Genomic DNA, 144,179 nt, shown 5'->3' on the forward strand with positions numbered 1-144,179 from the left:
ATGGTGTGGCGGCAGTTTCTTGTTTGCTTTAGAAGGAATGTTACTGTTTCTGACATGCAGCTTCTGCTGGCATTTATCATGATTAGACACCTTATATTGCATGTCTAAGTGATCAGTCAGGTCTCATGCGTCTCTGGCCACTCTTTGCTTGCTGCACTCCTCCTCCTCCTCTCTTTCTTGTTCCTCCATGTCCCCTTCCTCTATCCATTGTGTTTCTCCCTCTGCAATCCCCTGCAGCGATTTCTCTCCTGCTCCATCCTCCCCCGACCCCCCGCTCTCATCTCCTTCACTTCTCCCTCTCCTGCCTTCCATTACCACATCTTGCACTGGGGACTCTGGCACCTCCTCCATCAGGCTTGTCGGTGCCATGACAGTCTCCTCTTCTCCACGCCGGCAGTCAGGATCTCCACTCCTGCAGGGCCCCTCACCACCACCAGCACTCCTCAGTAAGTACCGCTCCATAGCTGTGTGCTTCCTGCTACCAGACGTGCTGCTCTCTGCTCGCTCACTTGCCCGGGTATGCTGTTTATCGTCTGTTTCTCAGAGGGGTGTCGGGAGCTTCTCCTCTATGCTGCCTCCTCAGCCAGGACCGGAACAGGAAGTCTCCTGACATTTTTACCACGTATTTAAGGCACCTTTCCACTAGGGGAGTTGTTTGCGCAATGCTCTAAAGTGTGCTTTACCCCCTGCGACATCGCTAGCGATGTCGTGCGCGATAGCACCTACCCCCGTCGTTCGTGCGACATTTGGTGATCGCTGCCGTAGCGAACATTATCGCTACGGCAGCGTCACACGCACATACCTTTTCAGCGACGTCTCTGTGACCGCCGAACAATCCCTCCCTCAAGGGGGAGGTGCGTTCGGCGTCATAGTGAGGTCACTGCGGCGTCACTAAGCGGCCGCCCAATAGCAGAGGAGGGGCGGAGATAAGCGGGCGGAACATGCCGCCCACCTCCTTCCTTCCTCATTGCCGGTGGACGCAGATAAGGAGATGTTCGTCGTTCCTGCGGTGTCACACATAGCGATGTGTGATGCCACAGGAACGACGAACAACCAATGGCATGCACCACCAACGATATTATGAAAAAGAGACGTGTCAACGATCAACGATTTTTGACGCTTTTGCGATCGTTGATCGTCGCTCCCTGGTGTTACACGCTGCGATGTCGCTAACGGCGCCGGATGTGCGTCACTAACGACGTGACCCCGATGATATATTGTTAGCGATGCCGCAGCGTGTAAAGCACCCTTTAGTCTTACAATCTGCTAGCTAGTTATTAGGTCCCATTATCCCTGTGTCCATCACCTGTACCTGTGCCCACCTTCCATACCTATCTGTCCCTGCCGTGCCCACCATACCTGCCTTACCCACTGTCCTGTCTGTCATAGTCAATCCTGCCTGTACCTGAGTCCAACTCCTCTCCTGGGGGTCAGCTGCCACAGTGCCGGTCACTACCCTGGGAGTGGTAACTGGTGTCTACCTCACGGTAATCGCTTAGTTGAGCCCATCCCACTAAAGGGTAATGCCAGGTTCCAGCTCACTGCCTCAACAACAAAGTCCGCGAGCGTTACAGATACACACTGATTCACACTCGTCTGAGCACAGCTCCGCTCCACACACATTGTACACACACGGCTTTGCTCCATACTATAGGCGGCTCCACTCCGTAAATATTGTACATACACAGGTCTGCTTCATACACATCGTACACACATGGCACCATTCCGTACACGTCATACACACACGGCTCTGCTCTTCTCCGTACACCTCGTACACACACGGCTCTGCTCTTCTCCGTACACCTCGTACACACACGGCTCTGCTCTTCTCCGTACACCTCGTACACACACGTCTCCGCTCCGTACACCTCATACACACACGGCTCTGCTACATCCACACTGTAAACCCCTCCTGACCCCACACATAACCTTCCCCTCATCCAGCACCATGACACCCAGCACAGCAGAGTCCTGCATACACGGAGGAGCTGATCATGTGACCCCTGACTCCTCCCCTCCATGTGACATCATCACAGGTCCTGGAAGCACAGAGCAGCCATATATCTAGTGTGCGGCTCTGCAGGTGGAGGTATGTGGAGATTCCCCATTACTGGGCGCAGGTGGCAATAACTGTATATTGCTTAAGGAGAACTTCCATCAGGATCAGACATGATAAGCTAAAGTTATGGGCATAAATGTGCTGTTCTGTTAAAGGGGGTTTCCACTACTAATGAGACCCCCTTTCTTTTATCCTAACACTTTCCTAATATACTTTTACTTACCCTGCTCCTGTATGCTGATCTCTCTGCAGTGTGTATATTCCTACAGTGATGTTTTAGCTTTGATCCTTCCAGTCTGGAGACCGTAATTGGACCAACCGAGCAGGGCAGGTCACTGGTGGGGGTGGGGCTGTCTCTGTGTGAGTGACAGCAGCCTGGGCACACAAGCCAGATCTAACTTCACTCTCCTCTCAGCGCGGTTTACAGTGACAAGAGCAGTGATGTGCAGATCATTAGATAGTAGATCACAGTAGATGAGAGAAGAGTGAAGTTAGATCTGGGCTTGCTGTCACTCACACAGAGCCCCACCCCCACCTGTCACCTGCCATGCTCAGTTGGTCCTATTCCACTCTCTAGACTGGATGGATCAAAGCTACAACGTCAGCATAGGAATATACACACTGCAGAGAGATCAGCATACAGGAGCAGGGCAAGTAAGAGTATATTAGGAAAGTGTTAGTTAGATATAATTATATTTTATGAATGGGGATCATATTAGTAGTAGAAAATCCCTTTTAATGGGTGTCTTAACTGTAGAAATCCACAGCCTGGTTATTCTTTATTAACCATTAGAAATGTTCTGCAATGAGCTGTTTGGGCGAAGGGGCATGACTGTTGGTAGGGTCTTCATCTCTGCCACGGACTTCCAGCTGATTCTCTAGTGTATTTCTTGCTGTTTAAAGTTCAGCGCCGGCGCCATTCTTTGGCAGATCAATCAGGTTGCAGGCGTCAGTGTTGAGGAGAGCCATTAGATCAAATACTTGATTAACCTCTTGACGGGATTGTGGGAAATGTGTCAATTTGCCTTACATGACTCAGGTTTTCAAATATAACTAAGATGGCCACCGATGACATCATAGACCCTCCCATCAGCATGGATCCACCAGATGACGCCAGACCCTCCCATCACCATGGATACGTCCAATGACGTCATAGACCTGCCTACGATGACTCCCATCAATCAGCTCATGGACTAACATTGTTCAACCCACTGACCAATGGACACATCCAAGTATGCCCACTTTAAGGCAGACCATGCCCATTTTCCTAGTTTTTATAAAGGCATGTTCTTGTTTAAATCTCTGTGTCTGGGCTGACTTTGGTCGAGGAAAGATGAATATCCGACTGTGTGTCTGATCTCATTTTTCAAGCATGCACTCGATCCACACCAATTAGATTCAGGCAGTAGGCAACTTGTGAAACTTTGTAAGAGTTCACCCTAATATCAGTAATATAGCACCCGTGTTGGCGCGTGCGCACATTAATCTCCTGGCTGCCTTCACAAAAGTGGCGCTTTGGTGGCGCACGCACAGATTATGATCTTGGCTTATCTGTTGCTGCGGCCATGTCCTAGTGCCCATATATGGACTATTAGAGATTGGAGATCAGTTGCCATGTGGGATTGTAATATGTTGCCCACCCTGCTTGATTTTAGTCTAAGCACTGTTGTTCCACATTCCTTTGGGTTTGATTACCGGTTAGTTCCCCAAATCTGTTCTTTTTATTGCAGCCACATTGCAGACTCTAAGGCACCATATCTATGTTTGGTGTTATCTTTTCCCAGTCCCAATAATTTTTTTTTTGATTCTTCACTGGTCCAATGCCCTGCCTGCTCTGTCACATACCCGACACAGATCCATCAGCTTTCTTTGAAGATTCTGATCATATTGCACACCTTAGTTCTTGTTCTTTGTAGTCCAAATTTAGGCACTGTTTATCTCCTGTCTTGCCATCACTTCAGCACTTCTCTCTGCCTTCAGGCTGCTTCCTCCGCGCTCCTCCAAGCAGTCAGGGAGCCTCCTTGGCGCATCATTCTGTCTTCAGGCCAACACCTCAGTACTCAACGGCGCTCCCTCTCTGCCCTCTGGCGGTCTCCTCGGTACTCCCTCTCTGCCCTCTGGCGGTCTCCTTGGCGCTCCCTCTCTGCACTCAGGCGGTCTGCTCGGCGCTCCCTCTCTGCTCTCTGGCGGTCTCCTCGGTACTCCCTCTCTGCCCTCTGGCGGTCTCCTTGGCGCTCCCTCTCTGCCCTCAGGTGGTCTGCTCGGCGCTCCCTCTCTGCTCTCAGATGGTCTCCTCGGCGTTCCTGTTTGCTCTCAAGCCGTTTCAGTGCTTCTCTGCTCTTGAATCGTCACCTCATTGTTAATTTCTGAACTTCACCTGTCCTATGCTTCTGCAATATCCAGTCCTCAGCACCAGTCATTGTTCTTCCAGTGTTTCTCTGGTAAGACATAATAATTAATTAAATATTACTATATTATTATTTTTATGTCATTTATTCCATGGCGCTTTTCATGTGAAAGGGGTATACATAGTAGGGACAAGTGCAATACTTATAAACAAAACAAGGCACAGACCGGTACAGGAGGAGAGAGGATCCTGCCCGCTGGGGCTCACAGTCTACATAAGACAAATGAGGGATTAGGACAGGTAAGCATTGTTTTATTATTTGTCAATTCCTTCCATAACGCTTTTATTATTTGGGCTCTGGAGACAGTAATAAATGTATTATCGCAATAATGGGGACTCTTTTTCAATTTTGATTTTTTTTTTTTATTTGGACTAAATTGAATCTATTGGAAACAAATTTAAGGAGACTTGTGATCCAATAAGGCTATGTTGACATTGCATTTCAGCCTACCGTCACTGGCCACAGTTTACATTTCAAAGCTCTGGAAGTTTTTAACCGACGGAGCAATTAACTTTTAATAATTTTCTTTCTCGGACATAATTTTTGGCAATATTCGCATATTTCAGGCAGGCACAACAATGCAGTCAACTACAATAGAATTCATTGGTCCTCTACAATTTTTTATTACATTACTGCAAATAAGTCAAGTTGTTATACCAGTGATGACAGTATGTTTAGTGCCATTCATGCTGTCAACCCATGTAGCCAGAATTTGACTGTAGCATCTGAAGACAAAGCTATGTCAGAGCCTGAGACACTTTCACATAAAGGAAATGTCTACAAGTCCCAGCTCATGACAAAAGAGAGACAACATTATCTACACTTTATAATTTCCTTATATGTTCCCTTATTATCTCCAGTAATTGTATTATTCTAACATGTTATTCCTTAAGATTTTACATCAACTCATCTTCTCTCCATTCAGGTCCCTACAATATTGGATCCTCTCAGTGGAGATCTTCTACATAAGATAATTTTCCTGATTGACCCATCAAGGATGAATAAAGACATGAAAAAAATAGCGAAGAGGATATTACACCTCACCCTAGAGATCCTCTTTCAGCTTACTGGAGAGGTGAGAGATTCTGATGACGTCACATTACATCATTCTTATCTATGGGAATAACAGATGGACAGAACTGGAGAGGTGAGGACTCTGGAAATGTCTGTAGTGAGATTTATTAATGTGTCTCTCCATAACCAGGATTACACAGTAGTGAAGAAGACCTCTAGTGAGCGCTGTCAGGCCCCTGTGTCTGAGGCACGGAAAAGACCCCTGAGCCCAATCACGGGGCCTCCACCTCACCCCTCGATACATGAGGACATCAATGACCAGAAGATCCTAGAACTCACTTACAAGATGATTGAGCTGCTGACTGGAGAGGTGACACTGCTGGGAATGCTGGGACATTATACGGTAATGCTATGAAGGGATCGGGGAGATGACGGTATCACTGTATGTGTTAGGTTCCAATAAGGCGTCAGGATGTCGCCATCTATTTCTCCGTGGAGGAGTGGGAGTATTTAGAAGGACACAAAGATCTGTACAAAGACGTCATGATGGAGGATCCCCAGCCCCTCACATCACCAGGTAACAGGAATAAATAAACGTCTTTAATAATAATTGCTGCAGTGAAGCTAAGTTGATGTAATTTTCACACACCCATATTCTGTATGTAGTGAATCTGTAAATATGATCATATATTGTTTTCTCAGCCATTTTGCAGGCTTTTGGAATGGCTATAATAATAGTTTTTATTTCTATAGCGCCAACATATTCTTCAGCACTTTACAATTTAGAGGAGACATATACAGATGATATCAGAGTAACACATAACTCAACAGATACCAAGAGGAGTGAGGTTCCTGCTCGCAATCTTGCAATCTATGAGGAAATAGGTAAGACACGAAAGTAAAATGGTAAAACGTGTGGTCCAGTCATCAAGATAATAAATAGTGTATTCAAATAATGCTGCATGAACTGTTCTCTAGGACAGAGTGCTATTAACTGCATGGACTGTGCGTAAACAGATGATATGAGGGACTAGATTATGAGGACATTAGATTAATTAGGTGTAATGCCCATACTGGTGTCTCTTCGCTGTCCTGTCCCCCTTCCCCAGCGGGGATGTCAGTATAGGTGATAAATCAGGTATAATAGTGGGACAGTGTAAAAAAAATGTAGGAAAGAGAGGGAAAGGAAGTGATCCAGCACAATTCCTCCTTGATTTAAAACATTTAGGATCTTTATTGGAACTTCTTTAAAAACATGGTGAAGACCGAAAATAAACTTGTGTAGTAAAGGCACAGTTCATGAGGGCTTTACGCGTTTCGGACTGAAAATAAAACCAACTAGTCCTTAGTCATAAGTGGCTTATGACTAAGGACTAGTTGGTTTTATTTTCAGTCCGAAACGCGTAAAGCCCTCATGAACTGTGCCTTTACTACACAAGTTTATTTTCGGTCTTCACCATGTTTTTAAAGAAGTTCCAATAAAGATCCTAAATGTTTTAAATCAAGGAGGAATTGTGCTGGATCACTTCCTTTCCCTCTCTTTCCTACATCTCTGCTACCGGTCAGGATAGACCGTGGGATCCTGGCACCCGCAAGGCTGATCAGTCCTGGGCAGCAGGTGAGCTGAAGACTTTTTTTCGTTTATTCATTACTATTTGATTTGTCCTAGTGTAAAAAAAATGCATGTTTATAACTGGGATTACTGTGAATTAATCAAATTGTCTGGAGTAGTGTATTCCAAAGAACTAGGGCAGCACGAGAGAAGTCATGGAAATAGCAGTGGCAGGTTCAGATTATTAAGGTTGTTAGTCTTAGGCAATTCGTGAAACAGAGAGGGCGGTAGACAAAGATGAGACAGGAGATGTAGGGAGGTGCAGAACTGTGTAGAGCTTAATATGTGAGAGTAATAACGTAAGGGGAAATAAGATATATTTAGCAGCGCAGTTCTGGCCAACAGATGCTCAGACTTTTTTTTTTAAGTAATGGGTGTATAATGGCGTGTTTGAAGCCAGAGAGCAAGATACCGGATAAAAGGGAGAGGTTAAATATTAGTTAGGTGGGTGGTGACAGCCAGAGCAAGGGCCTGGAAGAGGAGAAAGGCAGTGGCGTAACTAGAGTTCGATGGGCCCCTTTGTAAAAGTTTGACCTGGGCCCCCCCACATGTTGGTCAGTTTTAAATCCTATCAAGACATACAAGTTGTGCTTCTCCCCCATTATTTAGTAATGTCCATTATCCTGTTCTAATGTACCCCAGCTTGAGCTCCTTCCTGGTATATATGTCCCCTATCCTGGTATATATGTCCACCTATTGGTATATACTGTCCCCCTTCTTTGCCCATCCTGGGATACTCTGTACTCTGTCCCCTCCTGGTATATATACTATCCCCCTCCAGGGCCCATCCTGGTATATACTTTTTCCCTCTTGGTATATACTGCCCCCCTCCTGGAATATACTTTCTCCCTCCTAGTATTTACTGTCCCACTCCTGGGGCCCTCCTGCTATATACTGTCTCCCTCTGGCATATATTGTCCCACTCCTAGGTTCCTCCTGGTATATACTGTCCCTCTCCTGGTAAATATGTCTGTGTTCTAACACAAAAAAACCTAAAACATTGTACTCCCCCTCCCTGGCTCCCAAGTCGTGCGTTGTCCTCCTGTGGAGCCAGTGATAAGAAGCCGGCAGCTTTCATTGGCGTCCGTGCTATGGCAATGTATGACTTCATTGTCATGCGCCGCCCTCAGTCACTGGGTCTCCGATAAAAGCTGCTGGCTTCTGTTTGGCCAGCAATGTGCATTTCAGCAGGATCTGCACACTCGAACTCACATCCAGCTGGGGCCGGCGGACCCCTGGACCCCCGGGCCCGGTAGCAGTCGTGATCCCTACAACCGTGATTGTTCCGCCCCTGGTGAGAGGGAATAATCTGGTGCAGCTTGTAAGGTGAAAGGAAGCTAGGAAACTTTTTCTGTGACTGGTTCAAGAAACTAAGTTAGCTTGATGAAATGTAGGAATGACGAGAATGCATGATATTAGGGAATTGGAAGAAAATTTCCTGTCGGACATGGTCTAATTTTTTTAATTGAAATCATTGGCTAGATTATGAGCTCTGACGTAGTAATTGGGGCCTGCACTATAGGACTGAGGAGACAGTGAAAAGTGTCAGTGTCATGGTTTAATGTCACAGCATAAAGAAGTACAGTATGTGATAATATGTACAGTAGTGATGAGTGAGTACTACCATGCTCGGTACTCGTAATGAACAATTGGATGCTCTGATGGACGCAAGTCGAGTATAATGAAAGTCAATGGGGAACTCGAGTAGTGTGGATTAGCACATGCAGTTTTAATGGGTTTTAGGGGGGGGGTTTACAAAGGGGGATAAAAAACCCTAAGAAACCTGTAGAGAAAAAACTAATAATCAAGGCATCCATACTTTTGTTTCACACGGCGACATGGCCGTTTATTCTGCCGGCAGCACGGGTGTCACACAGACCGCACACTGATGTGATCCGTGTGGAACGTACCAGAGAAAACAGCTGTCCCTTAAAAAAATAAAATAATTTTTATACTTACCTGTCTCCGGCGCTCCTCTTGCTTTCGGGTCCCACTCATTATGCTCATGCATATTCACTGCACTTACCATGGACCCTGAAGTAACAGCAGCACCGGAGACAGGTAAGTATACAAGTTCATGCTGTTAGTGTGCTATCCGGGTAGAACACACACACACGGACACATGGATGGCCTTACGTACCTTCCCCACGAACCATCACGCACGTGTGTTCAATGCACGGACGTTTGAAAAAGGCCTTAAAGTGCATATGGCAGTCAGGGAGTATGTGAGAAAGACGCCACGTAGTAGGACAGACTTATCAGCATTTTACTCTACAATAGAGGTGATAGGCAGACTGAAACATGAACCTAGGAAGATGCTAGGCTAGAAGTGAAAAACTACAGAAGAACAGTCTAGTGGCCTAACCACATGGTCTACCAGGTTTTGTTTTCAAATTGAGGCTACATTTACAGAACCACATTTAGAAACTGAAAGACCAAATTTGGGAGGAAAATGAGGGGTGCGTCTTATAATCCGAATGTAGCTTACCAGTAGGTGGAAAATGGGGACTGTGTTGGCTGCGCGGGGGCTGTGTTGGCTGCACAGGGGCTGTGTTGGCTGCGCGGGGGCTGTGTTGGTGTCAAGGGAGAAATTTGGGTAAGACTGCTAATGAAGTCTTGTTCAGGGCACCAGATGCACGGGGCCAAATTAGGTATCTGCGCAGATATGAGACTCAATAATGAACACAGGACATGTTCTCTGATTGAGCTCAGGCTTGCGTCTGAACTTTTAGTATTACATTTCAACCTTCAGACATGTACAAAAGTATCAATCTGTCTTTTCTCTCACATCAAAACAGTATAAGGAGGTGTGTAGGGACATAGAAACCCACATTTCATCCCACAGATGACACATTCCTTTTTTGTGTTAAACTACTGATAAGCATAAATACTTTATTTGTTCATTGTTTGTACATCTCTTCACTCATCCTTGGTAACCCCTTCTTGACTATACAGCTTAGAATCATATTATGGCATCTGTGCGATTGTGTTACATCACCGCCGGAGTCGGCTCCAGCGACTTCTGCTCCGATCGCCAGGCGATGCCGTGTTTCTGTCGTGGATGGTGCTGGTGATGGGAGAGAAGTCGATGGCAGCGGCACCAGTGGGCGCAGCCTCCGATCATCCACTAGGCTGGGTTAGCTTGGGATCTGCAGTACTGCTGGCTGACTGTGGGTGGCATGTGTCTTCCAGCTGAAGTTGCCAGCGTTCAGCTACAGCCAATGGGAAGACATCACACCCTTCTTATTTCCCCTCCTGTCACATGATTACTACCAGATATAGTTCTGATTTTCCTGGCTCCTGTTACGTCCTATTCTGTTGGTGATTCCTGTGTTGACTTCTGCGTGTTTTTGACTACCCTTCTGCCTACTGTTTTTGTACCTTGCTGCCCGACCCGGATCTGACCTCTGCTACGTTTGCTGACTACGTCATTGCCTGCCGATTCTGTCCCTGTTCCGCAATTCCTGGTTTGACCCTGCCTGACTACTACTCTCATCGGACTGCAGATCTTCCACAGGTAGTGATCTCCAGGGTCCTGTGTAATTCCAAATCCCTGTATAGGGGTTAAAGGGTTTCAGGGTTCTGGGGGTCCTACTTGGTGAGTGGCTTCCCCCTAGCCTCCCCTTTACAGCCCATCTGAGTCTGTGGATCCAGGCAGGCGTTACAGATTGCCATATAGACATACAGATTATGCAACTACATCTATATTTTGATTATTTACATACAAAGATAATCTTATTACATTTGAACAAACAATCTATAGCCCAGGCTACCTCCACATTGGCTGTTGTGTGGAGCAGGGCAGTGTGGTGGGTGTCCCAGATTCTCTGTGAGCAATGCGGGCTTCAAATAATAGCGCCTGGATTCAGCGCATGCCCAGATGGATCTCTCGGCTCAAGATCTTATCTGTGCAAGCGCCACCTCCGGACCATTTATCTCCCAGCAGCGAACTTAAGGGAAATAGCGCCCGAAGGTGGTACGTACGCAGATGAGATCTCGACTTGTCATTGAGCCAAGAGCTCAATCTGCGCAAGAGCCAACTCCGGGCACCATTTCTTTGAAGCCCACACTGCCGACAGAGCATCTGGGACACCCCCTGCAGCGGGGGGTACGTCTTATAATCTGTTGTGTCTTGTAAAACGAAAAATATGGTAACTGTTATAAAATGCTGAAATATTATATAACCAAACTTAAAAGAAAATCTTATTTTTATTTTTGTTAGGTGAACATTTCAGAAGCTCAAAAAAACATGAGATAGCTACAGAATTTACAGCGGATGACCGTGGTATCGCACAGAATACACATGAACAGCCTGTTATTGTCCCATCTATGCCCTTAGTACCTCACAGTGTATATAAAGTATGCTACCCTGTCCAACTGCTCTTCGTTCCTGATTCATTACAGACTGTTAAGCAAATTCAAAATGAAAGTAAGAATGATGAACATCAAAGAATTCAAACGGGAGAGACTTCATATTCATTTCCTCAAAATAGGATATTTGTTCCAGACAGAAATTCTGTTGTTATAAATGAGAAAGTGGAGAAATCATTTTCATGTTCCGAATGTGGGAAATGTTTTAAACAGAGATCAGATCTTGCTAACCATCACAGAATTCACACAGGGGAAAAGCCATATTCATGTTCAGAATGTGAGAAATCTTTCAACCGAAAGACACATCTTAATAGACACCAGAAACGTCACACAGGGGTAAAGCCATATTCATGCTTTAAATGTGGGATATGTTTTGTTCAGAAATCAGAACTTGAAACACATGAGAGAAGGCACACAGGGGAGAAACCATATTAATGTTCAGAATGTGGGAAATGTTTTACCACAAAATCAACTCTTAATAAACATGTGAGCGATCACACAGGGATGAAGCCATATTCATGCGATATATGTGGGAAATGTTTTGTTCATAAATCAATGCTTGATTTACATGAGAGAAGGCACACAGGGGAGAGACCATATTCATGTTCAGAATGCGGCAAATGTTTTTTTGAAAAATCAGTTCTTAATAGGCATCTGAGAGTTCACATAAGGAAGTAGCCATTACCTTTTTGTCACTTTACTTGTCAATAACATAAATTTGTAATAAAGCATACAGCAATTATAGTCAAGTGAGAGAGCGAGGGGCGTGGCCTGAGCAGCATGTGAGGAAGACCTGTGTAGAGACAGCTCCTGCAAAAAACTCCTGTATAATCCTGTCCAGCTGGGGTTAAAGTTTGTTTTACTGCTTTCCTGGAGTGGTGACCTCTCCTAGACTGAGGGGGCTTCAAAGACCTGAGTGATATGACCAGAACTCGGGCTGATAAGAAGCGCGGGACACAGGCCACACTCATGGACGCTGGAGCTTCATGTGGGGGCAGGGCGTCTGATGCAATAGCTCGCCTCAGCAAGTTTGCACGAGATCAGCCTGAGATACCTGGAGCTGTTAAGCAGTGTGCCCTCAGCGTGGAGGAGATCCCAGGACAAGAACTGATGGAGGAGGAAGAGCAGCAGGGAGCTGTGAGTATGTTGGCTGCTGCCAATAATGTGGAGCAGGGGGACAACCTTAGAGCTACAGATGAAAACACAGATCCTGGGAGAGCAGAGCCCACCCTCAGTGATGTGCTTGCAGCAGTAAATACCTGCAACAATATGCTAGCCACTTTGAACATACAGATGGGAGGAATTAAAATGGACATTTCATCTATCAGGCACGAGTTGCAGGGGGTCAATGTACGGGTGGGGGCCCTGGAAGACCGGGTCAGTGCCACAGAGGATAAGCTTCCCCCTCTGACTCGGGACCTTGGCAGAGCAATCCACAATATCTCATTGCTTAGGGCTAAGGTGGACGATCTAGAAAACAGATCCCGCAGAAGCAATCTCCGACTGGTCGGGGTCCCAGAAAAGGCAGAAGGCAATAATCCAGTAGCTTTTTTTGAAATGTGGCTCCCCAAGACTTTGGGTATGGATCTGTTTTCTCCTTTCTTCACTATTGAGCGGGCACATAGGGTCCCCACTAGACCCCCACCACCAGGGGCACCCCCTCGTCCTATCCTCCTCAAGCTACTGCACTTCAGGGACAGGGACACTGCGCTCCGCAGAGCCCGGGAGATTAAGGATCTGGCTATTGACGGCCATAAGGTCTCACTGTACCCGGATTTTTCCACTGAAATCCAGCAGAGGAGAGCGCAATTTATTGATGTCAAAAAACGCCTGAGGCAGCTGCAGATCTCTTACTCAATGCTATACCCTACCAAGCTGCGAGTGGTGGCGGATGGTGGGACAAAGTTTTTTGACACTCCAAAGGATGCAGCCGCATGGCTCGATACCAATGAAAAAGGACTGCGCAGAAATCACCGCTGAGGATTATTGCGGATTCCTTGCTGTTGGACTTGCTGAGGTGAACGTGCTATGTTTCCCAGCTGGAACACTTATGGACGGTTGGCAGGAGCCACCCAGATAGGTTACTATGCAGTTGATGACTGTTCAGGAATTTAAACCGTTATGTGCTCTTAGGGTTATGTTTAGCCCCACTTCCCTCTGTTTGAGAGGAATGTCCTGGTTTACTGTGTATGTTTTTATGTTGTTTGACCTTTTTGTTTTATGCACCTGTTTGGTCTATGCTCATCTATGGGAACTGCTGCAGATGGGTCCGGAGGTCCCCGCTTGCTGCCCCCTGCTGTTACATATGTGCACTCACCCTTATGGCGAAGGAGGTTAATATAGTGGCCTGGAATGTGCGAGGATTGGGTGAAGCCACTAAAAGATGTGCAGTTTTTCTGTTTCTACAGCAGCTTAAGCCAGACATAATATTCTTATCAGAAACGCACTTGGTGAAGGAGCGGCTCCACTTGCTCCACAAAAAATGGATAGCCCATGAGTATCACTCTGTATATACCACACATTCCAGGGGGGTGAGTGTCCTGATACACAGGACAGTGCCGTTTGAGTGTCTTAAAGCTTCTGTGGATCAGGAGGGTAGATTTGTATGTCTTTACTGTGTCCTTCATAATGTGCGCTGTGTTCTAGTTGCAATTTATATTCCGCCGCCATACACAGGGGAACCATTGAAACGTATTCTCAATTTTGTTGCTTCCCTCCCTGAGGTCCCCACCCTATTAGTAGGAGACTATAATAATTACTTGCACCCGTATTGGGATAAGTTACATACAGGGAATATCTCAGTGGGGGCGGCAGCTACATCCCTTGCCAGACTGATGGAGGAGGTGGGATATGTAGATATTTGGCGTATTAGAAACCCGCAGGTCCGGCAGTATTCATGCTATTCTAGTTCTCATCATTCACTGTCCCGGATTGACCTGGCCATTGGAAATGCTCAGCTGCTGCCTTGTGTAGCTTCAGTCACGTACCTGGCCAGGGGGGTGTCTGACCACTCCCCACTACAGGTCCGTCTAAGGCTTGGGGACCCGGACCGGCTGGCGGGGATACCTTGGCGGCTCAACCCTTTTTGGATACAACTGATAGGGGGCACTCTGACTGACACTATACGGGAATATTTTGTGACAAATGACGGTACGGCATCTAAACATATAGTGTGGGACGCAATGAAGGCGTATGTTCGTGGGACATATATTAGGGAAATTTGCACCCGAAAGGCGAAAACAAGAGAGCGCACTAAGTATCTGACGGACACTTTAGGTGATGCAGAACGACTTCTTATATCTAACCCTACAGATGATGCCAAGCGGGACTTAGAGAGGGCACAGAGAGCTCTGAGAGACCATATGACTTCCTTGGCCACTAACAAACGCTTTTTCCTTAAGCAGCGGTACTTTACGGAGGGGGAGAGTGTGGGACATCTCTTGGCTACAATTGCTAGGGCGCAGGAGGGATTGACCTATATCACCAAATTGAAACTTGACACTGGAGAGGAGGTGAGGGACAGCGGGAGGATTGTGGAGGTCATGCAACAGTATTACACCCAATTATACTCCTCTAAATCGCATTATGGGGATGAGGAACTGCGGGACTTTGTGGAGGAGATCACTCTCCCCAGTCTGTCAGATAGTGAGAGAGATTCCCTGAATAGAGATATAGACCTGGAGGAGCTGGAGGAGGCGCTCGGTCAAATCCAAAATGAAAAGGCCCCAGGTGCGGATGGACTCCCGGGTGAATTCTACAAATTATATACCCATCTGCTGCTGCCAAGACTCTTGGATGTGTTCAGAGATGCTGAGGAGAAGGGATCCCTCCCTGCATCCATGAGGGAGGCTATTATTGTTCTGATTTTAAAACCCGGGAAAGATCCGACCGCGCCTGACTCCTATCGCCCAATCTCGCTGCTTACATTAGATATTAAATTAATCGCTAAAATTCTAGCTAACAGGTTGTCCCGGGTGATCACGTCAGTGATCCACGAGGATCAGACTGGATTCATCCCCAATAAATCTACTTCCATTAATTTGCGACGTTTATTCCTGGGGATACAGCTAAGTTCTGAGGGGAGAAACAAGGAGAGAGCAGTCCTGTCATTAGATGCAGCCAAAGCCTTTGACAGTATTGAATGGAATTTCCTATGGGTAGTTTTGGAGAAATTGGGTCTTGGCTCCAGATTTATTGGCTGGGTCAAATTGTTATATGCCTCTCCGCGGGCCAGGATTCGAGTTAATCGTTGTACCTCCTCGTCTTTTAATTTGGCCAGGGGCACGAGACAGGGCTGTCCTCTCTCTCCATTACTATTTGCAGCGGCAATTGAACCATTGGCGGCTATGCTTCGTGCATCCGCTGGCGTAAAGGGGTTTGAGATAGGCGGTCTGGAGCATAAGGTTTCCCTCTATGCGGATGATTTGTTGCTGTATCTCAGGGAGGTGGGGACATCGGTGGGCCCAGCAATAAATATTATTATAGAATTTGGTAGGCGCTCGGGACTCCTAATAAACTGGAAGAAATCGGCCCTGCTCCCTATAGATCCACTCCCATCTAATTTTAGTACTCTGGGGCTGCCAATTCCGACGGTGGATAAATTTAAATACCTGGGGATTGTGGTTAGTGCCCGACCGCGTGATTACTACTCTCAAAATCTGGAACCAGTGTTGGCTCAGTTTAGGAACAAGATAGATGCCTGGTGTCGACTCCCACTGTCCCTTATTGGCCGTGCTAATCTACTAAAAATGGTACTGATGCCCAAACTTCTGTATCTTCTCCACAACGCCCCAATATGGATCCACTGGAAATTTTTCCGTAAAATCAACACTTTGTTTCGGGAACTCTTGTGGCAAAAGCAGCAGGCTAGAATCCGCCTTGAGACCCTGCAGAGAGGGAAGGAGGATGGGGGTCTGGCAGTCCCCAACCCGTGGGTTTATTATGTTGCGGCACAGATGCAGCACTTCAGGGGGTGGGGAAAGGATGAGGCATATGACGCTGGGGGCAAATTGGTGAGGGGCCTTGCAGAATGGGGACACCCAGTGGCTTTTTTGGATGCAGGATACTCACCCAGAGGAGGAACATTATATCCAACATTATCATTGATGTACAAGGTGTGGGATAGAGGGAAGCAGTTGCTGGGAATATCAGGAATGACTGAGTACTGGCCCTTATGGCATAATCGTGGACTGGCGGAGCTGCAGAGACTCCCGGGTTGGAGAATGTGGGTGAGCAGGGGGGTGCATCAGGTGTCTCAGATTCTTCAGAATAATATACTTAAAAGATTTGACCAGCTTCAAGCTGAGTTTGGGATACCGCACAGTTCCTTTTACCAATACCTGCAGCTCCGTCATGCCTATGAGACACAGACACGTCGTATGGACATTAGGATAGAGCGGAATCACACTCTTACTGAATTGTTGACATCTGATCGCTCCTATGGTATTATTTCTAGGTTGTATACAGTGATGTTATCTAGACACCTCGACAAATTCCCTTTGCAGGCTAGAGAGAAGTGGGAGAGGGACCTAGGCCCTATGACAGAGGAACAGTGGGGTGAGGTCCTGTCTCAGACTCCAAGCCTTGCTGTATCTGAAGGCCAACGACTGTCACAGCTATTCCTGTTACATAGAGTATATAGGACACCTAGTCTATTGCATAAGATGGGAGTTAGGATGGATGATCTGTGTCCTAGGTGCGGACAGGAAGGTGCGAATCTGATGCATATGATGTGGTCCTGTGGGAACATTGAAGATTACTGGAGGGCAGTACTAGATTTGGTTAGACAAGTTTTCAATATCCGTCTACAGCCAAGACCTATTATATGTATCCTGGGTCTACTGGAGGGGGGGGTGGACTTGAGTTCGCCGGTAATGGTCGGTATTACACGTCTCTTGTACCAGGCTAGGAAACTGTTGGCCTACCACTGGTTGGACCCAGCGCCTCCGGTCATCGGGGATTTTAGGGAAAGAGTAAACGCTATACTTCGACTGGAGAGAGGAGTATACCTTAAAAGAAATGCATTGAAAAAGTTCTATAAGATCTGGGGGGCATGGTTGGATACCCCAGGCCTTCCCTCCTCGGCGTTACTGCAGGACAGTGCGAGCGACCAGGTCCTTCTCCTTCTGACCGGTTAACAAATTTCCTCAAATAGGGTGATATGCGTACTGCTGGAAGGTGTGTGCATGTATATGTGTGTGCATGTATATGTGTGTGCGTGCGTGCGTGCGTGCGTGCGTGTATGTATATGTGTATATATATATAATGTCATAATGATGCTGGGTAAGCTATACTATGGAGAATATATTGGGAAATAATATGCACTTTGAGACCCATATTGAAATAAGACGTGGACTGCGGGTGCATTGTTTATTATGTTATTTGTGTGGTTTTTCTTATTGACTAAAGGTTTTTTCCCTTTCTGTGATATTTCTATGGAGGGAATTATTTTATGTGTTGTATAATTTTGATGTTAAATAAAAATGAACCTGATTTAAAAAAAAAAATTATAGTCAAGTGATATAAAATGCAATACATTAGAATGGGAGAGAAATGTAAAGCCTAAATAATGATTAAAAATTATTTGCAATTACCAATAAATGTTTTTATTCTAAAATACAAATAACACCCAGAAAAACACTATAAATCAGCAAGGTGTCTAGTCTTATTAACATTTGTAGGTATACCTGCATTTCAAACTTCTGTTTGTCGATCATTAATAGATGTTTATTGGAATAACTTTGGTCTATCTAAGTTTTTACATGCATACCCCAGGCGGACTGGCTCTTGAAATCAATACAACTTAGAAATTGTCTGAATCTTATTTTTAGGGATTCACACGGAGACCCTGTTTTAAGCGGTCAGCGTAGAGCACAGGATAAATGTGAACCAAGGATTATTACGATTTTCACGAGGGTTAACGAACCAATAATAGTTCTTATTTTTATTTTTGTGTGGTTCATAAAGACTGCTTTATTCTTAATTGTTGCACTATGAATTGAATATTTATTTTGGTACTATTTTTGGGTTAATAATTGTTATCACTTTTTTCAGATGCAGAATGAAAAAAATAGCAATTCAGATATTGTTTTTATATTTTATTTTGCATCTTTCAAAATAAGAGCTTTATTCTTCAAATCAGTAAAATTGCAGCTATACCAGATTTATACATTTTTTTATGTTTTCCTACTTTTACACACTAAAAACAATACTTTTCAAAAATGAATTTGTTTTTGCATTGCTATATTCTGAGAGCTGTAACCTTTTATTTTTTTTGCCAAATAAGCCAGATTATGGCTTGTTTTTGTAAGACTATTTGACATTTTATTTCTACAATTTTTTTATTTACGTCTTTTTGATCACTTTTTATAACATGCTTGTGTGTCAGTCTGATGTGGTGTATTGCAAATATAAAAATGGCTATTTTTGAGCACATACATTATGTTATACTATAACATATTGTTTAATCAGACAAAGTGTACATGGTTACAAAATCTTGTGTATCCTTAAGGGTTTCTGTGTGTTTGTCTTGAATATGCAGGCAGACAATATACCATTGTAAGAGAATCCTTATGATTTACTTTAGTTCAACAATCTGATGTTTTATGGGTTTACTATATACACAGACAGACAATATATCCATTTACCTAGCTCAAATACCTGATATGTATTCTTGGGAGATTTGAATGCTGTGGGTTTATTACCCCATTGTCTGATGTGTGGTGTATCTCTGATTCATCTATGTCCAATGACTGGCCATCAAAGGGCATGGATCAATAAGACTACAACACATTAACTTTAAGGCTTGTAATATTGTTCAAGCCTCTATTTAAGATCAGATAAAGTATAGCACAGACAGAAGCTCGTGTTTCCTGCACCATGAGACGTCCGGGCAGTGATGTCCAGGAGTTCTCTGTCTATGTCATGTTTCTCTGACTGTAGTTCCAGACAGATGATGTTCCAAAACTCCTTGGTGATGTAAGTATTTAACTGTACTTAAAGGGAACCTGTCATCAGAAATTTCGCCCAAAAGCTAAAAGATTCCCCCTCTGCAGCTCCTGGGCTGCATTCTAGGAAGGTCCCTGTTATTATTGTGCCCCATGTGAGACCAAAATAAAGCCTTTATAAAGTTCTACCTTTTTGTATGCAGCTTCTGTAAATCCGTCACGGGGGCGGGCTCTCTGCCGTCCGTTATTCTGCCTCCTGGTCCTGTATGCCGCCCCCATCGCTCCTTTCCATATCTGATGCACCGCCCACTGCTCCAGCCATCCCCGCGCATGCCCAGTGCCAGTCTCACAGGACTGAGCAGTGTGACCGCTGGTGACGTGTGCGCAGGCAAGTGATTATGGACGGGACTGTGACTGTTATCAGCAAGTACCCGGCCATAATCTCTTGAGCGCGCAAACCTCTCCAGCATTCACACTGAGCTCAGTGTAGATGCTAGACTGTATGGGCTGCTTCCAGGGATGACGTCCCTTTGTCATGTGATAGGGGCGTGTTCGAAATACTATCACATGACAAAGGGACGTCATCCCTGGAAGCAGCCCATACAGTCTAGCATCTACACTGAGCTCAGTGTGAATGCTGGAGAGGTTTGCGCGCTCAAGAGATTATGGCCGGGTACTTGCTGATAATAGTCACAGTCCCGCCCATAATCACTTGCCTGCGCACACGTCACCAGCGGTCACACTGCTCAGTCCTGTGAGACTGGCACTGGGCATGCGCGGGGATGGCTGGAGCAGTGGGCGGTGCATCAGATATGGAAAGGAGCGATGGGGGCGGCATACAGGACCAGGAGGCAGAATAACGGACGCCAGAGAGCCCGCCCCCGTGACGGATTTACAGAAGCTGCATACAAAAAGGTAGAACTTTATAAAGGCTTTATTTTGGTCTCACATGGGGCACAATAATAACAGGGACCTTCCTAGAATGCAGCCCAGGAGCTGCAGAGGGGGAATCTTTTAGCTTTTGGGCGAAATTTCTGATGACAGGTTCCCTTTAACCTTTGTACGTTCAATATACAAAAGTGTACGCAATATCATACTTTTCCTCAAAGTTTGTATTTCATATTAACCTTTATAATAAAATTACTTATTTGCCTTCTTTAAAGCCGTATCTGAACCTTAGTGCTTAAAAAATATAGCAAAACATTTGGCGTAGTCGGCAGGATACGCAGAAGGCTTTGAGTTAATTTTGTTAGTGTGATATTGCGTAAAATATTCCTCTTTTTAAGAAAAAAGTGGATGAGAGTGAATGCATTGAGATTCCAGGTTGGGAACAGACTCCCTATGATATTTTGGCAACCAAGTGGTCGCACAGTGTTGGTTTGAGTGAACCATGGGAAAAATGTTTGAAAAATGCTGAACCTGTAGATGTGGTTGAATGCTTCCAGAAAGTGAAAGTGGAAAAAGGTAAAGAATTGGTCGCTGTTGGTAGGCGTGGATGGATCCTATTGTCTGCATATAGAGAACAGCATGAGGAAAAGATACGTATGTTAACAAAAGTTCAGGAATTAGAGAGACAGTTGTGTGATGCCAAGACTGCATTGGTTACAGCACAGTGTCAGAATAAGTTGTCAGTGGACAAATGTGATGGCTATCAGCATGATGCAGACAAGTCTGCTGTATGTATAGAGCAGTATAAATACAGAAAGAAGAGAGGGAAGGAGAATAGAAAGAAAGTAGCTTTGGCCATAGCCAAAGCAGGGACAGAGGGGAACTCAAATCAGTGGAATAGTGACGTACAGAACTCAACTGATTCTGAAAATGTCACCATCCCAGAACAGGAGGATAAACATGTCAGTGGGGAGAGGGAAACTGATCCTCCTCTTAACCCAATAAGAGTTCATCCTATATACCATAGACAAGTCTTAGAAATAGCTACAGGTAAACAGAACAGTAATATGGTACAGGATTACTTTCAGCTTCATGATCGTTTTTCACAAAGGCCAAATGAACCTTTGATAACTTGGATAGTCAGATTATGGGAGATGGGGGCTCATGGAGTACAGCTGGATGCTGTGGAAGGCCCAAGGTTTGTTCAATTCAGCCATGAGCCTGTAGTGAAGGAGGCATTTTGTTCCTTGATGGTTCAGCAACCACATGTGGTGTGTAGTATGTTGGATGTTGTGGCTATGGCATTGAAGCATAAATACCCATCTGAGGTGGACTGGCCATCCAATGAAAAACCATGGTTTACATTGAAAGATTGTGCTCGGAGATTGAAGGAGGAGGCTATGAAAAATGCTATTTCAGCAAGTACATATGACGATTACATACAAGTTGTTATAAGTGTTTCTATTAGAAATTGTATCATTAGAAATGCCCCTCCAGCTTATAAACATGTCATGATGGCATTAATGGTAAATCAGACTGGGAAACCCATCTCCAATACATTGGAGGCGATCCGACAGTTAGAGGATCTGGGAGAATGGGGTCCCAAACAGAGAGGTCAGCTTAATTTTGAAGAACAGTTTAACAACGTCAAAAGTAGTAAAAATCGTAGATCCCGTGTTACCAGGAGAGATATGTTTATGGCCCTGATAAAGGATGGTGTTCCCTGGGATAAAATAGACAGGATTAGTACTGACGAGATGTGGAAATTGTATCAAAAGAGAAAATTGTATCAAATGAGAAGACTCAATAAAAAGTCAGGGGTTTCACATAATAAAAAGTTTGCAGCAAAAGATTCTGAATCTCCACGGCAGGGGCACAGCAGGACACTGGGAGAAAGAGGGCCCACTTTCTCATCGTCACCAGCACAGCCCACAGCACCGGGCTTTGAGGATCTTAATGCTGAAGTCAGATGTTTGGTGCAGGAAATCAAAGCCCAGCAGAACAGGTTATCATCATCTACCACCAAGATGTCTCCATCTGAAATGGAAGATAGATGGGGGGAAATTGATAAGGGTAATATTGAGACCACAGAGGAGATTGCCACCAATACAGAATGTACAGAGATATGTAAAGAGATAAGTATTACAAAAGCCATTCCAGTTCATAAACAATACAGAGCCATCCAAATGTTCACAAAGGAGAGACTAGAAACCAGCAGGATCCCTGTGTTCAGTCTATTGGAAGGGTAATTATTTTTGCTATTGTTTGGTTGGTCATATATTTACATACCCATGCTGATAATTAATACAGCACAATATACCAATATGGTTGGGTAAATAGTGAGCTTTTTTGGCTGCCAAGTTAGATGTGAATCTTTTAGCATATGGATAATGGACTGGATAAAATTGTGTTTTGTGTATTATTTGAGCTTGTATTCTAATCATGTTTGTGCTTTCTTTTTAGACTGGATACCAGAGTTTTACATGTTATTAGAGCAATCAGGCTAAAACAATGAAACAAGTAATCATCCCATTGTGATGAATGGGTATTGTATTTACCTAATGGTTGTTGTTTGTTTTATGTGTATGTTCAATCAGGACCACAATAGGTTTGTAAATGCCATCTCAGTATGATGGTCTCATAGTCCAAAGGTCAGATTTGGCCTTCAACTGATTTCAGTTAATAAGAGAAGGGATAGATCAGGATTATTAATTAAGGTAATTCTAATGAATAGTGGAGACAGTGACATGTTAATACAGAAGTGAGATAGAATAGCTCAGTTGAAGCATGGCGCCACCATGTGCATGGTTCTACGTCCGTCAGAAGCCAAGCAATCTTGAGACCGAAAACAGAGAGACCAACCATGGAAAATGTGGCCTTATTGAAAACAAAACAGAATAAGACCTAGAAGAAGAAGATGTGACCCAAACCTTCACCTCCAATCTGTATTGTGCCTATATGAACTGCACTGGGGAACATTCTCTAACAGAAGAGATGATTGCCCTGAAGACTCAAAGTGTTACACCAGCTGATTTATCAGAGGACTTGTCAAAGCAAAATAGGAAGATGTCAACAATTAAAAATACAGAATCAGACAGGGCATTGGGAGATTGCTATTATTTGTGGCTCTCATACAAATAAAAAATGCAAACGTATGAGGGCAGGAAATAATATGAGATTAACAATATAATGACCTTTTCATCATATACACAAGATGTAAAATTGTTAACAAAATTATAGATACAAGGATAATAATTGTAGGAACACTCACAGTAGCGGCATATGCTGCTAAAGCAATAGGCCGATTCTCTTGTTTGGTGGCTAAATTTATAAATACCACAAGTAGAGATACACTTATACTAGATTAATTACATTACACAAGATAATGGTAGATGGTGGGAATGGGTACTTTCTTAGTTACCTGATTTTTGGATATATGCATTATATACAGTCAGGGCCAGAAATATTTGGACAGTGACACAAGTTTTGTTATTTTAGCTGTTTACAAAAACATGTTCAGAAATACAATTATATATATAATATGGGCTGAAAGTGCACACTCCCAGCTGCAATATGAGAGTTTTCACATCCAAATCGGAGAAAGGGTTTAGGAATCATAGCTCTGTAATGCATAGCCTCCTCTTTTTCAAGGGAACAAAAGTAATTGGACAAGGGACTCTAACGGCTGCAATTAACTCTGAAGGCGTCTCCCTCGTTAACCTGTAATCAATGAAGTAGTTAAAAGGTCTGGGGTTGATTACAGGTGTGTGGTTTTGCATTTGGAAGCTGTTGCTGTGACCAGACAACATGCAGTCTAAGGAACTCTCAATTGAGGTGAAGCAGAACATCCTGAGGCTGAAAAAAAAGAAAAAATCCATCAGAGAGATAGCAGACATGCTTGGAGTAGCAAAATCAACAGTCGGGTACATTCTGAGAAAAAAGGAATTGACTGGTGAGCTTGGGAACTCAAAAAGGCCTGGGCGTCCACGGATGACAACAGTGGTGGATGATCGCCGCATACTTTCTTTGGTGAAGAAGAACCCATTCACAACATCAACTGAAGTCCAGAACACTCTCAGTGAAGTAGGTGTATCTGTCTCTAAGTCAACAGTAAAGAGAAGACTCCATGAAAGTAAATACAAAGGGTTCACATCTAGATGCAAACCATTCATCAATTCCAAAAATAGACAGGCCAGAGTTAAATTTGCTGAAAAACACCTCATGAAGCCAGCTCAGTTCTGGAAAAGTATTCTATGGACAGATGAGACAAAGATCAACCTGTACCAGAATGATGGGAAGAAAAAAGTTTGGAGAAGAAAGGGAACGGCACATGATCCAAGGCACACCACATCCTCTGTAAAACATGGTGGAGGCAACGTGATGGCATGGGCATGCATGGCTTTCAATGGCACTGGGTCACTTGTGTTTATTGATGACATAACAGCAGACAAGAGTAGCCGGATGAATTCTAAAGTGTACAGGGATATACTTTCAGCCCAGATTCAGCCAAATGCCGCAAAGTTGATCGGACGGCGCTTCATAGTACAGATGGACAATGACCCCAAGCATACAGCCAAAGCTACCCAGGAGTTCATGAGTGCAAAAAAGTGGAACATTCTGCAATGGCCAAGTCAATCACCAGATCTTAACCCAATTGAGCATGCATTTCACTTGCTCAAATCCAGACTTAAGACGGAAAGACCCACAAACAAGCAAGACCTGAAGGCTGCGGCTGTAAAGGCCTGGCAAAGCATTAAGAAGGAGGAAACCCAGCGTTTGGTGATGTCCATGGGTTCCAGACTTAAGGCAGTGATTGCCTCCAAAGGATTCGCAACAAAATATTGAAAATAAAAATATTTTGTTTGGGATTGGTTTATTTGTCCAATTACTTTTGACCTCCTAAAATGTGGAGTGTTTGTAAAGAAATGTGTACAATTCCTACAATTTCTATGAGATATTTTTGTTCAAACCTTCAAATTAAATGTTACAATCTGCACTTGAATTCTGTTGTAGAGGTTTCATTTCAAATCCAATGTGGTGACATGCAGAGCCCAACTCGCGAAAATTGTGTCACTGTCCAAATATTTCTGGACCTAACTGTATTAGGAGTAATTTTTGCTATTGTGCATGCATTGCTTTTTGTTGTTGTATCATTCGCTAAAACTATGCCGTTAGGGTATGGTACCTGGTATAAATAATGTTTGGCTCAAAATAGCCAAGGGTGGAATGTATTGCAAATATAAAAATGGCTATTTTTGAGCACATACATTATGTTATACTATAACATATTGTTTAATCAGACAGACAAAGTGTACATGGTTACATAATCTTGTGTATCCTTAAGGGTTTCTATGTGTTTGTCTTGAATATACAGGCAGACAATATACCATTGTAAGAGAATCCTTATGATTTACTTTAGTTCAACAATCTGATATTTTATGGGTTTGCTATATACACAGACAGACAATATATCCATTTACCTAGCTCAAATACCTGATGTGTATTCTTGGAAGATTTGAATGCTGTGGGTTTATTACCCCATTGTCTGATGTGTGGTGTATCTCTGATTCATCTATGCCCAATGACTGGCCATCAAAGGGCATGGATCAATAAGACTACAACACATTAACTTTAAGGCTTGTAATATTGTTCAAGCCTCTATTTAAGATCAGATAAAGTATAGCACCGACAGAAGCTCGTGTTTCCTGCACCGTGAGACGTCCGGGCAGTGATGTCCAGGAGTTCTCTGTCTATGTCATGTTTCTCTGACTGTAGTTCCAGACAGATGATGTTCCAAAACTCCTTGGTGATGTAAGTATTTAACTGTACTTAAGGAAATAGGAAAAATGATCCGGCACTGATTCTCCTTTTAAGATAAAATCTCCAAAGTCTTTATTAGAAATATTAAAAACATCGTGAAGGCCGAGTATGAATCTTTACATGGAAACTTTACGCGTTTCGGACTACACCATAAAAACAACTAGAGTCCTTAATCATAAGACTTATGATTAAGGACTCTAGTTGTTTTTATGGTGTAGTCCGAAACGCCTAAAGTTTCCATGTAAAGATTCATACTCGGCCTTCACGATGTTTTTAATATTTCTAATAAAGACTTTGGAGATTTTATCTTAAAAGGAGAATCAGTGCCGGATCATTTTTCCTATTTCCTTCATCCACTAACCGGTTGGGACTCACCGACGGATCCTAGGCACCCGCAAGGTCCAGCAGTCCGGGCAACAGGTGAGCTGAAGAATTTTTCTTTCCTTTAACTGTACTTAACCTTTGTATGTTCAATATTCAAAAGTGTACGCAATATCATACTTTATCTTTCAGTTTGTATTTCATATTAACCTTTATCATAAAAGTACTTATTTGCCTTCTTTAAAGCCGTATCTGAACCTTAGTGCTTAAAAAATATAGCAAAACATGTGGCCATACTAATTATGTGAACTTTGCTTATTTTTGTTTTAACGCAAATTCTGTATTTTTAGTGGCAAAACGTATTTCTTTGTGATTTGAGTGCGTTTCTTTTCCTGCGTTTTTGAACTTTTTTTTATGTATTTTTCCCTTTTTTTTTTTTACTTTTCCACTTTGTCCCATGCAGGAACATGGATATTTGTTACTTTGTTGGTCTCATGCATTGCAGTACCCATGTACTGCAGTGCCTTAAACCTATCAGTGTCTCGCTGACTCTGACTGTTCGCCTGTTCTAACAGGCCACCATATCTTGAGGTCATCAGACGGTCACAGGGTGCTATGGCAACTATCGGCACATGCGATTACAATCATGAAGGTCCGATAGTGTTAAAAGGGGAGTTTTATCCCCCTAGATTCTGCTGTCACAATTGACTCGGAATGCAGGAGACTAGCGCTGCCCCCCGCTAGAGATGTCACTGGTCTCTGCCAGATATTGATACCGCTCTGTTGCCAGCTGATTATTACTGATCTGAGTCGACAGCAGAGTGGACGCTGTCATTGTGCAGATCGCACAGTTTGCAGGAAATGACGAGCACAGTAAATGAACAATAAATGGAACCAGAGGTTGCATGCCAGTTTCCCATTCTATATTTGCCAGCTATGTAATTTTTGAAATCTGACGATGCCTGGCACATTAAAGAGGGTGTCCACTATTTGGATAACCTCTTCTTAAAAAAGTAGTCCCTCTAATCAGTGGACACTATTAGGCTGCTGCGCTCTCTCTACTTCCGCTCTTCTATTCCACATATGAAGACGTGAACGTCAGACACGGGGGAAATGAGAGTGCAGTAGCCATTGATCATTTTGCCAATGTCATGTGAGCTCCGAGAGACCTGGCATCAGTACGGGAGATGAGTGTACAGAGTTTTTAGTTTACAGGGGGGACTACTTTATTTAAAAAGGGGTTCTCCAAGTAGTGGATAACCCCCTTTAAGCTTAATGGCTGTTAACTAAGCTAATCTGTATTTATATTATATCCTAATAAATTGATGGTTTTGTAGTGATTAATAATTGATTTCTCCCAGTTAGTAAGCCAGCCTAGTTCTCAGTAATCATAATGCACATGACTCTAAAGCAGGCTTTACACGCAATGACATCGCTAACGAGATGTCGTTGGGGTCACGGAATTCGTGACGAACATCCGGCCTCGTTAACGACGTCGTTGCATGTGAAACGCATGAACGACTGTTAACGATCAAAAATACTCACCATATCGTCGATCGTTGCCCAGTCGTTGTAATCCCGATTATCGTTGCTGTTGCAGGACGCAGGTTGTTCGTCGTTCCTGCGCAGCACACATCGTTATGTGTGACACCGCAGGAATGAGGAACATCACCGTACCTGCGGCCGCCCGCAATGAGGAAGGAAGGAGGTGGGCGGGATGTTCCGCCCGCTCATCTCTGTTCCTCCTCTTCTATTGGGTGGCCGCTTAGTGACGCCGCTGTGACGCTGCACAAACCGCCCCCTTAGAAAGGAGGTGGTTCGCCGGCCACAGCGACGTCGCTAAGCAGGTAAGTATGTGTGACAGGTGTAAACGATATAGTGCGCCACGGGCAGCGATTTGCCCGTGACGCACAACCGACGGGGGCGGGTGCATTCACCAGCGACATCGCTAGCAATGTTGCTGTGTGTAAAGCCCACTTAATGCACATGACTCTCACTTTTAACCCCTGTTTGACCCGGCGATTTTTCTTTTTTTGTTTTTTGTTCCCTTTTTTCCAATGGCCATAATTTTTTTTTATTTTTCCTTTATATACAGTGGGGAAAATAAGTATTTGATACACTGCCGATTTTATAAGTTGCCACCTATAAAGAATGGAGAGGTCTGTAATTTTTATTGTACATACACTTCAACTGTGACAAACAGGATACCCCCCAAAAAAATCCAGATGATCACATTGTATGATTTTTAAATAATTAAATTGCATTTTATTGCATGAAATAAGTATTTGATCACCTACCAACCAGCAAGAATTCTGGTTCTCACAGACCTGTTATTCTTTCTTTAACCCCTTAACGACCCATGACGTACTAGATACGTCATGGATCGTGTGCCGGTAAGCCCCGCCCCCTGCCGCCGGCAGGCGGCGGCGAGACGCGCACATATCAGCTGTTATCAACAGCTGATATGTGTGCCTGCTAGCCGCGGGTGGAATCGCTTCCACCCGCGGCCATTAACCCCTTACATTTCGCTGCCAAAGTCTTGGCAGCGATATGTATATGGGCGCCGCCATGACAGTGACTTACCCCGCCCCCACCGGAAGTCACGTGACATGATCACGTGACTTTCGGCGGTTGCCATGGTAGCACAGGGTCATGTGATGACGCCTGTAGCTAACATGAGTCACTTCCTCTCAATGCCGGAATACAGCCGGCATTGAAAGTGAAGCAGCAAATCTGCAGTTCTCAGCTCTGTAGCTGAGATCTGCAGATAGTGCAGAGCGATCGGATTGCTGATCGCAATAGCCCCCTAGGGGGACTAGTAAAATAAAAAAAAAAAGTAAAAAAAAAAGTTTTAAAAAATAAAAAAAAAAATAAAAAAACCTAAAAGTTCAAATCACCCCCCTTTCACCCCATTGAAAATTAAAGGGTTAAAAAAATAAAAAACACACACATATTTGGTATCGCCACGTTCAGAAATGCCCGATCTATCAAAATATAAAATCAATGAATCTGATCAGTAAACGGCGTAGCGGCAAAAAAATTCCAAACGCCAAAATTACGTTTTTTGGTCGCCGCAAATTTTGCGCAAAATGCAATAACAGGCGATCAAAACGTAGTATCTGCGCAAAAATGGTACCGTTAAGAACGTCAGGTCGAGACGCAAAAAATAAGCCATCACTGAGCCTCAGATCCTGAAAAATGAGAACGCTGCGGGTTTTGGAAAATGGCGCAAAACGTGCGCCACGTTTTTTGGACAAGCTTGTGAATTTTTTTTAACCCCTTAGATACAAGTAAACCTATACATGTTTGGTGTCTACAAACTCGCACCGACCTGAGGCATCATACCCACACATCAGTTTTACCATATAGTGAACACGGTGAATAAAATATCCCAAAAACTATTGTACAATCCCACTTTTTTTGCAATTTTTCCGCACTTGGAATTTTTTGCCGTTTTCCAGTACACTATATGGTAAAACTTATGGTTTCATTTAAAAGTACAACTTGTCCCGCAAAAAACAAGCCCTCATATGGCAAGATTGATGGAAAAATAAAAAAGTTACGCCTCTCGGAAGAAGGGGAGCAAAAAACAAAAACGCAAAAACGGAAAGTGCCCGGGGGCTGAAGGGGTTAAGAAGCTCCTTGTCATGGTTTATCTTCCCCATCCACATGGCTAGGGAGCGGAGCCTTCTCTCGGGCCTCACTTTGGGAGCTGGGATGCTTTAAATATCATCAGCTGTGGTGAACCAGCGCCGGCTATAAGCTTAGCGCTGCATTGCCTGTGATTTCTGGTCCTGAAAGCGTTATCCTGATCCATCTTCTCGCTGTGCCCTCATTCTCTGTCTGTGTTCCGTCCCCTAGTCATCCCTCCATTCCTCTGTCCCCTCTCCTACCTCCCCACTTGGTTGCTTCCTCTGGTACTGACCTCGGCCTGACCTCAACCTCGCTTCTACTCATTCCTCTGGTCCACCTTCTGCTTGTACTGTGTTTGACCCAGCCTACCCAACCATTCTGCGCACGCCCCGCGGTTGTGCTCCCCAGCTGTGCTGCGAGGCAGTGTACTAGCACACACTGTGTATCCACTTCCTGGTTCTTGTTGCTCCGTGTAGTGTCTTCTCCTGCAGAGCTCTAGCTCCCCCTGGTGGCAGCTTGACAGTATAGCAGACTCTGCACCCTCCTCCCAGTACCGTGGATGAAGCAATGACGGAGGCAGTTCACATAGACCGTAGATTACGGGAAAGAAGAGGTACCATGCGTGAGATTCCTCCCACTCTACCTAGGACACCTCCTTTGCCAGCTACGGCACACATGGAAGTCCGGACAAGAAGGAGAGGAGAAGACGCTGGGATCTCAAGCTCTGTTTCTATTGTGGACACCTTGGACACTGGAGGAAGAACTGCCCGGCTCGCCCCTCCGCAAAACAGTCATCGGGAAACTTCTATGTCTGGGTAACGGCCGAGGAGGTTGCCCAGACTATCAGGTACTTTTTCTCTCCTCCAATAAGATTCTTCTAAACGTTGCCCTCCGGGTCAAGGAGTCGGTCTGGTCTGCTACTGCCTTTGTTGATTGTGGGTCCGCTATGAACTTTATTGACTCTAGGTTGGTCCGAAGATTAGAGTTAAGGCCGCTTTACACGCTGCGATATCATGACCGATATCGCTAGCGTGCGTACCCGCCCGCATCGGGTGTGCGACACGGGCAAATCGCTGTGACTGGTGAACCGCCTCCTTTCTAAGGGGGCAGTTTGTTTAGCGTCACAGCAACGTCACAGCAGCATCACCGAACCGCCGCCCAATAGAAGCGGAAGGGCGGAGATGAGCAGGACGTAACATCCCGCCCACCTCTTTCCTTCCTCATTGCAGGCGGGAGGCAGGTAAGGAGAGGTTCCTCGTTCCTGCGGTGTCACACGTACCGATGTGTGCTGCCGCAGGAACGAGGAACAATTTCTTTACTGCTGCAGCAACGATATTTGAGAATGGACCCCCATGTCACCGATGAGCGATTTTGCAAGTTTTTGCAACGATGCAAAATCGCACAAAGGTGTCACACGCAACGGCATCGCTACAGCGACCAGATGTGCGTCACAAATTCCGTGACCCCAACGAGATTGCTGTAGCGATCTCGTAGCGTGGGAAGCCCGTTAAGGGACAGTGAGGTTAGATGGACCTATCCAACTCCTGGCAATTGATAAAACACCGTTGCCTCCAAACCTCATTCGGTTTTTCTACAGAAAGGTTTACTCTGGTGATCGGGTCTCTGCATTCTGAAGTGATTTCTTGTTTTGTAATGGACAACCTCCCTGCTAGATTAGTGCTGGGGTATGCATGGTTAATGTTGCATAATCCCGTTCTTGATTGGGAATGTCGTACCATAATCAAATGGAGTCCTGCCTGTCATAAAAGGAGTTTAAAATCTCTATCTATGTTCTCCGTAAGTCCTAAGGGTCTTCTGGAATACCTGATGGACTATGGTGATGTGTTCTCGGAAATAGAGGCCGAGGTTTTGTCACCTCATCGCCCATACGGTATAACTGTGCCGTCTATTTGCTTCCCAATGCCAAATTGCCCAAGGCCCGTTTATATCACCTCTCGGGTCCAGAAAGGGCTGCTATGAAATCTTACATATCCGACTGTATACGGTAAAGGTCATATCCGTCCTTCTTCTTCCCCTGTAGCCGCTGGGCTCTTTTTTGTAAAGAAGAAGGACGGAGGGTTACAGCCATGTCTCGATTTCCGAGAATTGAACAAGATTACTGTGAAAAACACGTATCTGCTTCCACTCATTCCTGATCTCTACAACCAACTCTCCGAAGGCCGGTGGTTTAATAAACTAGATCTCAGGGGGACCTATAATCTTATTCGTATGAGAGAAGGGAGAAGGGGATGAGTGGAAAACGGCCTTTCTTACGTCAGAGGGGTTATTCGAGAATTTGGTGATGCCTTTCGGTTTGTCAGATGCTCCTGCGGTGTTTCAAAATTTCATCAATGATATCTACTCTGATTTGGTCATTTCGTAGTCATCTATCTCGATGACATTTTGATTTATTCTGCCTATAGGGAGACGTATATTACACATGTCCGTTCTACAGAGGTTATGTGATAATCAACTGTTTGCCAAGCTCGAAAAATGTGTTTTCTCCGTTCAGGAAATAGCCTTTCTTGGGTTACTCCTTTCTCATGATGGGTTTAAGATGGACCCGGGGAAAGTTCAGGCTAACGTTGATTTGGTGCAACCCAGGGATATCAAGGCGCTACAACGCTTTATGCATTTCACCAATTATTATCGGAGGTTCATTAAGGGGTTTTCCCATATTGCCAAGCCCTTTACCGACCTTACTCGGAAAGGGGTGGATCTACAGAACTGGCCGCAGACAGCTGTCCAGGCCTTCCTTGAGATGAAGGATTGGTTCATGTCCGCCCCGGTCCTGGTACAGCCCAACCTCAAGGCACAATTTATTGTGGAGGTGGACGCCTCGGAGTTGGGGGTGGGAGCAGTCCTCTCTGTGTCCTGCTACTCTGACTAATCTGCGACCCTATGCATTCTTTTCCAAGCAATTCACTCCGGCTGAGCGGGATTATGATGTGGGTAGCCGCGAATTATTGGCGGTGAAGTTGACGTTCAAAGAATGGAGGCATTTTTTGGACGCTATTGTTCATCGTATTACAGTCATCACTGATCATAAAAATCTCACGTATATTGAGTCAGCCAAGAGATTAACGCCTCGACAAGCGAGGTGGGCCCTTTTTTTTTTTTTCTAGATTTCATTTTTCCATTACTTTTCACCCTGGGTCCAAAAATGTGCGGGCGGATGCCCTATCCCGTAGTTTGAACCCGGTGTCCCCTCCAGAGCCTCCATCCTCCATTCTTCCACGAGGGGTGGTGGTTGCTGCCTTGTCATTCGAGTTAGAGGCTGAGGTCCGGGAAGCCCAGTCCTCAGCGCCATCTTCCGCTCCAGACACTAAATTGGTTGTCCCTTTGCACCTTCGGTTACGGGGATTACAAGAGTTCCATGTGTCCGTACTTAGTGGCCACCCAGGCATTACGGCCACTCGCATGGCTGTTGCTTGACTGTTTTGGTGGCCATCTCTTCACTCGGATGTGGCTCGGTTTGTTTCTGCCTGTGCTATATGTGCTCATGCTAAGCTATGTCATAACCGACAACCAGTGAACTGGTTCCATTGACTGTTCCTGAAAGGCCATGGACCCACTTGTCCATGGATTTCATTATGGATCTCCCTGTCCCTAATGGCATGACTGTGATCTGTGTGGTGGTGGATCATTTTAGTAAACAGGCACATTTCTTTCCCCTCTCGGGTCTACCTAATGCAGCGTCCCTTGCCAACCACTTTGTCGACAAGGTGGTTCGGTTACATGGGGTGCCCCTAAATATTGTGTCTAAAAGGGGGGTACAATTCGTTTCCCGGTTTTGGAGCGCCTTGTGCAAGAGGTTGAGAATTGAGTTGTCCTTCTCGTCCGCCTATCATCCTGAGTCCAATGGGCAGATGGAAAGGATGAACCAGATCCTTCGGTAAATCCTGCAATGCTTAGTTTCTGCTCAGCAGGAGGATTGGTGTACGTTTTTGCCCCTTGCGGAGTTTGCATTTAATAGCAGATTCAACCAGTCTACAGGGATGTCTCCCTTCTGTAATTACGGGTATCACCCTCACTTCGGGACCTTCTCTAGAGTGGATTTCTGGTGCCCAGGGGCCGATTATGTCATTTGGCATCTGGAGGAGGTTTGGAAGGAGGTGCGTTGGTGCATCGAGACGGCTCAACTGTCCCAGAAACGTTAGGCGGACAAACGGCGTTCTCCGGGGGCCTCCTTTCAGGTAGGGGACAAAGCGTGGCTGTCTACTCGGAATATTAGACTAAGGGCGGCTTTGCACACTACGACATCGCAGGTGCGATGTCGGTGGGGTCAAATCGAAAGTGACGCACATCCGGCGTCACTTGCGATGTCGTAGTGTGTAAATCCTAGATGACACGATGAACGAGCGCAAAAGCGTCGTTATCGTATCATCGGTGCAGGCTCCGACATTTCCATAATGCCGGTGCCGCGACAAGTACGATGTAGTTCCTCGTTCCTGCGGCAGCACACATCGCTGTGTGTGAAGCCGCAGGAACGAGGAACATCTCCTTACCTGCCGCCAGCGGCTATACGGAAGGAAGGAGGTGGGCGGGATGTTTACATCCTGCTCATCTCCGCCCCCTCCACCGCCATTGGCCACCTGCCGTGTGACGTCGCTGTGACGCCACACGACCCGCCCCCATAGGAAGGAGGCGGGTCGCCGGCCAGAGCGACGGTCGCAGGGCAGGTGAGTGCATGTGAAGCTGGCGTAGCGATAAATGGGAGGCATGGGAGAAAGTCATGTGATCAGATAAGACCTCTAAATCCCTCTTAACTATTTAAAGCTCCTTCCCATTAGGAGAGTTGTCTGCGCAATGCTCTTAGTCTTACACTCTGCTAGCTAGTTGTCAGGTCCCATTATCCCTTTGTCCGTCACCTGTACCTGTTTCCACCTTCCATACCTATCTGTCCCTGCTGTGCCCACCATACCTGCCTTACCCACTGTCCTGTCTGCCTTAGTCCAACTCCTCTCCTGTGGGTCAGCTGCCACAGTGGCGGTCTCTACCCTGGGAGTGGTAACTAGTGTCTGCTTCGCGGCAGCCGCTTAGTTGAGCCCCTCTCATTAAAGGGTAAGCCCGGGTCTCCCCTGTGTTGCAGTGGGTTCACTCCCGCTCACCGACTCAACAACAACGGCCGCGAGCGTTACAGATACACCCTGATTCACACTCATCCTCTGGGCACAGCTCCGTACACCTCGTACACACACGGCTCTGCTCCGTACACCTCATACACACACTGCTCTGCTAATAACTGTAAACCCCACCTGACCACACACATTACCTTCCCCTCATCCAGCACCATGACACCCAGCACAGCAGAGTCCTGCACACACTGAGGAGCTGATCATGTGACCCCTGACTCCTCCCCTCCATGTGACATCATCACAGGTCCTGGAAGCACAGAGCAGCCATATATCTAGTGTGCGGCTCTGCAGGTGGAGGTATGTGGAGATTCCCCATTACTGGGCGCAGGCGGCAATAACTGTAGATTGCCTAAAGAGAACTTCCATCAGGATCAGACATGATAAGCTAAAGGTATGGGCATAAATGTGCTGTTCTGTTAAAGAGGATTTCCACTACTAATGAGACCCCCTTTCTTTTATCCTAACACTTTCCTAATATACTATTACTTGCCCTTTTCATGTATGCTGATCTCTCTGTAGTGTGTAATTCCTATGTTGATGTTTTAGCTTTGATCCTTTCAGTCTGGAGACCGTAATTGGACCAACTGAGCAGGGCAGGTGACTGGTGGGGTTGCCTCTGTGTGAGTGACATCAGCCTGGGCACACAAGCCAGATCTAACTTCACTCTCCTCTCAGCCTGCTTTACAGTGACAAGAGCTGCGGTGTGATCTACTATCTAATGACTGCATATCACAGCTCTTGTCTTATCTAACACTTTCCTAATATTCTCTTACTTACCCTTCTCCTATAAGCTCATCTCTCTGCAGTGTGTATATTCCTTTTGTGCCCAGGCTGCTGTCACTCACACAGAGCCCCACCTCCACCAGTGACCTGCCCTGCTCAGTTGGACCGATTACGGTCTCCAGACTGGAAGGATCAAAGCTACAACATCAACATAGGAATCTACACACTGCAGAGAGATCAGCTTACAGGAAAAGGGTAAGTAAGAGTATACTAGGAAAGAGTTCGATACAGTTCTACAACCCCTGGCAAAAATTATGGACTCACCTGGCTCTGAGGATGTTCATTCAGTTGTTTCCTTTTGTTTAAAAAAAGCAGATCACAGACATGGCACAAAACTAAAGTCATTTCAAATGGCAACTTTCTGGCTTTAAAGGGAACCTGTCAGCAGAATTTTTGCAATTAAACTAAAAGATTGCCCTTCTGCAGCTTCTGGGCTGCATTCTACAAAGGTTCCTCTTGCTACTGTGCCCACTTTGAGACCTAAATAAACTCTTTATAAATTCTTACCTTTTTGTATGCTAACGTGGTTTAATGGTCACGGGGCGGGCTGTATTTCGTCCATTATTCGCACCCGTGCCGCTGTACGCCGGCCCCATTGCTCATTTACATACATGAGGACGCCGCCCTCATGTAACTGTGTGCTCCCGAGGTCTTGCGCATGCCCACTGGCACTCTCGCGGGACTGAGCACTGTGCAAAGTGTGAACGCTGGTGAGGTGATTGTGCAGACGCGAGATTATAGGTGGCGCTGTGATTGTCATCTCGTGGCCGTGCTTTTCCCTCTGTCTCCACCGTTATGCGCAAGCGCCGGCTGTTAAAACATTAAACTTAATACATCTAGTTATCAAACATTTTATAATAGGACATATTATATATGTTCACAGTTCTGTTTATGTTGGAGGGCATAGCTTATTAATAAAGTTCTTATAAGGAATAAATATTAAGGTATCCGTATTGAATATACATAAGTGCTGACATAGTATGGTATATTTATCCATCTGGATCTTTCCAGCAAAAGGATTACATGATGTAACATGCGTTCAGCTGAAATACCCTGTATGGTTTGGACAGTTGTCATATAACACACGGTGGGAGGGGGTGGCTGCTCGGACTCCTGCTCCGAGAGTCTCTCTCACACATGTCACTAGCCTGCTAGAAGCTGGATCCATCCCTCCATCCATCCATCCAGGCCTCAACGAAGTAACATGCTGTCATGCCTCCAGCATGAGCCCATTCAAGAACTCAAGAAAGATGAATGAAGATTTCTATTAATTAATATGGACTAATTGAATCTCTTTTACGTAAGCAAACAAGAATATTATTTTTCCTTTCTGTAACTGATTCTGGCAACCATTTTTAAATAGATATAAAATGCATTTATTTTTTTACATATTTTGAAGTCCATTATTCATGCGTCTTATCACGTATTTGAAGAAAAATATATTTAAGAGTATATTTTTAACATTTGGAGAGCCAGCCATTCTTGATTTTTTTTCCATTTTTTGTACTTATTCCTTCACTTTGCATAAGGGGGGACAGAAGTAATGAATACCTTTTGCAAAGTATCAGGAATTGACAATTTATAAAAATCACGCAGAACCTATAAATACGGATAAGTTCAAGTCACATGAATGTTTTTTAAATGAACTTTAAAGAGTTTGCAAAATCACAGAAGTTAACCTTGGATGTGTCTTTGAACGAAAAAGAATAAGTCAGTCCATAAAGTATTGGACTTGCTGAACAAGGTGAATCAAGTCTCAGAGGATCATCCATCAGATCATCTGGTCATTTCAGGTAAGAAAATGGATTTTATCTCTTCTTTTTCTAAGAAAAGTAAAATACAGTTCACATACTCCGATATTTCTAATGTAGAAAAGCTTTTGTTAAGCCTTTATGGCAAATGTGAACTTGAGAATTCACGTGTAGAATGTGCAATGTCTTTTAATAGAGAGAAATAGAAAATCAGAAATGTCTGTCATTTAGTCTATGAATTTCACAAGTTAGTGTTAGAGAAATTTAAGGATTGTGGGAATGGACAACCTGAAAAGTCAGATTTTGACTGTAATCAAGATGGCCGCAGACATGTGCAGTCTATTCAAGGTAACCTTCGGGACATCTGAACAGAAGCAGGAAATGACGTAGAGAAGCCAGAAGGGGGAGTTGTCAGAGAAGGAAATGACAAAGCGGAGTGTAAGGTTCTGGTGGTGGAACCGCTGGGCCGTGCACCGGACTCCTTCAGCGAAGCAACCCGGAGCTAACCCCTATACAGGGACTGTCCGGTCACCCCGTCTGAGGGCCTTGATGCACGGTAGCCAAAGCACTAGCTGTGTTGGCACAGTCCGTTCCGGGAGGAGGAAGGAAGATTTCCCTGAGGTCACAAGGGTCCAGATGGTAATCCCAACAACAAGGCTCTGGTTCCGGTGCCGGGTGGAGTTGACAGGTGGAACCGTATCCAGCTGCACGAGAGGATGGCGGTCACCCACCACGTGGTGTTAGGGATTGGATCCGGGTCCGGACTGAAGTAGATGGTGGAGTCCTCAGCCGACAACCCCCGACAGGAATTACGCAGCAGTTGTGGTTGGTGGACCGGATGGCGTGGCAGGACGGGCTCTGCGAGATAGACAAGGGTTAATACCGGACAAGGCAAAGGGGGACCTGAACTCCTAGCTTACTAAACACGTAGAACAGGCCCCGCCCACCTGGAATAAGAATCCTCTTATACCCTGTACCCGCAAGCCAATATCCTGTTTCTGGACGCTGGCCCTTTAAGAAAGGGTCAATGACCGCGCGCGCGTGCCCTAACGTGCATGCGCGAAGCCTGAGTGCCTGAGACCAGGGAAGGAAGCAGCGCCGAGGAGCACGGAGACCGGGGAGCGCAGCACGGGGACCGGGGAGCGTGACAGTACCCCCTCCTCCATGCCCCCCTCCCCGCAAGCGGGACAAGAAGGCACGAATCAGAGGAGTGCCAACATTTTCTCGGGGTTCCCAGGACCGGTCCTCGGGGCCATAACCCGCCCAGTCCACCAGGAAGAACTGCCGGCCCCGCACGGTCTTCATGGCCACGATATCCTTTACCGCATAAACGTCATCACCAGCAATGGCTGGAGGAGACGCAGAGGCGTCATCGGAGAGGGGACTAAGAACCACCGGCTTGAGTAAGGAGACATGGAAAGAGTTGGGTATCTGCATAGTGGCCGGGAGCTGCAGTATTTAGGAAACCTCATTGATCTTGCCGAGAATCTTGAACGGGCCGATGTATCGAGGACCCAACTTGTATGAAGGCAACTTCAATCGGATGTATTTGGAACCCAGCCAGACCAGATCGCCTGGAGAGAAGTTCGGTGGATCCAGGCGCCTCTTGTCGGCGTGTCTCTTCATCCGCAGGGAGGCGCGTTCAAGAGAGGCCTTAACAGTGTTCCATATGGCAGAGAAATCTCGGGTAAGGGCGTCAGCAGCGGGGACATCAGAAGCCGCGGATACTGGTAAATGAACAGAAGGCTGAAGTCCGTAAACAACATGGAAAGGAGAGCTGGAGGTAGACTCGCTGACGTGATGGTTGTAGGAGAATTCAGCCCAGGGAAGAAGCGTGGACCAATCGTCATGATGGGCGTTGACGTAGTGGCGCAGGAATGAAGTGAGGATCTGATTGACTCGTTCCACTTGGCCATTTGACTGAGGATGGTAGGCTGAAGAAAACTCGAGAGTCACTCCCAGATGCTTGCAGAGGGCCCTCCAGAAGCGTGAGGTAAACTGGGTTCCCCTGTCAGACACAATGTGTGCGGGAAAGCCATATAACCGGAAGACGTGCTGTATGAAGGCGTCAGCTAGCTCCGGAGCGGAGGGCAATCCGACCATGGGAATGAAATGAGCCATTTTAGAAAAACGGTCCACCACGACCCATATGACCGTATGCCCGGAGGACAAGGGCAAGTCCGTTATGAAGTCCATGGCAATGTGTCGCCACGGTACGGAGGGAATTGGCAAAGGCAGAAGACGGCCATAGGGAAGGTGCTTGGGCGTTTTGTTCCGGGCACAGGATGGGCAAGCTGAGACGAAGGAGACGACATCCTCACGAAGAGATGGCCACCAATAGTGACAGGTAATCGTACTCCACGTCTTCTTCTGGCCAGCATGGCCAGCTGTTTTCGAGGCATGACCCATGTGTAAGACTCTGCCTGTCGGTCTCCGAGACATAGGTCTTCCCAGAACGTATCTGAGCCTGAGTGACAGGAGCCACCGGAATGACCTTGCTGGGACAAATGATGGGCTGGGATGCCTCCTCCTCCTGCTCTGGCACAAAGGACCTGGACAAGGCATCTACTTGCACGTTCTTATCCGCGGGCCAGAAATGGAGTTGGAAATCGAACCGGGCAAAGTACAGGGACCATCGGGCTTGTCATGGGTTCAGTCTTTGAGCCGATCGCAGGTATTCCAAGTTCTTGTGATCCGTGTAGATGATCACGGGGTATACTGCACCCTCCAGGAGATAATGCCATTCCTCTAACGCCAGTTTGACCGCCAGTAGTTCTCGGTCACCGATGGTGTAGTTGCGCTCAGGTGCCGAGAAGCTCTTGGAGAAGAATCCGCAAGTGACCATTCTCCCGGTGGCGGTCTTCTGCATGAGTACTGCCCCGGCCCCTGAGGAGGAGGCATCCACCTCCAAGGTGAACTGTCGATTCAACTCTGGACGATGGAGAACTGGAGAGGAAGCAAAGGCCTGCTTCAGGGAACGGAATGCAGCGCCTGCCGCCGGTGACCAGTCCTTCGGGTTAGCCCCCTTTTTGGTCAAGGCCGAGAGCGGCGCAGTCAGAGCAGAAAAGTGTGGAATAAACTGACGGTAGTAGTTGGCGAAACCAAGGAAGCGTTGGATAGCCTTCAGCCCGGAAGGAGGAGGCCAGTTGAGGATGGAAGAGACCTTCTCTGGGTCCATCTGCAGACCGATGTTGGAGATCACGTAACCCAGGAAGGGAAGAGATGACTTTTCGAACACGCATTTCTCGTACTTGGCGTACAGGCGGTTCTCTCTCAGTCTTTGTAGGACCAGCTGCACATTTTCTCTGTGGGTCGGTAGGTCCGGAGAGAAGACCAGGATGTCGTCCAGATACACGACCACACAGACGTAGAGGAGATCCCTGAATACGTCGTTCACTGGTTCTTGGAAGACTGCCGGGGCGTTACACAGACCAAAGGGCATCACGCAATACTCGTAGTGCCCATCACGAGTATTGAACGCGGTCTTCCATTCGTCCCCGGAGCGGATGCGGACCAGGTTGTAGGCACCGCGGAGATCCAACTTGGTGAACACACGGGCTCCTCTAAGCCGATCGAACAATTCGGGAATGACCGGCAGAGGGTATTTATTTTTTACGGTGATCTGATTAAGTCCACGGTAGTCAATACAGGGACGCAGGTCACCTTCTTTCTTCTTAACGAAGAAAAAGCCTGCGCCAGCAGGAGACGAGGATCTCCGAATGAATCCCCTAGCCAGATTCTCGGTGATGTAGGTGGACATGGCCCGTGTTTCAGCAGGGGACAAGGGATATATTCGTCCCCTAGGAGGCGTGGTCCCTGGCAGCAGGTCGATGGCACAGTCGTAGGGACGATGTGGCGGAAGCACCTCCGACTCCTTTTTATCAAACACGTCCGCGAAGGACCAATATGCGGAAGGCAGTCCAGGTAGAGACTCCGGGACCGGAGGTCGTCGGATGGGCTGTGTGGACTTCAGACAATTCTCGTGACAGAACGGGCCCCATCGGGTGATTTCTCCAGTACACCAGCTGACCGAAGGTTCGTGTGCCCGTAACCAGGGGAGACCCAGCAGGATCTGATGGGACATGCGTGGAAGAACATAGAGAGTGATTCTCTCGGTGTGCAGGGCACCGATGCGGAGCTCCACAGGCTTGGTGCTAAACGAGATGGTGTCCGAGAGGGGTCTTCCATCCACCGAAGCAATCACTAGGGGTTTGTCTAGTGGAGTTACAGGCACTTGGTATTTGTCCACTGTAGCCTGCTGGATGAAGTTGCCTGCGGCCCCAGAGTCGAGAAACGCTTCTGCCGTGAACTGGGACTCCTCAGTTGTCATCTGAAAAGTCCATGTAATAGGATCTGAGAGAGTCCCAATACCTAGGGTGGCCTCTGCTACCAACCCTAGGCTTTGGAGTTTCCCGGCCTCTCTGGACAGGACCGTAGCAGGTGTGTGCCATCTCCGCAGTAGAGGCAGAGGCCCTTGGCAAGCCGTTCTGCTCGGCATTGTTCAGACTGCCTCAGACGGTCGATTTGCATAGGCTCGTGGACGGGAAGACCAGATGACGCCGCTTGGGGAGCGGCGGGTTTCAACGAAGGGGAGGAGTGCCGTACTGGACGTCTCTCATGGGACAGCTCTTTGGATCGTTCCTGAAAGTGGAGGTCCACTCGGGTTGCGAGAGCAATCAGGGCATCCAAGGTGGAGGGCACGTCGCGGCCGGCCAGCTCGTCCTTGATACGACCCGATAGTCCTTCCCAGAAAGCGGCTGTTAAAGCCTCATTATTCCATCCTAATTCTGAGGCCAAGGTGCGGAAGCGGATGGCATACTGGCCCACCGTCAAGGTCCCCTGACGTAACCTGAGGAGTGATGAGGCGGACGCGGTAGCGCGTCCGGGTTCGTCAAACGTGGAATGAAAAGCTTGCAGGAAGTCCTGGATGTTGGTGGCCACGGGATCCTCCTTTTCCCACAAGGGATTCATCCAGGCCAGTGCTTCACCCTCTAGATGGGACATTATAAATGCAACCTTGGCTTGGTCCGAGGCAAAAAGATGCAGAAGAAGCTTGAAATGGAGAGAGCACTGATTCACAAATCCCCTGCAAGCCTTAGGATCCCCAGCATACCAGGGCGGAGATGCCAGGCGGAGCTTAGAGGTCTCCGAGGAAGCCCCCACAGGAGCTGCGGACGTGGACTGAGGAAGCCAGGGACACGGCTGTCGCTTGTAGCGTATTCAGGCGGGTGTCCACAGACGTCATAAAAGCCAGCATGCGGGATTGGGTTTCGCGTTGACGTCCCAGTTTCTGCTGTAATCCGGCCAGCTGGGACACCAGTGCTTCGGCGGGATCCATGGCCTGTTCTAGCTGTAAGGTTCTGGTGTTGGAACCGCTGGTCCGTGCACCGGACTCCTCCAGCGAAGCAACCCGGAGCTAACCCCTATACAGGGACCTTGATGAATGGTAGCCGAAGCACTAGCTGTGTGGGCACAGTCCATTCCGGGAGGAGGAAGGAAGATGTCCCTGAGGTTACAAGGGTCCAGATGGTAATCCCAACAACAAGGCTCTGGTTCCGGTGCCGGGTGGAGTTGACAGGTGGAACCGTATCCAGCTGGACGAGAGGACGGCTGTCACCACGTGGCATTGGGGATCGGATCCGGGTCCGGACTGAAGAAGATGGTGGAGTCCTCAGCCGACAACCCCTGACAGGAATTACGCAGCAGTCGTGGTTAGGACCGGATGGCGCGGCAGGACAGGCTCTGCAAGACAGACAAGGGTTAATACCGGACAAGGCAAAGGGGGACCTGAACTCCTAGCTTACTAAACACGTAGAACAGGCCCCGCCCACCTGGAATAAGAATCCTCTTATACCCTGTACCTGCAAGCCAATATCCTGTTTCTGGACGCTGGCCCTTTAAGAAAGGGTCAATGACCGCGCGCGCGCCCTAACGCGCATGCGCAAGGCCTGAGTGCCTGAGACCAGGGAAGGAAGCGGCGCCAAGGAAGCAGGAGTGCCAGGCAGAATGTCCTGCGATGCAGGGGGGCACCTGGAGCAGGATCGCCTGGAGGATACCGGTGGGAGAGAGGGAGCAGGAGAAGCGGGAGTGGTGAGCGGAGCGTGCCGTCGGGAACCGGGGAGCGCAGCACGGGGACCGGGGAGCGCAGCACGGGGACCGGGGAGCGTAACACGGAGCCAGAAGGGGGAGTAGTCAGAGAGCATGGCGGAGATCAGTTTGTAAAACTAGAACAGGCTAAATTAGGGATTAAACTTAGGAAGAATCTTTTGGATATATGCAAATTAATACCCGCATATAATTCCAAAATACATGTATGTAGAAATTCAGAAATATTTGAAAGTAGTGTTGAAAAGTTAAATTTAACCAATAGTGAGAAGACTCAGTTATTTCGTTTATGGATACCCCAACATTTTTTCAGACAGCTGGTATTAAAAAATTTTTTTCTGACAATGAGACATTTGATTGTTCAAATGATGATGAAATCACAAGGCTGCGAAATCTCATTTTTTGTGACAGGAATGAATCTGATCCAAATTATGAAATGTTGCAGGAATTACAAATTGAACAAAATGAAAGTACGTTCTCATTTATGTCCGTTTTTGAACGATTTTATAGGACGGTCATTCCAAATGTCAGACCGAAAGAAATGATACATTTATTTGTCAAGAAATTTAATTTTCTTGATACTAAAACTTGTGCTATCGCGTTAAAGAAACGGAATCTATTCAAAAGTACCCAATTTATCGATTTTGTTAGAAATCACCAAAATCAATAAAAACAGAAATGAATTAATTCTGTGAAACCAAAAAGGAGAGATTCTGTGAAAAATCAACAGTGTCTCCCAGATCCAAATATTCCAGTGACAAAATGTATGAAATTCGTAGGAAATTGCATGTAAATTATAAATCATTAAATCCATCACATTTATTATCTTCACAGGAAAAACCCTCGCTTCCTTTGTCTCCAAAGGAGGGACTTGTCACAAGATCCCATACTGATGATCTCAGACAGGTTATTTTTAAAAAGCACTGACAGACAGAAACAGGTGATGAACTCTCCTGAAAGAAATATTTTGTCTCATGAGTTAACGGAGTTACAAAATAATTTCATAGATTCCAAAAGTTTAAAAGTGTTTTTATTAGATCAAATCTTGGAAGAAAAACTTAGGTTGGTTTTCAGGTTGGGTAGAAGGGAATTTCTGAATTAATAACATATGGTGATTCGTATTTGATATTCATAATTATTCATATACAGTGAATCTATGCATTACATATATATGTATATATATATATATATATAATATATATATATATATATATATGTTCATATAGCATATTATATATTTAAAAGTAGTGATAGTAACATTAAAGTTATATTTTCATTTAGTTAAATGATAGTTAAATTTTATAAATTAATAATTTGATCTCTGTATATGAATAATAATATTTAAAATTAATAATAAGGAAAAGTATAGCTTATTTTAAGTGTTTCATTTTTATCATAAATATGATAATAATTTTATTCTTTTATTTCCCTCAGAATTTATTAGTAAAGCAGATTGATGAAGTATTACATTTTTATTTATAAATTTGTTCTTATCCTCAATCAGGTAACATATATCTTATATTTGCGTAAGGCTAATCGCTAAAGCGTGCATAATAATAATTATTTTTCTCAGGTAGCAATCATCAAGAGGAAGATCAGTTGTTTTTAAAGTTTTTTTTCAGGAATATGAATGTACATATGTTTTCCTTGGTGCTATTTAAGGTGTAATCTGAGTTTTTGGAGTGGAATGCTTAAACTTGCTTGTTTTGTTGGAATGGTGTTCCTTGCACATAACCAGAGCATGTGACACTTGAATTACTGAGCTAATAATAAGTGTCTGTCTGTCCTATGGTCAAATGTACAGTATGTGACTATCAAAGGTATCTGTTACTCATGAGTAAATGTAATTCGTATAATTCAAGAAGTACTTCATATTAGTATCATATTTTTGAAATGCGCATAGGAAAATTGAAAATCAAAAAGGGGTATGTGTTGTCAATGTTTGACTGTATGTGAATAGTTTTGTATATACTCGTACAGTGAGACAGTCTAATTGACTGAACAGCTGTGGACTGAAATTCTATCTCGAGAGAAGTCTTTGAAGCTTCCAAAGAAAAAAAAGGCAACTTTTTTTTTTACTTCAAGGTTATTAAATATATTTAGAATAATAAGTCATAGTACATGAGTATAAATAATGAAGGAATTTATATAGAATATATCGTATTCATAGACATATTTCTTTAGTATAGATGTGTCAGGACCCATATTAAAGGTTTATTTTGAAGAATCATATTCTAGAATAAGTATTTTTAATGTTTTGATTTATACAGTTTTGTGTTACTTATTTTATTTTACTGATACACAGATTGGTAATTATTTTCTTTTCAGATATGAAAGAAATATTTATAATATGGTCTTGAAGATATACAACATAAATTTTAATTTAATCTTAACATATTAATTTTTTCATAACATCATATTTGATGGAATTAAAAGAAAAAGGTTTGGTCTCAATCACACATTTATATTTGATTAATATACGTGTCTACACAATACTTTAATAATTAATATTAATCAAGTACAAAAGGAAAATTAGAAAAAATATTTGAAGCATGGTAATTACAATGCATTTATATACCAAAGAAGAGTATTATTAGCAAGATTACATTACTTAATTATTTTTATAGGTAAATGATATGACAGGTATGGAAATCATACAAGATATTGGTAATATTAAGGTTATGTGTTATTAAGGACATAAGTGTCATATACATAGAAGGCCTTATTTTTATTCCAAGTTTTATTTTTAATCCAATTTTCATTTTTCCTTTTATTCCTATTTTTTTATTTTTGATTATTTTTATTCAATATTCGAAATTTTAATTCTACAATTTTATTTTTTCCTTCTAATTTTAAATATCTCAATTGGGAAAACACTTCAATATTTAGTTAAGTAATATCTAATATAATAATTTTTGGAAGAAAAGAACACTTCATTTTATTAATATATTTAATTATTTACTTCCTAGTAATACATTATTCTTTTATTAGTATGTTAACACAATAAGGACGAATATTGGTTATAGTTACATAGTTTCTTATATAGTAGGTTATTTAATAAATAGACAATTCAAATAAATTAAATTAGAGTAATAAAGATGGAAGATCAAGGTATATCTAGGCAGTCTTTTCTAAAAGGTTATTTGCTTTGGTTTATAATTTTACAAATGATCTAACTAAATAAGCCACATTGTTGCCTTTCATATTTATAATATGGTACATGTTATAGGTACATATTATATTATTTTATATTACATTTTGGTTACATTCAACACATTGCCACCTATGGGTTTGGAAAGGTAATTACACAATGACAAAAAAGGTTATTACATGAAATACTATTGTCTATACCATTATGCAGTATTATTTCATCATTCTAAGTATCAATTATATTAATACTTCTACGATAATAATAATGACATGGTATTATAGTATTAGAGTTATGATACGCTGTGACATTTATTATTGGTAGTTTCATTGCCATATTTGGTATCTAGTTTAGGGAATGAAGTCTTCAATCAAGATTACAGAAGATAAAAGACTTTTAGTAATTTTTTTAAAGTCAAGAGGGATTCCACAAAAAGTTGCAAAAGCTGATATCCAAAAGTCCAAAAGGTAACGTCTTAAATAAGACTGTGTTACATACAAAACACTTACCACTGTGGGACCTCAGAAAGACAGTGATCTTATGGTGCCAGGATGGACAATGTTACAACACATGGTCTGTGCATTAAGACCTCACTACAGTTACCAAGGAGAGCAATAAAGTGTTAAAGTTAACCCCTGTCGTGCTGACCAAGAACGTCTTAACATCTGTTCCAGGATTTGACAACAGGCAGCGCGGTGGATAAAGATGACTAATGTAAATTACACTGCACAGACATCAAAGACATATGCTATACTTCTACACTTATGAACTGTGGTTTATCAACATTGGGTATGGACTTTGCAATAAAGAATAAAGTTTATGGACCTGATCTAACAATGATAAACGCAATACGGGACTGTATTAAATTGGTAACCAATCATCTTTTATCAAAGGATTTATTTTAAAAGACTGTGTTTATGCCAGATTACATCGGATATAAGAAGACATCATCCAAGAGGACCGGATGGTGACCGGATCTGGTTTGCATCTTTTTAGGTTTAGGAAAGTAAAATTATATATTTTATATGATTATCAGTCACGGCCTACCATAACATGAATCCACATTATTATATTGTTGAACATACAACATGAATAATGCAAATTGATTATTATTCATCATTATTATTGATATCAATCCATTATCGCCAAATAAGGGAAAAAGATCTGTTATTTTAATGATGTATTAATTAATTTTCGGGGTTTCATTAATAATAATAATAATTAATAATTTACCCGCCTCAAGGGGGAATTATTAAAACATTAAACTTAATACATCTAGTTATCAAACATTTTATAATAGGACATATTATATATGTTCACAGTTCTGTTTATGTTGGAGGGCATAGCTTATTGATAAAGTTCTCATAAGGAATAAATATTAAGGTATCCGTATTGAATATACATAAGTGCTGACATAGTATGGTATATTTATCCATCTGGATCTTTCCAGCAAAAGGATTACATGATGTAACATGCGTTCAGCTGAAATACCCTGTATGGTTTGGACAGTTGTCATATAACACGCGGTGGGAGGGGGTGGCTGCTCGGACTCCTGCTCCGAGAGTCTCTCTCACACATGTCACCAGCCTGCTAGAAGCTGGATCCATCCCTCCATCCATCCATCCAGGCCTCAACGAAGTAACATGCTGTCATGCCTCCAGCATGAGCCCATTCAAGAACTCAAGAAAGATGAATGAAGATTTCTATTAATTAATATGGACTAATTGAATCTCTTTTACGTAAGCAACAAGAATATTATTTTTCCTTTCTGTAACTGATTCTGGCAACCATTTTTAAATAGATATAAAATACATTTATTTTTTTACATATTTTGAAGTCCATTATTCATGCGTCTTATCACGTATTTGAAAAAAATATATTTAAGAGTATATTTTTAACACTGGCCATATGAACCATGTTACCTATTACCCATCTTTCCCTAATCACAATAGATGCAAGCGGGCTGCGCCAGTACTAAATATGTGCTCCATGCAGGGACAGTGAGTATAGTATGCAAGGCCTAACAGCCGGGCCTCTTTATGTTAGACCTTGCATACTATACTCCCTGTCCCTGCATGGAGCACATATACAGTACTGGCGCAGCCCGCTTGCATCTATTGTGATGAGGCATAACTAATAGGCTGCATACCAGATACTGTGAACCTGCGTGTGTGAACAGTGACCTATGTGCAATTTTACCATCCTCCTTTGCACCTGTGATGTCTCAATTTAATGGAGGTCTTGCTGCATCCTGGCAGTGCATTAGTCTTTTTGGCCTTGGGCAGTTTACATCTTCTGCCATTAGTCTGTGAGTTTTTATTCATTATTAACAATTCGAAGTTTTGGAGCAATGAGCTGTTTGGGTGGAGGGGCAGGACTGTTGGTAGGGTCTTCATCTCTGCCATGGACCCTCAGCAGCCTCTGGTGTAAGTATCTTCTTACTGTTTAAAATTCAGCGCCAGTGCAATTCTTGCACAGATCGATCAGGTTGCAGGCGTCAGTAATATAGCACCGGTGTTGGTGCGTGCGCACATTAATCTCCCGGCTGTCTTCATGAAAGTGGTGCATGCGCAGATTAGAATCTTGGCTCATCTGCTGCGGCTATGTCCTAATGCTGTTGTATGGACTATTAGAGATTGGAGATCAGTTGCCATGTGGGATTGTAATAGCTTGCCCACCCTGCTGGATTTTACTCCAAGGAGTATTGTTGCATATTCCTTGGTGTTTGATTACCGGATGGCGCCCCAAATCTATTCTTTTTGTTGCGTCCACATTGCAGACTCTAAGGCACTATATCTATGTTTGGTGTTACCTTTTCACAGGCCCAATAAAGGGTTTTTTTTTTATTCTTCACTGGTCCAATGTCCCTGCCTGCTCTGTCACATAGGCGACACAGTTCCATCAACTTTCTTTCAAGATTCCGATCATATTTCACATCTTAGTTCTTGTTCTTAGACGTCCACACTCAGGCCGTGTACTCATTGACCTCTTTATACTTATGCAGTGTTTATCTGCTCTCTTGCCATCACTTCAGCGCTTCTTTCTGCCCTCAGACTGCTTCCTCGATGCTCCTCCACAGGCAGCCTCCTTGGTGCTTCATTCTGTCTTCAGGCCAACTCTTAGTTTCTCATCGGCGCTCCCTCTCTGCCCTCGGCGCTGTCTCCTTGGCCGGCTGTCTCCTCAGCGCTCCCTCTCTTTCCTCGGGCCGTCTCCTCGGCACTCCCTCTCTGCCCTCGGGCCATTTCCTCAGCGCTCCCTCTCTGCCCTCGGGCCGTCTCCTCGGCGCTCCCTCTCTGCCCTCGGGCGTTCCAGTTTGCTCTCAAGCAGTTTCACTGCTTCATGGCTCTCAGGCCATCTCCTCAGCACCTCTCTGCTTTCAAGTGCTCACATGAACGTTAATCTCTGAACTTCACCTGTCCTATGCTTCTACAACACCCAGTCCTCAGCACCATAACTCTTTATTATTTGGGTTCTGAGAGGGTAATAAATGTATTATCGTGATAATTGGGCCACTTTAAATTTTGACTTTATTTTTGTGTACCAAATTGAATCTATCTAAAATACATTTAAGGAGACTTGCTCTTGTCCAAAGTGAACCAATAAGGCTATGATGACATTGCACTATAGCCTACCGTCAGGGGCTATGCAAGGGTTTACGTTTCAAAGTCCTGGACGTTTTACCTGACAGAGCAATTAACTTTAGTAATTTGCTCTCTTGGACATAATTTTTGGCAATATCCGCGTATTTCAGGCAGGCACCACCATGCAGTCAACTACAATAGATTCCATTGGTCCTCTGTGATTTTTTTTATTACATTACTACAAATAAGTCAATTGTGGTCAATTGTGTGACTATTCCGACCCATGATGGACTAATGTGCTTATGTGCCATTCTTGTTGTCAACCCATTTGTGGCGAGAAATTGACCGCAGCATCTGAAGTCCCAGTTCATGACAAAAGAGAGACGACAATATCTACACTTTATTCTTCCTTATATGTTCATCTTATTATCTCCAGTAATTGTATTATTCTAACATGTTATTCCTTAGGATTTTACATCAACTCATCTTCTCTCCTTTCAGGTTCCTACAATATCGGATCCTCTCAGTGGAGATCTCTTTAAGATAATTTTCCTGATTGACTCATCAAGTATGCATAAAGACATGAAAAAAATAGCGGAGAGGATATTACACCTCACCCTAGAGATCCTCTTTCAGCTTACTGGAGAGGTGAGAGATTCTGATGACGTCACATTACATCATTCTTATCTATGGGAATAACAGATGGACAGAACTGGAGAGGTGAGGACTCTGAAAATGTCTGTAGTGAGATTTATTAATGTGTCTCTCCATAACCAGGATTACACAGTAGTGAAGAAGACCTCTAGTGAGCGCTGTCAGGACCTTGTGTCTGAGGGACCAGGAAGACCCCAGAGCCCAATCACGGGGCCTCCACCTCATCCCCTGATACATGAGGACATCAATGACCAGAAGATCCTAGAACTCACCTACAAGATGATTGAGCTGCTGACTGGAGAGGTGACACTGCTGGGAATGCTGGAACATTATACAGTAACGCTATGAAGGGATCAGGGGATGACGGTATAATTGTTTTTCAGGTTCCTATATTGTGTCAGGATGTCGCTGTCTATTTCTCCATGGAGGAGTGGGAGTATTTAGAAGGACACAAAGATCTGTACAAAGACGTCATGATGGAGGTTCCCGAGCCCCTCACATCAGTAGGTAACAGATCTGAATAAGCAAGACTTCTTTAATAATAATTGCTGTAATGAAACTAAGTTGGTGTAATTTTCACACACCCATATACTGTATGTAGTGAGTCTGTAAATATGATCATATAATTTTTCTCAGCCATTTTGCAGGCTTTTGGAATGGCTATAATAATAGTTTTTATTTCTATAGCGACAACATATTCTTCAGCACTTTACAATTCAGAGGAGACCAATACAGACGATATAAGAGTAACACATAATTCAACAGATACCAAAAGGAGAGAGGTTCCTGCTCGCAATCTTACAATCTATGAGGAAATAGGTAAGACACAAAAGTGAAATGGTAAAAGGTGTGGTTCAGCCATCAAGATAATAAATAGTGTATTCAAATAATGCTGCATGAACTGTTCACTAGCACAGAGTGTTATTAACTGCATGGACTGTGCGTAAACAGAAGATATGAAGGACCAGATGAGGACAAGATTAGATTAATTAGGTGTAATGCCCATATATTACTCTCACCTCTCCTCGATGTCCTGTCCCCGTTCTCCAGCGGGGATGCCGATATAGGTGTTACATCAGGTATAATCGTGGGATAGTGTAAAAAAAATGCATATTTAAAACTGGGATTACTGGGAATTGTCTGGAGTAGTGCATTCCAAAGAACTAGGGCAGCACGAGAGAAGTCTTTGAAATAGCAGTGGAAGGTTCAGATTAATAAGGTTGTTAGTCTTAGGCAATTCGTGAAACAGAGAGAGCGGTAGACAAAGATGAGACAGGAGATGTAGGGAGGTGCAGAACTGTATAGAGCTTAATGGGTGAGAGTAATAACGTAAGGGGAAATAAGATATATTTAGCAGCGCAGTTCTGGTTGATAGATGTTCAGATGTTTTATTAAGAAATATATGTAAAATGGCATGTTTGAAGCCGGAGAGCAAGATACCGGATGAAAGGGAGAGGTTAAATATTTTAGCTAGGTGGGTGGTGACAGCCAGAGAGAAGGACTGGAAGAGATGAAAGGCAGTGGCGTAACTAGAGGTCGATGGGCCTCTTTGAAAAAAAGTTGGACCTGGTCCCCCCCACATGTTGGTCAGATTTAAATCCTATCAAGACATACAAGTTGTGCTCCACCCCCATTATGTAGTAATGTCCCCTATCCTGTTCTAATGTACCCCAGATTGGGCTCCTTCCTGGTATATATGTCCCCTATTTTGGTATATATGTGCATTTATTGGTATATACTGTCCCCCTTCTTTGCCCATATTGGGATACTCTGTCCCCTCCTGGTATATATACTGTCCCCCTCCAGGGCCCATCCTGGTATATACTGTTTCCCTCTTGGTATATACTGCCCCCCTCCTGGAATATACTCTCTCTCTCCTAGTATTTACTGTCTCACTCCTGGGGCCCTCCTGCTATATACTGTCTCCCTCCTGGTATATATTGTCCCACTCCTGGGGCCCTCCTGGTATATACTGTCCCCCTCCTGGTAAATATGTCTCTGTTCTAACGCAAAAAAAACCAAAACATTGTAGTCCCCCTCCCTGGCTCCCATGTCATGTGTTGTCCTCCTGTGTAGCCAGTGATCAGAAGCCGGCAGCTTTCATTGCGTCCGTGCTAAGGCAATGCATGACTTCATTGTCATATGCCGCCCTCAGTCACTGGAACTCCGATAAAAGCTGCTGGCTTCTGTTTTCTCAGAAGTGTGCATTTCAGCTGGATCTACACTCTCGGATGTAGATCCAGCTTGGGCCGGCGGGCCCCCTGGATCCCCGGGCCTGGTCGAATTCGTGATCCCTATGACCGCGATTGTTCTGCCCCTGGTGGGAGGAAATAATCTGGTGCAGGGTGTAAGGCAAAAGGAAGTGAGGAGCTAGGAAACTTCTTCTGTGACTAGTTCAACACAATAAGTTAGGTTGATGAAATGTAGGAATGACGAGAATGCCTGATATTAGAGAATTGGGAGAAAATTTCCTGTCAGATATGGTCTAATTTTTTTTCAATTAACACTAGAAGTCATAAATAGCAGAGCAGGAGTATATCAATTGTGGTAACAGTTAAAATGTAACCTTTAATAATAAATATCTAAAAGAAAGGACCACACAACATAAACATAAACGGTTGTAAAACCAACCCAAAAAGGAGCAGATTTTAAGCTCCAGTTATTGTCAATAGAGGACAAAACTCCACATGAGGACCACAACAGAGGGGATTAACCTCCACCGTGGTAGTAGTTATGACAACATAAAACAGGTTGTCAGACACACTTGTTCAGCAAGGTCAAGTAAATACAACTTACTATCTTAATAATAGAAAAGAGGGAGGTCTTGGAGCATCTAAGGTCAGACTGTTACCAATTGAGGGGTAGTGTGTGGCTAATTTTTGCCCCCCCCCTCTATATATTGGATAACCCTCTTTTCTATTATTAAGATTGTAGTAAGTTGTATTTACTTGACCTTGCTGAACAAGTGTGTCTGACAACCTGTTTTATGTTGTCATAGCTACTACCACGGTGCAGGTTAATCCCCTCTGTTGTGGTCCTCATGTGGAGTTTTGTCCTCTATTGACAATAACTGGAGCTTAAAATCTGCTCCTTTTTGGGTTGGTTTTACAACCGTTTATGTTTATGTTTATGTTGTGTGGTCCTTTCTTTTAGATATTATTAAAGGTTACATTTTAACTGTTACCACAATTGATATACTCCTGCTCTGCTATTTATGGTGAATTGGTGGAGCATACGACACTTACCGTATTTTTCGCTTTATAAGACGCACTTTTCCTCCCCAAATTTTGGGAGGAAAATGGGGGGTGCGTCTTATAAAGTGGTACCGGGGGGGGGGGGGGGTTCCTGTCTGAGGCGATCGGGCGGCCGGGTGCCTGTGGCTGCATGCAAGCGGCCGGGTACCTGTACATGCGTGCAGCGGCAGCCGGGTATCCGTGGCTGTGTGCGGGCGGCAGCGGGTGCTGTGTGGGGTCGGCAGCCGGGTACCTGTGCTTGCATGCGGTGGCATACGGGTACCCATGGCTGTGTGCGGGCGGCAGCCGGGTGCTGTGTGCGAGCGGCAGTCGGGTGCCCGTGCGGGCGGCAGCCGGCTGCCGCCCTCACACAGGTACCCGGCTGCCGCCCTCACACAGTCACCCAGCTGCCGCCCGCACACAGCCATGGGTACCCGGCTGTCACCGTACGCAAGCACAGGTACCCGGCGGCTTGTACGCAGGGTGGGCGGGCAGCCTGCTGGCTGCCACTCTGTGCATGCGGGGCGGGCGGCTGTGCAGCTTACCAGTTGTCCGCGGTCCCACTTTCAAATGATGGCGCCGGTGGAGCTCTTGGATGAGAGCTCCATTTGCGCATGCACTGCTCCGGGAGTCAGCGCGTGCGCAGATGGAGCCCTTGGATGAGAGCTCCATCTGCGCATGCGTCGCTCTGGGCGCCATTACTTGAATCGGGACCGCGGACACACTCCACCACTGAGCCGTCGCCGCCACTCCCACCACTGAGCCGTCGCCGCCACTGCCACCACTGAACCGGGACCACGGACACACTCCACCACTGAGCAGTCCCTGCCGCTGCCACCACTGAGCAGTTGCCGCCGCTCCCACCACTGAGCCGTCGCCGCCACTCCCACCACTGAGCCGTCGCCGCCGCTCCCACCACTGAGCCGTCGCCGCTGCTCCCACCACTGAGCCGTCACCGCCGCTGCCACCACTGAACCGGGACCGCGGACACACTCCACCACTGAGCAGTCCCTGCCGCTGCCACCACTGAGCAGTAGCCGCCACTCCCACCACTGAGCCGTCGCCGCCACTCCCACCACTGAGCCGTCGCTGCCACCACTGAACCGGGACCGCGGACACTCACTGCACCGGCCTGCTGCACGGCTCACCCGCCACGGCTGCTGCCGCCACCACGGACCCCACGGATCCTGCCACCGCGGAAGCCACCGCGCCTGCAACCACGGACGCCACGGCACCTGCAACCACGGACCCCGCTGCCACTGACCTGCCTCGCCTGCCAGCACAACCTGTGCCTCCTGTGACCCCGCTTCACCACCACTGCTGCCCCCCTCCGGTAAGAGAACACTGGAGTATAAAGCCTGCTTTACACGGTACGACCGATTGTGCGATTTCACAATCGATCGTACCCGCCCCCGTCCTTTTTGCGTCACGGGCAAATCGCTGCCCGTGTCGCACAAAGTTAGTAAACCCCGTCACACATACTTACCTCTCATGCGACCTCGCTGTGGGCGGCGAACGTCCACTTCCTGGAGTGGGAGGGACGTTCGGCATCACAGCGACGTCACACGGGCGCCGGCCAATAGAAGCGGAGGGGCGGAGATGAGCGGGACGTAAACATCCCGCCCACCTCCTTCCTTCCACATAGAGACGGCGGCGGCCACGGGAGGCAGGTGAGCTGCTCATCGTTCCCGTGGTATCACACGGAGCGACGTGTGCTACCACGGAAACGATGGTCAACTAAAGTAAACGATATTATGGAACCTAACGAGCAGTACCCGACTCACGATTTGTGAGCGATACTGCGTCGCTAGGAGGTGTCACACAGGCCGGCATCGCCAGCGATGCCGGATGTGCGTCACAAAAACCGTGACCCCGACGATCTATCGCACGATAGATTGCCTGGTGTAAAGCAGCCTTTAGACGGACCCCATTTTTCTTTTTTTTACTTTTTTTATGTCTAAGTTTGGGGTGCGTCTTATATTCCGGTGCGTCTTATAAAGCGAAAAATACGGTATTTCTTTTAACACTAGAAGTCCCAGAAATTTCGAGCTCCCCCCTGAAGTTCCGAAAGAGGGTCAAATGACCCTTAGTCCAAGCTGAATAGAACTAACTAGAAACTAAAAGGCTAAAATGAAAAACAACAACATCCTGTGGTGCGACAGTAATGGCCTTAATTACAGAACAAAAGACGGTGAGTATAGGATGTTAGTTAAAATCCTTCAGGTCATTCGACCCGTCTCTGGGTTCCAAAGGTAGAAATGTTAAATGACATTTAAGTCTTCTAGTGTCATTGGCCAGATTATGAGCTCTGAGGTGGTAATTGCACTATAGGCCTGAGGAAATAATGAAAAGTGTCAGTGTCATGGTTTAATGTCACAGCATAAAGAACTACAGTATGTGATCGTATGTACAGTGCTGATGAGCGAGTATTACCATGCTCGGTACTCGTAATGAGCAGTTGGATGGTCTGATGGTCGGAAGTCGAATATAATGGAACTCACTGGGGAACTCAAGTTGTGTATATTAGCACACGCAGTTTTAATGGGTTTTGGTTTTTTTTCTTTTGCAGAGGGGAAAAAAAAACCCTAAGCAAACCTGTAGATAAAAAATTAATAATCAAGGAATCCATACTTTTGTTTCACATGGCGACATGGCCGTTTATTCTGCCAGCAGCACGGGTGTCACACCGACCGCAACACTGATGTGATCCGTGTGACACGTACCAGAGAAAACACCTGTTCCTTAAAAAAATAAAAATTTTTATACTTACCTGTCTCCAGCGCTCCTGTTGCTTCCGGGTCCCACTCATTATGCTCATGCACATTCACTGCGCTGACCGTGGACCCAGAAGTACTGTAACAGCAGCACCGGAGACAGGTACAAGTTCATGCTGTTCATGTGCTATCCGGGTAGAAGACACACACACGGACACACGGATGGACTTATGTACCTTCCCCACGAACCATCACACACGTGTGTTCAATGCACGGACGTGTGAAAAAGGCCTTAAAGTGCATATGGCAGTCAGCGAGTATATGAGAAAGACGCCACGTAGTAGGACAGCCTTATGAGCATTTTACTCTACAATAGAGGTGATAAGCAGACTGAAACAAGAACCTAGGAAGATGCCAGGCTAGAAGTGAAAAACTGCAGAAGAACTGTCTGGTGGCCTAACTTCATGGTCTACCAGGTATTGTTTTCAAATTCAGGCTACGTTCACAGAACCACATTTAGAAACTGAAAGACCAAATTTGGGAGGAAAATGAGGGCTGCGTCTTATAATACGAATGTAGCTTACCGGGAGGTGGAAAATGGGCGCTGTGTTGGCTGCGGGGCCTGTGTTGGCTGCGGGGCCGGTGTTGGCTGCGGGGCTGTGTTGGCTGCGGGGGCTGTGTTGGCTGCGGGGGCTGTGTTGGCTGTGGGGGCTGTGTTGGCTGCGGGGGCTGTGCTGGCTTCGGGGGCTGTGCTGGCTGCTGTGTGGAGCAGGGCTGTGTGGTGGCTGTCCCAGATTCTCTGTGAGCAATACTAGCTTCAAATAATGGCACCTGGATTCAGCGCATGCGCAGATGGAGCTCTCGGCTCAAGATCTTATCTGCGCAAGCGCCATCTCCGGACCATTTATCTCCCAGCAGCGAACTTAAGGGAAATAGCGCCTGAAGGTGGTGCATATGCAGATCAGCTTGTCATTGAGCCAAGAGCTCAATCTGCGCACGGGCCGACTCTGGGCACCATTTCTTTAAAGCCCGCAATGCCGACAGAGCATCTGGGACACCCGCCGCAGCGCCTACATGTCCCTACTCCAGCACCGCACCCGCCTCTTGTGACCACGCTCCACCACTGCTGCCACCTCCCAGTGGCGTAGCTACTGCTTTTGCTGCCCGGGGCGGACGTCAAATTTGCCGCCCCCCTCCGTTGGCCGTTGATAATCCAGAAATTTTCAAAAATTTGGAAAACCATCAAAATATTTATTTTTCATGGAACTACAATCAAAGATCTAATTGTAGACTGCTGCTATTAGTCCTAGACTTTCAACTTTTTACACACATGTAGGCCTATTATACACACACAGCTCTGCTGCATACATACAGACACACACAGCTCTGCTGCATACATACAGACACAACTGCATACATAAGGACAGACACAACTCTGGAGCATACATACAGACACACAACTCTGCAGCATACATACAGACACACACACAGCTCTGCTGCATACAGACACACACAACTGCATACATAAGGACAGACACAACTCTGCAGCATACATACAGACACACAACTCTGCAGCATACATACAGACACACAACTCTGCAGCATACATACACACACAACTCTGCAGCTGCTGCATACATACAGACACACAACTCTGTAGCTGCTGCATACATGAATACATACAGACACACACAACTATGCTGCATACATACAGACACACAACTCTGCTGCATACAGACACAACTGCATACAGACAGACACAAAACTCTGCAGCATACATACAGGCACACACAACTCTGTAGCTGCTGCATACATGCATACAGACACAACTCTGCTACATACAGACAGACACAGCTCTACTGCATACATACACACAACTCTGCTGCACATATAGACACACACGCGGCGTTTGGGGGCCCGCACATGCGGCTGCTGCAGAGCTGATCCTGCACCAAGCACAGGGCAGATGTAGCAGAGCTGAGCCTGCACCAAGCACAGGGTAGATGTAGCGGAACTGAGCCTGCACCAAGCACAGGGCAGATGTAGCGAAGCTGAGCCTGCACCAAGCACAGGGCAGATGTAGCGGAGCTGAGCCTGCACTAAGCACAGGGCAGATGTAGCGGAGCTGAGCCTGCACCAAGCACAGTGCAGATGTAGCGGAGCTGAGCCTGCACCAAGCACAGGGCAGATGTAGCGGAGCTGAGCCTGCACCAAGCACAGGGCAGATGTAGCGGAGCTGAGCCTGCACCAAGCACAGGGCAGATGTAGCGGAGCTGAGCCTGCACCAAGCACAGGGCAGATGTAGCAGAGCTGAGCCTGCACCAGACACAGGGCAGATGTAGCAGAGCTGAGCCTGCACCAGACACAGGGCAGATGTAGCAGAGCTGAGCCTGCACCAGACACAGGGCAGATGTAGCAGAGCTGAGCCTGCACCAGACACAGGGCAGATGTAGCAGAGCTGAGCCTGCACCAGACAAAGGGCAGATGTAGCAGAGCTGAGCCTGCACCAGACACAGGGCAGATGTAGCGGAGCTGAGCCTGCACCAAGCACAGGGCAGATGTAGCGGAGCTGAGCCTGCACCAAGCACAGGGCAGATGTAGCGGAGCTTAGCCTGCACCAAGCACAGGGCAGATGTAGCGGAGCTGAGCCTGCACCAAGCACAGGGCAGATGTAGCGGAGCTGAGCCTGCACCAAGCACAGGGCAGATGTAGCGGAGCTGAGCCTGCACCAAGCACAGGGCAGATGTAGCAGAGCTGAGCCTGCACCAGACACAGGGCAGATGTAGCAGAGCTGAGCCTGCACCAGACACAGGGCAGATGTAGCAGAGCTGAGCCTGCACCAGACACAGGGCAGATGTAGCAGAGCTGAGCCTGCACCAGACACAGGGCAGATGTAGCAGAGCTGAGCCTGCACCAGACACAGGGCAGATGTAGCAGAGCTGAGCCTGCACCAGACACAGGGCAGATGTAGCAGAGCTGAGCCTGCACCAGACACAGGGCAGATGTAGCAGAGCTGAGCCTGCACCAGACAAAGGGCAGATGTAGCAGAGCTGAGCCTGCACCAGACACAGGGCAGATGTAGCAGAGCTGAGCCTGCATCAGACACAGGGCAGATGTAGCAGAGCTGAGCCTGCACCAGACACAGGGCAGATGTAGCAGAGCTGAGCCTGCACCAGACACAGGGCAGATGTAGCAGAGCTGAGCCTGCACCAGACACAGGGCAGATGTAGCAGAGATGAGCCTGCACCAGACACAGGGCAGATGTAGCAGAGCTGAGCCTGCACCAGACACAGGGCAGATGTAGCAGAGCTGAGGCTGCACCAGACACAGGGCAGATTTAGCAGAGCTGAGCCTGCACCAGACACAGGGCAGATGTAGCAGAGCTGAGCCTGCACCAGACACAGGGCAGATGTAGCAGAGCTGAGCCTGCACCAGACACAGGGCAGATGTAGCAGAGCTGAGCCTGCACCAGACACAGGGCAGATGTAGCAGAGCTGAGCCTGCACCAGACACAGGGCAGATGTAGCAGAGCTGAGGCTGCACCAGACACAGGGCAGATGTAGCAGAGCTGAGGCTGCACCAAGCACAGGGCAGATGTAGCGGAGCTGAGCCTGCACCAAGCACAGGGCAGATGTAGTGGAGCTGAGCCTGCACCAAGCATAGGGCAGATGTAGCAGAGCTGAGCCTACACCAAGCATAGGGCAGATGTAGCAGAGCTGAGCCTGCACCGACACACGCGGCTCCTGGGGGCCCGCACACGCAGCTCCTGAGGTGGGGAAAGCCCATGCAGCTCACTGGGGCCCATAAACCGGGTGGCTGTGAGGGAGTATACAGGTCGAGGAGGGGAGGGGGGTAGCACTTACCGCTCGGACACGGATGAGAGGGGGCCCACACAGCGCCGGAGGCCAGCGCTCTGCTGGGGTTGCTGGCTGGCACTCCATCTCTGTGGGACAGAGCAGGATGCCGGGCGGTAGCTCCGCTCACAGATGAAGCTCAATCCAGCAGGACACTGTGGTCTGCATGCCTTAAAGAGACAGCAGCCACAGTTTCCTGCTGAGGACTCGGGTCCCCGGAACTCGGCCCGGGGGCAGCAGAACTGAAGGCGAGTGGCTAAAATGCCACCCCCTGACATGTGCCACCCGGGGAGGACCGCCCCCTCCGCCCCCCCCTTTGCTACGCCACTGCCACCTCCTTTCCGGTAGGACACCATTATTATTATTATTTATTATTATAGCGCCATCAATTCCATGGCGCTTTACATGTGAAAGGGGTGTACATAATAGGGACAAGTACAATAATCATAAACAATACAAGGCACAGACAGGTACAGGAGGAGAGAGGTCCCTACCCGCGAGGGCTCACAGTCTACAAGGGATAGGTGAGGATACAGTAGGTTAGGGTAGAGCCGATTGTGCATCGCTGTATCAGACTGAGGGTTACGGCAGGTTGTAGGCTTTTCGGAAGAGGTGGGTCTTCAGGTTCCTTTTGAAGCTTGCCAAGGTAGGCGAGAGTCTGATGTGTTGTGGCAGAGCATTCCAGAGTGTGGGGGAGGCACGGGAGAAATCTTGGATGCGATAGTGGGAAGAGGAGATGAGAGGGGAGTACAGAAGGAGATCTTGTGAGGATCGAAGGTTACGTGCAGGTAAGTACCGGGAGACTAGGTCACAGATGTAGGGAGGAGACAGGTTGTGGATGGCTTTGTATGTCATGGTTAGTGTTTTGAACTGGAGTCGTTGGGCAATGGGAAGCCAGTGAAGGGATTGGCAGAGAGGAGAGGTCAGGGAGTAGCGGGGGGACAGGTGGATTAGCCGGGCAGCATAGTTTAGAATAGATTGTAGGGGTGCGAGTCTGTTAGAAGGGAGGCCATAGAGCAGGAGGTTGCAATAATCCAGGCGGGAGATAATAAGGTACACAAGAAAAGAAGCGATCAGACTTCCAGTACCAATAATAAATATTTATTGTGAGCATTACATAAGGCACAGTGACAAGCATACAACAGGGTGCTCAATCAGGTGAAACCATAGATGGATGGTTGGGAAGGAAGGAAAAGATGGTAAAAAGCCCCAAATCCGTATCACAGTGGTTACTCAGAACCTAATATGGTAATTATATATTCCAGGAGTGCTCAATAGACAAATCTCCATATCACATTGGTTACTGTGAACCTAATATGCCGATTAGAACTCCAGGAGTATACCATGCTCAAACCTCCCATGTGAGACATTACCACAATTAAACCCAATGGTAGTATAGAGTGTTGCAATAACTTACCAGGGAAGATCTCACAGGTAACACCGGATGGCACCCCCACCCGACGAACGTCCGTTTCGGCGGATGCCTACGTCAGGGGTGGTGTCATGCCAGAAATTGTGCGTGTGTTAAAAAGGGCCCGCAAACCAATCAAATGCGCGATCTGTCTCTGTGACGCAGGCGAGCCCAGAGCAGCTGATCATCCACTTCCGCCGCCGCGTCAAGGGCTAAGCTCCGCCCACCAGATCAAGGAGGTCACATGATCGGACAGGTAGAGCCGCCCCTGGAGACACGGCCGAGGAAGGGAGGAACATGACAGCGCCGGGCGCGCATGCGTCAGAGTAATCACAGCGATATTTAGTGAATCAAGCATGTGAACAGCAGGCAATGTATACGCAGGACAATTGTATCCAATAATAATAATAAGCGCAACATAAGAGTATTGATCTAGGCCTAGAACAATATTAGTGACAACTGTCACTAATGTCACAACCTCTTAAAATCGATGTTAATAATACATTATATCGCAATACATAGAGATTACAATAGTAAAACGCTGTGCAGTCCATATGACAAGGATTTCATGTCGATGGAAGAGATGGAAGTGACATATCATATCGGCCATAAATTGGAATTCCAATTACTGAAGTAAAGGGAGGCGACTGAAGATAAGTGTGGCATAGTTTTAACACAATCTCATAGTGGTGATAACTGTAACTGTTTAATTTCATTAGGGATTTGTTGTCTGTGTTTGTCTGGGGTACTGTGAAAAAGCAAAAAAAAAAAAAAAAAAAAAAGTGTGTCTAGTGATTTAGTCAGTAGTATTAGCCACACCTGTTTCTAGAAGCTTCTAGCAGCTTCTAGTAGTCCTTGTAGAACTATATAAACCAGCCAGAGCTAGCGAGGTGCTGAGAGTGCGAGGTACTGAAGTAAAGGGAGGCGACTGAAGATAAGTGTGGCATAGTTTTAACACAATCTCATAGTGGGGATAACTGTAGCTGTTTAAGAAGAGAAGAGTCGCCGTAAGCTGATCGATTGCTGGGACTTGCCGGGTCTCGCTGTTTGAGGACATCGCAAAACTTTCGCCTGTCATACGCTACATCAGCATTATGGAAGAGAAGAAAATCCACATGGTCACCTGCAACACATGCTACATGTTTACGGATCTGCCGCACAAGAAATTCAACTTCACCTGTCAAAAGTGCAAACTTGTTGCCCTCTTAGAGGAAAAGGTGCAGGGACTGGAAGAAAGAATAGCAACTTTGAAGCTAATTAAAGAACATGAGGACTTCTTGGACGAGGCAGAAGCAACAATTCAGGATATGGAAAGTGAGAAAAGCTTCAGAACACATACAGAGGCTGAAAAGTGGACACATGTGACCAAAAGAAGCCAGCGGATCAAGTGGTCGGCACCACCCACACAGCTTAGCAACCAATATGAAGCCCTCATGCTGGAGAACGAAAATGGCACAGCTCAGGATGATACCGTCTCTACAGGAGAAGACACAGTATCATCAAAAGAAGTTACTTTGTCAACAAAAGCAGAAACAAAAGACACTCAAAAGCACTCAGGAGCAACAAGCAGTGCGTCCAGAAAGAAAAGAAGAGTGGTAGTTATGGGCGACTCACTACTAAGAGGCACGGAGGCAACTATCTGCAGGCCGGACATAACCGCACGAGAAGTATGCTGCCTCCCTGGAGCAAAAATCAAGGATGTGGCCAACAGGATACCAACTATCCTCGGATCCAAGGACGAATACCCGTTCCTATTGATACATGTAGGAACAAACGACACGGCAAGAAATGATCTGCCAACTATTTGTGAAGACTTTGAAATTCTGGGGAAGAAAATAAAGGAACGGAACGTACAGGTTGTTTTCTCATCAATCCTCCCAGTCGATGGCCATGGTGTCAGAAGATGGAATAGGATACTAGATTTGAACAACTGGCTACGACGGCGGTGCAGGCAGCAAGGATTTGGATTCTTAGACCATGGAGTGAATTACCTCTACGATGGACTTCTCGCAAGAGACGGGATACACCTCACAAAACCTGGGAAACACACGTTCGCCAGAAGGCTTGCCACACTCATCAGGAGGGCTTTAAACTAGAAGAAGAGGGGATGGGAGAAAAAACAGCAGACAAGAACATGCAGCAAAAGGACAAACTAATCAAGGATACTAGATGCCGTAAAGAGGACCCAAGACAGGGTACTAAGAAGGAAGCTGAGAAAAGGGGAGCAAAACTTCTTTCCTGCATGCTGACCAATGCAAGAAGCCTGACCAATAAGATGGAGGAACTGGAGCTGGTAATGTATGAGGAGAAATACGACATAGTAGGAATAACTGAGACATGGTTAGATGATAGTTATGACTGGGCGGCTAACCTGCAAGGATATGAATTGTTTAGGAGGGATCGTAAAAAAAGGAAAGGGGGTGGAGTCTGTCTATATATAAAGTCCAGTTTAAAGCCCAGACTAAGAGAAGATATTCAAGAGGGAAATGAAGAGGTGGAGTCTCTATGGGTGGAGATACAAGGAGGGAAAACTAATAAAATCCTCATAGGGGTTTGTTATAAGCCACCAAATATAACAGAAACCACTGAAAATGTATTATTGAAACAAATAGACAAAGCAGCAAATCACAATGAGGTGATTATTATGGGGGACTTCAATTACCCCGATATAGACTGGGAAACTGAAACCTGTGTATCTCAGAAAGGAAACCGGTTTCTGTCAGTAACTAAGGATAATTATCTGTCCCAACTTGTGCCGGGCCCAACTAGAGGGGCAGCCCTTCTGGACTTAATTTTAAGCAACAGGCCAGATAGAATAACAGACGTACGAGTGGATGGGCACCTAGGGAATAGTGACCACAATATAATACAATTCCACTTGTCCTTTAGTAAGGTGCCTTGGAGGGGGGTTACAAAAACGCTGAATTTCAGGAAAGCAAAGTTTGATCAACTTAGAGAAGACCTTCGCCAAATTGATTGGGACAATGTCCTCAAAAATGGGAGCACAGAAAATAAGTGGGAAATTTTTAAATCGGTATTAAACACCCACTGCGAGCTAGCCATACCATATAGAAATAAAAGGGCTAGGAACAGGAGAAAACCCATGTGGCTTAATAAGGATGTAAAAGGGGCAATGAATAATAAGAAAAAGGCATTTAAAAAGCTAAAACAAGAAGGCAGCGAGGAAGCATTAAAAATATATAGAGAAAAAAATAAAATGTGTAAAAAACAAATATATTTAGCAAAAGTAGAAACTGAGAGACTCATTGCTAAGGAAAGCAAAACAAATCCCAAACTATTCTTTAATTATATAAACAGAAAAAAGATTAAAATTGATGGTGTTGGCCCTTTAAAGAATAATGAGGGTAAAATCATAGAAAGCGATGTGGGAAAAGCAAATGTTTTAAATACTTTTTTTCTCAACTGTGTTCACAGAGGAAAAGCATATGCCAGGGGAAATGCAGAGTGATCATGTAAATGCCCCATTAAGTATGACCTGCCTAACCCAGGAAGAAGTGCAGAACCGACTTAGTAACATTAAAATTGACAAATCACCAGGCCCTGATGGCATTCACCCTCGGGTATTGAGGGAGTTAAGTAATGTGATAGACAGGCCTCTATTCCTTTTATTTAAAGACTCTATAGAAACTGGGTCTGTTCCACTGGATTGGCGGCTAGCAAATGTGGTACCAATATTCAAAAAAGGGTGCAAAAGGGAACCTGGAAACTATAGGCCGGTAAGCTTAACATCTGTTGTGGGTAAAATGTTTGAAGGGTTTTTAAGGGATACTATTATGGAATGTCTCAATGTTAATAACTGTTTAACTCCATATCAACATGGATTTATGAAGGATCGCTCCTGTCAAACTAACCTGATCAGCTTCTATGAGGATGTAAGCTCTCACATGGACCGAGGAGAATCATTGGATGTCATTTATCTCGACTTCGGTAAAGCATTTGACACTGTCCCACATAAAAGACTGCTAAGTAAAATGAGAAAGCTTGGGCTCGGGGAAAATGTGTGTAGATGGGTAGGTAGCTGGCTTAGTGGTAGAAAACAAAGAGTGGTTATTAATGGTGCATACTCAGATTGGGCCAGGGTTACTAGTGGGGTGCCACAGGGGTCTGTATTGGGCCCCCTACTATTTAATATATTTATTAATGATCTGGTGGATGGTTCACAGAGTAAAATATCAGTATTTGCAGATGATACAAAACTATGTAAGGTAGTTAACACAAAGGAGGACAGTTTGCAACTACAGATGGACTTGAGTAAATTGGAGAATTGGGCTGAAAAATGGCAAATGAGGTTTAACACAGATAAGTGTAAGGTTATGCACATGGGAAGGAGAAACAGATGCTACGATTACTTACTAAATGGGAAACTGCTGGGGAAATCAGACATGGAAAAAGACTTAGGCATCTTAGTGAATAAGAATCTAAATTGGAGTGCCCAGTGTCAGGCAGCAGCCACCAAAGCAAATAGGGTGATGGGATGCATTAGAAGAGGTCTGGGGGCACGAGATGAAAACATCATTCTCCCTCTGTACAAATCACTAGTCAGACCACACTTGGAGTATTGTGTGCAATTTTGGGCGCCGGTGCTGAAGAAAGACATTACTGAACTTGAAAGGGTTCAGAGGCGGGCTACTAAAATAATAAATGGAATGGGTGCATTACAATACACGGAAAGGTTATCAAAATTAGGTCTATTTACTCTAGAAAAGAGAAGACTTAGGGGAGACCTAATAAATATGTACAAATATATCAGAGGGCCATATAGAGATCTCTCCCATGATCTGTTTGTACCAAGGACTATGACAAGAACAAGGGGGCATTCTTTTCGATTGGAGGAAAGAAAATTCCTACATCAGCATAGAAGAGGGTTCTTCACGGTAAGAGCAGTGAGGCTCTGGAACTCTCTTCCTGAGGAAGTGGTGATGGCCAACTCACTGAATGAATTTAAGAGAGGAATGGATGCTTTTCTTGTTAGCAAAAGTATAGAAGGTTATAAATAGCATAATCTTACAGGTAGATAGAAGAGCGACCAAGATTATTAGAGGAATGGGTGGGCTGCAATACCAAGACAGGTTATTAAACTTGGGGTTAGTTAGTTAGGAAAAACAAAGGCTTAGGGGGATCTAATCACAATGTATAAATATATGAGGGGACAGTACAGAGACCTTTCCAAAGATCTCTTTACACCTAGGCCTGCGACTGGAACACGGGGGCATCCGCTACGTCTTGAGGAAAGAATGTTTAATCATAATCACAGATGAGGACTCTTTACTGTACGAGCAGTGAGACTATGGAGCTCTCTGCCGTATGATGTTGTATTGAGGGATTCACAAGTAAAATTTAAGCAGAGCCTGATCGCATTAATTGAAAAATATAATATTACCAGTTATGTATATTGGATTTTATGACAGGGTGTTGATCCAGGGAACTAGTCTGATTGCCGTATGTGGAGTCAGGAAGGAATTTTTTTCCCCATTGGAGCTTATTTGACACATTGGGGTTTTTTTGCCTTCCTCTGGATCAACATGTTAGGCTACGGGTTGAACTAGATGGACTTAGAGTCTCCCTTCAACCTTAAAAACTATGAAACTATGATAAGAAGATAAATTCCAGGTCGGGCAAAACTAAAATAATAACGAAAATGGAAAAGTTAAAAACATAAAAAGAGACATGACATAGAAAGTGATCATAAAAAAGCAGAGAAACCACTGTTTTCATTCAAACCCATAGGTTGTAGGGTTTTTAAAAGCCAGATCCACTTGGCCTCAAGGCGCGCCAAATTAGTACCAACTCTCCCTCCTCTAATGTTAGTCTCAATGGAGTCAATGCCGCGAAATCTCAAAAGAGTCCCATCAGACTGATGATGTAACTTAAAGTGTTTGGGCAACGTTTTGAGACTGGAGATGTCCACCTCACTTATTGCGGAATTGATTCCATTGACATGTTCCCTAATCCGAATTTTAAATGGACGTGTGGTCAAACCAACGTATATTTTCTGGCAAGGGCAAACCGCATAATACACCACCGCACTGGTGGTGCAAGTGATGGATTTTTTTATCTTAAAGGTTTTTGTCCCTGATGAATCGACAAAATGGTCGTGTCGGTCCATATTAGCACAAGCCAGACATTGTCCACAAGGTCTGGAACCAGAAGGTCGTTTGCTGACATCAAGAAAGGATGAAATAGATTCCTGAGTTTCATAGTGACTTGTGACTAAAAGATCACGTAGATTTTGAGATCTTCGAATAGAGATAAGTGGTCTATCAGGTAATATTTTTGACAGTACTGGGTCCGTCAACAAGATAGGCCATGCCTTCTCTAAACATTTTCTCATATGAGAAAATCTAGAATGGTATGTAGTCACAAACCTAAGTGGTTCCGGACCCACGGATTTCTTAGGGGTGTATAGGAGGGTATCCCTGGACGCATATTTTGCTTTATTGTAGGCACGTTTGATAGAACGCCTACTATATCCACGTTCCAAAAACCTATTTTTTAGTTCCTGTGCACGATGATTAAAGTCAGAATCAACCGAACAAATTCTTCGCAAACGAAGGAACTGTCCGGTCGGAACCGAGTCAATCATATATCGGGGATGAGCAGAAGAGGCATGGAGCAACATATTGCATGATGTGGCCTTCCTAAATATGTCTGTTTGTACAATATTTTGATCATCCCTCCGAACTGCAACATCCAAAAAATCCAAAGAGTTAGCACTGAATTGATATGTGATCTTAATGTTCTTATCATTGATATTAAGTGTCCCCATAAACTCATTTAATTGACCCTCAGAACCCCGCCAGATCAGAAAAATGTCGTCAATGTACCGTGTCCAAAGAAGGACACGGCCCATTGACGACTCCAGATCCGGCAGGGGGAGGTCCCTCTCCCACAGCCCCAGGAACAGGTTGGCATAGGAGGGGGCAAAGGAGGCCCCCATTGCTGTTCCCTGGAGCTGCAGATAGAAGGACCCCTTGAACACAAAATAATTATGGGTCAAGATAATAAGGGCATGTACTAGGGGTTTTGCAGCTTCTTGGGAAAGGAATGTACGGATCCGGGAAATATTTTTGAGTTGGAGTCGGCAGGAGGTGAAAAGGGCTTGGATGTGTGGCTTGAAAGAGAGATCAGAGTCTAGGATTACTCCCAGGCAGCGAGCGCGTGGCACTGGGGAAAGTGAGCAGCCATTGACATTGATAGATATGTCAGGTGGGGGGGTTGAGTGAGGAGGAGGAAAGACAATGAATTCTGTTTTGGCCATGTTCAGTTTTAGGAATCGAGCAGAGTAAAAGGATGAAATAGCAGACAGACATTGTGGGATTCTGGTTAGTAGGGAGGTGATGTCAGGTCCAGAGAGGTAGATCTGCGTATCATCAGCGTAGAGATGATACTGAAAGCCGTGGGACGCTATGAGCTGTCCCAGGCCAAAGGTGTAAATGGAGAACAGCAGGGGTCCAAGAACTGAACCTTGGGGGACCCCGACAGATAGGGGGCAAGATGAGGAAGTGGTGTGAGAGTGGGAGACGTTGAAAGTTCGGTTGGATAAGTATGAGGAGATCCAAGATAGGGCCAAGTCTGTGATGCCCAGAGATGAGAGAATTTGTAATAGAAGGGAGTGGTCTACTGTATCAAAGGCAGATGACAGGTCCAGGAGGAGGAGGACAGAGTAGTGTCGCTTGGCTTTTGCGGTTAGTAGGTCGTTAGCGACTTTGGTTAGGGCAGTTTCAGTGGAATGATGGGGTCGGAAGCCAGATTGTAAACGATCAAAGAGAGAGCAGGAAGAGAGGTGTGAGGAGAGTTCAAGATGGACATGTTGTTCCAGTAGTTTTGAGGCATAGGGAGAAGTGATATGGGGCGATAGTTTGACATAGAGGAAGGGTCAAGGGAGGGCTTTTTGAGGATGGGTGTGATTGAGGCATGTTTAAAGCAAGAAGGGAATACACCAGTTGTTAGTGATAGGTTGAAGAGATGGGTTAGGGTCAGTAGTAGGACTGTGGTGAGATTGGGGATGAGTTGGGAGGATGGGAGTGGATCAAGCAGGCAGGTGGTGAGATGTGATCTTGAGAGTAGAGTGGAAAGATGATCTTCTGTCATGGTGAAGAAGCTGGATTTGGAGAAAGAAGGCTGAGTAGCTATGATGAGTGGCTGTGGTGATTGTGAGCCAAAGCTTGCTCTGATGTTGTCAATCTTCTTCTTGAAGAAAGAGGCAAAGTCTTCAGCTGAGATGAGAGGAGAGGGAGGTGGTGCCGGGGGACGGAGGAGAGAGTTGAAAGTGTTGAATAGCTGTTTAGGGTTGTGGGATAGAGAGGATATGAGGGATGTGAAGTAGGTTTGTTTTGCAGCAGTGAGTGCAGACTTGAAAGTGGTGAGAGCTTGTTTGTATGTAACGAAGTGCTCAGTGGAATGAGACCTCTTCCATCTGCGCTCAGCAATTCTGGAAGCCCGTCTCAATTCTTTAGTCTGACTCGTGTGCCAGGGTTGCCTGTTGATTGTGCGGGTTTTGGTGTGTGTGAGGGGGGCAACTGATTCGAGAGCTGCAGAGATGGTGGTGTTGTATAAATTGGCAGCAGCATCTGCTTTGAAGAAGCAATGTCTGCAAAAGGGAAAAGAGACTGAGAAAGTGCGTGTAAGTCAAGGTGATTGAGATTTCTGCGGGGGTGTGAAAGTTTGTGGAGGGCGGTTGTGTACTTGGAGAAGAGAGGGAAGAGAATGTGAGTAGGTTGTGGTCAGACAGGGGGAGAGGCGCGTTAGAGATGTTAGATAGGGATCAGAGGCGAGTGAAGATGAGGTCCAGCATGTGGCCATCTTTGAGAGTAGCTGCAGAGGACCATTGAGTGAGGCCGAAGGAGGAAACGAGTGTTAGAAGTTTAGCGACAGATGAGTGAGAAGTGTCAATGGGGATGTTAAAGTCACCCATGATGATGGTGGGGATGTCAGTTGAAAGGAAATGTAGTAGCCAGGTGGTGAAATGGTCAAAAAAGGCAGTGGCTGGCCCTGGGGGGCGATAAATGACAGCCAGTTGGAGGTTGGAAGGGGAGTAGATGCGTACGGAGTGCACCTCAAAAGAGGGGAGAGTAACCGAGGGTGGTAGTGGAACTGGTGTAAAGGAGCATTGGTCGGACAGGAGCAAACCAACTCCTCCACCATGCTTGTTACTGGGGCGGGGGGTGTGAGAGAGTTGGATACCACCATAAGAATGTGCAGCAGGAGAGGCTGTGTCAGAGGGGGTAAGCCAGGTTTCTGTGGTGGCGAGGAAGGAAAGTGTATTAGTGATGAAAAGATCATGGATGTAGGAAAGTTTATTGCACACAGAGCGAGCGTTCCATAGAGCTCCTGTTAGTGGGACTGGGGGAGCAGGGGTTGGGTGAATGGGTATAAGGTTAGTATAAGTATAAGACAGACCCCCTTTTATACCTATTTTTTTCTCTAAATGTGGGGTGCGTCTTATATTCTGTTGCGTCTTATAAAACTAAAAATACAGTAACTGTTATAAAATACTGATATATTTAAATTATATAACCAAAATTAAAATAAAATCTTAATTCTATTTTTGGTAGGTGAACGTTTCAGAAGCTCAAAAAAACATGACACATCCACAGATTTTACAGCGATTGACCGTGGTATCACACAGAATACACACAAACAGCCTGTCCTTGTCCCATCTATACCCTTAGTACCTTACAGTGTATATAAAGTATGTTACCCTGTCCAACTGCTCTTCGTTCCTGATTCATTACAGACTGTTAAGCAAATTCAAAATGAAAATAAGGATGATGAACATCAAAGGATTCAAACGGGAGAGACTTCATATTCATTTCCTCAAAATAGGATATTTGTTCCAGACAGAAATTCTGTCGTTATAAATGAGAAAGTGGAGAAATCGGTCATGCTCCGAATGTGGGAAATGTTTTAAACAGAGATCACATCTTGCTAACCATCAGAGAATTCACACAGGGGAAAAGCCATATTCATGTTCAGAATGTGAGAAATCTTTCAACCAAAAGACTCATCTTTAGGCCTAAGCCACACGGCGAGAAAAACAGTGCGAGTGGAGTGCGATAAAACATCGCATTCCCCTCGGACCAATTCTAGCCTGTGTGTCAGCGCACATGAGCGATTATTTTCTCAGCCCTAATCGGACTGAGAAAACAATCGCAGCATGCTGCGATTGTAATGTGAGACTCTTTCTCTCGCCCCATTCAAGTGAATGGGGTGAGAGAAAAATCGCACTGCACTCGCGGTACACCGGTGTACCGCTAGTGCAGTGCGAGAATGGCAATGGCCGACTACGCAGGAGAGAGGGAGAGAAATCCCTCCCTCCCCTCCTGAGTGCCGGCCCGCCCCCCGCAGCTGAGGTCTGCTCGCACGAACGGACCTCAGTTGCAAGGACACATGCATGACACTCAGCTCTGCTGTACTGCCAGCACGAGCCGAGTGTCATGCAAGTGGATCGCAGTAGTCCCCGTGTGGCCCCGGCCTTATAGACACCAGAAACATCACACAGGGGTAAAGCCATATTCATGCTTTAAATGTGGGATATGTTTTGTTCAGAAATCAGAACTTGAAACACATGAGAGAAGGCACACAGGGGAGAAACCATTTTCATGTTCAGAATGTGGCAAATGTTTTTCCTCAAAATCAACTCTTAATAAACATGTGAGCGATCACACAGGGATGAAGTCATATTCATGCGATATATGTGGGAAATGTTTTGTTCATAAATCAATGCTTGAGAGACCATATTCATGTTCAGAATGCGGCAAATGTTTTCTTGAAAAATCAGTTCTTAATAAGCATCTGAGAGTTCACATGAGGAAGTAGTCATTACCTTTTTGTCACTTTACTTGTCAATAACACAAATTTGTAATAAACCATACAGCAATTATAGTCAAGTGATATAAAATGCAATACATTAGAATGGGAGAGAAATGTAAAACCCTAAATAATGATTAAAAATTATTGGCAATTACCAATAAATGTTTTTATTCTAAAATACAATAACACCCAGAAAACACACCTATAAATCAGCCAGGTGTCTAGTTTTATTAACATTTGTAGGTATAACTGCATTTCAAACTTCTGTTTGCCTGTCATTAATAAATGTTTATTGGAATAACTTTCGTCTATCTTCGTTTTTACATGCATACCCCAGCCTGAGTGGCTCTGGAAATCAATACAACATAGAAATTGTCTGAAGCTTATTTTTTGGGATTCACACGGAGACCTTGTTTTAAGCGCTCAGCGTAGAGCACAGGATAAATGTGAACTGAGGATTATTATGATTTTCAGGAGGTTTAACAAACCAAGAATAGTCCTTATTTTTATTTTTGCGTGGTTCATCAAGACTGCTTTATTCTTAATTGTTGCACTATGAATTGAATATTTATTTTGGTACTATTTTTGGGTTAATAATTTTTTTATCACTTTTTTTCAGATGCAGAATGAAAAAATAGCAATTCAGATAATGTTTTTATATTTTATTTTGCATCTTTCAAAATAAGACAGCTTTATTCTTCAAATCAGTAAAATTACCTCTATACTAGATTTATACATTTTTTATGTTTTGCTTTACACACTAAAAACAATACTTGTAAAATTTAATTTGTTTTTGCATTGTCATATTCTGAGAGCTGTAACCTTTTATTTTTTTTGCCAAATAAGCCAGATTAGGGCTTGTTTTTTGTAAGACTATTTGACATTTCATTTCTACAATTTTTTTTTACGTCTTTTTGATCACTTTTTATAAAATTCTTGTGTGTCATTCTGATGCGGCGATACCAATTATGTCAACTTTGCTTATTTTTGTTTTAACGCAAATTCTGCATTTTTAGTGGCAAAACGTTTTTCCTTGTGATTTGAGTGCGGTTCTTTTCCTGTGTTTTTTACGTATTTTAACTTTTTTTTACTTTTCACTTTATCCCATGCAGGAACATGGATATTTGTTACTTTGTTGGTCTCATGCATTGCAGTACTCATGTACTGCAGTGCCTTAAACCTGTCAGTGTCTCACTGACTCTGACTGTTAGCCTGTTCTAACAGGCCACCATATCTTGAGGTCATCAGATGGTCTCAGGGTGTAATGGCAACTATTGTGAAGGCCTAGGCTATGAATCGTTTGTCCAGTATAATAATAAGTTAATCTGTCCTTTGAATGTTTTATGTATTGCTTCTCCACATATATCTAACTGAAATATTAACGGAATGTATAATCAAAACAAATTATGCTCAGGGCTAAGTAGAATAAGTTTTAGTTCATGAACAAGTAACTGACATTCATTAATGCAAGAGATACTTATCTGTGGTTTCAGATAGAAGAATGCTTATCTGTAGTTTCAAATAAGTAACTTACATTTATGAATAGAAGACAATAAGTAACTGACATTGTTCCATTCATACACTCTCATCTATGTCTAAACACACTTGAATGTTTTGCTAACGAATGTTGCTAAGGCTGTTCAGATAAGGAATGAACTATGCCCGGCTAGCTGGTTGGTTAATAAATAACGTGGATGTATTGAGTAAGCTGTATATATATGCTATGTTTTGAATACAAGGGTCAGAAGAGCATTGAGCTTCTCCCGGATAGAGACATGTCTCTGTGTGGTCATTTCTCATGATTCATCTGCGCAGTTCTGATTTGGAATCCTCCTCTGAGACCCTGAGAGAGACCCCTGGAGGTCTCCCCCAACACTATCGGCACATGCGTTTACAATCATGAAGGGCGATAGTGTTAAAAGGGGTGTTTTAACCCCCTAGATGCTGCTGTCGCAATTGACTCGGCATGCAGGAGACTAGCGCCCGCGCCCCCACTAGAGGTGTCACTGGTCTCTGCCAGATAATGACACGGCTCTTTTGCCAGCTGAATATTACTGATCTGAGTCGACAGCAGAGTGGATGCTGTCATTGTGCAGATCGCACAGTTTGCAGGAAATGACGAGCACAGTAAATGAACAGTAAATGAAACCAGAGGTTACATGCCAGTTTCCCATTGTATATTTGCCAGCTATGCAATTCCTGAAATCTAACGAGGCCTGGCACATTTAAGAGGGTGTCTACTATTTGGACAACCTCTTCTTAAAGAAAGTTGTCCTTCTAATCAGTGGACACTATTAGGTTGCTGCGCTCTGTCTACTTCCACTCTTCTATTCCACATATATGAAGACGTGAACCTCAGACAAAGGGAGGAAATGAGAGTGCAGCAGCCATTGATCATTTTGCCAATGTCATGTGAACACCGAGAGACCTGGCACCAGTACGGCAAGATAAGTGTAGAGAGTTTTTAGTTTACAAGGGGGACTACTTTATTTAAAAATGGGTTGTCCAAGTAGTGGATAACCCCCTTTAAGCTTAATGGCTTTTGACTGAGATAATCTGTATTTATATTATATCCTAATAAATTCATGGTTTTGTAGTGATTAATAATTGATTTCTCCCAGTTAGTAAGCCAGCCTAGTTCTCAGCAATCACAATGCACATGATTCTGAAGGACACTGTTAACCCCTGTTTGACATGGCGATTTTCCTTTTTTTTCTTCCAATAGCCATAACTTTTTTACTTTTCCATTATATACAGTGGGGAAAATAAGTATTTTGATACACTACCGATTTTGTAAGTTGCACACCTACAAATGGAGAGGTCTGTAATTTTTATTGTACATACACTTCAACTCTGACAGACAGAATCCCCCCCCAAAAAAATCCAGAAGATCACATTGTATGATTTTTAAATAATTAATTTGCATTTTATTGCATGAAATAAGTATTTGATCACCTACCAACCAGCAAGAATTCTGGCTCTCACAGACCTGTTATTTTTTCATTAAGAAGCCCTTCTACTCTGCACTCATTACCTGTATTAATTGCACATGTTTGAACATGTTACCTCTCCACACACTCAAACAATCACACTCCATCCTCTCCACCATGGGCAAGACCAAAGAGCTGTCCAAGGACACCAGGGACAAAATTGTAGCCCTGCACATGGCTGGTATAGGCTACACCACAATAGAGTGAAAAATCATACTTTTATTTATCAAATGAGTTGCATAATGAATAGGAAATATAGTCAGACATTGATGAGGTTAGAAATAATGATTTTTACTTGACATAATAATTTTCTCCTTCAAACTTTGCTTTCGGCACAGAATGCTCCTTTGCAGCACTTAAACTTTGCATACCTTTGGCATTCTAGCTGTTAATTTGCGGAGGTAATCTGGAGATATTTCACCCCATGCTTCCAGAAGCCCCTCACACAAGTTGGATTGGCTTGGTGGGCACTTTTTGCGTACCATACGGTCAAGCTGCTCCCACAACAGCTCAATAGGGTTGAGATCTAGTGACTGTGCTGGCCACTCCATTACAGATAGAATACAAGCTGCCTGATTCTTCCCTAAATAGTTCATGCATAATTTGGAGGTGTGCTTTGGGTCATTGTCCTGTTGTAGGATGAAATTGGCTCCAATCAAGCGCTGTCCACAGGGAATGGCATGGCATTGCAAAATGGAGTGATAGCCTTCCTTATTCAAAATCCAATTACATTGTACAAATCTCCCTCTTTACCAGCACCAAAGCAACCCCATGTGTCCATCACATTACCTCCACCATGCTTGACAGATGGCGTCAGGCACTCTTCCAGCATCTTTTCAGTAGTTCTGCGTCTCACAAATGTTTTTCTGTGTCATCCAAACACCTTAAACTTTGATTCGTCTGTCCATAATACTTTTTTCCAATCTTCCTTTGTCCAATATCTGTTCTTTTGCCCATATTAATCTTTTCCTTTTATTAGCCAGTCTCAGATATGGCTTTTTCTTTGCCACTCTGCTTTGAAGGCCAGCATCCTGGAGTCGCATTTTCAATGTAGACGTTGACACTGGTGTTTTGCAGGTACTATAGAAGCTGCGAGTTGAGGACCTGTGAGGCATCAATATCTCAAACTAGAGAGTCTAATGTACTTGTCTTGTTGCTCAGTTGTGCAGCTGGGCCTCCCACTTCTCTTTCTACTCTGGTTAGAGCCAGTTTGTGTTCTCCTCTGAAGGGAGTAGTACACACCGTTGTAGGAAATCTTCAGTTTCTTGGCAATTTCTTGCATGGAATATCCTTAATTTTTAAGAACAAGAACAAGAATAGACTGTCGAGTTTTACATCAAAGTTCTCTTTTCCTGACCATTTTGAGAGTTTAATGAAACCAACAAATGTAATGCTCCAGATTCTCAACTAGCTCAAATAAAGGTCAGTTTTATAGCTTCTCTAATCAGCAAAACAGTTTTCAGCTGTGCTAACATACTTGTACAAGGGTTTTCAAGGGAATTCTAAACATCCATTAACCTCCTAACACAGTTAGCAAACACTATGTACCATTAGAACACTGGAGTGGTGGTTGTTGGAAATGGGCCTCTATACACCTATGTAGATATTGCATTCAAAACCAGACGTTTGCAGCTAGAACAGTAATTTACTACATTAACAATGTATAGAGTGAATTTCTGTTTAATTTAATGTTCGCTTCATTGTAAAAAAAACTGTGCTTTTCTTTCAAAAATAAGGAAATATTTAAGTGACCCTAAACTTTTGAACTGTTGTGTATATATCACAACAGAGAGAAGAGATGCCAAGAGTGTGGCACAAACAAAAGGAAGAAACCAGGGAAAAAGCTATTAAAAGGGCACTGATAATAGGGTGAGGGGGTAGGGGTGACTCCTAAACACTCACCTGAGATGGAACCCTGCTCCCCCTATTATCACAAGACGGGTCCTTCTCCCCCTGCAATCACGTGTCTAAGCACTTGGTGACCCTGGGCTAGCCCTGGCTAGTGATTTGTGCAGCAAGATGTTAGTCTTACTACTAGAATAAGACAACACTGGGAGAGAGACACAAACAGGAAAAAATCAATAAAGGAACTCCACCGTTGAGTCATGGGCCTGTGTTTCTACTGTAGAGGCGCGGAACAGTCGGAGGGGTGGCCTTTGGTGAGAACAAATCTTCGTTGACCATGCCTGTGTCCCTACTGCATAAGGGTATTCAGTTCTCTGAAACTTCCCACCTAGATATCAGATCTGCTGGGAACTTTATTCAACAGCTGTGGGTGGACCATTACCAGATCAAAGGCAGATGCCTCTGGAGTCCCTTGACAGTGTCTTCGGTGGATGCAACACACTGGACAAGACCTATACATTCCATTTCCCAGCAGTTGGAATTTAAAGTGAGAGCTTTGCATATTTGCATACGGAGAAGATATCTTTCCTGGTGCTTTCAAACTTGTGCTGTCCACTTGTCCTAGGTCTGTGTTGGCTCTGTATCTACGGGCCTGCAATGGACTGGAATCCGGAGAGGTGCTTCACTGGGGGCAGAATTGCCGCAAAAGATAACTGGTTCCTGAAACCGAAGTGATGACTACCGTGAAGGCCAATGCTGTCTTCCTCTGAAGACAAGATGCTGCAGAAGAGACTTCTTCAGGCCAGGTTGCGTCATCCCTTGCTGCCCAACGGCTGTCCACGTGTGCCCCAACTCCTTCCTAATCTCGGGGCCTGTGCTCACCTCACAGGTTCCGTGGGTATGTGCTCAGGTCACGTACACACTGGCCCTCCTCTTAAAGGGTCGGTGCACCATTTCCCAGAAATCCCTCTCAACTGAGTATTATAGGCACCTTCCCATTAGGGGAGTTGTCTGCGCAATGCTCTTAGGGGTACTTTGCACGTTGTGACATCGCTACTGTGATATCGTCGGGGTCAAATCGAAAGTGACGCACATCCGGCGCCAGTAACGACGTCGCAGCGTGTAAAGCCAAGATGCACTGCTAAACGATCGCAAAAGCGTCGAAAATCGGTGATCTGTGTAGTGTCGGACATTTCCATAATTTCGCTGCAGCGACAGGTACGATGTTGTTCCTCGTTCCTGCGGCAGCACACATCGCTGTGTATGAAACCGCAGGAGCGAGGAACATCTCCTTACCTGCGTCCAGCAGCTATGCGGAAGGAAGGAGGTGGGCGGGATTTTACGTCCCGCTCATCTCCGCCCCTCCGCTTCTATTGGCCGCCTGCCGTGTGACGTCGCTGTGACGCCGCACAACCCGCCCCCTTAGGAAGGAGGCGGGTTGCCGGCCAGAGTGACGTCGCAGGGCAGGTAAGTGCGTGTGAAGCTGCCGTAGCGATAATGTTCGCTACGGCAGCTATCGCATGTGCGACGGGGGCGGGTACTATCGCGCTCAGCATCGCTATCATCGGCTAGGGATGTCGCAGCGTGCAAAGTACCCCTTAGTCTTATAATTTGCTAGCTAGTTGTCAGGTCCCATTATCCCTGTGTCCGTCACCTGTACCTGTGTCCACCTTCCATACCTATCTATCCCTGCCGTGCCCACCACACCTGTCTTACTCGCTGTCCTGTCTGCTTTAGTCCATCTTGCCTGTACATGAGTCCAACTCCTCTCCTGGGGGTCAGCCGCCACAGTGCCGGTTAGTACCCTGGGAGTGGTAACTGGTGTCTGCCTCGTGGCAGTCGCTTAGTTGAGCCCCTCTCACTAAAGGGTAAGCCCGGGTTCCTCCTGTGTTCCAGTGGGTTCACTCTCGCTCACTGACTCAACAACAATGGTCGCGAGTGTGACGCCCTGGCCTATCAGGTCGTCACAGGGTATTGCACAATTTTCCTTTCCTGCAGTACCCATCTCCTCCTTGTTCCAGGTGCCACCCAATGGTATTGCAAACACCAGCATGCAAATCTCAGTCACACACACCAGTGGGTAGGTCCAGTGGAGAAAGGGCTGCCCACCTTAGAGTCAGGCAGACTGGGGGGGAGGTGACCGGCCAGTCGTCGACAGGGGAGCAAGGAGAGTGGTGGCTCTCAAGTAGCTCTCAGGGGGAGAGCAGGCTGGGGTGTTGGAGCTCCCAGGACAGCGAGGCAGCAGCCCTCAGAGTGTGAGGGGCTGAGGGGTAGAAGCTCCCGGAAGGTCGGACTAGACTGGAACATACCAAGCAATATCATTGGGAATGGTCACCTGGACGGGCTTCCCTCCTGAGTGGCAGCAGTACTGCAGGACTTTTGGTTTAATTACAATCTGTTTACTGGTCTTCCAAAGCAGCACAGCCTCATCCAGCACCACGACTACCAACTGTGAGTTCCCTGCTCCCTGCCTCCCAAACCTACATCCCACGGCTTCCCCTACCATCACAGAGTCCCGGGGCATTCCCCGTACCCGTGGAAGGGTTAAACACCTAGCTGCCCACTCCATTGCCACCGGGTACTCCCAGCTGAATCGGTGGTACTTCACCTTACCACACACCACAGGTGGCGTCACGAACTTTAACCAAACAGCCCCATGTAAATACTCCCCCTTTTATTTGAGTGGCCGCACGACCCCAACTCCCGGGTCCGGAGACTCCTCGAGCCACCGCGGATCCGGATCCGAGCAGCCCAGCTGCTGACGTGGGGGCGGCACACGAGCGTTACAGATACACACTGATTCACACTCCTCCTCTGAGCACAGCTCCGCACACACGGCTCTGCTCCATACACATCGTGCACACATGGCTCCACTCCATACACACAAGGTTTTGTTCCGTAAACGTTGTACACACACAGCTCTGCTCTGCACACGTCACACACACAGCTCCGCTCCGTACTCGTTGTACCCACACCGCTCTGCACACGTTGTACACACACGACTCCGCTCTGTACACCTCATACACGCACGGCTCCGCTCCGCACACGTTGTACACACCCGGCTCTGCTCCGAACACCTCGTACACACAAACGGCTCCGCTCTGTACACCTCATACACACACGGCTCCGCTCCGCACACGTTGTACATACACGGCTCTGCTCCGCACACGTCGTACACACAAACGGCTCCGCTCTGTACACCTCATACACACACGGCTCTGCTCCGCACATGTTGTACACACACGGCTCTGCTCCGTACATCTTGTACACACACGGCTCCGCTCTGTACACCTCGTACACACACGGCTCTGCTATATCCACACTGACCCCACACATAACCTTCACCTCATCCACCACCATGACATCCAGCACAGCAGAGACCTGCACAGCAGAGACCTGCACACACTGAGGAGCTGACCATGTGACCCCTGACTCCTCCCCTCCATGTGACATCATCACAGGTCCTGTAAGCACAGAGCAGCCATATATTAGTGATGGGCAGTCCGGCTCTTTTTGATGAGCCGGCTCATTCGGCTCGGCTCACCAAAAAGAATCGGCTCTTTCGGCTCAAAAAACGGCTCTTTTTTTAAAAAAAACCCTCTGCTGCACCTTGTGATGATACAGAACCTCCCCTGTACATTGGGAACCTCATTCTACACCTTGTATGTATCTAGTGAAGCAGTAAAAACAGTTTTTAGCATTATTGTTTCCGTTTCCTCAGATTGTCAGCTCTTCTGGACAGGGCCCGCGCTCCTCTTTTATGTGGTGTTTTTTGTACATGTCCTTTCTACATTAGTCAGTGCTCTGATATGTGTCGCTCCTACAAAAGATTATAATTCCTGAAAATAAAGGCGAGTTGCAATTACTGTGCTGCCTGTCACTATATGTGCAACACACACACACTGTACACACTGAACACAAAGGACACACATACATACACACATTGTACACACATACTGTACACACTGAACACAAAGGACACACATACATACACACATTGTACACACACACTGTACATACTGAACACATTGTACACACATACACACATTGTACACACACACTGTACATACTGAACACAAAGGACACACATACATACACACATTGTACACACACACTGTACATACTGAACACAAAGGACACACATACACACATTGTACACACACACTGTACATACTGAACACAAAGGACACACATACATACACACATTGTACACACACACTGTACATACTGAACACAAAGGACACACATACATACACACATTGTACACACATACTGTACATACTGAACACAAAGGACACACATACATACACACATTGTACACACATACTGTACATACTGAACACAAAGGACACACATACATACACACATTGTACACACATACTGTAAATACTGAACACAAAGGACACACATACATACACACATTGTACACACATACTGTACATACTGAACACATTGTACACACATACATACACACATTGTACACACACACTGTACATACTGAACACAAAGGACACACATACACACATTGTACACACACACTGTACATACTGAACACAAAGGACACACATACACACATTGTACACACACACTGTACATACTGAACACATTGTACACACATACATACACACATTGTACACACACACTATACATACTGAACACAAAGGACACACATACACACATTGTACACACATACTGTACGCACACCAACATATGGAAGCATAGGATACTGAATAGCAAAATCAGTTTATTTCAACACAACCTGGAACAGAAATGTTTAAATGCTAACATAGCATGGGTCCAACTCCTGCTGGTGGTGCACAGCACTACAAGTCCCAGCAAGTGGAACACAATATGGCAATGCAACACTAGTTACATACCAACTTTTTTAACAGTTAAGTGACAATAAATGTCATTGAGGTAGCATTGCACATAAAACAAATGTATAGAGGTTGTCCTAACATTGATGGCCTGGCCTTACTATAGGTAATCAATGTGTGATGGCTGGAGGGTGGATGTGCGGTATCTAGCCGCTGTCACTACATACAAGATGGAGCACCTTCATAACGGCAAATCTGGCCAACATTAAGAACAGCTGATCATCCGAGGTGTCGGGTGCGGCCCTACAGCAATCACACATTGATCAACTAAAGCAGAGGTGAGGACCTCCAGGTCTGGAGGGTGCAGGTCATGTGTTCAGGATTTCCTTATGGTACTGTCACACTGGTGGAGGATCGCCTCTGAACATGCCTGTAGTCCAGGCGAGGCAGGGAGCTATACTTTGTATGGCTCCCGTCATGTGTCAGAACACTATTGCTGCGTCACACGCGGCAATGTGTTCAGATCGCCTGCTCCTCATCGCCAGGTTTCCCAGCAGTGCTAGGCAACCTCCGAATTCAGGAGATGAGCGGTGGCAGCGGGAAATTGCCCTGTCACACGAGGCGACACACTGGCGATGTCATTGTAACTTGACCATGCCTACTAAGTTGCAGCAACATCGCCAGTGATACCTCCCTGTCTGACGGGGTCTTTAGTATTGCACAGTTGATAATTGAATCATCTACACTGTGTGTGGCAGTCAAGACCTGAAGTTTGCCATCTCTGAATTAAAGTAAGGGCCCTGTCACACATGTCAATGTGGTGGGCAACGTCGCTGATGACCGTGTGACCCCGCCCACCGCATCAACGTCACGGGTGAGATGTCATATGTGACGATCTCACCTGCGACTTCTCCTGCAATGTCGCTGTGTGATGCCATAGCATCACACCAGTGTCTCCAGGAGCTATAGTGCAGCTCCTGAAGTCGCTGGTGTGAAGGTGTCACATGCAGCGATGTCGCTAGATTGCAGTTGCGTGGTTTTCGGTCCGGACCGAAAACTTCGCGACTGCAACCAGCGATAAATTGTGGGGCGATTTTTCCGGGTCACTCGTGGCGATGCACTCACGATATCGCTGCAGTGACATCGCTGTGGCGATATCGTGAGTCACATTAAGCTGCGGGGAAACCAGGAGAGGTAAGTACAGATTTATTTTTTAATGAGTACACGCTCGCCAGAGAATTATGGGGGAGGAGGGGGGTGCATTATAGTCTATGGCGAGTTGTGAGGCTGCATTATGCTATGTGGAAGGCTGTGAGGCTGCACTATACTATATGGAGGGCTGTGAGGCAGTATTATACTATATGGAGGATAATGGGGGTGCATTATTATAATTGGATGACTATGGGATGCATTATAATATATAAATGACTATGAGGGTACATTGTGATATATGGAGGAATATGGGGATGTGTTATAATAATTGGATGACTATGGTGGTGGGAGGGGAACACCATATATACCAGGATAAGGGACATATATACACGGGGCCCATACATATGATCTGACCAACATGTGTGCGCGCGGAGTGTGACAGGTGGGGGAGTGCCCAGGTCTACATTTCACACTGTGGCTCACCAGACTCTAGTTACGCCACTGATAATTAGGAAGCCATACAAAAAAAAGTGTTTTATAGATGTGTGCAGATGTCAGATCTATTTACATCTAAAAATGCCAGGATTTGTTAACAGAAATAGAAAAAAAGTCTTAACTGCGAGAATTGTGACACCAGAATGCCACAGACACATGCATATAGAGGCTAATGAATATGTTGTATGTAGTCACCAAACTAGTAAAAAAATATCAATTGTGGTCACAAAAAAAATACACACACACACACACACATGCACAGACACTCACACACACACACACACACACACACACATGCACAGACACTCACACACACAGACACACACACATGCACAGACACACACACACACATGCACAGACACACACACATGCGCACACACACACACACATGCGCACACACACACACATGCACACACACACACATGCGCACACACACACATACACACATGCACACACACACACACATGCGCACACACACACATACACACATGCACACACACACACATGCACACACACACACATGCGCACACACACACATGCGCACACACACATGCACACACACACACATGCACACACATGCACAGACACACACACACACACACAGCAGCTTCCACTAAACATTGAAGGAATGGAGACATGGCTTATTATCAATGATTTTCTCTTTTTTTATGCCAGAAAGAAAACCTTACAGGGTTAAATGAACATGTCAGGGGTCATCTGTGCTGTGCACACACTGGACACTAAGTGCTGACTTCTATTACTAACTCTATACAATGATTGAAGCTGTATACACTTCTTTACATATGTTTGGTCTAAAATGCTATTACCCAGCAACTGGTCAGGTGTTTACTGTAGTGGTCCTGAACCCTGACTAATACCTAGAGAAGATGATCATTGTTATCAGCAAACAAGCTGAGCCCTCTCCTCCTACACATTACCATATGTGCCAGCCGAGGTCAGAAAACTTAACCCTAGCACATCATTCCCTGGTACTCAATTGTCCCACTGAACTAAGGAAGAACCACTATGTGTGTATAGCTTTAAGTGTCAGCTCCTGCCCAGAGCTTGTGTTTACTTTACTCTTCTCCTTATCTCCTGCTTCCCCCTGAAGCAGAGAAAAAAAAAAAAAAAAAAGCGGCTCTTTATGGCTCGTTCACTTTGATGATTCGGCTCATATCGTTCACTTCAAAGAGCCGGCTCAAAGAATCGGCTCGTTCGCGAACGACACATCACTACCATATATCTAGTGTGCGGCTCTGCAGGTGGAGGTATGTGGAGATTCCTCATTACTGGGCGCAGGGGGCATTAACTGTAGATTGCTTAAAGAGAACTTCCATCAGGTTCAGACATGATAAGCTAAACCTTTCTTTTATCCTAACCCTTTCCTAATATACTCTTACTTGCCCTTCTCCTGTATGCTGATATCTCTGCAGTGTGTATATTCCTATGTTGTTGTAGCTTTGATCCTTCCGGTCTGGAGACCGTAATTGGACCAACTGAGCGCATGGCAGGTGACAGGTGGGGGTGGGGCTCTGTGTGATTGACAGCAAGCCCAGATCTAATGTCACTCTCCTCTCATCTACTGTGATCTATCTAATGATCTGCACATCACTGCTCTTGTCACTGTAAACCGCGCTGAGAGGAGAGTGAAGTTAGATCTGGCTTGTGTGCCCAGGCTGCTATCACTCACACAGAGCCCCACCCCCACCAGTCACCTGCCCTGCTCAGTTGGTCCAATTACGGTCTCCAGATTGGAAGGATCAAAGCTACACAATACTATAGGAATATACACACTGCAGAGAGATCAGCTTACAGGAGCAGGGTAAGTAAAAATATATTAGAAAAGTGTTAGTTAGATATACAGTGGAACCTTGGTTAACGAGAACAATCCGTTCTGGGACTGTGCTTGTTAACCAAGTTACTCGTCTAGCAAAGCAAGATTTTCCATAGGAAATTATTGCAATGCAGACAATTCGTTCCACAACTTGTTAAATGTCCCATCCTGGTCCCCTATTGTGCCATTCCACACACGTACAGACACACACAAACACACATATTATGCTCACCTTCCGTTCCATCGCCGGCCTCCTGAATCTTGCAGTTCGCTGGTACAGGATGTGTATCGCGACCGATGCCGGAGCTTCCACTGCAAGAGCACTGAAGCCAAAGGTGGGAGACGCTTGCCTCTGTTGGTCAACGCGCTGCCTTTGAGTAGCGGCTGACAGCGGACGTTCCTCCCTCGTCGCGATGGTACACATCCTGTAGCGGCGAACTACAAGAACTGTGAGGCCGGCGATGGAATGTAAGGTGAGCATAATATGTGTGTGTTTGTGTGCTCTGTAAGAGCGGGTCAGAGCGCGGTGGATGTATGGAACCGGAAGTGTGTGCGATGAGTATTTTGCCCATATGGCAAAGCTTACTCGTAAAGTGAGTTACAAATTTACAGCAAGCTTTGCTCGTTAAGCGGAATACTCGCACTCGTTAACCGAGGTTCCACTGTAGTTATAACATACATAGTTACATAGTTACTTAGGTTGAAAAAAGACCTAGGTCCATCTAGTTCAACCTTCCTCCACCAGTTCTACATTTAGTCACTAAGTCATTTATAACCAACAATGTTTTGTGTACTGAGAAAATCATCCAGCCCTTTTTTAAAAGCTGTTATAGTATCTGCCATTACTACCTCTTGTGGTAGTGTATTCCACAGTCTGACCACTCTAACTGTAAAGAGCCCTTTCCTATTTAGGTGTCTGAATCGCTTTTCTTCCACTCGCAGTGAGTGCCCCCTGGTCCTTAGTACTGTCTTTGGAAGAAATAAGTCATGTGCCAGTCCTTTATATTGACCACACATGTATTTATACATATAAATGAGATCTCCTCTGAGACGTCTTTTTTCTAAGCTAAACATATCTAACTTTTTCAACCTGTCATCATATGGGAGGCCTTCCATTCCTTGTAATAGTCTAGTTGCCTGCCTTTGAACTGACTCTAACTTCTGAATGTCCTTTTTAAAATGTGGAGCCCAAAACTGGATCCCATATTCCAGATGTGGCCTTACAAGTGATTTATAGAGGGGTAACAATACGTTGGGATCACGGGATCTAATCTCTCTTTTTATACACCCTAAAATCTTGTTTGCTTTAGCAGCTGCTGCTTGACATTGAGTGCTGCTGCTCAGCTTATTTGTAGTGAGAATACCCAAGTCCTTCTCCTGTTCTGTAGTCCCGAGTTTACTTCCATTTAATGTATACGCAGCTATAGGATTACTCCGTCCTAGGTGCATTACTTTACATTTATCAACATTAAATCTCATTTGCCAAGTATCTGCCCATTCTGACATCTTATCCAGATCTTTTTGTAATATTGTACTATCCAGGTCAGTTTTTAATATCCTACATAGTTTGGTGTCATCGGCAAAGACTGACACTGTACTATCAATCCCATCCACAAGGTCATTAATAAAGAGAGTAAAAAGAATCGGTCCAAGCACAGATCCCTGCGGCACCCCACTGCTGACTATAGCCCATTTAGAGAATGTACCATTTATGACTACTCTTTGTTTCCTATCTTTTAGCCAATTCCTTACCCAGTTGCATATTGTGTCCCCTAGTCCTTGCTTCTGGAGCTTTAGTATAAGGCTATTATATGGTACAGTATGAAATGCCTTTGCAAAGTCCAAATAAATCACATCAGCTGCATTACCAATATCCAGGTTTGAACTTACCCCCTCATAGAACCCCAACAGGTTGGTTAGACACGACTTATCTTTCATGAATCCATGCTGTTTGTCAGTTACCATATTATTTTCTGCAATATATTTTTGCATGTCATCCCTTAAAATGCCCTCAAAAACTTTGCATACTACTGATGTCAGGCTTACTGGACGGTAGTTGCCTGGATCTACCCTCTTACCTTTCTTAAATATCGGTACCACATCAGCAATCCTCCAATCCTGAGGCACCAACCCTGTTACAAGTGAGTCTAAAAAGATGAGATACAGCGGTCTGTCGATTACGGAGCTCAATTCCCTCAATATTCGTGGATGAATGCCATCTGGCCCTGGGGATTTGTCAATGTTTAATTTACTCAGATGTAGGCGTACTTCATCTTGTGTTAAATTAATTATATCGGGTGGTGGACTTTGATTTTTCACTTGTTGAATGATCCCTGGTACAGTCAGTTCCTTGGTGAATACAGATGAGAAATTCCTATTTAATATCTCAGTCTTTTGTTTGTCCTCTATAACTAACTTGTTATTATATTTTAAGGGGCCGATACTATCCATTGTTTTCCTTTTGGCATTAATGTATTTATAAAAGATTTTGGGATTTATTTTAATGTCATTGGCGATTTTTGTTTCAGTAGATAATTTTGCTTGTTTGATTTCTTTTTTACATTTCCTATTGATATCTTTATACTCCTGCAATGCTATTTCTGTATTCTCAGCCTTTAAGATTTTAAATGCCCTTTGTTTTTGTTTTATTATACTTTGTACAGTCTTATTTATCCATAGTGGTTTCTTTTTATTCCTGGACATTTTATTACCAGAGGGTATACGTTTTTTACAGGACTCTAGTAGTATATCCTTAAACTTACCCCATTTATGTTCGGTATCCCCAGTTACCATGACTTTGTCCCAATCTACACATTTAAGCTCTTCCCTTAATTTGTTGAAATCAGCTTTCCTAAAATTCCAGGTTTTAGCATTCCCCCTTTGAAATGTTCTATTGAATATTATGTTGAAGCTTACCATATTATGATCGCTGGTGCCCAAGTACTCCCGGACCTGTAGATCTGAAATTGTATCCGGTCTATTTGACAGGACCAGATCTAGCAAATTATCTCCCCTGGTCGGTTCACCTACCATCTGAGAGAGGAAATGGTCTTGAATGGTAGATAAGAACTTACAGCTTTTAGCAGAACCAGAAGATTCTATGTCCCACTGTATGTCTGGATAGTTGAAATCCCCCATAATAAGAACCCGATTATTATTATTAGCTGCCTTTTCAATTTGTTCCAGCATTTCACCCTCTATTTGTTCAGGTATGTTAGGAGGCTTATAGCAAACTCCAATTAGCATTTTTCCATTATTCCCCTCCCCATGTACATTTACCCATACTGACTCTACATTGTTGCTGTTCCCCTCAATGTCATCATACAACACAGGTTTTAGGTTAGATTTAATAAATATACACACCCCACCACCTTTTTGTCCTTTCCTGTCCTTCCTAAATGTACTATAACCCTGTATGTTTGTCACCCAGTCATGGCTTTCATCCAGCCAGGTTTCCGTAATGCCCACCACATCATAATCCATGGTTGACATAAGAGTCTCCAATTCATTCATTTTGTTTGCAAGACTTCTTGCATTTGCCAGTAGACATTTAATCCTATTAACACCTTTTTTACTCCTAGCCACAGCCTGGTTATTCTTTATTAACCATTGGAAGTTTTGGAGCAATGAGCTGCTTGGGCGGCGGGGAGGTACTGTTGGTAGGGTCTTTATCTCTGACACGGAGCCTCAGCTGACTCTGGTGTAAGTATCTTCCTCTGTTTAAAGGGAACCTGTCAGCAGAAATTTCCCCTAAAACCTAACAGATTCCCCCTCTGCAGCTCGTGGGCTGCATTCTAGAAAGGTCCCTGTTATTATTGTGCCCCCTTTCTGACCAAAAAAAAGAGTTTATAAAGAGGTACCTTTTTGGCTTCAGATTCTATAAATCAGACACGGGGGCGGGCAGCCTGATGGCCGTTATTCTGCCCCCTGGTCCTGTATGCCGCCCCCATCGCTGATTTCCATACTTTTGGACGCCGCCCACTGCTCCAGCCATCCCCGCGCATGCCCAGTGCCAGTCTCACGGGACTGAGCACTGTGACTGCTGGTGACGTGTGCGCAGGCAAGTGATTATGGGCGGGACTGTGACTGTTATCAGCAAGTACCCGCCCATAATCTCGTGAGCGCGCAAACCTCTCCAGCGTCACACTGTGCTCAGTGTAGATGCTAGACTGTATGGGCTGCTTCCAGGTATGACATCCCTTTGTCACGTGATAGTATTTTGAACACGCCCCTATCACGTGACAAAGGGACGTCATCCCTGGAAGCAGCCCATACAGTCTAGCATCTACACTGAGCACAGTGTGACGCTGGAGAGGTTTGCACGCTCACAAGATTATGGGCGGGTACTTGCTGATAACAGTCACAGTCCCGCCCATAATCACTTGCCTGCGCACACGTCACCAGCAGTCACAGTGCTCAGTCCCGTGAGACTGGCACTGGGCATGCGCGGGGATGGCTGGAGCAGTGGGCGGCGTCCAAAAGTATGGAAATCAGCGATGGGGGCGGCATACAGGACCAGGGGGCAGAATAACGGCCATCAGGCTGCCCGCCCCCGTGTCTGATTTATAGAATCCGAAGCCAAAAATGTACCTCTTTATAAACTCTTTTTTTTGGTCAGAAAGGGGGCACAATAATAACAGGGACCTTTCTAGAATGCAGCCCACGAGCTGCAGAGGGGGAATCTGTGAGGTTTTAGGGGAAATTTCTGCTGACAGGTTCCCTTTAAAGTTCAGCACCGATGCCATTCTTACGTAGATCGATCTGCTTGCAGGTGTCAGTAATATAGCACCGGTGTTGACGCGTGCGCACATTAATCTCCCGGCTGCCTTCAGGAAAGTGGCGCCTTGGTGGCATACACACAGATTAAGATCTTGGCTCATCTGTTGCTGCAGCCATGTCCTATTGCCCTTGTATGGACTATTAGAGATTTGGAGATCAGTTGCCACGTGGGATAGTGCTATCTTGCCCACCCTGCTTGATTTTAGTCTAAGGACTGTTGTTGCATATTCCTCGGTGTTTAATTACCGGGTGGCGCCCCAAATCTGTTCTTTTTGTTCCCAGATTCAATAAAGGTCTTTTTTGGATTCTTCACTGGTCCAATGTCCCTGTCTGATCTGTCACATAAGCAACACAGATCCGTCAACTTTCTTTCAAGTTTCCGATCATATTTCACACCTTAGTTCTTGTTCTTAGAAATCCACACTCATGACGTGTACTCACTGACCTCTTTTTACCTAGGCAGTGTTTATCTGCTCTCTTGCCATCACTTCAGTGCTCCTCTCTGCCCTCAGGCTTCTTCCTCGGCGCTCCTCCAAGCAGTCAGGCAACCTCCTTGGTGCTTCATTCTGTCTTCAGGTCAACACCTAGTCTCTCATTGGCGCTCCCTCTCTGCCCTTGGGCCGTCTCCTCGGCGCTCCCTCTCTGCCGTTGGGCCGTCTCCTCGGCGCTCCCTCTCTGCCGTTGGGCCGTCTCCTCGGCGCTCCCTCTCTGCCCTTGGGCCGTCTCCTCGGCGCTCCCTCTCTGCCCTCGGGGTGTCTCCTCGGCGCTCCCTCTCTGCCCTCGGAGCGTCTCCTCGGCGTTCCTGTTTGCTCTCAAGCCGTTTCAGTGCTTCTCTGCTCTCACATTGTCACCTCATTGTTCATTTTTGAACTTCACCTGTCCTATGCGTCTGCAATTCCCAGTCCTCATCACCAGTTTTTGTTTCTTCCAGTGCTTCTCTCATAAGACGTTATTATTATTTATTATTATAGCGTCATTTATTCCATGGCGCTTTACGTGTGAAAGGGTTACGCATCGTAGGGAGAAGGACAATAATCATAAACAAAACAAGGCACAGACTGGTAGAGGAGGATGGAGGACCCTGCCCTCGAGGGCTCACAGTCTACATAAGACAGGTGAGGGATTAGGACAGTTGAGCATAATGTTTTATTATTCATCAAGTCTTTCCATAACTCTTTATTATTTGGGTTCTGAGAGAGTAATAAATGTATTATCGTAATAATTGGCACACTTTCAATTTTGACTTTTTTATACCAGTGATGCCAGTATGTTTAGTGTGTGACTATCCCAACCCATAATAATCTAATCTGCTTACGTGCCATTCATGTTGTCAACCCATTTGTGGCCAGAAATTGACTGTAGCATCTGAAGACAAAGCTATGTCAGAGCCTGAGACACTTTCACATAAAGGAAATACCTTCATGTCCCAGTTCATAACAAAAGAGAGAATATAATATCTACACTTTTTATATTTCCTTATATGTTCCCTTATTATCCCCAGTAATTGTATTATTATTATTATTATTATTATTATTATTATTATTATTATTACATGTTATTCCTTAGGATTTTACATGCCATTCAGGTTCCTACACTATCGGATTCTCTCAGTTTAGATCATCTATATAACAGAATTTTCCCGATTGACCGGTCAATAATGGATAGGACCAGGGACAAGATGATGGAGAGGATATTACACCTCACCCTAGAGATCCTCTTCCGGCTTACTGGAGAGGTGAGAGATTCTGATGACGTCACATTACCTCATTCTTATCTATGGGAATAGCAGATGGACAGAACTGGAGAGGTGAGGACTCTGGAAATGTCTGTAGTGAGACTTATTAATGTGTCTCTCCATAACCAGGATTACACAGTAGTGAAGAAGACCTCTAGTGAGCGCTGTCAGGACCCTGTGTCTGAGGGATGGAGAAGACCCCTGAGCCCAATCACGGGGCCTCCACCTCACCCCCTGATACATGAGGACATCAATGACCAGAAGATCCTAGAACTCACCTACAAGATGATTGAGCTGCTGACTGGAGAGGTGACACTGCTGGGAATGCTGGGGCATTATACAGTAACGCTATGAAGGGATCGGGGGATGACGGTATCATTGTATGTGTCAGGTTCCTATAAGGAGTCAGGATGTCACCATCCATTTCTCCATGGAGGAGTGGGAGTATTTAGAAGGACATAAAGATCTGTACAAGGACATCATGATGGAGAATCCCCAGCTCCTCAAATCACCAGGTAATAGATATGATTAAATAAACTTCTTTAATAATAATTGCTGCAGTGAAGATAGGTTGATGTAATTTTTAAACACCCATGTTCTGTATGTAGGGAGTCTGTAAATATGATGACATCATTTTTCTCAGCCATTTTGCAGGCTTTTGGGATGGCTATGATATCTCTTTTTGATTTCTATAGGGCCAACATATTCTGCAGCACTTTACAATTCAGAGGAGACATATACAGACGATATCAGAGTAACACATAATTCAACAGATACCAAGAGGAGTGAGGTTCCTGCTCGCAATCTTGCAATCTATGAGGAAATAGGTAAGACACGAAAGTAAAATGGTAAAACGTGTGGCCCAAATAAATAGTGTATTCAAATAATGCTGCATGAACTGTTCACTAGCACAAAGTGCTATTAACTGCATGGACTGTGTGTAAACAGAATATATGAGGGACATGGTTAGATTAGTTAGGTGTAATGCCCATACCGGGGTCTCCTCGCTGTCCTGTCCCCCTCCCCCATCGAGGATGCCGATATAAGTATTACATCAGGTATAATAGTTGGACAGTGTAAAAAAAAAATGCATATCTAAAACTGGGATTAGGCCCTGTGCGCACACTGCGGTTTTTACCGCGGTTTTGCTTTCATGTTTTGTTGCAGAAAATGTTCATAAGCTTGCTGCAGTCCTTCCCCAGCAAAACCTATGGTGAAAAAAAAAATGCTGTGCGCACACTGCAGTTTTTTTCACCAACAGGTTTTGCTGCGGAATTTCCGCTGCAGAATTAATGTGCATGTCACTTCTTTTCCACAGGTACCTGCGGTATTTTACACCATTGACTGTAATGTAATCATGAAATACCGCAGAGAATAACGCTGGTAGCAAATTATGTGCGTTTCATTGCGTTATTCCCGGCGTTTTTCGGGACATAGTAATCATCAATACCCTGCGTTTTGCAAGGAAGTGATGTCACTAGGAGAGGAAGAGGAAATAGAGCAGAGAGAAAACACAAATATCACACACAGACACATACATCTATAATGCACAAACACATAGAAATCAGCAACGTACATTCAGAGGGCTGGTTTTGGCCAGATACTGCTCCCCATATAAAGTCTATGGGGACCAGAATCGGGCGCAAAGGTGTAGGAGCAAGCGCTTCATACTCACCGATCACCGGGCAGTTCTCACACTGCTGCCGCGGCAGCTCTTTCATCTTCCAGAGTCGCCGCTCATTAGGCTCATAACATATTCACGCCTTCCCTGCTCACCGGTGGCTGTGATTGGTTTCAGGCAGATACGCTCCTACACTGAGTGACAGCTGTCTCACTGCAACCAATCACAGCAGCCGGTGGGTGGGTCTTTATCGTGCAGTAAAATAAATAAATAAATAATTTAAAAAACCATTGTGCGGTCTCCCAATTTTGATACCAGCTAAGATAAAGCCACACGACTGAGGGCTGGTATTCTCAGGATGGGGAGCCCCACGTTATGGGCAGCTCCACAGACTAAAAATATCAGCCAGCAGCCACCCGGAATTGCCGCATGCATTAGATGCGATAGTCCTGGGACTCTACCTGGCTAATCCCGATTGCCGTGATGCGGTGGCAATTGGGGTAATAAGAAGGTAATGGCAGCCCATAGCTACCACTAAGTCCAAGATTAGCAATGGCAGCATCTATGACACGCCATCACTAAACTGTAAGTGACAGTAAATAAACACACACACCGAAATATCCTTTATTTGAAATAAAACACAAAAAATCCCCCTCTTTCACCACTTTATTAAAATCCCCAAATATATCTCCAGGTCCGAAGTAATCCACACGAGGTCCCACGACGCTTGCACACTGATCCAGTGGCATCTGAGAGCTAGTACTCAATGCAGCCTCATTCCGTTAACAAGGCTGCAGAGGTAACTCCAGGACATTTCTCGCGGTCGGTGATGTGAACACTTTACCGCTCTCAAGAATTTCAGGGCCTCACAAGCGGTAATAGAGTGACGTCACTGACTGGTAGTGACCCTGTGAGAACTCAGATTCAAGGTCCTGCAGGGTCACTGCTGTATGAGAAATACTGTTTGGGGGGGGAAACACACACATAAGAAATAAAAACTGTAATATCTATCTATCCATCCATCTATCCATTATCTATCCCTCTATCTATCTATCTATCCATCCATTATCTATCATCTATCTATTTATCTATCTATCTATCTATCTAAGGCCCCCTTCACACGCACGTGTCTCCGGTACGTGCTAGATCCGTGCCCGCATGTACCGGAATCACGGGCACACGTAAACCCATTAAAATCAATGGGTTTATGTGCACGCACGTGTGCCGTCATTGGCCCGTGTTTCCGTTTGGAGCACACGTGAGCCCGTGTGCTCCACACGGATGCATGTTCGTGTTTCTCTGGCAGTGCGGGTTCACATGACAAGCGCCGGAGAAACACACATGTCATTTTAAAAATAAAAAAAACACATACTCACCTCCACGAGTCCTTGGGGTGTAGGAGGATGCGCTGCTGACCCACCAATACTCCATATGGGTAATTTACATGACAGATAATGGTGTGCTTATGGGCCTCGCTGTAGATAGCACGGAATAGCTGTATAACTGTGGCAGACCCTTTTTGCTTTCTCTTTTCATGCACAATGAATTGAGTTATTTATGTGAATATACACTGGCTTATAATACTTGGGCTTGTAGTCTGCAGTGATATCCATAATAGCCACAGATTACAGAAGTTGGAAGTTTCCTGCAATTGTCCTATATTGAGCTAAATGTGACTGTTAAATTGGTGTATGCAGAATCTATTGAATTAATTTGCATTCCTATATAGGCAAGCCCTTGCCATTGAATTCTGTCTGCACAGTTTGACAAATGTGATATATTCCACAGCTATTGGTTGTTACTAAGATATTCTGGTATTAGCCCAGCACAATATTAGTAAAACTTACATCTATTATCCCCTGTCTTTACCCATTTCTTATAACTAAAGGAACTACGAATGAAATTATAATATTTATTGTAATTTTGAGATTCCCTTGAATTAACTGAATCATGGCGCATTCACCCTACGCATCCTTGTGTGTTTTATACACTGTAACACTGCATTTTTAAATGTGTTTTTTATGTTGACCACTTTTTTGTATCAAATTATAATAAAATATGATCTTTTAATATAGATATGTGGAATTACTCCTAGTTTCTCTTGTCTAAATATGAATAACATGGAGTTAGCATAAAAATGTATGACATTATAAAAATCTGGATTTTTGATGATATCACCTCCATGAGTCCTGCAGTCTCTGCCACGGCTGTCACCTGCATCCGTCCCCCAGTGAATTTGAACAACGCATCTTCTTCACTGGGGCCCGGAAGCAGTGTCAGCGGGGCGTGGCCTGTGCCGGACACTGTCATTCAGCACCACAGACAGCTCCGGAAGAAGCAGGTAAGGCAGGGCTTTCCGTTCTCCGTGTGTTATTACGTATAACACACGGAGAACACACGTAGTGCCATAAACACGGCACACGGAGGGGAAAACGCACCTTTGACACGTCCGTGAAACACGTGCGTGATTTTCACGGACGTGTGAAAGGGGGCCTAAGAAGAAGAAGGAAATGACAACACATATATATTTTTTTTTTTCAATGTACTTTATTGGATTGAAGGCATAAAAACACAGGTACCAACCCGTGGAAAAACCGCGGTAAAACCGCATGCGGTTTTCGGGTGTTTATCGCTGCGGGTTTTTTTTACCACAGGTGCGGTAATCTTTCAGAAGGTGCGGAATTTTCTTAAGAAAATTCCATTTTCTAGTGCGCACAGGGCCTTACTAGGAATTAGTCAAATTGTCTGGAGTAGTGCATTCCAAAGAACTAGGGCAGCGCGAGAGAAGTCTTGGAAATAGCAGTGGAAGGTTCAGATTATTAGGGTTGTTAGTCTTTGGCAATTTGTGAAACAGGGTGGTAGACAAAAATGAGGTAGGAGATGTAGGGAGGTGCAGAACTGTGTAGAGCTTAATGGGTGTGAGTAATAATGTATTGGGAAAAAAGAGATATATTTAGCAGCGGAGTTCTGGCTGACAGATATTCAGATGTTTTTTTTAAGTAATGGGTGTATAATGGTGTGTTTGAAGCCGGAGAAGCAAGATACCAGATGAAAGGGAGAGGTTAAGTATTTTAGCTAGGTGGGTGGTGACCGCCAAAGAGAGAAACTGGAAGACGTGAAAGGCAGTGGCATAACTAGAGTTCAATGGACCCCTTTGCAAAAGTTGGACCTGGCCTCCGCACATGTTGGTCATATCTAAATCCTATAAAGACATACAAGTTGTGCTCCTCCCCCATTATGTAGTAATGTCCCCAATCATGTTCTAATGTACCCCAGCTTGGACTCCTTCCTGGTATATATGTCCCCTATCCTGGAATATATGTCCACCTAATGGTATATACTGTCCCCCTCCTTTGCCCATCCTGGTTTATACTGTCCCCTCCTGGTATATATGTCCCCTATCCTGATATATACTGTCCCCTGTATGGGCCCCTCCTTGTATCTACTGGCCCCCTCCTGGTATATGCTGTCTCTCTGGTAAATACTGTCTCTCTCCTTGTAAATACTGTCCCCCTACAGGGCCCATCCCGGTATATACTGGCCCATTTCCTGGAATATACTCTCTCCCTCCTGGTATATACTCTCTCCCTCCTGGTATATACTGTCTCCCTCCTGGTATATATTGTCCTGCTCCTGGGGCCCTCCTGGTATATAAAGTCTCTATCCTGGTAAATATGTCTCTGTTCTAACGCAAAAAAAAAACATTGTACCCCCTCTCACCAACTCCCATGTCGTGCAGTGTCCTCCTGTGTAGCCAGCGATCAGAAGCCGGCAGCTTTCATTGGTGTCCGTGCTATGGCAATGCGTGACATCATTGTCATGAGCCGCCCTCAGTCACTGGGACTCCAATAAAAGCTACTGACTTTTCTTTGGCTCACAGTGTGCCTTTCAGCTGGTACTGCACTCAAGGACGTACATCCAGCTAGGGCAGACGGGCCCCCTTGATCCCCGGGCCCGCTCACAGTTGTGATCCCTACAACCACGATCGTTCCGACCCTGGTGAGAGGGAATAGTCTAGTGCAGGTTGTAAGCTGAAAGGAAACGAGGAGATAGGTAACTTCTTATGTGACTGGTTCAAGACAGTAAGTTAGGTTGATGAACTGTAGGAAGGACGAGAATGCATAATATTAGAGAATTGGGAGAAAATTTCCTGTCTGATATGGTCTAATTTTTTTAATTGAAATCATTGGCCAAATTATGGGCTTTGAGGTGGTAATTGGGGCCTGCACTATAGGACTGAAATGACAGTGAAAAGTGTCAGTGCTATGGTTTAATGTTACAGCATAAAGAAGTATTTCATAGTATGTACATTAGTGATGAGCGAGTACTACCATGCTCACTACTAGTAATGAACAGTTGGATGCTCAGATGGGCGCAACTAGAGTATACTTGAAGTCCATGGGGAACTCGAGGAGTTTGAATTCGCACATGCAGTTTTTTATTGTTTTCTTTTGTTTTATTTTTTACAAAGAAAAACAAACAAACTAGGCAATCTGTAGAAACAAAATTAATAATCAAGGCATTCATACCTTTGTTTCACACTGCGACATGGTGTTTTTTTCTGCCAGCAACACGGGTGTCACACGGACCGCACACTGATGTGATGCATGTGTCACGTACCAAAGAAAACACCTGTCCCTTTAAAAAAAAAAAAAAATTATACTTATCTGTTTCCAGCCCTGCTGTCGCTTCTGGGTTCCACTCATTATGCTCATGCATATTCACTGCACTGACCCGGAAATAACAGCAGAATCGGAAACAGGTAAGTATACAAGTTCATGCTGTCTGGATGTCACACAGATAGATAGAACACACAAGGACACATAGATGGCCTTACATACATTCCCCACGGACCATTATACACGTGTGTTAAATGCACGGATGGGTGAAAGAGGCCTTAAAGTGCATATTATTATTATTATTATTATTTATTATTATTATAACGCCATCAATTCCATGGTGCTTTACATGTGAAAGGGGTATACATAATAGGGACAAGTACAATAGTCATAAACAATACAAGGCACAGACTGGTACAGGAGGATAGAGGTCCCTGCCCGCAAGTGCTCACAGTCTACAAGGGATAGGTAGTAGGTTAGGGTACAACTGGTTGTGTGGTGCTATATCAGACTGAGGGTTACGGCAGGTTGTAGGCTTGTCGGAAGAGGTGGGTCTTCAGGTTCCTTTTGAAGCTTATCAAGTAGGCGAGAGTCTGATGTGTTGTGGCAGAGCATTCCAGAGTATGGGGGAGGCACGGGAGAAATCTTGGATGCGATGGTGGGAAGAGGAGATGAGAGGGGAGTAGAGAAGGAGAACTTGTGAGGATCGAAGGTTACATGCAGGTAAGTACCGGGAGGCTAGGTCACAGATGTAGGGAGAAGACAGGTTGTGGATGGCTTTGTATGTTATGGTTAGTGCTTTGAACTGTAGTCGTAGAGGAGAGGTCGGGGAGTAGCGGGGGGACAGGTGGATTAGCCGGGCAGCATAGTTTAGAATAGATTGTAGGCGTGTCCTGGCCATGAGGGAGTGAGGTTGTGCTTTTGAATCAGCTCCCCCTTATCCCCCAGGAAATCAACTTCTACATTAATTTTTTCGGCCCTCTATCCCGGACTATGAGCACAAGAAGGCGGAGGGGAGCTCAGGGACACCTTTCCAGGCAGAATCGAGGCAGCATCCAGTGATTTCTGGCTAAACCAAGAGTGGCACAGATGGAGCAGGAGGGAAGTAAGATGGCCGCTGGCCTTGTCAGCTATGCAGCGGGGGAGGGGGCGCACAGAGTACCTGTCAGAGGCCCACAGCAGAGAACAGTCCGAGGAGCAGAAGGTGGAGGCAGGAATCCAGATGGTGACAGATCCTGTGCAGCTGGAGAAGTGGGGTTTTGAGGAGCCAGGTACTCGGAGGGAGCAGGCTCTGGTGTCTTCACAGCATGGGGAGCAGGTCCTGGCAGAGGGAGAGGAGGTGGACGGGCGGCAGGTGAGAGGCCTGGGCCTTGCAGACTCTGCATCTTCTCCTGGAGGAGGGGAGAGGGATCTGACTTTGCCCCTGAGCCCTTCACTGTCAATGGAGCTCCAGGAGGGACAGGAGGATGGGGCTCCCTGGACCTCCAGCCCATTGCTACTCAGTGGCTCTGCAGCTGCTGTGACAGGCACAGAGGTCAGAGCTAATATAGAAGATATGGAGAGTATGGAGCACTCCACCAGCCAGATTTCTCAGCATGTCAGCACTCTGGGGCTGGGACAGGAAGGTTCCGGTGTCCTGAGGGAGCTAAGGGAGCTCAGAGCAAGAATCATCAGCATCCCATCCAGAGAGGACATGGAAGGCTATATCTCCAGATTGGAGAAGGCGTGCAGGTCAGAGCTGACAGAAGTGCGTTCCAGTGTGCAGAATATAGATACAAGGGTCCTGTCTCAGGAGACCCAATTACAAGAAATTCAGAAGGACTTATCCTCTCATAAAGAGTTGCTAGAGACCCAATCTCGCCAGCTCCACTACCTGACTGAAGCACTGGACGATGCAGAGAACAGAGGACAACGCAACAACTTAAGAGTACGGGGTCTGCCAGAGTCCGTTGATTCCAGGGAACTCCCACGTGTCCTCCAAAGAATCTTCAACAAGATATTGGGGCTCCCTCCAGCCACAGAGATCGAACTTGATAGAGCACACAGATCCTTGGGACCCAAACCAGCGGACTCGGAGTTCCCGCGGGACGTGATCTGTCGGGTCCACCATTATTTACAAAAGGAGTCTATTCTGCTGAAGCTCCGGGAAGGGGTACCGATCCTTTTCCAAAAGATTAAGTTGCAGATCCTACCCGACCTCTCTCGTCTTACTCTCCAGAGGAGGAGAGCACTACGGCCTCTGTTGGAGCTCCTTCGGTCACGGGACTTGGTGTACAGCTGGGGCTTCCCTTTTCACCTTCAAGTCCGCAGTGGCGGCCGAATGCACGTTCTTCATTCACCAGAGGATCTGACACCCTTTTCGGAGGCCTTGAATCTCCCCAGAGTTGAAATCGAGGACTGGCCTTCTATTCCAAGAGAATTCTCTCGGGGGCTTCCTCAGCGTCCTCCAAGAAGTAATCGCGGGGAGAGGAAGACGGGAGGAGGAGGTCGTCCATCTACCAAGGACTGATGTTCGTCAAGACGGGGCTTGTATGCTTCTCACACTTTATACTGTACTTGAGTAGTATTGTTATTTGGGGGTTGGATGCGGAGGGCTGATTGAGGGGCTAAGTTTAAGTTAATGAAGTCATGGGAGAGGTTTAACGCTAGATATAATAACTGACGTGAGTCAAAACGGTTCCCTCTCTCTGCCGCTACAATTTTGCCCTCCTGCCACCGATTCTTGTAGTTTCATGCTTTTACAGAATTCCTAGCAGTTTCATATAGGACATGTATGGTTATGATTAACACACCCCCGTTTTTCATGTTTCCTTCCGCTTCCTCCTTCTGTGTCCCCTTTGGCCTTTTATCGCCTCCTTTCGGGCCCGTGCTCCACGACCTCTCTCTTCCCCCTTTCTTCTTGCCCCCTGTGGCCCTCGGTCCCCCCCTGTCCCCGTCCCCCCCCCTTTTTTTTTCTTTTCTCTCCTCCCCCCTTTTTTCCTTTCCCCCTTTTTTTTTTTTTTTTCTCTCTCCTTCCCCCCCTTCTTCCCCCCTTTTTTCCTTTCCCCCTGTTTTTTTTTTTTTTCTTTTCTCTTTTCTTTCTACCTCTCTCTTCTCCCTCCCTTCCTTCCCCTGAGGGGGGTGGGTCGTGGGGGGGTGGGGGGATTGCAGGGTGCGCATCTGAGCTGGGGTTTGTCGGTGGTTTGGGTTTTATAATGAGGCCTGGGAGGGGGGGGCTTCAGTCCTGGAAAGTACACGCCTGGTTTGGGTTTACGCGTCGCGGATTGAGTGACGCTTGAAAGCAATACCCAGGAATTACCGCATTTGTTGGGCTTACAGTTTGTAATCTTTGTTTTCCCTTTTCTTTTTCTCTATTTCACAGCCTAATCTTTTCTTGATTCTTGCTGCATTTCTTGCTCCTTACTCTGGTCATCTCTCTTTTCCCTTCTTCATCCCTATCCTTAGGTGTGGGACCCCAGTGCTCGGCATGACGCAACTTAATTTTGGCTCCCTTAATTGTAAAGGGTTGACTGTGCCGCAAAAGAGATCGCAAATATTTTATGCTATGCATAAACAGAGGACTCAGGTGTTATTATTACAAGAGACCCATTTTAAAGCAGGCCAGGTCCCAGTTCTTAGGGATAGATTTTACACAACATGGTTTCACAGCCCTAACCCGACTGCTAAATCCGGGGGGGTCTCCATTGCTCTCCATAAGTCATTGGTGTTCTCCGTGATCGACTCTTTGGTGGATCCTGAGGGTAGACTTATATTTCTGAAGCTCCAGATTGGTGTGGGTGTATATACCGTAGCTAACTGGTATTTACCCAACTCCAGACCCACTGTGGCATGCTCTTCCCTCCTGTCTCGGCTGGCGGAATTTGCAGAAGGGACTTTAATAGCTGGGGGGACTTTAATTTCACCTTTGAACCGGCAATTGATACCTCCTCGGGGCGGCGTTTTATTTCACAAAAAAGGATGTTGGCACTAGGGAAAAAGTTGCAAGCATTACAATTGGTTGATATTTGGAGGGCACTGCATCCCTCGGAGAGGGATTACTCTTATTTCTCCCCAATTCATTCATCTTACAGCCGTATAGATATGTTGTGGATTAGCCAACACGCCATGCCATGGCGAGCCCAGGCCTCCATAGGGTCTATATGTCTATCGGACCATGCACCGGTGTTCGTCCAACTCACTCCCCCAGACGGTTCGCGGCGACCATGGACGTGGCGTCTTAATGAACATCTACTTAAAGACGACTTATGTGTAGCAGAAATACGACAGGTGATGAGTGATTTCTTGGAAATTCACGCTCAGGACCAGACGGCCTTGCCGACACAGTGGGAGGCCCTTAAATGTGTGGTGCGGGGTATATTAATAAAGCATGGATCAAGACTTAAACGGGAGAGGGCCTCTCTGATTACCTCTTTGGTTCAGCGAATACAGACCTTGGAGGCATCCCACAAAAAATCCTTATCGGCCTCGGTGTACGCTGAATTGGTGCGATCCCGGGAGGAACTTAGGGGGCTCTTAGATCAAAAATACTATGCACAGAGGGTACGTTTACTGAGATACTTATATGAACATGCAGACAAGTGTGGAAGGGCATTAGCCAGGTTTATTCACCCGAGGAAACTCACAAATCATATCCCGAAAATTAAGGACAGAGGAGGACATATGATTCAGAACCCGGTTAAAATAGCTGAAGAGTTCCGTGCCTTTTATGGGGACCTGTACAACAAAGGGTCAGTTTACTGATATGTCTCCGACGGCACTCAATAATAAGATTGAGGACTATGTCCAGCGGACTACCTTGCCTAGGCTAGCGCAATCAGAAATTGAGACGCTGGAGTCAGATTTTACGGAAGAGGAGATATCTTCGGTTATCAGAGACACCCCAGTAGGTAAGAGCCCGGGACCGGATGGTTTTACAACTAAATTTTTTAGAATTTTTAGGGAACAAATTGTCCCCTTTTTGACACGGGTCTTTAACTCGGTGCCTGCTGGAGCATCTTTTGTTCCTCAGTCTCTAGAGGCGCATATATGTGTAATTCTGAAGCCAGGGAAGGACCCGGTTAATGTCTCCAATTACCGTCCCATATCATTGATTAATATAGATGTCAAATTCTTTTCAAAAGCTCTCGCCAATAGACTGGCACCTTTGCTTCCAAAAGTGATACACACGGACCAGGTGGGTTTTGTGGGGGGCCGAAAGGCAAGAGACAACACGAATAAGACGTTTCTTCTGCTGGCTCGGGCGAAGGCAAAGGCACTACCTATGTGTTTACTTTCCATAGATGCGGAGAAAGCCTTCGACCGGGTCAGCTGGAGTTTCATGTTGGCAGCGTTGAGACAGGTGGGGATAGGTGACAGGTTCCTTAGAGGAGTGGCCTCCCTTTATAGTACACCGACTGCCAGAATAAAGGTAAATGGGTCCTTGTCCGCGCCAATTAGCATAAAAAATGGTACCAGACAGAGTTGTCCCTTATCCCCCCTCCTATTTGTTCTCGTAATGGAGCATTTAGCTTTGGCCATTAGACAGAACCCAGATATAAAAGGGATAGAGGTGGGAGAGCATCATTGTAAAGCGGCATTATATGTAGATGACCTCCTCCTATACATTACACAGCCCCACATATCCTTTCCCTCCTTGGTTAAGGAAATTGAGAACTTCGGAAATATAAGCAACTTTAAAGTTAACTATAATAAATCAGAAGCCTTGAATTTCACTCTGCCGGGGAGGGAAGTAGATCATATTGCATCCAACTTTCCTTTTAGATGGCAGACATCGGCCCTGACTTATCTGGGGGTGGCGGTACCACGGGACAGTACCAAGATTTTTCACCTCAATTACCTCCCTTTGTTGGAACGCACTATGAGAGATCTTAAACAAATCGATAGACAGAAACTGTCCTCGTTTGGACGTATTAATGTCATCAAGATGGATGTTCTCCCTCGTTTTCTATATATCTTTCAAACGGCCCCTATAGCACTACCATCGTTTTTCTTCACCAGAATACAGTCAATTATTAACAAATTTGTGTGGGGAGGGAGGAGCTCTCAGGTGGGGAGGAGAGTGTTGAGTAGAGGTAAGGGAGAGGGGGGGGCAGGGTTGCCAGACTTTAAAAAGTACCACAAAGCATCTCTTCTGCTGAGACTAATGGATTGGCAATTTAATAGGAGCACTAATCAATGGGTGAGTCTGGAGCAGGTTTGGTCCGAAACGCCCCTGCGGTTCCTCCCGTGGATCACACCGCTGCAGAGGGGACGGATAGATGGAGAGGCGGAGTTTCTCAGGGCATCCCTGAGGGTCTGGGACGTTAAGTGCAGGCAGGGATCTCTCTCTAGGGGTCCTGGTCCACTCTCACCGCTTTTCTCTAACCCGGAGTTCCCCCCAGGGATGGGAGTCGAGCGTTTCTTAGGTTGGAGGAGGGGTGAGGACACACGGATAGCCCAGACTTTGCACGGTTTGGAAGTACCCCCCTTTTCGGCCCTTTTGCTCCCAGAGGGTCGGCATCCAACGGCTTGGCTGGAATACCTTCAACTTAGGTCCTTCTTAATGGTTGACAACAGACTTGGGCTTTTTGCGGCTCAGCCCACAAAATTTGAACAATTGTTTTTGCGGGAGGATTCTCCCGGGCATCTCTTGTTTCTGGTTTACTCCTTCCTGATTACAGAGGCGGACATGGGAGACCTTAAATATATCGAGAAGTGGAATAGAGATTTGGGGACTTTCATTCCTGAGGAGGACTGGAAAAAGTCCTTTATCCTCACTCATAAATTTTCCATCGCCTGTGCAGCATAGGAAAAAAATTATAAGATTCTGACCCGTTGGTACAGGTGCCCGGATACTCTACACGCAATATTTCCCGGGGTCTCAGCTGCTGGAGGTGCGGAAGGGGAATGGGGACAATGCTGCATATCTGGTGGGATTGCCCATTGATACAACCTTTCTGGAGGTCCGTGTTCAAAGCATACGCTGTGATTTGCGGAGAGCAGTTGGTGGGTTCCCCTCAGATGGCGCTGCTTTCAATTCTCCCGGGATCGCTTAAATCACAGAAAGCGGGCCTTCTGAGATACTGTCTTATGGCGGCACGCATGGTGATCCCGAGATACTGGAAATCGACTGGGGTGCCATCTGTGAGGGAGTGGTTTGCGGAGATGGCCATCATCCACAGGATGGAGTCCCTAACGGCAGAAACTAATGACTCAGTGGATAAATTTCTTAGGATCTGGACCCCCTGGACCCTGGCTCTTGATTCTCTACCATTTCAGAACCTTATTGGTAACGCATGACGCGTGTTACGTCAGTCCAATGTAGCGGCCCGAGTACTGGGGAGGTAATCCCTACCATGCCTTCCCTCCCTCTCTTTCTGTTGCTCTTCTCTCCCCCTTTTCCTTCTCTTCTTTTCCTTATCTTTCCCCCTTGCTACTTTCCTTTCTCTCTAGTTCTCGTTAAATCTTCAAATTTTTTTCCTTTTCTTTTTTGTTTTCGGCAGTAGCCTCACTTTGTTTGAGGTGTAGTTCTCAATTGGAAGGAGATTGTCTGTATTATAAAAGGTGGTTACATGTCGTATGCGTGCCTTATGATAGTAAGAGAAGAGGTGTTAGTTAGGATGTGGCTTATACTCTTCTCTGTAAGTTGACATGAAGTAATCACGTATTTGAATCTTCTTTTTTTTTTCTTCCTGTAAATTCTCTTGTTTACTTTAATAAAGAAAGATTAAACATAGAATAGATTGTAGGGGTGCAAGACTGTTAGAAGGGAGGCCACAGAGCAGGAGGTTGCAATAATCCAGGCGGAAGATAATAAGGGTATGTACTAGGGTTTTTGCAGCTTCTTGGGAAAGGAATGTATGGATCCGGGAAATATTTTTGAGTTGCAGGTGGCAGGAGGTGAAGAGGGCTTGGATGTGTGGCTTGAAAGAGAGATCAGAGTCTAGGATTACTCCCAGGCAGCGAGCATGTGGCACTGGGGAAAGTGAGCAGCCATTGACATTGATGGATATGTCAGGTGGGGGGGGTTGAGTGAGGAGGAGGAAAGACAATGAATTCTGTTTTGTCCATGTTCAGTTTTCAGAATCGAGCAGAGAAAAAGGATGAAATAGCAGACAGACATTGTGGGATTCTGGTTAGTAGGGAGGTGATGTCAAGTCCAGAGAGGTAGATCTGTGTATCATCAGCGTAGAGATGATACTGAAAGCCGTGGGACTCTATGAGCTGTCCCAGGCCGAAGGTGTAAATGGTGAACAGCAGGGGTCCAAGAACTGAACCTTGGTGGACCCCGACAGATAGGGGGCGAGATGAGGAAGTGGTGTGAGAGTGGGAGACGATGAAAGTTCGGTTGGTTAAGTATGAGGAGATCCAAGATAGCTCCAAGACTGTGATGCCCAGAACGAGAGAATTTGTAGTAGAAGGGAGTGGTCTACTGTGTCAAAGGCAGAGGACAGGTCCAGGAGGAGGAGGACAGAGTAGTGTCGCTTGACTTTTGCGGTGAGTAGGTCGTTGGTGAGTTTGGTCAGGGCAGTTTCAGTGGAATGATGGGGCATATGTCAGTCAGTGAGTGTGTGAGAAAGACACCACCTAGTAGTACAGACCTATGAGCATTTTACTCTACAATAGAGGTGATAGGCAGACAATAGAGGTGATAGGCAGACTGAAACATGAACCTAGGAAGATGCCAGGCTAGAAGTGAAAAACTGCACAAGAACAGTGGTGGCCTGACCTCATGGTCTACAAGATTTTGTTCTCAAATTGAGGCTACGTTCACAAAGCCACATTTAGAAACTCAAAGACCAAATTTGGCAGGAAAATGAGGGGTGTGTCTTATAATCTGAATGTAGCTTACTGGGAGGTGGAGAATGGGTGCTGTGCTGGCTGCGGGGACTGTGCTGCCTGTTGGTGCTGTGCTCGCTGCTGGTGCTTTTCTAGCTGTGTGGAGCAGGGTGGTGTGTGGGCGCCCCAGATGCTTTGTCAGCAATGTGGGCTTCAAATAATGGCGCCCGGAGTCGGTGGATGCGCAGATGGAGCTCTCGGCTCAAGATCTCATCTGCGCACACGCGGCTTCCGGCCCATTTATCTCCCAGTAGTGGACTTAAGGAAAATAGCGCCAGAAGGTGGCACGTGTGCTGATGAGATCTCAGCTTGTCATTGAGCCAAGAGCTCAATCTGCGCATGCGCCGACTCCAGGCGCCATTTCTTTGAAGCCCGCACTGCCGACAGAGTATCTGGGACACTGGCCTTATCGCCCTACTCCAGCACCCCTCTGCCACCTCCCCTCTGGTAAAATACCATCGGAATATAAGACGGACCCCCTCTTTGTTTCTTTTTTTTACCTATTTTTTTCTCTAAATTTGGGGTCCGTCTTATAATCCAGTGTGTCTTGTAAAACGAAAAATACGGTAACTGTTATAAAATACTAATATATTTAAATTATATAACCAAAATTAAAAGAAAATATCAATTTCATTTTTGGCAGGTGAACTTTTCAGAAGCTCAAAAAAACATGAGATATCTACAGATTTTACAGCGGATGACCGTCATGTCACGCAGAATACACATGAACAGCCTGTCATTGTCCCATCTATACCCTTAGTACCTCACAGTGTATATAAAGTATGTTACCCTGTCCAACTGTTTTTCGTTCCTGATTCATTACAGACTGTTAAGCAAATTAAAAATGAAAGTAAGGATGATGAACATCAATGGATTCAAACGGGAGATACTTCATATTCATTTCCTCAAAATAGGATATTTGTTCCAGACAGAAGTTCTGTTGTTATAAATGAGAAAGTGGAGAAATCATTCTCATGTTCCGAATGTGGGAAATGTTTTAAACAGAGATCAGATCTTGCTAACCATCACAGAGTTCACACAGGGGAAAAGCCATATTCATGTTCAGAATGTGATAAATCTTTCAACCAAAAGACACATCTTAATAGACACCAGAAACTTCACACAGGGGTGAAGCCATATTCATGCTTTAAATGTGGGGTATGTTTTGTTCAGAAATCAGAACTAGAATTACATGAGAGAAGGCACACAGGGGAGAAACCATTTTCATGTTCAGAATGTGGGAAATGTTTTGCCGCAAAATCAACTCTTAATGTACATCTGAGAAGTCACACAGGGATGAAGCCGTTTTCATGCTTTATATGTGGGGAATCTTTTGTTCATAAATCAGTACTTGATGTTCATGAGAGAAGGCACAGAGGGGAGAAACCATATTCATGTTCGGAATGTGGCAAATCTTTTATTGCAAAATCAGCTCTTAGTAAGCATCTGAGAGTTCACATGAGGAAGTAGCCATTACCTTTATTGCCTCTTTACTTGTCAATAACACATTTGTAATAAAGCATACAGCAATTGTAGTCAAGTGATATCAAATGCCATACATTAAAATGGGAGAGTAATTTAAAACCCTAAATAATGATTACAAATTATTTGCAATTACCAATAAATGTTATTATTCTAAAATACAAATAGCACCCAGAAAACTCACTATAAATCCGCCAGGTGTGTAGTCTTATTAACATTTGTAGGTATAACTGCATTTCAAAGTTCTGTTTGCCGATCATTAATAAATGTTCATTGGAATAACTTTGGTCTATCTTAGTTTTTACATGCATACCCCAGGCTGACTGGCTCTGGAAATCAATACAACTTAGAAATTGTCTGAATCTTATTTATTTGGATTCACACGGAGACACTGTTTTAAGTGCTCAGCGTAGAGCACAGGATAAATGTGAACCGAGGATTATTACAATTTTCAGGTTTAATGAATCAAGAATAGTCCTTATTTTTATTTTTGCGTGGTTCATCAAGACTGCTTTATTTTTAATTGTTGCACTATGAATTGAAGATTTATTTTGGTACTATTTTTGGGTTAATAACATTTTTTTATTCATATTTTTCAGATGCAGAATGGAAAAAAAATAGCAATTTAGTTTACTGTGTTTATATTTATTTTGTGCTATTCAAAATGAGAAGACCGATTTTTTTTTTTTTTTTTTTTTTCTTCTTCTGATCAGTAAAATTACAGCTATACCAGATTCTAATTTGTATGCTTTGCTTCTTTTACACCCTAAAACAATACTTTACAAAAATTAACTTGTTTTTGCATTGCCATATTCTGAGAGCTGTAACCTTTTATTTTTTTGCCAAATAAGCCAGATTAGGGCTTGTTTTTTGTAAGACTATTTGACATTTCATTTGTAGAATTTTTTTTATGTCTTTTTATAAAATCATTGTGTTAGTTTGATGTGGCGATACCAATTATGTTAACTTTGCCTATTTTTGTTTTAATGCAAATTCTGCATTTTTAGTGGCAAAATGTTTTTCTTTGTGATTTGAGTGTTTCTTTTCCTGTGTTTTTGAACTTTTTTTTACGTATTTTAATTTTTTTTACTTTTCCATTTTGTTCCACTCAGGGACATGAATATTTGTTACTTTTGTTGGTCTCACACATTGCAGTACTCATTCAGTACACAATCTCACACCTAAACCCCCCTGAGGAAGTCCACAATGACGAAACACATGTCGGGAAGGGAACAGAGGCCTACAAACTTAATAGCATATACAGCAGGTAACTGTGCAGCTCCATCTTTTATTATTCCTCTGGTATTTGTATTGTGCTCATTCATGGACAACTTACTTGGATATATGCTTTTTCCTACCATTTCTGGTTATTTATGGCACTAGCCACTTTAAAGCAGTACTGTGTAACCTTGATTGATTAAAGGCTGCTTTACACCAGGCAATCTATCGTGCGATAGATCGTCGGGGTCACGGTTTTTGTGACGCACATCCGGCATCGCTGGCGATGCCGGCCTGTGTGACACCTCCTAGCGACGCAGTATCGCTCACAAATCGTGAGTCGGGTACTGCTCGTTAGGTTCCATAATATCGGTTACTTTAGTTGACCATCGTTTCCGTGGTAGCACACGTCGCTCCGTGTGACACCACGGAAACGATGAGCAGCTCACCTGCCTCCCGCGGCCGCCGCCGTCTCTATGTGGAAGGAAGGAGGTGGGCGGGATGTTTACGTCCCGCTCATCTCCGCCCCTCCGCTTCTATTGGCCGGCGGCCGTGTGACGTCGCTGTGACGCCGAACGTCCCTCCCACTCCAGGAAGTGGACGTTCGCCGCCCACAGCGAGGTCGCACGAGAGGTAAGTATGTGTGACGGGGGTTACTACCTTTGTGCGACACGGGCAGCGATTTGCCCGTGACGCAAAAAGGACGGGGGCGGGTACGATCGATTGTGAAATCGCACAATCGGTCGTACCGTGTAAAGCAGGCTTAAGAGTAACTTGGTTTGAGAGTGTTTTGCAAGACAAGCAAAGCTTTTAAAAAAATTGCAACTTGGTTTAAGAGCAATGATTTGCAATAAGAGGAAATACTCACTGTGCACACGTGTGGTTCTGTCCTTTCACCGCACTCTGACCTGCTTTGGAGGTAACTTTCTGTACATATATACTGTCTAGTGTATACAGTATACCATTGTACAGTACAGTATATACTATATAGCATGTCTATCAATTTGCATTTGTGGATGCAGTATTGTACTTTCTTTCTGCTACAGCACATTGCTTATACTGTATCTCTCGAGCACACCAACAATTTTATTGTAAGCTAAAATGCAGTTTAATTTGTTTTATGTTTTTTTTACTGTACAGTATTTTGTAATAGTGTACTGTAATGTTATATAAATACAGTATATTTTGTATTACTGTAATAAGTTTGTATAAATACATTAAATATTTTTCGGTTGTAGAACGAATTGTTTGTGTTTCAGTTATGTCCTATGGATAAATTCGCTTTGATATAAGAGTAGCTTGGTTTAAGAGCTCTCTCCCAAAACCAATTATGCTCGTAATCCAAGGTTCCACTGTATTTATTTTGTCATTTTTTATTCAAGGCATAAATAGCACAACAAAATACTAGGCACCTTAAAATTTATACTACATTAAATTTCTTTGTAAATGTATATATTTTTTTGTACCATATTTAATATGTTGGCATAATTCATGAGTTTGTATTGGTAATTTTATAAAATCATAAATTGTAGTCTGCTCTCTAAATGTTAATTAGTAATGCAAGATATAAATTTAATCTCCTTCTTGGCCCAATATTCTTCACCATGTTTTGTACAGCCTCTGTGCGACTATCCCTGTTTGACGTATACCCTGGTTAGCTAATGTTGTTTTTAATCTTTTTGTAATAAAGTACCGAATATATAATTTTATATTACATCATTGTTTTTTTTCTTGTCACTTCTGACTCCTGGAAGTGGAGACCTGCCTTTCTCCATTTCAGGGGAGTCTTTCTGATAAAATATTTCAGTACTCATATACTGCAGTGCCTTAAGCCTATCAATGTCTCACTGACTGACTGTTAAGACAGGCCATCATACCTTGAGGTCATCAGATGGTCTCAGGGTGCTATGGCAACTATCGGCACATGCGATTACAATCATGAAGGGTTGATAGTGTTAAAAGGGGTGTTTTAATCCCCTAGATCCTGCTATCGTGATTGACCCGCCATGCAGGAGACTAACGCGCCTCTGCTGGAGACGTTACTGGTCTCTGCCAGATATTGACACCGCTCTGTTAACCAGCTGAATTATTACTGATCTGAGTCATGCGCATGACTCTGGAGGACACTTTTAACCCCTTCATGACCCGCCATTTTCCTTTTTTTTTTTTTTCGTTTTTACCTCTTTCTTCCAAAAGCTGTACATTTTTTTTATTTTTTTTCCCGTCAATATATAGCCGATTTTGCCAGTTTTTCCACCTACGAAGAATGGAGAGGTCTTTTATTTTTATTGTAGGTATATTTCTTTTTTTTCCAATTTAAGATTTTATTAATTTTCCAGGAAATACAAAATTAGAACATACATCCATACTATTGCAAATGAAACAGATCAGAAGTTAATGCTAAACCAAGCCTTCGCCGGCTTCGCAACATTCTATGGATGGTATAAATGGAACATAGATAATCACTAGAAAAAAAAAACAAAACAATAAAACGATAAATCAAGGAGAAGATATTCAAACAAGAGGAAGTCACAGAGTCTAGAAAAATAGGGGTAGTGCAGAGAAGGGAGAGAATAGAAAGCAGAGTGAGGCGACCGGGACTGATGCAATGTCCGTTGAGCTGAAAATTTGTCAAAAGTGCGGTGTGAACTATCTGGAAAAGAAAAGGCCAGAGTGCCCCCCGTCCGGAGGTTAAAGTAGTTCAAGAAGTGTTTTACTAGACAAGAAGGAGTCCCATTGGAACCACTTGGAGGCCGTTTCCACCGTCTGCCCTCGAGATTGGGCCATCACCATTTCCATGCGGTGAATAACATTTACCTCTGTTATCCACTCATCTACCGTCGGGGGGTTAGGATCTTTCCACCGCCGAGGAATCACGGTCTTGGCGGCCTGGAGAAGGTGGCCTAGGATCGATTTCCTAAAAACCTTTTCTGATACGTCAAAGATATACAGTAAAACTGCCTCCGGGCAACTGGGGACCACAATTCCTGTGGCCCCCCGTATGGCTGCCAGTACCTTGCTCCAAAAGACCGACAGGCTCGGGCAGTGCCACCAGATGTGGGACATGGTGCCTCCCGAGGCTCCACATCGCCAGCAAGAGTCAGGTATTTCGGGGCACCACGCGTGTAGAGACGCCGGAACCCTGTACCACCTGGAAAGTATTTTATAGCTAGTTTCCTGCATCCTAGTGGCAATCACGGACCTGTGGGTCAGGCGATAACAACGTTCCCATTGGCTCCCGGTAATCGGTTGGTTGAGCTCTAACTCCCAAGCTTTACAGAAGCGAGGAGGCGACGCCTCTACTGTACTCGTCAGAAGCTTGTACACCCTTGATATAGCATGGCGCGTATTAGAGGAACCTGTGCATAGATTTTCAAAAAGGGTTTGGGGTGAGGGGTGAGTCATGATAGTATCTTGGGAAGTCAAGAAGTGCTTGAGTTGGGCATATTCAAAATGAAAACGTAGTTTAAAATTACAACTCTCTACTATCTCCTGAAGTGGGATAATGGACCCCCTCGGAATCACTCGATTTAGCCTCAAGGGGTTCAATTTCGTGCTTCCTAGAAAATTGTTGGATGATGCCCCCGGCAGAAACTCCGGGTTGTCCGTCAGTGGCATAAGGGGCCCTCTAGGTTGGATCAGGAGATTACGTGACGGCCCAGAGTGCACCGTTTTCAGAGTCTGCTTGGTGCTATAAGACATCTCAATCTTATGTTTGGTGAGGAGTGGCCAGGTCCACGGCAGGGTCGGAATTGATAAGGGGCATATTTCTTGTGCCAGGCTAACCCACAGTTTAGAGCTAGAATTATGTAGAAGATCCAAAACCCTGGCATGAGCTGCCGCCAAGTAGTATCGCCTACAATCGGGCAGCCCCGTTCCTCCTGCACCTTTGGTCCTAGTCAAGACGCCACTTCCAATACGAGGGCGTCTTCCAGACCAGACAAATCTACCGAACATGCGCTGCATCTTGGCCCAATAGGTTGCCGGTACATAGACCGGGGCCGTCTGCAGCAAATATAGCAATCTCGGGAGGGCCGTCATCCTGAGTGCACTGATCCTGCCAAACCATGAAAGAGTGCCCCCATGCCACCGAGTCAGATCCCCCTCGAGCCGTGACAGAAAACTCTGGTAGTTTAATTGAAAGAGTCTGGATAGGTCAGATGGAATCTTGATGCCTAAGTATCCGATGCTACCATGGGGTGGCCATCTAAAGGGGAAGTTTGGTTTTATAACATTTACAGTCGATTGGGGCAAGGAGATATTTAGGGCCTCTGATTTATCAAAATTAATTTTAAAATTGGACCACTTACTAAACCGGTTTAGTTCCATCATTAAGGACGGGAGGGATGTGGTGGGGCTACTTAAATATACCAGAAGATCGTCGGCGAAAGCAGCGCATTTATGCTCCCGATTGGCAATCCTAATTCCCCGTATGTCTGGGTTAGCCCGGATGGCTGACAACAAGTGTTCCATGACTAATACATATAGTAACGGTGACAAGGGGCAACCCTGTCGTGTCCCGTTTCGGATGGAGAAGGGTTTCGTCAGAGTGCCATTAATCCTAAGGAGAGCAGTCGGGGAGTGATATAACGCCATAATTTTAGACGAGAAAACTGGCCCCAGGCCTATATGGTCTAGGGTCTGTGATAACGACTGCCAGGAGACTCTGTCGAAAGCCTTCTCAGCATCCAAAGATAGTAACATCATGGGCAGCTTTTTATTGTGTGCATGTTGGATTAAATCCAGGGTTTTTATGGTATTGTCCCTTGCCTCTCTACCTGGGACAAATCCAACCTGATCAAGGTGGATCAAGTTAGGGAGCAAGGGGCTAAGTCTGTTTGCCAAAAGCTTGGCATAAATTTTTAAATCTACGTTAAGTAGTGATATTGGTCTATAACTGCTACATGTCATGGGATCTTTTCCGGGCTTTTGAATTAGGGAAATATGAGCTGTGGTGGAGTGGGGCGGAAAGGGGACTGAGTCCGAGATTGAATTGAAGGAAAGGAGCATTAGAGGCGCTAATTGTTCCGAGAAGGATTTATAAAATTTGGCGGGGAACCCGTCAGGGCCAGGACACTTATTGCCCGGGGTATCGCGAATCACTGCCAATAAATCTTCCAGTAAAAATGGACTTTCCAGGTTGTCTATGATAGAACTGTCGGGACATCTAAAAGGTGAGGGCATTGAGGGGTTTACATCACTCGGTCTATGGGGCTCGACAGGTAGATTATACAACTTGGAATAATAGTCATGAAAGGTATTTGAGATGTCTGGGGTGGCGTAAAGTAATTTGTCGCGTGAGTTCTTGATGCAGGGAATGAGGGTGTGAGCTCTGCCCTCCCTCAACGCGTTTGCTAACAACCTGCCGGGTTTATCCCCAAACTCATAAAACTTCCCCTTCCCTACCTGTATCAAACGCTGATATGAGGAATCAAGCAGTTTCTTAACCTCGAATCTAGCCTGTAGGAGTGCCCGTAAGTTCGTGGCCGATAAAGCTTGCTTGTGGATGAGCTCCAGCTCAGATACCCTATGGAGAGCTTTTACTATGTCTTGGGCTTTCTCTTTCTTGATTCGAGACCCATGCTTAATAAAAATGCCACGTAGGACACATTTCAGTGCCTCCCACTTATACGTGGGGGCTGTGTCATCTACTGAGTGGTCCTCCATGAATCTTGCAATGGAGGTCTGGATATCCGAAACGCAAAGCTCATCCAGTAGCAATGACTCGTTCAGACGCCACGACCCCCTAGGAGCCGTAAGGGAGGGGATCTCAATCGTGCAATATACCGGCGCATGGTCTGACCATAATATATTATCCATTCTCGTGTGTTGGACCCAAGGGAGCGCGCTATGTTGTACCAGTATGTAATCAAGACGGCTATATGAGTCCTGGGTGTGGGAATAGAAACTGTAGTCTCTGTCCGATGGGTGTTGTATTCTCCAGGTGTCGAACAGCTGCATGCGTAGTAAAGCTTTTTTAATTCGTTTGATAGTGGTGTATGCAATACTGGATTTCCCTTTTGAGTTGTCTAAAGTAGGGTCCAGGGTGATATTAAGGTCCCCACATAAAATCACCGTACCTTGTATCAGGGGGATCGCGGTACTGATCAGGCGGGAGATAAAACTATCCTGTTTGTGATTTGGGGCGTACGCGTTAATTATCGTGAAGATGTGGGTCCCCACCCTCAGTGAGAGAATAATGTATCTGCCAAGACTATCTGTCGTGCACTTTATGATTTGATGTGGGAGGGATTTATGGATGGCTATTGCCACACCTTTTGAGCGGGAGTCAGGGTTATCCGAGGATACCCATGTCCGGTAATATTTATTTTTAAGAATAGGGGCATGTCCTTGTTTAAAGTGTGTCTCCTGTAAACACGCTATTCTCACCTTCTGTTTATGAAGATGATACAATATCTGTGTCCTTTTCTCCGGAACATTGAGGCCCCTGGCATTGAAAGAAGCGATGGTTAAGTCCGCCATCTATAAGAGAATAAGTCATTAGAGATATTTAAGAAAGAGAATCGGACACGTTCAGCCCGGCCGCCGAAGATATGGAGAAGGGGAGACTTGAGGAAAGTAAGAGGTAGTGGGAAAAAAAGGAAGAAAGAGAAAAAAACAAGAAGAACAACAGGCAAAAAAAGCCTATCATAGTTAACTGAATCCGAACAAACGTTCCTAGGGAACATATCCGCCTCATCTAGGCAGGACAGAGGATCCCAACCTATTTGGGGAAAAAGGAAGTCCGACATATCCGAGCAGAGCTCCATATATACTAAGAAAGAAAAAAACATTATGGATAACCATAGACACCGGTAAAGGAAATAAATTCTTATGGGATACGGGCTATGAATAGACTGGAGGGTATCATGTGGAAGCCACGTGAGCCTCATTACTGTAAGAGGTATAAGTCATACAGGTGTTGTCAGCCTTTGGTTTCCTCGGGATCAGCTAACGCGGGCGGCCCGCCCTGCGACCCCGTTCTCCTCTCGGAGGCAACCCCCTGCTGGACTCAGTAGGTGGAGGTGGTCTAGAGGAGGTAGGCCGTCCCCTGGGCACCCACGGCTGGAGTAGTGTAGTCGGCCAGGCTGCAATAGACATTGCAGGCAGATTCAGACTCTTGATAAAAGCCGGGAGGTCCTCTGGAGAACGCAGGGTCATCCATCGGGAGTCCTTCTGTACCGATAGGGAAAACGGAAATCCCCACCGGAATGGCAGACCTCTCTCTTTCAAGACATCCAGGAGGGGTTTAAGAGTCGCACGTTGGGCCAGAGTGTGTCGTGAGAGGTCAGGCATTATGCGAAAGGTAGAGCCATTGTATGATAAGTTCTGTTTTCTCCTGGCTGCCTGTAGAATGGCCTCTTTTACAGCAAAAAAGTGTACTCTGCATACGATATCTCTTGGGCGGGAGTCATCCGGATCCGGAGGGCGTAGAGCTCTATGGGCTCTATCAAGTTCAAGGGGAGCTCCTGGTGGCCTCTTTAACAAATTGTTGAAGATGGAACGAAGAGCAGCAGGGATATCAGGGGCGGCAATAGATTCCGAAAGACCTCTAATTCGCAGATTGTTTCGTCTGTTTCTGTTCTCTAGGTCATCCACATGCTGCTGAAGGGCAAATAGTTGCTTAGATTGGTTTTCAGCAGTTTCTTGGATAGATCGGATAGATACCTGAGAATCAGATTGTTGCTCTGTCAGGGTATCTACCCTGTGAGTAAGTGAAGAGAGATCTTGTCGCAGCTGAATAAATTCTTGTTTGCACTCCGCCACTACTTGATTAGCCAGAGCTGCAATGTCACTCTTGGTGGGGATTGCTTGTAACAGGGACCGTAGGTCTGCCAGAGATGCCGGGCGCTCGTCGCCCATTGAGGCGGCCGCGTGAAACATATTTGGGTATGCGTAAAAAGAGTCCTGAAGGGCCGGTCCATATGTCAGCGTCTGCGTGTTCTGGGGATTTTTGATGCCGTCCCATACTTGTGGTGCAGATGTGAGATGTATTGGGGGTGCCCCCAGTATTCTGGGTCCCCCATTCACAGGGATTAATGGGCCCCTATCTAGGTCCCTGACGGTGGCTGTCGGACTCTCAGCCCAAGAGGACCCAGTGGACCAGGTATCTGGTGAATGCGCCTCTCTCTGAGGTGTCCCCCAGGGCTCATTGGTAGCCATCTGAGATGTAGGTGGCCCTCCTCCATTGCCTGCTCCCCCTGAGGATTGCGTAGCTCTTGGTGAGTGACTGGGGGTGTTGTTCCCCCCACTAGAGTGCACTCCGCTCCCCAGGTCTAACTGTGGGCCCTGTACCTGATTCCTGTAGTACAGCCGGCCCGCAGGGTTTACTGCTGCTCCCTCCTCACCTCTGGTCCCTGCGCTTGCTTGTGTGGACACGAGCGGTGGTGTCAGAGCTGCAGCTTCTCCCTGTGTCGTCTGCTTCTTCAGTGCTCGGGCTCGCAGCGGTGAGTCATCTCCTGGGCCCGAGCACCCATGCGTCCCGCTCCCGCACGCCGCACTCCCAGCTTCACGATGTACGGCTGCAGGCATGTCGCCGGAGCCGCCCGGACGCAGCGGAGGCACAACGGAGGGTGATGTAGGTAGGGTCGCTGCCGCGGGAAACCTGTCCTCCAGCCCTAGGCTGCCTGCTAGCGTCCCAGGATCGCGGCCGCCATCTTGGAATGGCGCCGCTGGAGGTAATGCCGTCCCAGTTGCGGGGGGTACATCAGCTCCTGCCGCTGCCGTTGGACTATCGGAGGGTCCTCCCGGGCCACGGGGGATCTCCATCTCCTCACCCCTTCTCTGGGTCCCCTGGATTGCTGCCCTCATTGGCGCTGTGGCAGGGCTTCTTTCAGGCCCTGTAGGCCGCAGCTCTTTCTGTGGCAGTGAGCCGGTCTCAGGCTCCCGGGAGCGTGTTAAATAAGCCCCGATGGTGCCCTGGGGTGCAGGAGGCTTCCCCGAGGTGCTGGGCTTACCGGGCTTGTTCTTTTTTACTGCAGATTTGCCCATTGTGGCTAATAAACCGGTTCTATGGGGGATTATTTAGAGGAGCTCTAGCAAGTAGCGTCCTCACTCAGCCATGTCCGGCTCCGCCCCCCTGTAGGTATATTTCAACTATGACAGGCAGAATCCCCCCAAAAATTCAGAAAATCACATTGTATGATTTTCAAATAAATAATTAGCATTTTATTGCATGAAATAAGTATTTGATCACCTACCAACCAGCAAGAATTCTCACATACCTGTTATTTGTCTTTAAGAAGCCCTCCTACTCTGCACTCATTACCTGTATTAATTGCACCTGTTTGAACATGTTACCTGTATAAAAGACACCTGCCCACACACTCAATTAATCACACTCCAATTTCTTCACCATGGCCAAGACTAAACAGCTGCCTAAAGACACCAGGAAAAAATTGTAGACCCACACAAGCTGGGATGGGCTACAGGAGAATGGGCAAGCAGCTTGGTGAGAAGGCAACAACTCTTGACGCAATTATTAGAAAATGGAAGAAATACAAGATGTGAATCTTACTCGGTCTCTGGTTCAATGCAACAACTTGTCTTGTTGGGTAAGGATAATTCTGAGAAATTTCAGAAATCAGCCCAGATCTACATGGGAGGACCTAGTCAATGACCTGAAGAGAGCTGGGGCCACAGTCTCAAAGATTACACTTAGTAACACACTCCGCCGTCATGGATTAAAATCCTGCAGGGCATGCAAGGTCCCCCTGCTTACGGCAGCACATGTCCAGGCCCGTTTGAAGTTCGCCAATCACTATCTGGATGATCTAGAGGAGGCATGGGAGATGGTCATGTGGTCAGATGAGACCAAAATAAAACTTTTTTTGTATTAACTGCACTTGCCATGCTTGGAGGAAGAAGGATGAATACAACCTCAAGAACACTGTCCCAACCGTGAAGCATGGTGGTGGAAACATCATAGTTTTGGTGTGCTTTCTGCAGAGGGGACAGAATGACTGCGCTGAATTGAAGGGAAGATGGATGCGGTCATGTATTGCGAGATTGTGGCCAACAATCTCCTTCTTTCATAAGAGCATTGAAGATGGGTCATGTCTGAGTCTTCCACCATATCAAAGACCCAAAACATACAGCCAGGTAATCTAAGGTGTGACTGCGTAACAAGCATTTCAAGGTCCTGGAGTGATCTAGACAGTCTCCAGACCTGCACCCAATAGAAAATATTTGGAGGGAGCTGAAACTTAATGTTGTCCAGCAATAGCCCGAAACCTGAAAGATCTGTAGAAGATCTGTATGGAGGAGTGGGCCAAAACTCCTGCTGCAGTGTGTGCAAACTTGGTCAACAACTACAGGAAACATCTGACCCCTGTAGCTGGAAATAAAAGTTTCTGTACCAAAAATGAAGTTATGTTTTTCTATTGTGTCAAATACTTATTTCATGCAATAAAATGCCAACTAATTATTTAAAAATCATACAATGTGATTTTTGGGGGGATTCTGTGTGTCACAGTTGACGTGTGCCTATGATAAAAATTACAGACCAATACATTCTTGTAGGTGAGAAAACTTGCAAAATTTTCAGTGTATCAAATACTTATTTTCCTCACTGTAGCTGTATGAAGGCTTCTTTTTTGTTGCGGGATGAGTTGTACTCAATTCTGCCACATAGTGTACTGGAAAACGCAAAGAAATTCCAAGTGCGGTGAAATTGCAAAGAAAGTGCAATTCCACAATTTTTTTTTGTATTTACCATATTCACTATATGGTAAAACTGACCTGACCGTATAATTCGTAGATATCAAACATTTATGGTTTTTTTTGTGGTTTTTTAGAAATTTATCAAAAAAAGAATTGCGCTCTTCGTGCAATTTTCTGGGACAAGTAATCCGTTTATTTTTCATTATCTGTGTGAGGGCTTATTTTTTGCACCCTGAGCTCATACAATTTTTGGGTAGATGCAATCTTTTGATTACCTGTTACAGCATTGTATTGCAATGTTGCAGCAACCAGGAAAACATAATTCTGGCGGTTTTTCATTTTTTTTCTGGTTACGCTCTTTACCGATAAGATTAATTTATTTTAGATTTTGATATATCGGACATTTCTGAACCGGTTGATACCAAACTAGTGTATATTCGATTTGTTTTATTTTCAATGGGGCAAAAGGGGGTGATTTGAACTCTAGTAGGGTTTTTTTTGAGATTTTTAAAAACTTTATTTGTACTGTTTTATTGTTCTTCCTTTTTTTTTTTTTTTTTTTTTTTTACTAATCCCCTTACGGGACTTGAAGCTGAGATCTTCTGATCACTCATGCTATACAGAGTAATGCATCAGCATCAACACTGCTCTGAGAAGCACAAATGCTTTTACCGGTGCTCACAGGAACTACCTCATGATGGTGTCAGGGGTCATCGGATGACCCCTGGCTGTCATGATAAACTCATCAGCGCACCCCACAGGGTGAGAAAATGACGTACTCCCTACCGGCATGCGTTAAATAATGCTGACACAGATTGACAACAGGATTTATCTAGTTAACAGGTACATCTCCACCCATGCCTGTTAGAGGCATATGTCAACTGGTTGGATCAGCCGACATGTGCATGGAAAAATGTGAGCGCGATATGTCATAGGTCGTGATGGGGTTAAAGAGTTTAACAGCTTCCGGATTGACACCACTTTCACACATCTGTGTTTCAGGTACGTGTCACATTTGCTTTTTTTCACGGCTGCCACATGTACCCAAGTTATTCTATGGTCTAACTCACACGTCCTTGTTTTCACACAGATTGTGTGGCCCCGCACGGACACATGTCCGTTTTTGTCCGGCAGCACTGATGTCACACGGACCACACACTGATGTGATCTGTGCGACATGTACCAAAGAAAATACAACAAGTACCAAAGAAAACACGTGTCTTTGAAATTAAATGATTTTCTACACTCATCTGTCTCCATCGCTGCTGTTTTCGGCGCTGCTGTCACTTGCTACTGGGCCTGCTCACTTATGCTCATGCGTATTCATTGCTCCACTGACCTGGAAGCAGCAGCAGGGCCTGAAATAGCATCCCCGGGGACTATCCAATGAACTCTGATGATCTCTAGACGTCACTGCCGAACGACCCGTGCTACAGCAGCTGTTGCGTCAGTGACTTCACGGGTTCATCACAGTTTATTGGGAACTCCGATGAAACAGTGTCGTTCGTTCCACGGCTGCACCCATACTGCTGCCGAGACCTGGGCTGACCTGTGTGATGCCCTGTATTTTTAATAAAAAGCCAAGGTACAGCAGAGAGCTGAAGGTTGCAACCCGCAGCTGCTGCTGTTCCTGTGCTGGATATGAAAACATTTTTTTATTTTTTTTTTAAATTAAAAAATAAAAATGCTGCAAAACAGCCAGCCAAGCTAGCTATCTCTCTATTAAGCTACTCTATCTGTTCTTTCTTTCTTATTTTCTTTCTTTATATCTCTCTATTTTATCTGTTCTATCTATCTATAATTTTTCTGGCCTTGCACATTTTTTACACATTAAAAAAAACATTCATTTTAGTATTATGCGTTTTTTTTTTACCAGTAACAGTCATAAAGATGACACATGTATGCATACACGAATGTCACACGTATGACCATACCAGTACATGTGACATGTAGGTGTTTAAACACAGACATGTGACAGAAGCCTAAAACTGTCCATGAGTCAGTTTTATAATTGGTAAGCCATAAGTCTATGCAAAAATATACTATTGGCAGAAACGTATATGTCATGACAGAGCAAAGAGACACCAGGAGTGCGGTGCAAACGAAGGGAAGAAACCAAGGAAAGAGATAGTAAGGGACCCTTATGATATGGTGATTGGCTAGGGGTGATTCCTAAACAGTCACCTCAGACTGAACCCTGCAGTACCTATCATCCCTAGATGGGTCCTTTGCTCTTTCGGCCGCCACCCCATGCGTGATTACGTGTCTAAGCTCTGGCTGACCCTGGTTAGCCCTGGCTAATGAGCTGGGCAACAAGACATTAGTCTTACTACTACAATAAGGAAACACTGAGTGTGACACAAACGGGAATAAAACAACAAATGGAACTCAACAAGTTCCATAAGGACATCATTTCCTGGGAGGTCAGCATGGAAGAATTTTATCTGGCACATGGGAGAGTAATCATAGTATCATAGTATCATAGTTTTTAAGGTTGAAGGGAGACTGTCCATCTAGTTCAACCCGTAGCCTAACATGTTGATCCAGAGGAATGCAAAAAAACCCCAATGTGGCAAACAAGTTCCAATGGGGAAAAAATTTCCTTCCTGACTCCACATCCGGCAATCAGACTAGTTCCCTGGATCAATACCCTGTCATAAAATCTAATATACATAACTGGTAATATTAAATTTTTCAAGAAAGGCATCCAGGCTCTGCTTAAATGTTAGTAGTGAATCACTCATTACAACATCATGCGGCAGAGAGTTCCATAGTCTCACTGCTCGTACAGTAAAGAATCCTCGTCTGTGATTATGATTAAACCTTCTTTCCTCAAGACGTAGCGGATGCCCCCGTGTTCCAGTCGCAGGCCTAGGTGTAAAAAGATCTTTGGAAAGGTCTCTGTACTGTCCCCTCATATATTTATACATTGTGATTAGATCCCCCCTAAGCCTTCGTTTTTCCAAACTAAATAACCCCAAGTTTAATAACCTGTCTTGGTATTGCAGCCCACCCATTCCTCTAATAATCTTGGTGGCTCTTCTCTGCACCCTCTCCAGTTCAGCTATGTCCTTCTTATATATCGGTGACCAGAATTGTACACAGTATTCTAAGTGCGGTCGCACTAGTGACTTGTACAGAGGTAGAACTATATTTTTTTCATGAACACTTATACCTCTAATGAGTGAGTTTAAATAAGGTGAAGAAGCTGAGAATAGAGCTATATGGAATTTTAGCAGTATTAAAAGGAACTCTTAATCTCTTCAACACCAAATAAAAATAAATCCGCTCTACTCATGTTAAAAAGGACCTGCGATTTGATAATCACTGCGACCTTCTAATCCCAGACACCACAGAGGTCTGAGCTGGAAGCGACACACTCGTGACATTATGGAGACCTAGAGGAGATTTTATGATGTCCCAGTGTAAATCCATAGGCTTTAAAATGGAGTAGGTTCAATTTTGCAGCTTTAACAGCTTCCACACTTCTGGGAAAGATTTCTACAAAATTTGAGGTTTCTGTTGGAATTTTTTACAACATCTAGAAGAGCAATTTGTAAGGTTTCAACTTCTGTTCTAGTTTATCCCAAATGTCTCTGATGGGGTGGAGTTTGGGGCACTGTGCGGCTGGTCAAGTTCTCCCACAACAATCTCAACGAACTATGTGGGTATGGACCTTGATGTGTGCACTGAGCACAGTCATCGGGAACAGAAAAGGGCCTTCCACAAATTTTGTAACTAAGGAAAAAAAAGAAAACTGGACAAGAGACCTGATAAACAATATGGAGAATACTCATCACCAGAGAAGGTGAAGCTTATATGATTTACAATGTGCTATAAGTGATAGATATTATAGCACTGGCATCCCTGCAGGGACGCCAACTTACTTGCCACCCTGGCCAGGTTGTGTCCTCCCCCACTGCCCTACGGTAGTGTGCTCCTGCTCCCTGGGCCTGTGCACGCCGCATAAGTCACACATGTATGCGCTTAATGCGCGCACACACACAAAAGACCTCTTCTTAAAGGGCTGGCATACCATTTCCCCGAAATGCTTCTCAGCATATAGCTGAGATGCACTGAGTATTTAAGGCACCCTCCCATTAGTGGAGGTGCCTGTGCATTTCTCTGTTAGTCTGCTAGTTAGTTGTCAGGTCCTGTCATTTCTGTATATGTCACCTGCACCTGTGCCTGCCTTCCCATACCTAATTTCCCCTGGCGTGCCCACCATACCTGTCTGTACTCGGTCGCTTGTCTGCCTCAGTCATCCCACCAGTACCTGCCTGCACCTGAGTCCATACCCGAGTCTGTCTCCTGTCTTAGAGGTCAGCTGCCACAGTCCAGGTCACTGCCCTGGGAGTGGGTGGGCACTTAGTCAAGCTCCTCCCACTAAAGGGTAAGCGAGGTCCCCCCTGTGGTCCAGTGGGTCTAAACCCTCTCGCCGCCTCAACAACATCAGCGGGGAACGGTACAGTTTGTGCAGGCCATTGACTTTGCTGACTGCTACATCATTTTGCTGTCAGCGCTGTACCAGGAGATGTCACAAATGAGGGAACAACAAGAACAGATACTGTGCTTTCTGCGGACTGCCAACACCCTTCTGAACAACCTGGGTTTGGTTGGTTCATCGGTATCAGTCCATCCTCCAGGTCCGGCACCGACAAAATCCTGGCCATTTGTCTTCTCCACGACATTTTGACGGTGATCCCAAGCAATGTCAAGGATTCATTAATCCGTGCTTCTTGCCCTTAGAACTATTGCCATATTGATTCACTTAGGAGTGGGTCAAAATGACTTTCCTGATGTTGCACCTTGATGGGGATCAGGTCACCTTCAGTGTCCTAGACTTCCCGACAGCCTTCTGGAAAGTTTTGGATGAACTGGACCGTGACGCCGCGGTTGCGTCCTCCCTACTGCAGTTATGTCAAGGTGTACAGGCTGTCTGCCAATATGCAGTTCAGTTCCGCTCCGTCTTTTCAGAACATGGCTGGAATAATCAGGCAGTGGTGGCTGCCTTTTGGGGAGATTTATCTAGGAGAATAAATTGTGAACTGTCTAGCTGTGGTATTCTCACAGTCTTGGGCAACTTGATTTCCTTAACTACTCCAGTTGACCTTAGATTCCAGCAGTGATCCATGAAGGTGAAATGTGACAGAGGACCTATACATCTGGCATCATCCCTCCAGAGGCTGCTGGTGTCCCAGTTTCCAGTTGGCACTCCTGCTCCTGACCTCATGCAGGTCAACCATATCAAGGTGTGTGAACAACGTCGAGACCACTGTCAAACCGTGAGCCTGTATTTCTACTGCGGAGGTGCACAACACTTCATCCATGCGTGTCCCTTGAGGTCTGGACCTTCGTACCTAGGGTCAGTCGGAGAGGTGACCTTTGGAGAGAACAAATCTTCGTTGAACCTAAGGGTATTCGTTTCTCTGAGACGGCCTACCTGGATACTGGATCTGCTGGGAACTATTCAACAGACAGTGGTGGATCGTTACCAGATCCCTGTCTGACGCCTCTAGAGTACCTTAACAGTGTAATCGGTGGATGGAACATGCTGGTGGGACCTATATGCTTCATTTCCCAGCAGGTGGCTCTTCATATACAGAGAAGATATCTTTCCTGGTACTTCCGAACTTGTCTTGTCCGCTTGTCCTGGGTCTGCCTTGGCTCCATATCCTCGAGCCGGCAATGGACTGTAAATTCGGAGAGGTGCTTTATTAGGGGCAGAATTGCCGCAAAAGAAGTCTGGTACCTCAAGCCCCAGTGATGAATACCCTGAAGGTCTGTGCCATCTTCCTTAAGGGGTCAGGAAGAAGCCCCTCAAGCAGCAGCCATCCAGTCTACCCCTTCCACCAGCCATGTCTTCAACCATAATCTCTGGAGATTCAGGCCTGGTGAAGGGGTGGGTCCTAAGGGGGGGTACTGTAGCTCCGGCGTCCCAGCTAGGAAGCCGACTTAATGCTCCAGCCGGGTGGTGCACACCGCACCGGTCCTGCGGATATGCGCTTAGTGCATACGCACACAAGCCCTCTTCTGAAAGGGCCGATGTGCCATTTCCCGGAAATGCCTCTCATCTCAACTGAGTATTTAAGGCACCCTCTCATTAGGGGAGGTGCCTGCATAACGTCCTTAGTTAGTCTTACAGTCTGCTAGCTAGATGTCAGGTCCCGTTATCTCTGTGTCTGTCACCTATCCGCCTACCTGTGCCCGCCTTCTGTTATGGGGGGGACTGGCAGATTAGGATAAAGGTGGTGTATATCCCAATCGCCAGTCGGGGTCCACTGTGCTCCAAGATGGTAAAGGAGCTGCTGGCAACCCGTAGGTCATCCGGATAATACAGAGCTTGGTGGCTCTGAAATAATATGAACCTGGCCGGACTTAAATGATACTCGGATCAGGATAACTGTGAACCCTATTCACGTCACACGGTTCACACACCCAAACCCGGAACTCCCCTGTTAACACCATAGGAGTCCTGGGATACACTGTCCGTGTGCGTAGGGGGCACAACGGACAGATGGGGCAGCAGCTGCAAACAAGTTAACTCCACTGGGCTGATCGAGCAGGACTGGACAGTAGGAGGAAAGTGCGGCGCCTGACCTTAACGTGCCGAGCCACGAATCTTGGCGTGACAGTCACGTGCGAGATTTTGGAATTCCTAACTAAGGTTTCTACTTCAGTTACTGTGTTTCCCCAAAAATAATACACTGTGTTACATTATTTTTTTGCCCCGAAAAATGCGCTACAGCTTATTTTCGAGGTAGTGCTTATTCTCGGGGAAACATGGGTTGTGGTAAGTTTACTCCCCACCCCCAAAAAAGCAGACCCTTCCCCCAGGAGAGTCCTACTTACTAGACCCCACATGTCTGCGTCGCTCCCAGGTCCTCTTGTAATCCTTTGCAGGCACTCCCAGCAGGTATGCTCCACAGCAGTCCTTCACTGTTTCCTGCCGGCAGGCACACAAACATCAGATCACACACACACACAACATCCAGCCATACCTATTGCTTCTGGCCTGCAGGGGAACCTGGGATGCAGTGCAGTGGAGTAGGAGGACCTGCGGCGGAACACATTGATGTGTGTGTGTGTGTTCCACAGCAGGTCGTCGATGTTTTCCAACGTGGGTCCTCGCGCTCATCTGCACTGTGTCCCAGGTTCCTCTGCTGGTCTTAATCAATAGGAATCACCAGATGTTGTGTGTATGGGTGCGATCTGATGTGTGTGTAGTCCAGTGCCAGGTCCTCGCGCCCCACTGCACTGCATCCCAGATTTCCCTTCTGGCCTTAAGCAATGGGTATCACCAGAATTTTGTGTGTGTGTGTGTGCGATCTTATGTGTGATTGTGTGTGGAATCTGATGTGTGATTGTGTGTGTGTTCCACCCCAAGTCCGCGATCTGTTTCACCGAAGGTGTTCCCATTCGGGGTCTGGTATGATTGTGGAGTCTTACTTCTTCTTTCCGCTCTCTTTTGTGGGTGTATGCTTTCTATAATGAAGTATCCTGCATTAAGCATTCTGTAACTTTTTTTTAACTGCATGAATACTTCATTATTGAACCACAGCTAGGGCTTATTTTCAGGGTAAGAGAAAAGATGAACACCGTGTATGGGACCAGGAACTTCGTATCAGTGAGTGATTTTACACTGGTCGAGACTGCAATATAAGTTCCATACAGAGCACTTTAACTACGTACCCTGAAGTGACGCAGAATGGACATTTGAGGTTTTTTTTGGCTGATTGTTTCTTCACATGAACCAACTATACTCATGAAAACAATAACAGCAAACATCTCTTTTCCATGGGACTCCCCAATTTAAGTCTATGCTTACATAGGAAAGAATGGCAGTGTATCTCGGATCACGCGCACCAATGCAAGTCTATGAGTGTGGGTACAACATTGGACTGCACTCCGATATGATCCGAGTGCAGTCCGATATATGCCAAGACAGGCAATAGAGAAATTAAACTCTCCTTGTCCACATCTGTGATCTAATTTTCACATGCAGTGGCGTACCGTCAATAGAGGCAGGCCACACCTCTGCTGTGGGGCCCGTGACCTGAAAGAGGCCCCGTGATGGCTGCCCACTGTGTCTGCGATTTCACCTTCCTCATTCCCAGCACAGGCTGCCCGGTCACCAAGCAGCTGATTAAGGCGGCAGGGAGCCCGCACTGTTTGTACAGCTGCAGTCGACCGCAACGCAGAAGAGCAGACACGCCCACACTGCACACCGCGCGGCCGCTGCTGAAGTGGAGGAAGTGGACAGGCAGCATCTTCTTCCAATCAGAGGTGTAAGAGATGCCAGGAGGAAAACAACCAATCAGGAGAGGGGGCAGAGCTTGTTCAATACAGTACGGGAGATTGAAAATATGGAAAGCTAAATAGGGCAGAAGGAGCAAGAGACCTGAGCATTGCAAGCAGAGAAAAAAGAGGGAGAAGGAGCAGAGAAAACGAGGAGACGTGAGAACAAAGAAGAAGCAAAGGACAGGATCAGAGCACAGCCAAAACGACTGACAGGAAGTGCATGCAACAGGAAGACCAGAGGCTGCCACTAACATGATCTCTCACAGCGCAGGAGCAGGTGAGTATTATAATGTGCAAATGTCTGCCTGTAACATTACAGAAAAAAAGTGTCCTGTCACATCCCTGTGTGTTAACCCTGTACTGTGACATCACTGTGTGTATTATCCCTGTACTGTGCCATCACTGTGTGTGTTAACCCTATACTGTGACATCACTATGTGTGTATTATCCCTGTACTGTGACAGTACTGTGTGTATTATCTCTGTACTGTGACATCACTTTGTGTTAACCCTGTACTGTGACATCACTGTGTGTGTGTTATTTGAGATATTTGTCTGCCGCACCCCGGCACGCTACATGAAAATGGAAGTCCTTGCTCGGTGTGTGGTGTTGCACTCTGGATCTGGAGGCGATACGCCTTTGCAGGCCGCATGTTGCCGATTGTTTGGGCTGGCCAGGACCAGATGATAGACAGTTCATTGAGGGAGACCACAAGTTCATAAAAAATGTAATTTTACTGAACATAAACTTGCCAACACCAATGTATATTAGATAGTGGACATAAAGCTTCTTACATGTTTCAGTGTCACAGAGGATCATGAGGCATACAAGCTTCAGTTCAGTTGTTCCAACCTCCATAAGTCCTATTCTTTCCCACACTACCCAGCCTAGTACCACATCACAGTCCTTGGAAGACATTCTCCTCCTCAAGCAGTTCCACATCTTTTACCTCTTAGAGAGATTTTGCCAATATGGCTGGACCGACCTATAAGCTACTGTCTTGCTAAATTCTACTAAAAAGGGGGCTGAAAGCCCGTACTTACAAAGTGCTCACTGATATCCTAATCAGGCACGAATACTAAGATTCTTTATAGCAAGATACTATTTATTTTAATAGCACATGAATAATCAATGGTACATAGGCATTAGAACTACTTTATAATCATAGAATCTTATACAATAACAGAAATATGCATCAACATTACCGTTATGTTGTAGCAATCCTTTCTCATCGGAGGGACTCTATTAGTGTGAGAAAGAACAACCTGGCCTTTTGGATCACAGGAGCGCTACGTACACTTCAGCTTCCTGGAAGGGTTCCCTAATCTCATTAATAGAGTCCGGTCTTTTTATAAGAAACTTTGTACGTTGTGTTTTCTGAGTGGTTAATTGGTGACCAGCATGTGACAGCTGAGTCATGTTCATGTAACTTGACCACAAGCTGCTGTGGGCACCATTTCCTGCACATTTTGCCAGCTGACCACTGGCCGACCACAGTTTTCCTGGAGATATTGCAATGAGCCGTAAATTTTACATGCTAGCTTACTTACACCTGTTATCCACTAAACACAAGTTTCCTGACTGTGGAACTGTAAACGTTAGTTCCTGATAATTGTGGTTTTGCTCAAGATCTGTTTGACACATACGCTTGGTCATAGTGAAATAGGGTCAGCCAGAGGACATCTCTCTCTGATACTGAATTATGGATGGGTCAAATAATATCTGGGATCACTATGTCTTTTGATTATGATCCCTATCTAATTATACTCATTCTTTCAGTCATATCACATTGGTATCACAATTGGTCCTTGATCCCAGGGATTATTTTCCATCATCATTATTCCACTAGAGGAAGATCACTCGGAAAACGCCATACCATGACCAAGAAATATCGTTTGCCACAAATTTTGTTTTCTTGGTTTGTTTAAATAAACGTTGAATCACAAATATAATCACTTTCACTACTATGTATATTAAAGCTAAAAGCAATATTATCTGAAAAAAATAAAATCTTGAATATCATGTGTTTTGGCATTTGCTCGATATTCAGAGGAATATTAAATTTCCCGATATGTTACTACAAGTTTCACTAGTCCCGTTTATGAACATATTGGCATAAGGCCATAACAACATATCATGAATTGTCCTTTATACTAAGCTGGGTTTAAAAGCAGCTACAGTATTTATAGCTGTCCCAAAACTTATTTTTATATTCTCCATAGGGAGGAATCCCAGGTTAGTCAGTCCAGTCTTATTTCTTGGTACCCACATTCCTCCCTTAAAAGCCAGATAAGGGATACTAGTGGCTGTAACCGGAGAATGTGTACAGATCCAGCAATCTGTGTTTGTTGACTACTGTTCAGCGCATCAGTTAAAATGTGATGGTGCATCAGAAATGTATTCGCCATAGGTTCCTCCTGATGTAGACTTGTCCATCCAACAACCAAAGAGGCGTACATCAAACACAGGAATTTCTCCATCTCATCACTATCGAGCTCTTCCCAGTAACCAATACCATGGATTCCCCTTATTTACAACACCATCTGCAAATAGAGATACACTATTATTCTCGTAAATAACATTTTTCTTGTTGAACATATTCCCACTTCTCCACTCCTGGTCTCATTATCAGGAGAGTACGATCTTTTCCGACCGATATTACCTCTGTCTCTGAGGGCGGTCCTTGGAGGTTTTGAATCCATATTTTTGCTTTTACATTTGTAATATTAGAGGATCCAAAACCTTTAGTACCCCATATTATTAATTCTGCCGGGGCAGCTCCTTCTCTTATCTCAGACACGTTTATTGGAATTATCAACATCTGAGCCACCTTCTGGTGTTTCACCAAGATCAAAGGTTTATTTTCCAAATTTAGCATGAGTACCTTGATTTCTCCCTGATAATCTGCATCTATTACCCCTCCCACCACTATGGCTCCTTTTAACGCTAGACTAGAACGAGTGGCTATTTGACCATAATGATCCTTTGGCATCTGGCAACCCAATTCTGTTGAAATTGGTTTTACCTTACCTGGGGGTACCACGACAGTTCCAATGTACTGAGGTCTAAACCTGCTGAATAAGGTGTCGCTCTTTCTGGTGTGCCCAAACAGCTGTACCTTGCCTTGTCAACTGTTGCACTGACTTGTCTGATGACTGCTGCTTTATCTGCACCTGAATTAAACAAACGTTCAAATGAGTTAGTAGGGACAGGAGCATCGACATGAAATACAGTGGTCTTGGTAGATTGAATAATCTCTTCACTGTCTTGCCACACTTCCTTGCACCAAATCTCTTTTCCATGAATTAACCATTTGTGTTTTTTCCATCCCATCATCCATGTGGCTAATCCATTTGCTACTGACCAAGAATTGATATAAAGATGACACTCTTTTCCCTGTTCAAAAGATAATGCCAAGAATATGGCATAGAGTTCTGCATATTGGCTACTTTTGCCTTCCCCTTCTACTGACAGAAATTTTTCTAATCTGGGATTATATGCAACCTTTTTCCACTCACATAACGAGCCGATCCGTCTGTGAACAATGCATGTGTTTGTTGTTTGGTTAAATCTTCATATGCTTTCCCCCACTTCACCGGGGATTCTTCCTTCAACAGTCAGGTATTACATTCCAGAACTGTTTTCTGGCCACCTAATTCTATCATCTTTTGTTCCATCTGGGAACCTTTCTTCTGCATCTTTAGATTACGCTCATGCATCTTGCGATATGCACTTGCCAAAATCCAGATGTGCCGTCCTAAAGACACTACATCACCTGCTTTCACAGGGACACTACTGAAATATCTGGAAATTTGCCAAATATGTTTTTAATTTCTAAATTACAAAAATTAATTAATTACTTCTTATAGGTGTAATCCTTCCGACTTCGCCAATTTATGTCTTGCTAAATTCTCCTAAAAAGGGGGCTGAAATCCCGTACTTATAAAGCGCTCACTGATATCCTAATCAGGCATGAATAGAAGGATTTTTGTGTACTCACCGTAAAATCTTTCTCTGAGTCTTCATTGGGGGACATAGGACCATGGGTGTACGCTGCTGTGACTAGGAGGCTGACACTAAGTGAACATAAAAAGAGTTAGCTCCTCCCTGGCAGTGTACACCCTGAGCCGGAGTCGGATCTATGCCAGTTTAGTGTACAAGCAGTAGTAGGAGAAACCTGAAAAACCATAACTAAACAACGTAATACCAAGAGAAAACATGTGGTGAAACAGTACCTTATGAAAAACGTATATATAAACGTATAATAGCCGGGTGTAAAAAACACATTGTCCTGTAAAGCACCGAGAACATCCGGCAAACTAAGACCTCACAATCCAAACAGGGTCGGTGCTGTGTCCCCCAATGAAGACTCAGATAAAGATTTTATGGTGAGTACACAAAAATCCTTCTTTCTCTATCGCTTTCATTGGGGGACACAGGACCATGGGACGTCCAAAAGCAGTCCCTGGGTGGGTACAGAAGCAATCCTGCAGATCCAAAAACAAATCACAAAAATTCTGTGAGAAAGCTCTGTCCAACTGTATACTACTTTTTCATAGGTGTGCGACGGCCGCCTGCAACACCTTTCTCCCAAGGCAGGCATCCGCTGACGCCTGGGTGTGGACCTTGTAAAACCTGCCAAAGGTATGAAGGCTGGACCATGTGGCGGCTTTGCAGACTTGTTCGGCTGACGCCTGGTGTCTGATTGCCCAAGACGCCCCAACTGCACGGGTGGAATGGGCTTTTACTCCCCTCGGAGGGGACTTGTCCCTGATCCGGTAGGCCTCTGATATGGCTGACCTGATCCATCTTGCAATGGTAGCCTTGGACGCCGGCATGCCGCTCTTGGAGCCAGAAGGCAGGACGAACAGGTTGTCTGATTTGCGGAAAGGCGCAGTTCTCGAGACGTAAATCCTGAGGGCTCGCACTAGGTCCAGAGTGTGCAGTGACCTCTCCAAGGAGCGAGTGGGTGCCGGACAAAAAGATGGAAGCACGATCTTCTCATTCAGGTGAAAAGGAGACACTACCTTCGGCAGGAAAGCAGGAGACTGGCGCAGGACAACCTTGTCCTGGTGGAAAACAAGAAAAGGTGACCGGCACGACAGAGCTGCCAGTTCAGACGTTCTCCTGATTGATGTGACCGCCACCAAGAAAGCCACTTTCCAAGATAAGTGTGAGAATGAGGATTCTTTGAGTGGTTCAAATGGAGCCAGTTGGAGAGATACTAAAACCAGATTAAGGTCTCATGGTTCTAGCGGAGAACGATAGGGGGCGGAACCAGATGGGCGACTCCCTGGATGAACTTCTTGACCTGTGGACGCGATGCCAGATTTCTTTGGAAAAGGACAGACAGCGCCGAAACCTGCCCCTTGATAGTCGCCAGCGAGAGACCCGCTTGTAAACCTACCTGAAGGAAAGCCATTAGCGCCGGGAGTGACAAAACTAATGGGGAGGAATTGCCATTGACCTCGCACCACTGAAAAAAGGCCTTCCAGGTGCGGTAGTAGATCTTGGACGATGAAGGCTTTCGAGCCCTGACCATAGTCTGTATCACCTCTGGAGCAAAGCCTGACTGGGCTAGTAGCCAGGATTCAAGAGCCATGCCGTCAAATTGAGAACCCCTGAATTTTGATGGAAGAGCGGGCCCTGAGACAGCAGGTCTGGCCAATCTGGGAGCCGCCATGGGGCGTCTGCGATGAGCTGTGCGAGTTCTGTGAACCACGCTCGCCTGGGCCATTCTGGGGCAATGAGAATCACTGGAATGCCCTCTGCTTTGATTTTCTTGAGGACTCTTGGGATCAGTGGAAGCGGTGGGAAGATGAATGGTAGTCTGAACTGATTCCACGGAAGGATGAGAGCGTCGACTCCTAGCGCCTGCTGGTCGTGGTAACGGGATATGAACTGTGGGACTTGATTGTTGAACCGAGAGGCCTTCGGGTCCACATCCGGAGTCCCCCATCTGTGGCAAATCTGTTCGAAAACTTCTCTGTTGAGAGACCATTCGCCCGACGCCAGACCCTGTCTGCTGAGGTAGTCGGCTGCCCAATTTTCCACGCCGGGGATATGTAACGCGGAGATCCTGGAGTGGTGAGACTCTGCCCACTGTATGATCTTCTTCACCTCTCTCATCACCATGACGCTCCTCGTGCCGCCCTGGTGATTGATGTATGCCACAGCCGTGGCGTTGTCCGACTGGATCCTGATTGGCGATCCCTGTATAAAGCACTGAAAAGTCTGCAGAGCTCGGAGGACCACTCTGATCTCCAAAACGTTGATCGGGAGCCGGCTTTCCTGGGAGGACCACTGACCGTGAGCCGTGTGTTGATGGAGCACTGCTCCCCAGCCCAGAAGACTGGCATCGGTAGTGACTGTCTGCCAGTGTACCGGTAAGAATGACATTCCTTTGGTAAGATTTTGGCTGTTGGTCCACCAAAGAAGCGAGCGGCGGGTTTCTGGGGGCAAAAGTATCTTGCGATCTAAGGTAAATAGAGACTTGTCCCATTTGTTCAACAGGGATAGCTGAAGGGGACGAAGGTGGAAGCGGGCAAACGGAACCGCCTCTCTTGCCACCACCATCTGACCGAGGACTCTCATACCAAAGCGTATGGATACCGCTCTGGAGTGGCGGAGGGTCTGGAGGTCCTTCCGGAGAGAGACAATCTTTTCCTGTGGGAGGGACACGCGTCCTTGGATGGTATCGAACTCCATGCCTAGGAAGGTAATCCGGCGGGCCGGGGTCAGAGAGGACTTCTTCCGATTGATGAGCCAGCCTAGTTGGGACAGAGTATCGATGGTGACCTGAACACTTAGAAGACAGTTGTTGAAAGAAGACCCTTTGATCAGCAAGTCGTCCAGGACCGGATCACCAACACTCCTCTGGAGTGTAGGATAGACATGGCAGCAGCCATGACCTTCGTGAACACTCGTGGCGCAGACGCGAGGCCGAAAGGTAGGGCAGTAAACTGATAATGTTCTTCTGCTATAGCGAAGCGCAGGAATTTCTGGTGCTGATGGGCAATCGGGATGTGCAGATATGCATCCTATATGTCCAGAGAGGCGAGGAATTCGCCGACCTCCATGGAGGCAATCACCGATCGGAGGGACTCCATGCGAAACTTTCGGGGTTTGACGTACCTGTTGAGAATCTTGAGGTCGAGAACAGGACGCACAGTGCCATCCTTTTTGGGGACAACAAAGAGATTTGAGTAGACTCCCTTGAAACGTTCCGAACTTGGAACTGGAATCACGACCCCTGAGCAGTGCAGAGATTCGATGGCATGAAAAAAAGGGCGAGCTCACGCGTCTGACTCTGGAGGATGAGAAGGGAAAAAGCGACTTGGAGGAATTGATGACAACTCTATTTTGTACCCTGAGACTAAGATCTCTCTGACCCAGGCGTTCGTGATAAAAGGCAGTTTGACGTGTTGGAAATGAGAAAGGCGCCCGCCCACCTGGTCTGCGCTGGCGCGCGAAGACCACGAGTCATTTGGTGGGGTAGCGCCGTGATCTGGATGTTGATTTGGCTGGCTGGCGTGGCCTAGAATGCCAGGAAGGGTTTGTTTTGAAGGACGGGTTCTGCCTGTTTCTCTGCGGGGATTTGTTCCTCCTAGGCTGTGTAGTGGAACTGAAGCTGCGAAAAGGCTGAAACCTTGAGGTCGGCTGGCGACGCGGAATACGTCTTGGTCTCAGCTGTGGAAGAGAGGTGCTCTTTCCTCCCGTAGCCTCGGCGATAATCTGATCGTGCCTGTCCACAAACAGCCGACCTCCTACAAACGGGAGGGCGGTAAGAGATTTTTTAGAAGCCGCGTCTGCATTCCAGGCTCTGAGCCAGATCGCCCGACGGATTGCCACCGTGTTGCTAGCCGCCTGTGCTGCACAGTTGGCTGCTGACAGAGATGCGTTGATGATATACTCACCCGCTAGAGCAATCTGTGCCGCCATGTTGGTGAACTCGGGATCGCTAGACCCTGAGCGAAGACCTCTGCGGAGAGTGTCGGCCCAGGCCACCATGGCCTTAGCTACCCAGACGGCGGCGAAAGCAGGCGACAGGGCCGCGCCTGCGCTTCAAAAGCCGAACGGGCGAATCTCTCGGTGTTCCGATCCGTGGCGTCACGGAGCGATGTCCCTTGCGGCAGAGATAGAACTGTATGAGAGGCCAGGCGGGAAATCGGAGGGTCGACCACAGGTGAGCCTGCCCATTCTTTCCTGAGATCCTCAGGGAAGGGATAGTGTAAATCAATTGACTTACCATTGTTAAATATCCTGTCCGGTTGCTGTCTGTGCTTGCGTAGAATCTCAGCAAATTCTGGATGGTCACAGAAATGTCTGTGGGCACGCTTAACCCGCTTGAAGGATACCTGCGAGCTCTGGGTGGTGACGGAGTCCGTCTGGAGCTTCAGCGTTTTATTAACCACTTCGACCAGACTGTCCACCATGCGCCTGACATCGGATGCCTGGTCCGAGTCCAGCAGTGAGGCTGCATCCGACTCTTCTCCTGAAAGATCAGACGGTCCCGGAGACGAGTGGTACTCTGGTCTTGGAGGGGAGAGAGACCTCTGGGAGGAACTGGAAGAGGAGACTGTGTGCGGGTCCGCTTCCGCGCTCCAGTAGCCAGGTCTGGGTCAGACCGACTGTCGTCCTGCGACGGCTGGACCTGGGGGGCATGGCTGGGTGGAGGGAGCGACTGCAACGCCTGTGCGATGGACAGCGACGCCCTTGAAAGAGAGTCCACTGACTGGGAGAGGGACGTCAACCACTCCGGGGGAGGGAGCGCATTGGAGCCTGTGGCGTCCTGTACTGCTGCAGTAGTGACTGGGGGGGCTGGCGGTGTCTGGGGCAATCTGCGTGGGCTGTGGTTCAGGGATGCAAGCCGAGCAGAGGGGCGTAGCCTGGCCTTGGGAGAATTTTTCGTTGCAGGACGAGCACGCAAAATGCATTATAAAGGGGGCCTGTTTGGATCGGGAAGACTTAGAATTAGGCATGGCTGCTCAGGAGACTCTCACTAGTGACACTAGGGAGGAGACAGGAGATAGGAAAAGAAAGAAGAAGAAGAAAAAAGGTAAAAAGTCGCTGGTCCTAATCAGGAGCAGCACTCACCCAGGTCCTGTGTCCTTCTCAGGTCAGCAGGGGTCTCAGAGTAGCTGGGACAGCACTAGGAGTAGACGTGCTGCTGCTGCTCACTGGCCTGCCTGTGCTGAGGTGAGCAGTTGCAGAAAGCGCAGGTTTTTGCTTTTTTTTTTTTTTTCTCTGGCTGCGGGGGGCGTGCTGAGGGGCTGGCTGGCTTGTCTCCGGGCAGAAAATGCGGGGGCGTGGCCGGGAAAACGCACACGCGAACGGGGGCGGAGCACTCCGGCCAGAGGTAGGCCCCAAGCCGGGGACTAAATTAGTGGGCGGCCGCCGGGAGCGCAGCGCTGCGCGTGGAGAGGATCTTACCTGCGCCCTGGCGGTGTCGCTCTGATCCTCGGCCCCATCCTTGCCTGGTGAGTCCAGTCTGCCCCTGGGAGACACTAGGGGGGAATGCTGGGGAGCTGTGGGAAACACTGCAGAGCGCTCCTGCGCTGCAGTGACCGGGTCCTCTGCCTGGGCCCAGGGTAGAAGGGTAAACGCTGGGGGAGGCATGAAGCAGCTGAGCGCTCCTGCGCTGCAGAGCCTGCGATCATCACCGGGTCCTGGATGGGGGAGCCATGGATGATTCAGAGAGCCCTTGCTGCCTCCACCAGAAACACCCCTTAAACAGTACCATAGGGGACGACGGGGAGTGTGCCCTTAGAAACACTCGACCCCAAGCAGCCCTGGGACGGTACCGTAGGGATGGAGGGGGAGAGGGCCTGACATCTCGAGCCTCAACAACCCCGGGGATGGTACCCATAGGGATGGAGAAGAGGAGGGGTGCTCTCTGTTGCAGGGACTTTAACCCTGCAGAAGAGACAAAAGAATAGAAGATGAGAAGACTGAGCGGCGCCGTAATAGCAAAAAAAACAGAAAAAAAAAATTGCAGAGGCTGAGGTTGCCCACAGAGATATGGGCCCACTTCAGCCTCCTACGACACTAAGCAAAAAACTGGCATAGATCCGGCTCAGGGTGTACACTGCCAGGGAGGAGCTAACTCTTTTTATGTTCATTTAGTGTCAGCCTCCTAGTCACGCAGCGTACAACCATGGTCCTGTGTCCCCCAATGAAAGCGATAGAGAAACTAAGATTTTTTTATAGCAAGATACTATTTATTTTAATAGCACATAAATAATCAATGGTACATAGGCATTAGAACTACTTTATAATCATAGAATCTTATACAATAACAGAAATATGCATCAACATTACCGTTATGTTGTAGCAATCCTTTCTCATCGGAGGGACTCGATTAGTGTGAGAACAACCTGGCCTTTTGCATCACAGGAGCAGTACGTACACTTCAGCTTCCTGGAAGGGTTCCCTAATCTCATTAATAGAGTCCGGTCTTTTTATAAGAAACTTTGTATGTTGTGTTTTCTGAATGGCTAATTGGTGACCAGCATGTGACAGCTGAGTCATGTTCATGTAACTTGACCACAAGCTGCTGTGGGCACCATTTCCTGCACATTTTGCCAACTGACCACTGGCCGACCACAGTTTTCCTGGAGATATTGCAATGAGCCGTAAATTTTGCATGCTAGCTTACTTACACCTGTTATCCACTAAACACAAGTTTCCTGACTGTGGAACTGTAAACGTTAGTTCCTGATAATTGGGGTTTTGCTCAAGATCTGTTTGACACGTACGCTTGTGTGGCGCCCTGGACAAGCCAGGTCGTCACAGGTACTACACCAACACACCCCACACCCCGGCTAGGCACACCTAGGTCAAAAACAAATCCTTGTTGCCTTCCTCCAGGGGCTGATGTCCACACCAGGGGGTGGGCCAGGCGGTTGGCCCCGCCCACCGAGGAGTTCACAGTCCTGGAGGCGGGAAAAGTAGTCAGATAAGTTTTAGAGAGTGAAGTGGTAGTAGAGGAGACTGACCATGTCCGGGTGTGTGGCCCGGGCACATACAGCAAGGTTGGCAGACGGTGGTGACCGTCTGCAGGAGAGGCTGATTGAAGTGAACCGTAAGGACCGGGGACGGGCGGTGGCCCGCTGGTACCGGACCGGGGAGTGAAGAGAAGCCAGCACCATTCGGCAGGGCCTACGGACCCCGACCAGGCTAGGAGTCACCGTAAAACCGGTCAAATCCGTTAGCGAAGGGAACCTCCGGGGTTTCCCAGCAGCCAAGACCCGATTGAAGGCAACAGCTCACACCGTAGAGGGAAACACAGTCACCGCCAAGGCTACAGTTCCCAGGGCCAGAGCCTGCGGGCAAAAGGGGCTCCCTCAGCATCCATCCAAGCTGGGGAGCGGGTTACTGGTGGGAAGCCATTGGAACCGTAAACACAACACAGGTGCAGGGAAAGGCAGTCACCATCAACCTACCGGGAGGAGAACAACCGCAGCCGCCTGTGGGACCCGTCCATCCAGCCGTTTGTTTGACCGGAGACTCTGTGTGGATTACTGGCTGAGTGAGTACCACCGTGCCGTGCGGCACAGCGCTGCCCCCGCGACCCTGCACCTCACCAGGCCCCGTAACCCACCTGTCATCCCCAAACCCTCACCGGGGCCCCGGGACAACCAAACCCCCTACCCACGGAGGGTAGATCCAACATCCAAGCTGCTCCCTGTCAGCACTCCCGGGATCCCCGTCCAGAGCAGCGGTGGTGTCACAACTTCACCACAACCGTGGGTGGCGTCATGGACAATATCCCCAAACCACAAACCAAACCCCCCTTTTCACTCACGGTTGAGGAACGTCGCTCGAGTCCCCGGGATACGGCCCACCGCTCGAGCCACCACCGAGCAGCAGCAGCAGCAGCCGGACCCGAGCCGTGGGTGAGCGCAGCGTCCCCTCCTCCGCCCGCGACACTTGGTCATAGTGAAATAGGGTCAGCCAGAGAACATCTCTCTCTGATACTGAATTATGATCACACTCATTCTTTCAGTCATATCACATTGGTATCACAACCGCCCCCTTAGAAAAGAGGCTGTTCGCCGGCCACAGCAACGTCGCTAGGAAGGTAAGTCTGTGTGACGGGGCCTAGCGATATTGTGCGCCACAGGCAGCAATTTGCCCGTGACGCACAAACGACGGGGGCGGGTGCGATAGGCAGCGACATCGCTAGCGATGTCGCTGCGTGTAAAGTGGCCTTTACTCTCATTTCATCAGTCCATAAAACCTTTGAAAAATCAGTCTTAACATGTCAAGACTGGGCCAAGAAATATCTTATCTTATGTTTCTTGTTCAAAGGTTGTCGTTTTTCAGCCTTCCTTACCTTGGCCATGTCCCTGAGTATGGCACACCTTGTGCTTTTTGATACTCCAGTAACGTAGCTCTGATAAAATATGGCATCTTGGCAGCTTCACGCTTGATTTTCCTCAGTTCATGGGCAGTTATTTTGCGCCTTTTTTGCCCAACACACTTCTTGCAACTCTGTTTGCTATTTGCCATGAAACACTTGATTGTTCAGTGATCACGCTTCAAAAGTTTGGGAATTTCAAGACTGCTGCATACCTCTGCAAGACATCTCACAATTTTGGACTTTTCAGAGCCCATCAAATCTCTCTCCTGACCCATTTTGCCAAATGAAAGGAAGTTGCCTAATAATTAAGCACACCTTATATAGGGTGTTGATGTCATTACACCACACCCCTCCTCATTACAGAGATGCATATCACCTGATTTACTTAAATGGTAGTTGGCTCTCAAGCCTATACAGCTTGGACTAGGACACCATGTATAAAAATTATCATGTGATCAAAATACTCATTTGCCTAAAAATTCTGCACACAGTGTATATTTAATATTTACATTGTACCGTGCGGCCTCCTAAATTAATTAAAAACAGAACCATATGAAACAAACACATACACCTGTTACATTTCTGAAACCGCTTCCATGTTTTCAAGGAAAGGCAACTGCGAAAGAAGGCAATCCAGGTCCCAGCATGTGCAGCGAATGCCACCCACGCCGGGACAATGTCAGAACTTGCCCTCATAGTGCCAGACCAGGGTCCATGGATGAAGGCGGAACAGATCTAAGTATAAGGTGCTTAATTAACAACGCCAGTGGACAAGGGGGAGGTGGTTGAATGTGAACAGCCACCAATATATAATATTGATAGAAGCAGAAGGAATTTTCAAACCAAACCAGGTGTGCATGGCATGGTGAAAGTCAGCCACCAATCCAGTAAACAATAGAAAAGGGGGAGCCAGCACTGCTTGAGAATGGCATGCAAACAAATAAAAGTGAAAATTCACATATTATTCCAACTGTACTATAATGCAAAATGAGATTTTTAGCAAATAATTGATCAATTTTTTAGCCACCCCTGCCACATCACGGCAAATCTCGATAGAGGGGTCCTACTCTATATTAAATATTTACATTGTGCTATGCGGCCTCCTAAATTCATTAACAGCAGAACCATATTGAAGCAACACATATATAAAAATTGATCAATTATTTGCTAAAAATCTTATTTTGCATTATAGTACAGTTGGAATATGTGTATTTTCACTTTTAGTTGTTTGCATGTGTGAAGCCCCACCGGTGCGGTGTAGCGGTGCATTACCTTTAGGGACTCCACGTGATGGGACGGTCTGGTCACAGGTAGGGAACCTTCGTTTTGGGATTGTCGTGACACCACTATCAGAATTGCGGTCAATGGGGACCGCCACTGCAGATTAAGGGATACCTGGGGCTGATGGTAGGTGCAGTCAGTTGTAATAGCCTCCTGAGAGTGAGGCAAGCCCCAGGGCCCTGTGTAGGAGTGTTGAACCACATGGCGCAGAATAACTCAACACAAGCAGAATGTCTTTCAGGGGTTTTACTCACTGTTGATGGCAGGGTGAGTAACCCGGGCGTAGCTGGGATGAACCAGGCTGGAATCAGGTGTCCTTTCGGCTGACTGGTGAGGGTGGCTACTGACTTGCCTTCCTTAGCCCTTTGGTGGTTTGTGGTAACAGTGGTTGCAGTCCATACGGGGGTCACCCAGGGAAGTTACTGCTCCCCTCGTTTCGGCCCGTTTGCTTGTAGCCTGGACCAGGTCACTCCGGCTGCTTGCTTCCTGTGAGCTATGGGCCCTCACTCTGCTACGTGGCTGCGGACTCTGTGTTGTCTTGGGGGTTTGAAGTGCCCCCTCAGGCAGGTTTGGCAGAAGAAAGGTGGATCTATCTCTACACTGGGACCTGTTACCCGTTTGGGCCTGGTTACTCCCTGGCAGTCCCCTTACTTTGCCACCCCGTTGCTCTCTCTAGCTTTGGGTGGATTTCGGGCGGCACTACCAGGTGACCTGTCTCCCCCGTCAGTAGTCACTGCGCGGACGCTGTTAGACTGCCACAGCTCCAGGGTCTGCTTCTGCTCTCCCTGAGCTGCGCACTAAACTGGCTCACTCATGGGACCTGCACATCTGCTCTCTCTGCTGTCTTCTCACTACTCCTCCCTTAACACTCCTTCACTGACCGACTCAGC

The 144,179-nt window shown here is 45.8% G+C and overlaps 2 protein-coding genes across 2 annotated transcripts; both read left to right on the forward strand.

Annotated features, from left to right (window-relative positions):
* The first annotated feature begins 3,673 nt into the window (after nt 1-3,673).
* On the forward strand, nt 3,674-12,988 carry LOC142312894 (gastrula zinc finger protein XlCGF66.1-like). Its single transcript, XM_075351880.1, has 7 exons — nt 3,674-3,756; nt 4,580-4,706; nt 5,393-5,542; nt 5,672-5,851; nt 5,935-6,058; nt 6,235-6,366; nt 11,316-12,988. Exons 1-7 carry the CDS (start codon nt 3,674-3,676, stop codon nt 11,897-11,899), a joined length of 1,380 nt encoding a protein of 459 aa, XP_075207995.1. The 3' UTR covers nt 11,900-12,988.
* Nucleotides 12,989-32,629: 19,641 nt separating this feature from the next.
* LOC142312895 (uncharacterized) lies at nt 32,630-110,101 on the forward strand. Its single transcript, XM_075351881.1, has 8 exons — nt 32,630-32,923; nt 32,991-33,172; nt 35,502-35,601; nt 51,080-51,226; nt 51,356-51,535; nt 51,616-51,739; nt 51,920-52,051; nt 108,625-110,101. Exons 1-8 carry the CDS (start codon nt 32,630-32,632, stop codon nt 109,449-109,451), a joined length of 1,986 nt encoding a protein of 661 aa, XP_075207996.1. The 3' UTR covers nt 109,452-110,101.
* The last annotated feature ends 34,078 nt before the right edge of the window (nt 110,102-144,179 follow it).

Source organism: Anomaloglossus baeobatrachus, chromosome 5, assembly GCF_048569485.1.
Source record: "Anomaloglossus baeobatrachus isolate aAnoBae1 chromosome 5, aAnoBae1.hap1, whole genome shotgun sequence".
Taxonomy (NCBI): domain Eukaryota; kingdom Metazoa; phylum Chordata; class Amphibia; order Anura; family Aromobatidae; genus Anomaloglossus; species Anomaloglossus baeobatrachus.

What these genes read in the sequence shown, in the direction of transcription:
- LOC142312894 (XM_075351880.1), top strand. Translation starts at nt 3,674, where the DNA reads ATGTGGGATTGTAATATGTTGCCCACCCTGCTTGATTTTAGTCTAAGC. An exon ending in CAAATGAGGGATTAGGACAG is followed by an intron (nt 4,707 to 5,392) that starts GTAAGCATTGTT and finishes CTCTCCATTCAG; the next exon opens with GTCCCTACAATATTGGATCC. An exon ending in CCAGCCCCTCACATCACCAG is followed by an intron (nt 6,059 to 6,234) that starts GTAACAGGAATA and finishes TTATTTCTATAG; the next exon opens with CGCCAACATATTCTTCAGCA.
- LOC142312895 (XM_075351881.1), top strand. Translation starts at nt 32,630, where the DNA reads ATGGACCCGGGGAAAGTTCAGGCTAACGTTGATTTGGTGCAACCCAGG. An exon ending in TCTTTCAGCTTACTGGAGAG is followed by an intron (nt 51,227 to 51,355) that starts GTGAGAGATTCT and finishes CTCCATAACCAG; the next exon opens with GATTACACAGTAGTGAAGAA. An exon ending in TACAATCTATGAGGAAATAG is followed by an intron (nt 52,052 to 108,624) that starts GTAAGACACAAA and finishes CATTTTTGGCAG; the next exon opens with GTGAACTTTTCAGAAGCTCA.